Genomic DNA, 143,170 nt, shown 5'->3' on the forward strand with positions numbered 1-143,170 from the left:
ATCCGAAATGAAAACTCGGATCGGATATCCTAAAATTCGGATCGGTTGCGGATCGGATTTTCGGATAGTTTTGTACAGGCCTAATAGCTACCTTATGAAGCTTCATATTTCTCTCTCATGATACTCATATCACAAGAATTCATCAATGGAGGGAGTAACTACATATCCAATTATTTACCACAATCCTCAATTACACTAAATAACTTCTAGATTTTAGTTAATATTCACTCTAGAATTTCATGATTTCATCAATAATTTCTTCAATCGAGGGGGCACCTCAAAGCAAGCTACCTCCCATGGAAGTCAAACACATCTCATAATCAAAATCACAACTTCAACCAAGTGAAATTAACCATCATAAACCCTACTATTTAATTAAATAAACACAAATATAATATAATAAGCAAATTAAATGTTTAAACATCAACTACTGTTGCCTCATCATCGTCACTACCACAACAAATCAGCAAAAATAGTCAATTTTGGATCAAATTATTCGAACAATTATTGTATTTGTTTGTTGAAATGGCTTCGCTGCGGCGGTGGAAAGCGGTGGTTTATCATTGGAGTAATACTCATGTGTACATAGGGGGATTGGGAATACTAATTAAAACGGTGTAGTTTGATAGGGGTGTAGGTAGTACTAAATACACCTGGGCCTAGGGAAAAATTTGTACACGTCTCCTAAGAAACCCTAGTATGGCCCAATAGGGCCTAATACGACCCATAACGGCCAAAACCCTAATCCTAACCCTAATCAAGTTAGTTAATCTTCTTCTATAAATACTAATCTACACAGATTAGCGAGGTAATGAATTTTCTCCACTCTCTCTCTCTCTCTACAAACTTTCTCTCTAAACACAGTTGACTGAATTGACCGTCAGAGGGGCTTTCTCGGTAACACCCCCCGAGGCAGTTGACTTTCGTTGTTTTGCAGAACTCGGTTTGACCAGGCGAACAGGCTCCCCACAACTCAGATCCCGTCATTCTTTTGCAGAAACACTATTTTTTCTGACTTATGACCATTTTTTCTCCCCGAAATTAACAGGCTTTTCAAGCCATTTTTTTACATGCTGGACTAATATTATAGCTAAAAATTAAATTAAGGTTGCCCAAAACCCATAAAATAAAAAACAAAAATAAAAAATTGACTGGGTAAGATCAAGCTTGAAATTCGGGCCAAAAAATCTGACCAAACTTGAACAATTTTTGGGCCAATTTGGGTTGCATAAGATCAGCAATAAAACTAATACAGTGGGTATTATCTCACAAACTAGACAAAATGAACCTAGTAATAACAAATTTATAAGATTTGTATTGAAAAATGAAAATCGTAATCTTTATATACCTTTGTTCATATAAGTTATGATACTTGGTTAGAGTATTTAAGTTATGATAAATTTTAAAATATTCCGATAAGCAAAAATCAAGTGAATTAAATGCACCATCAACTCTATAGGGAGAGGCTCATGTAAGAACACCTCTCTTATATGAGAACACTTTATATGTGAGAATACATGTATGTTCTAATATGTTAAGGTAGATGTTCTGAAAACAAACTATATCCATCATCCTCAACCTCAACATTCTCTCTTCTCTCCTCAACACTGCCACTGCCACCATCCCATGTCTCACAACGACACAACTTCGCCACCACTCTTTCTCGTCTTCCCACGCACATTTGTGATAAAAAATGTTAATGTTGCGGCTTCAATTTTAAACCCAACCTACCATCTTCAACCTCAAACATTCTCTCTCTTCTCCCCACCAACACTATCCAATCTCTAGCTCCTCCATCACCACCACCGCATGTTATACAGCCTTTACGCCGCCACCTCCACCACCAGCACTCTTTCTCTTCTTCCCGCCATCATGGCCACTACTCTCTCTCCCTCTCCCACTACAACCACCATCACCACATGCTCAAGAATTTCGTATGTTTTGTATCAATTTCTGAACAATTACAATTGAGAATTCAAGTTGTGAAGCTTAATCAAAGGTAAACCAAGCTTAATTGACAGTTTAATATGTGAAATCAAATTTTTTTTCATCCAAATCAATCAAATTGGGCAAATTATATAGAGTTTGAAATTTCAAGGAATTTTAATTGAATTTAAGAAACAAAACAACAATTCAACAGTTTTTTGTTATATTAAAAATCAAGAATAAATTGATTTTGAATCAATTCGTTGTAAAAATCGAATTTCAATTCGTCTTCAATATTAACGAATTATGTTCAAGAAAATTTAAGTATGTTTTAAAAACTGTTACATATGTTCTAAAAAATATTGCATATATTCATATTTGTTTTTGAGTTCAAAGTCTTAAAATTTGAGTATCGTGTTCCAATTAAAACTATATTCAGTAAAGCTAAGTTTATACTTCTAAGAAATATTACATATGTTAAGAATCTTTGAGTCTAGCTTTTAAATTTTTAGGCATTTTGTTCTTAAACAAAGTTTTAGGTGGATAATATGCGGTTATAGCTGGATAGTGGATATTACATGAGAGGGTCTAATGTTTGATATGTATCCGCCATATAGACAGGTATGGGTATGTTTAGTAGGATATATCCGCACCCGCTCAACCGGTTTGCCAATAACCTTATTTTTATACAAGTATATCTAACATAATTAAACACCACATAAGTCCCGCCACTTGTAAAGCACTAGATCCATAAAGCTGGAAGTTGGTAAGTAAGGGCAACTGTTTTCTCTACTTTTATTGTTTTTTCATAAAAAAGCAACAAGGAAGTTAATGCATCAAAGCAAAGTGTACACAAAATAAGAGAAATAGAAATAGGTTTTTAATCACCCAATACAATTCAAATAAATAATTGAATTAAATTAATACCAAAACTGACAAACTAACTAGTGAGGTGTTATGTGTATGAGCAATTAGTAAAAAGAGCTTAATCCCATATTCTTTGCTTAATTGTCTCATTTTTAGTTAGCCCCTCTTCTTTCCATGTCCCACCTTTTTTTTCTCCCCCAAAAACCATGTTATATACAACTATATTTATTTATAACCTATGCTTTTCATTCACCATATTTCTCTTTGCTTCTTCCTTCTCCTTTTGAACAACAACATCGAATTAGTAGTAGAGGAGAGCTAGCTAGCTAAAGAGTTTGATAATGAAAGCTACATTAATGACAACAAAAACTCTCCTTCTACTCCTTAATTGTCTTGTAATCATAGAATTAATCAGTCATCTTATGTTAATTGAAGTTTACGGGGCAAATAATAATAATCTTCGTAATAATGATCATCGTGATTTTATTAGAAGAAGAATGCAGGCTATTAAAGATTCTATTTCTTCACCACCTTCCTCATTAATCTCTCCTTCTCCTACCCTCGCTCCCTCCTCGGTAAGTTTTACTTAGTACGTAATAATAATAATTGGCTGCGCTACATAAGATATGATATACAACGGTTGCACTGAATAGGGTAAGATAATGATAATGATGGTGCAGGGTATGGTAGGGAGCACCCGTGTTTATCATGTGTCGACATATGGCGCAGATCCAACGGGGAAGAGTGATAGTACGGAAGCGTTAATGAAGGCGCTTTCGGATGCTAGTAAGAGTATAAGCAATGGTGTGTTAATAGATGGGATTAGTAATCTTGGTGGTGTACAAATTAATCTTGATGGTGGGATTTACTTAATTAGTCGTCCTCTCCAATTTCCTACTACCAACATTGGTAATATTGTGGTACGTTCATTTTTTTTTTAACTTCTTTATTATTCTGTAGTTCTATTTTTATTTCATATTATTTGCAATGATTAAATATTTTTTACTCGCATTTTATGTCAAATTGTTGCAAATAATATGTATTGAAGGTAGTATTATTGTTATATTTGTTACTATTATTATTGTTATTGTTGTTTGTAATGTCTTATGCTAATTTAAATTGGGATTTGATTAAATGTTTGTATTGAGTCGTCAAATCAAGGAGCGTATATAGTACGTGGTACTACTAATTTTTTTTTTACTTTTGTTGTAGTAAGGAGTGGTACAGATTTATTAGGGAAGGTTTTAGATATTTTGGTGAGTGAAACGACTTTTTTCTGAGGTAAATAAAAGTAGTGTGGAATGACGATAGATAGATTCTTGAATTTACTCTCGAAAAATGAGGTTATATGTTCAATGACGGATCGGACACGAGCCAAGAGAGAAAATTTTTGGTAAAGATGTTGAGCTACTAAGCTTTGACGAATATATACACAAAGATAATGTGTCTATAGTTCTATTATAAAGTAGTGATCAAATTAAATTCGACTTAACTTTGGACAAAAGAGTTACTATATGAAGTAGTTAACGTGTTCTATGTTTACGAGATGTATTAGTTTTTGTTTTGATTGTATGTTTTTTTTCAAAAAAGCCTAACATTTTGGAGATATTAGTGACCAAAATGACTCATAATCTTTTGGTGTTATTATCACAATTATGATAGTTTGATATAAGGAGTAATAAAAACACACAAATTAGAACAAACTTGAGTTTGACGGCAATAATCTAGCCATCAATCTATGATGTATTATTTGACGACAACTATTTGGGTTAGTTGAATGTTGGACTTATTACTGACTTTGCAAGATAGAGTAATTGTTAGACTTTAATGAGCTCTTTACTTGTTCATGTTTTTGGTCTGACGCAATTTATTCATGGTTTCATTTATTCTACTTCACCTGCCTCAGTCAAATGTGAATAAATTAAAGAGGTCATTTGGTAAAATAACTTAATTTTCTTGATCTTCTTTGCAATAATTCTTACATCAAAGACTTTGATGTGGAAAACATGTACAATTTGATTATGTGGTGTTTAAAGATAAGAAAACTATAAATTGTTACTATGTATAAGAATTCAACAAGTTTTATTTCTTTTTACTTGTCTCATTTGCAAATGGATGAGTAAAATTTTTTGTTGGATCTCGCAAATCACAATAATACTCTCTTAACTTGTTGTGGTGAAAACTTAATTGTACATGGAGTAATCAAGAAGTAAAGCATCTTATGCTCATAATTTTAGCATCACGGGCGAAGCAAGAAAATATGTCTATATTTTGGAAAGGACAATGATTTATTTTGTTTTATTTTTTTATATGCATAAAAGTGTTCCTTCGCGTCCTTTTCAAATAAAATAAAATAAAAAAAAACCGATTTAGAATTTAACCTAAGATCTAGATGAAAATATGAAAAGACTAATTAACCCTAAGCTAATTTGATTAGAAAAAACAAAATAAATTGATGACTTTTTTTTTAGCTACTTAGATTTTTTAATTTTTAATTTTTTTTATTTTTGCTAGAAAACTTAGTTAAGAGATTAATCAAAAGATCTTTTATAATATTGAAAACATTTTTCAAGAAAAATTGGAGTAAGTGTATTTCTAGAAAACCATGCTTGGAAATAGGAGTTGTTAGATTCTTTAGTCCATGGGTGTTGCAGTGAACGACGGCTGGACTAAAAAAAATACTACGTACAAAGTATCAAAATCTAGGAGTTGTAGTTGAACTATAATTACACTTTTCTCCATAATTGAAGTTTCTTCTAGTGACCTTGTCTTCTTCCACCTTATGTTTCAAAGGGTAACATCAAATTATTTAGATTTAATGCTCAAACAATAGAATTTAGGAGACCCGAATAGTGTTACATCAATAAAAAGATGTCTCATTGTCCCAATTTCGTGCATTAGGGATTTGATAACATCTTGCAAATACCAAGGTATGATCCATATACTACGTCCCTTGGGATTGTGTATAAATGTTTTAATACATTTTTTAATATGACATTTAATCATGAAAAACAAAATCTTGTGTCGATTACTATAATTATATGATTATGCTTTAAAAATTAAAGCTCTTAAATAATTAAAAACCATTATTACATTAGAAAAAGTTTTTTTTTTTTTTTAATTAATTTTTGTTTGACATAAATTATTATGCGGAGTATGTGAGTATAACAATAAATCTCAAACAGATGAAGTATATATTAAAAGAATACTTTTCTAATAACTAGATTGTTTAGATATAAAGGTGCTTGAAAGTAGGAAAAATAAATACATGGAGTATCAAGTTGGTTCACACATGCCATGTTGAATTTGTCATAGAAAGTAAATTCCTTTTTCTAAAGTAAGCAATTCATTTCTCGAGCAGAGTATATGTTGAACAACTATATTGAACAATCTTTCAATAGTTAGCGTAATTCAAACTTGTTATTAATTGGCACAAATTTCACCTAATTATTACCAAATCTTATGAGTAGTTTGTTGTAACGCATGCATACAAAGTTTTTTATTTTATAGATGATCGAATGCATTGATATATGAAGTAATTATAAGTGTTCATTTCATTGAAACATGTAGTCAATAAAGCTTCGTTGTAAGCGTATTAGGTTTCTTTTAATTTTGTTTAATTGCTAAAATAGAGATCATGGATTTCATGATCTTGGCATTTGAGATCTAATTTTCTTGTCTAGATTTAGGAGCTTTATTAGATGATTCATTTGAACTATAGTATTGTTTGTTATCGCCATAAGAGTTACAAGAAGGTATCTTCGGTTAAATTTTAATTTTAAATTAGATCTTATATACTTCGTACTCTAAAATCTGTATCACTCCTAGATTAGAGCAACAATTCGATTCATTTTCATTTTTCAATTAGGATTTGCTCTAGCCTCTTTAGGGGTTATAAGTTCCTTGGTCGCTCTTGTTATCACCTTAAGGGTTACAAGAAGATTTCTTTGGTTAAATTTTGGATTAGACATTTTATACTCCGTATCACTCCAAGATTAGAGTTATTAAAATGCTTGATCACTATGAGTGATTTATCGTTGCTTATCAAATGACAAATGTAATATATTACTATAAATTACAGAGTACTTTGTATGTAATTTTTTCACCTAACATGACATTCAAAATTTACGGATTTGCACCTCTTATGTATAATCCACTTGATTTTCTTTTCACATTGGGGAGAAAAACATTGAATCTTCAATTACATATCTACCTGAATTTGGCTATTATTGACCAACTTCATATGATTTTCTTCAACAGATGCATGGAGGAACTCTATTAGCATCAGACAATTTTGCAACGGATCGATATCTTATTGAACTTTCAGCATCACCCCCTTCTCAAATCAGTAAAGAAAACACAACTTCTTCAACAGATCAAAACCTTAGCAGCTCATCCTACAACTTTGAGTACATAACATTCAGAGACCTTATGTTAGATTGCAACTATAAAGGCGGTGGCATTGCTGTTATCAATACTCTTAGAGTTAGCATAGATAATTGTTACATTGTTCATTTTATGTCTGAGGGCATTCGAGTTGAGAGTGGACACGAAACTCTGATCCGAAGCTCCTACTTAGGCCAACATATCACAGCCGGGAATGATCCGGGTGAAAGAAACTTCACAGGCACAGCAATAACACTTATGGGAAATGACAACGTAGTGAATGATGTCGTAATATTTTCAGCTAATACAGGGATCATAGTATCAGGGCAGGCTAACCTTCTGTCCGGGGTGCATTGCTATAATAAAGCAACCGGGTTTGGAGGAACCGGAATCTATTTAAAGTTGGCTGGTCTAACCCAAACAAGGATTGTTAATTCGTACTTGGATTATACCGGCATTGTTGCAGAAGATCCGGTACAACTTGTTATTTCTAACAACTTCTTCCTAGGAGATGCATACATTAAGTTTAAGTCTGTCAAGGGTGTTGCAAATGGTGTCAATATCGTCGACAACATCTTTGCAGGGTCCGGAAATGGGATCGACATTGTACAATTAGATGGTCCCTTTGGAGATGTTGATCAAATTCTAATTGATCGGAATAGTGTCAAAGGGATGAATGCTAAGGCTACCATAGCAAAGTCAGCAGTTCAGGGGAATGGAAGCACCTACACCGCAGATTTTAATGGGATTCTTTTGTTTCCAAATCTCATAAAACATGTGCAGTATACACTAAGTACGAGTGGGAATGCCTTCCCTAATTACGCTTTGCGTAATGTGTCACAAAATCGAGTGGTTATCGAGTCGAGTGTGGCTGCTCCTACAAGTGTTTATGTCATGGTTGATCAAGGATTTGGAGGTTGATTGTAGTACCTAATTGTTTTGGTACCTGAGCAGTTCAATTAGGCTCCCATAGTCTAGTTCAAAACATAAAGTATCATTAGATTTGGTCACTACATCACGAGTCATCGTTGTGCGCAATCAAGAGTATAAAACTGTATTTTCTGAGTTCTTTACAAAAAATTGTACTTTAAGAGATGCACATAAATGGAAGAACTATGGGAAGAAGCCAAGGCATGGAGGATTTTGTCACTAGTGAATTTCAAGTGAGGATTAAGGCAACCTTACTTGTTTAGTTACTTCTAATTAACATTTAATCACATTTGAAACGCCTTTATCATGTAGAAAACACAACAGAAATTGTATTGAAATGAAAGCATTAATTTTCTTGGGAAGTATAGGCAGTGCAACATAGTAAAAACATTTTCAAGTATCTCAAAGAAATCATTCCATCCTATATTATATCCTATGAGTTCCAATATTACGCTACTAGATCTAAATTTTGATCAAGAATGATTTTGACAAAAATTGGATCACTAAAAATACTACTCCGTATCATAAAACAATCATTATGTAGAAACAAGTCAAAACAACCGCTCTCTCCATTTCAAAATAATTGATCGATTTCTAAGTTTCGTAAGTTAAACTTTGTTCACTTACCAGTACAAAAAATCAAAAACCAGTGAGCTCGGACTCTTTGTGAGTCTCAATAGTGACATCACTAATAGGATAAGCAACACAAGTGAGAACCCACCCTTCAGCCATCTGACCATCATCCAAAAAGCTTTGATCTGATTGATCTACACTACCAGAAGTCACCTTCCCGACACATGAGGAGCACGCACCTGCCCGGCATGAGTAAGGCAAGTCCACCCCATTCCCTCCTGCAGCATCCAAGATGTACTCATCATCGTCACACTGAAATTCCTGGGTACCTGAAGGTGTAATCAAGGTAACCTTATAGGCAGCCATCGCGGTCATCCTTCCCCCACGAGCACCAGCCTTGAGCCCAAACACGGCCTGGCCAATGTTGGTTGGGAGTGCTGCCATCATTGGCGGATTTTGCTGTTTTCGTGTCAGCGTAGCTGCTACCATTGTTGTTGCTGCTGCTGCTGCCATTGCTACTATTTTTGGCACAGGATTAATGAAAAGGTCGGTTTGTGCTGAAGGATGTAGTAGTAGAAGGGTGAGGTCTGTAAGACTTGATAAGAAAGAGTTTGGATGGATGCTAACAGATCCACCACGTGGCGGGTTGACATGGAAGCTGACTCAATTATTATCTGGTGTGTGGTTGGTTAAGGTTACAAGTTGGAGTGTGCCTACCATACTTTCATTATTGGCAATTTGGCATTATGCAGAGAAGCACCCCACTCTTGCGCGTTGTTCTAATACAATACACACACCATCACTTAGGAGTGCAAATGATAATTGGTGATCCACAATCTTTTTTTTTTGTAAGTAGATTTTCCTAATCATAAAAAATTTAATAAAATACAAATAAAGAAAAAAAAAAAGAAAATGATTTTACCCATCCCAATACCCTGTGTTTACTCGAACTCGAATACCCATGTCCAACACGAGTACATGTCCAAGTATCCGACTCGACTATTTTGTGAAAAATTTCAATGGTTTTCAACTAAAATGAAGTGTCTAAGTGTCCTACTCATGTGACTCATATCCAAATGTCGAGGGTCCAACATAGGTATTTAAGGTGAAATGAAAAGTTTGATAAATTGCAAGACCAACGAGTATTACTCCAACTTTTTTTTGTTTTTCCACTTCTATATGGCATACTTTACTTGTTATTATATGGATATTCATTACAGCTTACAAGAGAGTCCATGTGATGTAGTATAGAGAGAAACTAAATTAAATTGGGGTGATTTGGGATTCAAACGGCCAAAAGTTACTATCTAAAAGGAAATAAAACAATAATTTTTAAGCATCATAAGGTTGTGGAAAACCAAGTAAGGAATTAACATGAAGCATTGATTAATATATCATAATAGGCTGACTTAGGGCTTGTTCTGATTGATTAAACTAGCTGAACTGAACTGAACTGAACTTAATTGAGTTAAGCTGAGCTGAGCTCAATTGAATATTTTATGAGAGAAGGAAATTAAGAACTGAACTGAACTTATTGGAGCTGAACTGAACTGAAAATAATCTGAATAGAACAGGCCCTTAAGACCAAAGCCGAAATAAACCCATTGCCAAATTGGAAGACTCGTTGCTCAAACCAAACTCAATTCAAATGGCGCGCTTGTAACCTCTAAGAACCATGAAGTTGGGACATGATAGTGTCCATAAAACAATAGAAGAAGAGCATCATGACCCAAATTACAAATTTTAAAAAGTCATGCTACCTTAAGTTTACAAATTAGTGAAATTACTATTATTATTTATTAAGCATTCAGCACATAACTTCTAATCTCAACAAAACAAGGATCCAATATTTTGCAACATAGTTAACCTAAGCCTCAATTGCAGCAAACAAGCTTTTCACTTTAAAACAATTGATCCAATCTTTGCAACAAAACTTGTTTTTCCTCGGGAATCAAGATGCAACAAACAAGTTACCTAAGAATTTCATCCCTTGGATCCATCATCCGTGTATAGATCTCCCAACCATTACTGATTCTTTCAATATCTTGTAAACGGCAATGACACTCTCATCATGGTGAATTCATAGTTCTTCCAAAAATCACCTCCACTAAGTTTCAATCTTGAACCACAAATCTACAATGTATAAGTCATGACAAACTTTAACTTCACATGTACAGTGAAAATCGTAAGAGACCTAAACTAAGGTACAAACCAATTTACCTCAGCTGAACCATAAGTCTAAAGCACAATCCTTTAAAGTGTGTTCACATATGTGTAACTTGAAAAACATATAAATAGTTTCCTAAACCTGCACATTTTTTCAGAACAATCAAGGAAATAAAAAAAAAAAAAAAAAAACCCAACCCCATGATCACTAAGGCCCTCAACTAAGGCAGGGTAGATTAAGTAATGGCAAAGTAGAAGCAGCTTTGACTAGAATAGTTGGAAGAAAGAGGGGGAGGGGGGTGAATACACAAAGTCAAGGCTTTTGAGTTGTTAATGGGGTCAATGAAAGAACAATATTCAATCATACAGAAGGACGTTTCTTGGATACTCTGAAGCTGAACAGAAGAAGAAAAGAAGTTAGAACACCTACCAAACCCACAGGCTTGAGTGTTGTGCCATTGCTTGAGAGCTCTTAAAAGGATGCTCATTCAGTAGACAAAAAGATTTCCTATGAGGGAGACACCAGGCCATAAAGATGGATAGCCAGATATCTACTGGTCCACTATACTTCCGCAATACACTGCTACTATCCTGGGAACAGCAATGAGGGGGCAAAACTTACAAAAGCTAATAAGATACATTGTCTATAATTTGTGGTGGGGGGAAGGGGAATTACCAGTTCCCATGCTTCAAAATTATTTTGCTGAGAATCAAGTAATACCTTTCTGTTACAATACAAAGAAACCTTTAAATTTAGACTTTGACCAATCATTCATCCACTTAAAGTCTAAAACAAGTATGAGTAAAATTTTGGACTTTCAAGTGAACATATGACGCAACTAAGCAGATAGACAAAAGTTTTGATCCATATATCAAGACAAACGTTGAAAGCTAAGAAACAAAACATGAACTAATACTCAAATGCAGAATAGAAAAGTATACGACAAGATATCAATGAATGCAAAAGATATAGGTGCTGCACATAATAAAGATGGAGAATAAACCAAAATGACCATTAAATTCTTAAAGGTGGTTGATGAAGTCACCTTATTCCAAAATGTACATCTCGGTGATTACAATGACCAGAAACTCCATAACTATCAAATGTAATTATCTGCAAATTTTAACAACAGATAAATGGAGAATAACAACACTGAATACGCAGTAGATTCAGAATTTCATTTGAATCATTTCCTTTATTTAAAAAAAAAAAAAAAAAAAAAAAAAAAAACCGCCTGACAACAGAAAATGTGAACAGAAAGATTCAGAATTTCATTTGAATGATTTCAGAAAAAATATGCTCCAAAATTTAAGTTCTAAAAACATGCAAAGCCACAAAAGATAGAAAGATAGATCTCACTGTATCAATACCATGAGATCTGATGTTATATTCAACAATTTTTGCAATTAAGGTGTGGTTCCACACTTTGCCAAACCCATCCTAGTCACAGCAAGAAGGAGCTATAACATTAGAAAGTACCATTTAGCTGTACTACTATAAAGTCAAAATATTAGGATACTTTTGCTTATCAAACCTGAAGCTCTGGATGGTCAAGGACAACCACTTGCTTCAGAGGAACCTGCACAAAGAGCATGACATCAAGCTCACATATTATGTTTTTGAACAAGGTCTACACCAGTAAAGAAACTACCATGCTCAAGAAGTAAAATTTTATCACCACAATTCCAGTCATCCTTTATAAAGTTATCACCAACTATCAACATTAGATGCAATATGATATCTTTGCCTCTAATGGCTACACCATTATGAAGTCAAATCATAAATACATGCAAACAATCACAAGGAGGCAGAAAGCTTTTTCAGGTTCATGTAGGTAGCAACTTACAGATAGGATAGCAATAAGCCAAACACAAAATATCACCTTTAACATGGAGCAAGCCTTGTAGAGCTCATCTTTCCTAATTTTTTCCATCCCATCAGCATTGCCTATATATATATATATATATATATATATATATATGAAAAAAGGTAAATTTGTAACTCTGTACACGAAAAGGATTAAATTGAATACGAAGTACTAAATTCTACTACAATTTCCTTTGCACCAAAGATCAAAGTAAAATTGGATAAAAAGAAAATAATAAGCAGAAGGGAACAAAAGCAAAAGTCTGAAAGGCGTGAAGAAATATGCATTTGAAGAATATGTTCGGAAACAGCCTCTTTGACTCTTCAATAGCTAGGGGGTAAAGTTGTGTGCATTTGGCCCCCCCATAGACTTTCTATTGGAAGCTTAGCCAGAAACAGACATTCCAAGTGAATTGAAACATAATTAAAAGCTACTAGGTACATCCAAGATCTAGAATAAGAGTAGTCAACCAATTAAAATATAAAACAGGCAAAAATGACGCTAAAGCTCAAGATGAATATCTAGGGGTCGTCTGTAACTGTTCACTAACTAAGAAAGTCACAAGATGTTGCAGAATCATAACCACATGCTTGTGGGTCTGAGCACAAAGTCCTAAAGTTGGAAATATAGCATTACCAGTAGATAAGCATAATATATTATTAAATATAAAAATTCAACAAAATCTTATATGTATATAAAAGTACCATTACACTTTTTTTGGACAATTTCTAATATCATGATGACTCAATTCACCACAACCTCTACATAATCTCTTCTTTTTTTGGTTTTGTTCTACAGCCTTTTCTTTTTCTCCCTTAAGCCTTTTTGCACTTCTACCTCTTGTTTCAACATTTGACACATCAATCTCAGTCCCTTTCTTTTTTGAAGTCTCTTCATTTGATACATGAACTCCAGTACCTTTATTCTTTGAAACTTTTGGAGGTTTGACAATTATTTCAGTTGGCACACTAGCTCCAATCAATAGCTCAATGTCTTGCTCTTTGTTTTTTTCACTTCCAGCTGTTGTTTCATTATTTCTTGCAATCCTCTTTGCTTCCAAATCCTTTCTTATTCCTTGAAGATTTATCACAAGGTCTTGAATATCTTCATCTTTGCCTTCTGCCAAACTTACACAAGTGTGTATCTCTGACCATAAATCATTTAACAATTTTTTCTTGTCTATTATATTAGCACATTGCTCCAACAAGTTTCCTCCCAAGTCAAAAATTGGTTTCTTTAATGCCATAGTAGTCCACCTGTGTAGCATATACTGCTCAGGAATGGTTTCAAACCTTTTTGCTTTCCAAACCCAAATCATATGTCTACATGGAATTCCTTGCCTATAAAATAGCTTGCAAGAACATGTGGTGTCATAGTTAGTTGGATTAAACACAACATCAAATGTTCTAGTCCGATTACCTTCACTTACTGTTGCAACTTCCAATTCATTTTCTTTCTTCAATTCATCAACACCACAAGAAAAACAAGCAATTTCAACCTCGTATTGAAATTCATAAAAGACAGAGTTAGTATATAAATGTGAGGCATGCTTTTCTATCCCTAGTGGTGTTTTGCACTCAGGATATTTGTGCTTTGAATCATTATCATTCTGACCTTGAGTGTGTCTCTGGGCATCAATTGCAGCTTCATATCTCAAGTAAAACTCAACAAGTGACACATGAGGATTGATAAAGGAGCAGAAAAAGTTGTTTTCACTTTCGGATCTTGATGTTGTACGCATTATTCCTCCAAGGAACACATCTCTGAAATAGGCCGGAATCCACTTGTCTCTTATCTTGTACATGTAACCTAACCACTCATGTTGTTCTAAGTGGTATTCAATCATCACCTTGTTCCACCTTTCTTCAAACTCAGCGGGTTCAATTTCAAGGTGCCAAACGCAAGCACATAATTTTTTTAGGAAACCAGTTTCTTCTTGCATGATTGATTTCTCCACCTTATCTGGTAACTTTTTCATTATGTGCCACATACAAAACCGATGTTCAGTCTTCTTAAACACACTTCTAACAGCAATTTTCATTGCTGGATCCTGATCTGTGATCATACAATTAGGTTCATTCCCACCCATTGCCTTGAGGAATGATCTAAACAGCCATTCAAATGACACGATATCTTCCTTTGCTATGAAACCAGCAGCAAAATTAATGCAATTCTTGTGATGGTCAACTCCTGTAAATGGAGTAAACACCATGTTGTACCTGTTTACACATACAAAATAAAGTTTAAATGAGCAAATAATTTAATACTCATTTGAAAAATTATCAAATAATCGATTGCTCATTTGTCAAATGAGCAAACAATTGAATTCTCATTTGTCATATGAGCAAATAACTCAATGCTCATTTGTGAAATGAGCAAACAATTCAATGCTCATTTGTCAAATGAGAAAATAATTCAATGCTCATTTGTCAAATGAACATGCAATTCAATGCCCATATACATACTCTTATCAAAGAATATTAGACTTATGGGGATATTCAATTTTCACATAGAAGTAATGAGCAATTAAACTAATTTTATTTAAAACAAAGTCATTAATTTAAGCCATAGCTAGTAATAACACATAAATGAATTACCTATTGGTTTGGTATGTGGTATCAAAGGATACCATATCACCAAATAGAGCATAACTCTTTTTACAAAGGGGGTCTGCCCACAATGCTCTACAAAGGCAATAATCTTCATCCATCTCAAAATCAAAGAAAAAAGCGCTCCACATTAGCTTTTTGTTGGTAAAGTTATCCACGAACATTTGAGCATCGCTTCCTTGAATGTATGCTTTTAAATCTCTATGAAAATTTTTGAAATCTTCCTTAGATGCACCAATGTTTTCATATCCTCCAACAATTTCCTTCATCATTCGAAAAGTTGTGACGGGACCAATGTTCACCTATTTAAAGAACAAAACAGTTTGTCACGTGAGCAATTAATTCAATGCTCATTTTTAAAATGAGCAAACAATTCAATGCTCATTTGTGAAATGAGAAAAAAATTATTTGCCCATTTGTCAAATGAGCAAACAGCTTTTATTAGAACATACAAAGAATTCATGAGACATAAGAGAATTTGAAACATAAGAGAATTCATGAAACAATTCAATGCTCATTTTGCAAATGAGCAAAAAATTATTTGCTCATTTGTCAAATGAACAAACAACTTTTATTAGAACATACATAGAATTCATGAAACATAAGAGAATTTGAAAGTGTTACCTTAGAATTATTCACAATTATTTTTTTGTGTAAAATGTTCATTTTCCTTCCTTCTTTTTGGAATAGATTGCAGCTAGGTGTATAAAGTGCATGAGTATGTCCCTCATGAAATTGTGTCACTATGAATGTGTTATCATCACAATGCTTTAGGACAATATGTGCCTTGCACCCAACACGAGTAATGAGTCTCTTCCTTTTGATTGAAGCTTTTTCTTCATTGTTTTCCCCTTCCTTGTTATTTAAATCTTTTTCTACAGTAGTCTTTCTTTTCTCTTTGTATCCTTCCTTATTGCACAAGATATACTGATATTTCAATTCTTTGCTTCTTCTTTGTCTTTTAGTTGTAGACTTCCTTGTATTGAAACCAGAAGCAAATGCATATCCTTTATAAAATTCAAGGCCCTCTTCGAGATTATTAAACTTCATCCCTATAGCTGGTTTCAACTCATTGGGGCATATTGGATGCCATTCTTTTGTTCCTCCAGGTGTGATCAAAGGTGCTACTTTAGGAGAAACTACTATTGTAGGAGTAGTTGGCACATTTGTGATGGTACTTGATTGACTCTCAACTTGTTCGTTGTTGCTCATCATTTGTGAATATGCACCTCCTTAAACACACTTAAACACACACACACACACACACTTACACTCTTAATAATTAGAAGTGAAATCAGATTCTTAAACAAACTTACACACACACAGACATAGATACACACTTACACACACACACAAACACACACGCACAAACACAAACACACACACACACAATAGTTTCAGAATCTATAATTAGAACTGAAATCAGAATTGCAAGCAGAAAGAGGAGGGGGCAGGGGGGGATAGGTTTGCTCATTTGTCAAATGAACATGCAATTCAATGCCCACATACATAAACTCTTACACTCACTCACACTCACACTCACACTCACACTCACACTCACACTCACACTCACACACAGACACACTGTTACACTCACTCACACTCACACATACACACACACACACACACACACATACATAATTCTGTATACTGAGTGTTTTTACCCGAAACACTGAGTACTTATAGATCCTTGAATTACTTATGAATGTCATTAATATTTGCTCATATTAATTGTAGTTACCTTATTTTAAATGTTCTATTATACATATTTAGGTTTGCTCATTTTAATTGTAGTTACCTCATTTTAAATGTTCTATTATACATATTTAGGTTTGCTCATTTTAATTTATTTGCTCATTTTAAATTTGATTGAAAATAAGAACATATTAACAGCATTCAATTGAAAATAAAAACCTACTAACAACATAATAAGAGCATTCAATTGGAAATTTCAGAACATTTTTTAACATAAGTTTAACATGATGTCATTACAATCACTATCTTGATTAATCTGATATTATTAAAATCTCTATCAAATTAATCAAACCTAAATAATTGATTCAATTCAATCAAATAATTGATGCAATTAAACATTCAATTCGATTAATGTAATTCGAAAATTAACATGTAATTCAATTCGAAAATTAACATGCAATTTCAAAATTTTCAGAGATGTGAAATCAAAATATTTTTAACATTCAGATTAACATGCAATTCAAAATTAAAAGTATGAACAAACCTATGATGGATGAAATTGCAACCGTTGAAATTTGCAAAAGAAACCGTTGAAATTTGCCGAAAGAAGAGCATACTCAGTGAATCGCCATTGATGAGCTTTGATTTGCAGACAGAATAGAGGAAAGAGATAAAGTAGAGGCTGAAGGTTAGTTTGTTAGGCAGGCTTATAATCTCAGTGGTTAGATTTCATCTAATCTAGCGGCTGAGATTTGTCCTCACATAAGGTGTGGGTTCTCACATAAAGGGTGGTTCTCACCGGATCCTGACCCTATATATATATATATATATATATATATATATATATATATATATATTGTTAGCATTTTATCAAACAGTTGGAGTGCATTATAAGCATGCCAATCTTCAATTTTCCAACAAATATATTTCAAATGGATTTATTTTAGCAAAAATTCGACATAAAAACCATGAATTTTGTCTAGCAGACTACAATTTTCAGAAAAAAAATCCTCAATTAGGTGAAAAATTTTAACTTGGGAATAATAAAAAAAATGGAAAAAAATCAGATCGAACCCAACCAAAAAAAAAAAAAAAAAAAAGAGAGAGAATTGTAAATAAAAAATGGAAAGAGAAGAAGAGAATAAACCTGATTTCGTGACTGATTCAGTGAATAAAATAATGATTGGAACAATTGTTTGTAAAAGATCGAAAAATGAAATCGTATATCAAAAAATATGCTGTGTTTTGGTGGTGGTGTCCTGATTGTGGGCTGTTCAGCTGTTGGTCGTCTCTGTCATACTCCAATTTCTGCAGCAAGGAGACAACACTACCCTTCATTAAATGCACGAAAAGACGATTTTACCCCTATATTTACAAGGTTTGTAACTCAGCGTGATGAACATGAATTTCCTCTGGTTTGGGAGAGGAGACAGGAAGAACAACACAAAAAAAAGAGGGCAATTTGGTCAATTTCTATTGTGGCTGACTTTGTTTTTTCTGTTCAATAAAAATAATTTTAGTTCAACTAAAGTTACTACAGTATTTTTTTTTTGTTTGATAGATATTTCTTCCGTTTTTTTAGTTGACACCATTTGACTTTTACACTATTCACACAACACGCTTTAACTCGATTTTGTAGTTTATAGATACGATAAAATATATTCATATGGGATCTTGTTTGAATCGTTTCAATGTATATTTTATTAATATCTATTTTTTATAATTTTAAAATGTTGATAATTAGAGATATTAATCATTAAAAACATGCGTTGGTAGGCGTGATAATAGAAGACGTCAACTAAAAAAAAAAGAGGAAGTAGTTCATAATAGTAACTTTTAAAAAGAAAATTAAATAAATAAAAAAAATCAGTTAACTTAATTTAAGTTCAGTAAAAAAAAATTATGTCATTAAAAATAATTTCAGTTCAACAAAAAGATAAAAAATGGCAGTTTTTAATATATTATATTAATAAAAAAAATTAATAAAATATAAAATTAGAAAGAAAAAGGACCTCCATCAACTTTTTTTTTATTTTTTTTATTTTTATTATTATTTTTAATATTATTATTATTTTATTATTATATCATTCATTCATTTGACAAGGATAGAAATCCATTGGGGCCTGGTGGGGTTAAGCTTTACTCCATTAATTCATTATGAGGTAATAACTTGTGTTTCAAAATAATAATAATAATAATAATATGTTACTTTATTCCTGGGATTGTGGTCGCGATGTCTATATTGACTTAACAAGTTTTTCTCCTTTGACACAGTGTGGGCTATCTGACTTTGTTCTTAGACGGGTTGTGCCTGATGCGGCTCATCAAAAGCGGGTCAAGTACGAATCTAGCTGTCAGACGATAGGATATGGTTTCATTCTTTTCTCTTTTTCTTCATTTGGGGAATTAGAGAAGGAGGCTGATGCATTGCTTAAGCGGATTCAGAAATTCTCGACGACGTAAGACATTGGGGCGCATGTTGCTGCATATATATTTACTAGGGTAGGATTTGTTGTTCCCCACAAATTCCTTGTTAATCTATTGACTTTGTAGGTTTTTGTTAATTTAATAATAATAACGATAACAACAACAACAACAACAATAATAACTTGTATATTTGTCTTCATGATAATTTATACTCAGTATAATTTATAATACATCAACTATTTTTTAATTTTTTTTTTTTAATTATTGACAATTAAAAATATTAACTGGCCTAAAAATAATGTTTGAACTAAATAAAACTGAAGTGCAAACTACAAAGTAATAATGTTACCCTAAAATAAATACAATAATATAGTATAGTACGAAGTAGTTGTTAACTCTAGTTTTTTAAAATGTAACACATACAATTTTATAATCGACCTTTTGTTTTTTGTAGGGAGTAGTCCCTTCTCAGCTATTCTTATATACTTTGTACTTTATCTCTCCACCATTTTTGGCCTATCTAACTAATGTAAAGGCTCGTTCTCTTTGGCTTAATTTTAGTTTAATTCATTTCAATTTATTTCAACTCAGCTCCAATCAATCAGTTCAGTTCACTTCCTAATCTCCTTCTCTCATAAACAATGCAATTCAATTCAGTTCACTTCCTAATTTCCTTCTCTCATAAACAATGCAGTTCAATTCAGTTCACTTCCAATTTCCTTCTCTCATAAACAATGCAGTTCAGCTCCAATTAGTTTAGTTCAGCTCAATAAATCAGAATAGGCCCTAACACCCTCACCTCATACATCACTCAATTTTGGTAAAATATTTTCTTCCTTTTTATATTTGTGATTTTTACAATGTATATTTGATCCAAAAATTAATACTTCGTATTAAATTAGATATCCTAAAATTAATTGAATTCTCCTAAATTTGAAATTTCAGATTGAATCGTTAAACAATCAATAACATAATACTAAAACAAACACCGGAAATGACACATGTCACTTCCTGGTGTCGTTTTTTCTCTCCAAAAACCACTTTCTTGAAATAAATATATTCTAACTTGATTTTTTTTATACCTTTTTGATTGACAGCTTATTTAAGACAATAAAATTATATATATTTAATTTCTATATTATAATAGAAATTAAATATTGTTTTTAGTAATATCAACATTATTTGCTTAAAATGATTTTTTTATAATACATTATCAAATGGATTTAATTTATAGTACAAAATAAAAAAAAATATTCACATTATACTGCATCAAATTGACTTTAACTCATAAATCTATAACTATAAGTCTATATATTATACTATACTAGATGAAGCACGTACAATGCACGGTTTGTTTGAATTTTTTAAAACAAAATTTTTTAAATAATGTGCTAAAATTGGTTATATAATTAGATAAAATTCCTAATATAAAAAGATAATATTTTATATTTAATTAATTTAAATTTAAAAATGACATTTGCCAATTTTGCTTACGTGGCATTTGAATCATATAATTATAATTTAAATTTTAAAATCTCATTCGCCAATTTTACTTACGTGACATTTAAATTATTTAATTATAAAAGATTTTAATAATCTCTTATTTAATTGGCTACTACTAAAATTTATAATCCTACATGGCACACTAAGAAAATTAGATCCTATGTGGCTCTCTAAAAACTCGGGAAAAAAACTACCCTTTATATATATATATATATATATATATATATATATATATATATATATATATATATATATATATATATATATATATATATATATATATATATATATATTAAAGGTGACACCAGGAATGACATGCATGTATCATCTTCTTTTTAAAAATTTCCTGCCATTTTTTTTTTGGCCAAAGGTTCGTAGAGAATATTTATACTATGCAATAATATTTTCCTAACTAATTGGAATTTATATTTCATTATTTAAATTATACACACTCAACAAAAATATTATTACTTTAATTAATACTATGCAATAATAAACAATGATAGTTACCGTGCATGACATGAAACCTAATCTAGTTGTATTATAAGCTAAGGTAGCTAATTTTGCTTTGCCGCCTTAATAGTTAATTGATGATAGAAAGCAAATTATGATTTTAGCAAATCTTATCAAATTATCATATTCATGCCGTAGTCACTCCCTTGTACATGATTAAACATTATACCTAAAATAGGAAAGAAGAATTTTCTACACATACACTAATAATTTAGCTCAATTATTTTATTTTATTTTTGGTGAATAATTTAGCTCAATTATGGAATTACTAGTTAACTACTATCTACCACATGAAACACGTACAAAATGTGACATTGGTGACCCTACTAGCCATGCTTGTATGATCTCCAACTTAATACATACGTAAACGACAATGCTTTAAATTTTGGCCATTTTCTTAATACATGTATATATTTCATATCTTTCATTCTATATATCTCCCTTCTAAAGTCTCTAGTTAGTTGTTGAAGTCTTGAAGGTGGCAATAATGGCGGGAGCTCGAGTTTCCATGGAAGTCGGAAATGACGGTGTTGCCCTCGTCACTTTCTCAAATCCTCCAGTTAACGCCTTGGAAATTACAAGTTACATACAACATACTCCATCTCATTTTATTTTTATTTTTTTCGTTTTCAAGCATATATGTTGTAATTCATTTTAATTAAAATTTGTATGAACTCTAAATGACTAATTAATGATTTTTATTTGGTTGATTTTGACGTAGCATTAATGAAATTGAAAGAAGTATACGATTAAGTTATAAGGAGAAATGATGTCAAAGCCATTGTAATAACTGGTAAGTAGTTATTTTACTCCATAATTGAGCTAAATTATTAATGTTTAGAAAATTCTTGTACAAGATTTTGATTTAACTTAATCACGGAGTACATTTGCATGATCATATTAGTCATACACGGCAACCAAGTATAAGCCCCTTGATGGAAAATTGGTCAGAAACTATAATTGTTTGGGAGTTGAGGGATTTCTTTTAGCTATGACTTATGAATACGTACTAATTATTATCACTCATTTTCTCATTTTAGGTGCAAATGGAAAGTTTTCAAGTGGATTTGACCTCAAATTTATCAAGCTAGTGCAAGAGACAAGTAAAACTTAACTTTATTTGCTTACGATTTATTTTCATTTATATTAGCAATATAGCATATTAGTTATGAAATTGACTATATGATATACAATTATACATGGTACTTGGTTTAATATATAGGGGATTTATATATATTGCCGAAAAGGTTTGCTACTCAATTGATCAACACAATCGAAGGTCTTTGCTCATGACCAACCTTATTTACATTTTTATTTTTATTATTTATTTGTGGACGTATGGTGAATATAGTTGTATAATATATGTGTACGTAATACTTACAATAATTGCAATGAAAACATTGATTTATTGATCAATCTCAGATTCACCAAAGCCGTTTGTTGCTGTCTTACAAGGTTTTGCTCATGGAAGTGGCTTAGAATTAGCTATGGTATGTATGTGCCATTTTTCGATCTCCATTAATTGCGGTAGCTTTGGATTGTATTTTTGACATAAGTAGGGCAGCCTTGGTTTGTAGTGTTGAAATTTATGTTATCCTAATTACTAAAGGCTTATCGTAGTACAAAATTTTGACATTATCATATAAAATTCAATTGTGTAATAGTTTTATGATATAACTAAGGGCCTATCTTTATTTTTTGACATATAGTTTATTAACTGCTAACGTATATACTTTATCAAGATTCATGACTTTCATTAATATATGAATTTATAATTAGGTAATTAGTTAATTAGTTCATGGACTTTCATTTACTGACTTTATTATAATTAGCTTTCTATGCGAGTTTAATTAGGTTAGTTGATAGAGCAATATATGTGCAATAATAAGTAAGAAATTAAAGAACAAAAATAAGACAAAGAAGATAAGACACAAGTTTTTACGTGGTTCGGTCAATGTGACCTACTCCACGGGCGGAGACGATCATCCAATCTCTTTCACTATAGTAACGATGTTGTGACTATTACAAGATACATCAATTAGGAGTAATAAAGGCAGACGAAATTGTATTATCCATCCATTGTGTTGCACCATAAATTTAACCTCGCCAATGATAAAACTACTTGTTATATATGCTGCCGCACATTCATCTAATCTCTTCACTTGTTTGTATGCTCTAATCTTGAACGATGAACGATCATCTTGACGTACCATAACAACCAAGCATTTGATGAGGCATATTCTTCACTCCTCTAAAATCTTTATTAAGCTTTCCCTTTTGTTTTCTTATTGTTGTAGGTTGTGTAGGAAGATCACTCAAAGCAATCAAACATATTTTCTTTCTTGCATTTTCGTATTTCTTGTACCCTTGTTGCAACTTCCGCTTTGTATTCTCCAACTTGTTGCAACATGACGAGTCATCCAATAAGGAATTAGGTTTAGGTGGTGATGATGACAAAGGTTGTTTGAAATTTTGACGGAGTACACTCGACTCTTTTCGACCACGTTGTGCTAATATTGGCGGCGATGAGGACTGTGGTAACTCTTGACGATGAACACTGTCTACCCCTTTCACACCCAACAAATTTTTGAGGAGAACTTTCATCTCTTTGCCTTTTCCATGATGATGTCGTTTATCAAGAACGCTAGTCTTGTCACCCAAACTAACAACATCGTCTATTCTTTGCTTCATTGAAACACTACTAAGAACCTCCCATGTTTCCTCTAACCCATCCAATTTCCTCGACGTCTCTTCCCACCTAGCGGCTAGGTCCATAGTCGTTTCTTCCATGGCTATTTCACGTTAATTAGCATTAAAAAGTTGATTTCACCTCAAGATATGAAAAGAATCAAGGAATAGTTTTCTCTCCAAGACTTCTCACTAATTTGTATGATTTATAATACGTAAATATTGAGTAAATAGTTTAAGGAGTATTTATAACAAGAGGAAAATATAAATTGTTGATGTAATGACGGTTATGTAATAACAGATTTTATGGATTAGATTTTAGTAAAATAATATCTCATGCTAGATTGTTTAGGATATAATCATTTATATGCGGCATAATGCACTACCGACCTAAATGTAAGCTAACATCTAATAATTCCTTTTTTCTATGAAAATAAAAAAAAAAAAAAAAACAATCTTTTTTTAATAAAATTAGACTAAACTATTTTTGGAAAATAAAATAATTAATAAGGAAGGTTACTCCATAAGAATTATCAAGGATATCATATGGAAAATCAAATACATCAATGGGAGGAAGAATTGAAGAAAGCGTTGAAGGTTTAATGAAACCAAAGTTTTATTCCGTAGTAGATTACTTTGGATAAGTAACCAATTATGTTTTATTCACCAAAAAAAAAAAAAAAAAAAAAAAAAAAAAAAAAAAAAAAAACCCAATTATTTGAGTATTTTTTTAAAGAAAATAAAATTAATTCTTTACTGGTCGACTAATAAGTGTATTATTATCTATTCAAATAAAAATAAAAATAAAAAAGTATTATTATACTCAAAAAAAAAAAATGTATTATTAAGATTTAATGCTACAAAATATCTAAAACTTGGATTAAAAGGTTACCATGATTTTATCATTTTATGTAGCTTGTAAAACAGATTGTATGGATTAGATTTTAGGAAAGTAAATTAATATCTCATGGTAGATTGTTTAGGATAGAATAATCATTTAAAATGTATGGATTATGATCCTATGCGACATTATTATGCACCGACGACTTAGCTTAGTCTAACATATTTTTGGAAAGTAAAAGAATTAAGAATGAATTATAATAATTCCTTTTTTATAATTTTTTTTAAATTTAAAAAAAAAAACATATTTTTTTAAATAAAATTAGACTAAAATATTTTTGGAAAATAAAAGAATTAAGAAAGAATGTTACTCCAAAAGAATTGTCAAGGATATCATATGGAAAATCAAATACATCAATGGGAGGAAGAATTGAAGAAAGCTTTGAGGATTTAATGAAATCAAAGTAACAGTAGATTACTTTAGATAAGTAACCAATTATGTTTTATTCAAAAAAAAAAAAAGTAACCAATTATTTTAAGTATTTTTTTCTAAGAAAATAAAATTAATTCTTTACTGGTCAACTAATAAATGTATGATTAAGAATTTATACAAAATACTACGTCTTAAAAACTTGGATTAAAAGTTGACCATGACTACAAATTCATTATAGCGGGCATCCATTAATTACATTATACTAGCAATGATGGAAGTAACCTAAGTAAAATGTTTTAATATTACTCATCATTTTATTGCAATTTCATTGTAAAGATTTTTAAGCTCACCACAACCATGATATTAGCCTGGATCGCGTCAATTGCAACCTAGCTGCCCACAAAAGTGGTACGCTAGATAAGTCTTAGTACATACCCGATATGTGTTTGTGTATGGTAATCCTTCACATATTACTTATGATATTGAGTTTTGTATGCAGGGATGTCATGCACGAATTTCTGCTACGAAAGTACAACTTGTAATGCCAGAGCTACTATTTGGACTAATTCCGGGTCTTGGAGGTAACTCATACTCATAAATACATTTGTTTTACAAGCTAATTGCATACTCCTGCAATTTTTTTATAAATACATTTTCGACATCTAAATATATAGGGACACAACGTCTTCCCAGGCTTATTGGTCTAATAAAGGCAATTGAATTGATATTAGTAAGTCTTTTTTACTCTACAAACATATAAAATGTTATGCGTGCAAATTAACATATTTGTATACCTTTATCAACTTTTTTAAGTTATCAAAACCAATAGCATCTGAGGAAGGAGTGGAGCTTGGCCTTATTGATGATGTGGTGCCCTCTGAAGAGTTGCTAAAGGTATCGCGAATGTGGGCTTTAGACATTGCAGAGGGCCGCAAACCTTTGGTACGCTGCCTCCACATGACTGACAAGCTTGGTTCCCTCTCTGAAGTTCGCAAAATATTGATGGTTGCGAGACAAAAGGCTACACAACAGACTGCTAGGAATATGCCTCAGTACCAAGCCTGCCTAGATGTTATTGAGGAGGGTATTATACATGGAGGTTACACTGGGATCTTAAAGGTATTTGGACTTGATTATTTCTATGATTTCAATTGATTTTACAATTAAAAAACATGACTTGAGATCGTTTTTCTATTGCAGGAAGAAAAAGTTTTCGAAGAACTACTTTTATCCGAAACTTCCAAAGGTTTACTGCATATGTTTTTGGCTCAAAATCTGACATCAAAGGTACTAATTTCTCACTGCTGGTAGCTCTTTCTTCACTGAAGTTTATTTTTAAGTCATGGTCTTATTGCTATATGCATTATAATAGATACCAGGGGTTCGTGATGCTGGACTGAAACCACGACGTATGAAGAAAGTTGCTGTTATTGGTGGAGGTTTAATGGGTTCGGGCATTGCAACTGCCCTACTGTTGAGCAATATACATATTGTTCTTAATGAATCTAATGCTGAATTCCTTGCCAAGGGAATACAATCCATCCAAGGTAGTGTTTAGTGATCATATAGCTCTCAATTTCTCCCACTAGACGTTTGAGAATTGGATTCAGAATTCGACTCTGCCTATTTCTATTACATGCATATGAAAAGTTCCATCGAATCTAATACCAGTGATTGGCCTGTGGCAGACAACATCAGAGGTTTAGTGACAAAAGGGAAGTTGGAAAATGAAAAGGCGGAGAAAGCACTTTCATTTCTCAAAGGCGAATTGGACTATACAGAATTTAGAGATGTTGATATGGTCATTGAGGTTAGTTGTGTCAAACTCTTTACATTCACAAGGCTGTCACTACTCTATACTAGATAATAGTATACTAAGTAAATGATTACATATCTTGCAACTTCTTAATGAAGATTAGTTCATGTAATATTGTAATCTCATGAACCTAGCATCAATTGCTAAGAGTGTTCAAAACTTCACGATCTTTCAGGCTGCTGTCGAAGATGTTTCTCTGAAACAAACAATATTTAGTCAGCTTGAGAAAACATGCCCTTCAAATTGTATTCTAGCTACAAACACATTGACTACTGACCTCAATATAATTGGAGAAAAGGCCAATTCTCAGGAGCGCATTGTTGGTGTGCATTTTTTCAGGTTTGTTTCATTCTTTTAACATTTCTTTTCAGCAGCAAGATGATTGTGCAGTTCAACTGATCTTCATCTTCTAATCTGAAAGTGCAGTCTGATTGACAGTCCTATGCACATGACGCCTTTACTGGAAATAGCGAGGACTAATAAGACATCAGCACAAGTTATTCATGATCTCATTGCATTTGCAAGAGCAATAAGAAAAGTGCCTATAGTAGTTGGTACCTGTACTGGATATGCGGTGAACAGAACTTTCTTCACATACTTTCAGAGTGCTGATCTTTTGGCAAACTTGGGAGTTGACATTTTCAGGATCGACAGAGTTGTTACCAACTTTGGACTGCCTATGGGCCCTTTCCAGTAGTCTTCTCCACCTTGTCACCGTGTTTGGCACCAAAACTTGTTAACTTTAGTCTTCAGTGAATCCATTTTGGCTTATGCTATGGTGATTGAACACTTGTGTTATTTTTCAGGCTTCAGGATTTAACAGGATATGGAAATGCACTTGCAATAGCAAAGGAATTTCAGGCTGCCTTCCCTGATCACAGTTTCAGGTCACCATTAGTTGAACTTCTAGTAAAAAATGGTCGAAATGGTAAGCAACAAATCACTAATTATCGTAGCTAAAAACTCTAAAAATTACTATAAGGCATTAGAGACTAGGTTATTATGTGACTATAGCATGCCTTAAAGGTTAAAGAACAATATACTTCGTATATAACAGCAATTATTAGACTGGCATGACTCCGAGAATACATTGTGATAAGCTTACCAGAATAGACATTATGCATTTATGCTTGCTTGTTTAAACACCTTTATCCCATAAGTGGGGTCGGCTACATGAACCAACATGAGGACTTCCTAGGAGGTCACCCATCCTAGTACTTCTCTACTCTCAATCATCCTAGAATAGACATTATCAAATTAGAAAACAACGGATGATAGGCAGAGTAAATCTTAGACTACTTAATAAGTGGTTTTTTTTTTTTCTAGCTCCAATGCAGGACAACTTATATAGTTATATGTAGATGATAACAAATGAATCAATAGTCTTACTAAATTTATGACTTAATATGATAATAGGTAAAATAAATGGAAAAGGATACTACACATATGAGAAAGGGAGCAAGCCACAACCTGATCCCTCAGTGCTACCCATCATTGAAGAATCTAGAAGAATGACAAATATTATGCCAGGTGAAAAGGTAAACATTGAGGTGACAAATTACAGGCAAACAGCAAACTGGTACAAAAATGTTAATAAATCTTTGTTCTTCTTTCTATATATATGCAGCCTATATCTGTATCAGACCAAGACATATTGGGAATGATACTCTTTCCAGTGGTAAATGAGGCTTGCCGCGTACTAGAAGACAGAGTTGTGGTTCGAGCATCTGATCTAGATGTAGCTTCTGTTCTTGGGATGAATTTTCCATCATATCGGTTGGTCTATTATCTAATTCACCCCGAAATTTTTTCTAGATCATGATGGTATTGGATACAATATAAAGGTTATTAATTACTAAGAATTAGTATGATCATGATTCTTTCAGGGGCGGTATTGTTTTCTGGGCAGATGCTGTTGGACCAAACCATATATATAATAGTCTGAAGAAGTGGTCAAACCTTCATGGCAGTTTTTTCAAACCATCACAGTTCTTGGAGAAAAGGGTTGCCAAAGGCTTGTTATTGGTTAGTGGTTAGAGCATTATATTAATTCACTGATTACTTTCTGTAATCATGTCAACTATGTGTTGTGATATCATCATCATCATCATCTCAACTTCTTCTATAAATCATGAGAACTGATGCACGAACAATTGAGAAAAGTTTATCACGTTGCTAAACATGGCAAAACTGTAAATAAAGTAAAAACTTTTTATTTATGATAATGCCACTTGATAACCGAAATTTGTTTTGGGCCCCCTCCAAACAATTTTGAAGAAAAACATGCGTACATTCATAGAAAATAAAACAATAAAACGCATTGGATTAAGTTTTCCAAATTAACAAAAACATATCATAGAAGTAATTGTATTTTTTTTTTTTTTTTTTTTTTTTTTTTTTTTTTTTTTTTTTTGAAGTAATTGTATTCTTGATCATTTGTGAATTGAATGAAAAGAAGACAAACCTTTCTTTAATGACTATTTTTTTGTTGCAGAGTGCATCTACTTCATCATCAGCTTCAAGATCACACTTGTAGATGGGCAGTCAATGGATCTGCAACACCAATTAAACATAGAAAATGAAAAAAATTGTACAAGTCAACTTTCAAGTATTATTGTACCATGAAACTATATCAAGTAAATAAATAATTACTTGGCAATTTCAACATTGCATTAGGGTGAATTTCAAAACACTTAAACAAGAACATTGCATTTTAATTACAAAATCAGGCTATGCAAAATTGCAAACGATTCAATCGATAAAATTTTAATTTCTCACTTATTTCAAATGGGATAGAAAAATCAATAAAATTCTAATTTCTCACTAAAAGGTAATCTGAGTAGTTAGTTATACATAATCAGAATCATAATTTCAGAGGGGAAAAAAAAAAAATCCATTGTTAACAATATATCGAACAGGTTCAAGAATTAAAGGTTATAGCTTTTAATTAAAATTGCAGATAGAAACCCTTAATTTGAAAACTAAAACCGCAAATTGAGAAAATACAGAAATTGAATAAGAGATGAAAATTGTAAGAGATGAAAACAATACAAAAAAAATTAAAAATTAAAAATTAAAAAATAAAAAATAAAAAATAAAAAATTCCATTTTAATTTTAATTTTTATTTAGAGAAAACAAAGATCTGACCTCTGGTAGTCTGGTAAGACTGGTAGAGAACTAGTGATGTTGAGTGTTCAAAAAAAAAAAAACAAAAACAATCTTTTTTACAAAAATGGAATCACCCACATCATCAAAAAGCTGGAGCATTTACGGAAGAAAAGAAATCAGCGCAAAATACGAAATCAAAGAGAGGATCGGCTCCGGCGCATACTCCGACGTATACCGCGCACTCCGTCGATCGGACGGCTGTACTGTCGCCTTGAAAGAGATCCATGATTATCAGAGCTCTTTTCGTGAAATCGAGGCCCTTCAAACCCTTCAAAACTGCCCCAACGTCGTCGTTTTGCACGAGTATTTTTGGAGGGAAGATGAAGATGCTGTTCTTGTATTGGAGTATTTGAGGACTGATTTAGCCTCGGTTGTTAAAGAGGGTAAGAAGAATTCGACGGATGGGATTTCATCTGGGGAGATTAAGCGATGGATGGTTCAGATTTTACATGGGGTTGATGCTTGTCATCGGAATTCTATTGTTCATCGTGATCTTAAACCGGCTAATTTGTTGATTTCTGATGATGGGGTTTTGAAATTGGCTGATTTTGGTCAGGTACTTTTATTTAATTTTTTTTATTTTGATTTTAAAATGTTGTATAGATTGCAATTTGTGGGTATATCTAATTTTGATTAGTAATGTGTATGAAATTTTAGTGTAAAGATTGAGAAGTTTGTTGAATTTTGGATTTTTTATAGTATTTTTGTTGCTAGTTATTGGAATTTTGGATGAGATTTATACATGGGCATTTCTTGTTTTTAGATGTTCCTGTTTGAAATGTGTAGCATTAGATTGCATTTTAGGGATGTTTCAAGTTTTGATTGGTGGTATTAGATTACATTGCATTGTGTGGATGTTTCGAGTTTTGGTTAGTGATGTGCAGTGGTTATTATTATTTAGGTTCTTTTCTTATCTATATGGAAAGAAAACTAGGTGGAAAACTTGAATTCGAAACTCAGGCCCTCGTAATCAGTGAGAGTGAAACTCGGGAATAAGATGGAAACTACACTTTGTTTAGTGTTTTTATGGTTGTAGATGAGTGATCATACAAATAATCAGTTCTATGTTGGGAATCTGATACCCTAATGTTTGGATGATTTTGGTATATTATTCCAAAAAAGATTTGAATTTTTGAGTTTGCTTTTGGCGCAATTTGGTTTTTTTGGGTTTGTTCTTGATAGTTATGAGCCTTTGAATAGGACATATAATGACCTGATATATGGAGGGATTTTACAATGAAATTGGGTGGTTTTGGAAAGTGAAATTTGTTTGTCAAGTAACGTCCTGGTTTTGTACTTAGTATTTGCAAGCATTTCTTATGATCATTATTATATTGTGAGATATTAAGAATAATTTATAGTTTTCATCATTGATATGAGATGGATATCTGTTATGTGTATGTTCAAATGCCTTCAGATTTTAGATTAGTGGTAAATAGTGCGAATCTGGTGTATACGGATCGTTCTGTTTTGTTCTGACAGTCTAACTTCTGCTCTGATAGATTGAATTTGATCAGCTGAGATTTGGAGAGTTCCCAGCATCGTTGTTCGGATATCTCTTGCTTTTCTTGGTTTGGCCTTCATGGTTGTGCATGAGATGTCATTTGGGTGCTAAGATCTAGTCTTGACTCTGGACTCTTGAAGATCTTTTTTGGATTTTGATGCTTTAATGAGTTGGTATTAGCTTGGCTAGTGAATTGTTAATTGTAGGTCCCTTTTAGCTTTAGGAATTTGAGTGGTTGTTTGGTGACATAGGAGGAGCTTACACCTCTCATTCTCTCAAGACATTGCAATTATAAAGTGAACTAGTTAACCAACCTCCACAATTTTGTGGAAATTAGGACTTCTCTTGATGTGTTTTTGTTAACCACACATACGCCTGAGGTCTGAGGAAGCTGGATCTCCTGTATAATTTTTGTAAACCGAACGACCACTTTGTTCTCTGATTATTGTATGATGGATTCTCTGTTGCAAGAATTCCAATATGGAGAATTAAGTTACATTCCCTTTTTCTCACCCCAAAAAAAAGAAATTTGCAGATGACAGAAGGCTGTTATTTTTCATTTCATCTTGGATTGTAACATGAAATCTGCCACTCATTGTGTTCCTAACTGTTCTTTTCAGGCAAGAATCCTCCTAGAGCCAGGTTTTGTTGCATCTGCGGAAGACTTGCAATCGCAGCACGATGAGCGAGATGCTACTGCTCAAGGTCACCCATCTACATTCCAACAGCCTGAAGTTATCATGAATGATTTAAGTGAGCAGGCTTGTGCTAATCAAGAGCAAGGTAATCCAAGCAGAGAAGACTTCTTCAGAAACTTAGTTATGCTAAAGGCTAAAGCTGCTGCTACAGATGACACAGACAAGGATTCAAACACCCTGGATGGAGATAATTCCTGTCTTGCCACTTGCACTATGAGTGAAATAGAAGATGATCTGCTCAAGGGCTCGAATACATATGAACCCGAGGCAGGTGAGGAGGACAATTATGGTCCTCTAACTTCATGTGTTGGGACTCGGTGGTTTAGAGCTCCGGAGTTACTCTATGGTTCGATAAACTATGGAGTGGAGATTGACCTCTGGTCATTAGGGTGCATTTTTGCAGAGCTTTTCAGCTTAGAGCCCCTCTTTCCTGGAACCTCAGATATAGATCAGCTCTCTAGAATTTTTAACGTCTTGGGCAACTTAACGGAGGAGACCTTTCCTGGTTGTTCAAACCTTCCTGATTATAAAATGATTTCATTCAATAAAATAGAAAAACCCCTTGGGTTAGAAACGTGCTTGCCAAATCGTTCACCTGATGAAATCCTTATAGTTAAGAAGCTTCTGTGCTTTAATCCTGCCAGTAGAGCTACTGCAATGGAGCTGTTACAAGAGAAGTACCTCACAGAGGATCCTCTTCCTGTTCCAATTTCCGAACTTAGAGTTCCATTGACTAGATGTTCCCCCGATGAGGATTCCCCTGTCAATTGGAATGACTACAGGGAAACAGGTTCAGACTCAGATTTTGATGAATTTGGTGGCGTATATGTGACCAAAACCGATGCTGGTTTCTCTGTTCGCTTTGATTGAGAAGAGTTGCAGATTTCAGGACCATGTATTCTTTTAGAGTACATGTCCTTCAATTTTGAATTATGAGCAGCATCCTACATAATATTCTTGGATGTCATACCGGTCATATTGACGTATTATGTCATCTATTGGCATTAGTCTTTAGAGTATGTTATTTTCTCTAATGACATGTGATGGCCTGTTTTCGTGATTGTATTCCTTGTATTCTTTTTCTGTATACTCTTTTAACTTATTGTTATTAAGCCAATTAAGGTGATGCAAATGGCAAAAATAATTAGTGAGCCAAGGCCTTTCTAAGTGCACACATTCTCAAACCTTATTTCTGTACCTTCTCATTTGGATTTTGGGCCAAAGCAACATCTTGCAAGCTGATGTAATGCGAGCAACTCGAGAAACAGGCATAACCAAAAACCAACTAGCACAGAATACAGTGCAAGAAATTTTTTTAAACAAATATTGTGGTAGTATACTACTTTGTATTATACCAGATATATGAGCAGTACTTGTATATTACCAGTATACCACATAGTACTTGTAATAGAATAATACCAAGAGGAGCAGTACTTGTATAATACCACTTAGTTCTTGTACTAGTATAATACCAAGAAAAATCTACTGCGCATAATATATCTCGTATAATACCAAGAAAAATCTACTGCGCATAATATATCTCGTATAATACCAAGTAGTAAAAATTGTACTAGTTGTTTATGCCCTTACCCCCAACGCCCTTACCCCCACCCCACTCCCAAAGGTCTTGCGTGATAATCTAAGCCAAGTTTGATGTGTGAGAGATTCCGATCTAATAACTCAATAGGACACCTACTCCTTGTCCTAAAAGAAAGGGAAAAAATTGTACAACACTATTAATGCAGTCCACTATCCAGGCTTGATTATAGCTCATGGCAATTAATTAGTAGTTTAGTACTCCATATCAACCACTAGTACAAATACAAACAAAAGGCTAAACCAATGGTTCAGTCGTTCAATTCAACACATCTAGAATAATTCAATAGCAACAACATCAAGCACGACTTTATAAGAATCACAGAATCAAAGGTATCAAACCACCCATCTTTCTCTGTCCACCAAAAGAACACATTATTGACAAAAATAGAGTAATACAACATGTATTAGCTTATATACGTAAAATCAGAGTAATATACGTAAAATCAGAGTATTGATTTTGTACATCCATCACTCATAGCATATACAAGTTCCACATACAAATCCTGGCTTCTAATCCTAAGCTTAAGTAAGATTCCAAGAAACCAATTGGTCACAAGGAGCAGCTTTTGAACGAGTAGTTTCCTCCCTATTACTCATCAAATCATCCTCGTCAACAAGTGTCCTGTTTGAATTACATTAGAAGTTTGAGTATTAATCTTTGTAGGCCTTCTACATCTGTTACTGCACAGAGAACAAGTGCAAAAGACCCATGTAAATTACAACAAGATTACTAATTTACCTAAACCATAATTATACGAGGAAGACAGATAACCACCTTTATTCATCAGGGAGAAGAGCAATCTCAATTTCTTGCAGTGATCTTCCTTTTGTCTCTATCACATTCTTCTTAACAAAAGGAACAGCAATCAAGCATATAGTGCTGAACACAGTATAGAGGAGCTGCGGTCCAAAATTTTCAAGTAGTCGCAAGAACAACAAGCCAACTAAGAAGTTAAAGACCTGTAAATATGGCAACGAAGTAATCACTGTTAATTGTTTTGAGCTCTCATTTGATGCAGAACTTCTACATCTGTACTAACTCCACAAAACAGGCAACGTAAGCCAAAAACCATAGATTTGGTAACAACATCAAAATTAAACCAATGGCTCTACAACACCTGCCCCCTGGGCAGGGTGAGGGACTAATATTTAAAACATAAAAGTCCATAGTCATTCTTACTGAACAAGTTTAGGCTATATTTGATGAACCTTGTCCCATACACAATGACTATATCCTATTCTGTATTTCATGAAAAATGAAAAATACAGATAGTTACTTACACACACAAAACACAGATAGTTTGTGGAGGCATTAAATATAAACACAGATGTCATACATTGTTACTAAGGAAACAAGGAATTATCAGAAACCTACCCAATGGACAGACATACAGAAAGCTATTGCTTTTGCTCTAATTCGGCTGGGAAATATTTCCGGGAGTAGCAAGCCTGGAACAGGACCAGCACCAACTGCAAATGCTAGAACATATCTGCAAAAGTTTAAGCAAAGTCAGACAAGTTATCTTTTATCAATTTCTGAAATTAGTTTCCAAGTCACATACAGACTGCAGTGAACATATTAGCCCAAAAAGTGACTTTTTCAGCTATACATCATTTGAGTATAAACCTCAGCAGCCGTTGCAGGTAAAATGCTAAAGTATGGTGACAATTTAATGCAAACATAACATATAAACATCTATTTCATAACACCAAACAGATAGGGGATACATTTAATTTCTTTTTTGCAGCATCACACTTTTTCTCCTACATTGGTTTATGATAACAGGGAAGGTAAAGATAAAATAACAAAGCTGAACTCACAGAGTTAACAAATAAAACTTACGTTAGATTTCATGAAAGAGCAAAATGAATCACTTTTCAAAATCTCAACATCAGCCAGACAATTATGGTACAATAGTTTAAATTCAGGAAATTAGATAGCTTTTGAAAAGTAAAACACTGCAAAATGTCAAACTCAGTGGTCCACTTTTGAGTATGCCAAAGCCAGGCAAATTAGAGCTAATAGTTAAAAATACTCACAATAGTACACCACCAATGGATAAGTAAAACGTTGCTGCCTTTGGCATCTAAGAACTAGCCCCAGCAACCTGCAGGCCCATCGATACAGCCTGTACACACAGCAAGCATTTTGTGTTACAAAACATGTACTTTTAAGCAGGGTTTGATGAAACAAAGGACAAAGGGATCATAAAGGTTGTGAGGGAAGGGGAGGAGGGAGAAAAATGACGGCAGAAATTCTAAACAAAATAAATTAAAAATTACCATGCCCAAGAAACTCCAAAGCAGCAGCAGTTTTCTCCCCAACTTGTCCATTAATGCCATCGCAATAAAGGAGCCTAACGATATTTATCAGTGAGAGACCAATAAAAAAAGATACAGCATATACAAGAAAACTAGCCAACAATGAATTTCACCTGTTAAGTTGGAGATCCCTATGAACACGTTTGTAAGGTTGGATGGCACACCAAGACTCTTAAATACAGTTGAAGAGAAATAAAAAACAGCATTTATACCAGATAGCTGCTGCAAAGCATACAGGGTTGATCCAATAAAAACAACTGCAAAAGGAATAAGTGAATACAAGCATCTCTGGCAAATTATGAAAATTTTGTAAATGAACTACTGAAAGTGTATCTACACCACAGTAGTACTGCACATACCTCTTGAATGTCGACCAGTGAGCAATTCCAACAACTTCACTTCCTCAGTGTCTCCTCTATCAGATTTTTCCAGTTCCACCATTGCAGATTGGACAAAAGATCCTCCCAAAAGTTTTTCGAATTCAGCCTCAGCCTCTGAGCTTCTTCCTTGCTAAGTCACGTGCAAGAACAGTTGTGAGCATTAACCCAACAATAGTGAAAATGAAAGAGCAACTGACAACAAGTCTGATACATGGAGCATAAGCACCAGAGAGACTGAAACTTGCCTGAGTTGTCTTGCAAGCAAAAGTTCCATAGAGGGAGAACACAACTCATCATCAAGATAGTTGTTACACAAATCACATGTCTCAAACGGAGAATATATTCTCTAACTCATGGTACACTGATGTCCAAGAAAAATTACTTAATAGAAAATGAAAGGCTCGAGAAAGGTCCTCACCAAATGAACAAAGATAACAAGTACATATACTTGCAAGTCTATCACCTTAGTGCAAACAATACATCCATAATTATTTAGAAATACAAGGCTAATCAAGCAAGCAGCCGAACATCTTTTTCTATTACCACAGCGACACTTCGTGGTAACTTCTTGAGGTCAAAATCGTCAACTAGCAGACAGATATGAAATTTAAACCATAAAATAGAAACGGGGACAAAAGTTGTGCACAATTAATACATAAGAAAAAATAAGCTTAAAGAGAACACATGGGGGGTCGAAAATTAGTCACATAAATACAAAAGCAGATAACATGCCACTATGCCAGTACCAAAAATATATATACTCCCTAACTCCCTGTAATAGATTGGAAAAGTTAGAAACATAGTAATGAGGAGAGATTTGGAATTGACAATGTTGTATTAGCAATGCAATTAAATCATTACTAAGGATAAATACAATTTGAGTACTCTGAGTGGCTGGACACCCCAAGCTATTAGCTAAAGTAGAATACTATTCACTGACAAATTTCTACAGTACTTATCATTCCTCTAAATGATCTCCTCTATAGATATGTATTTTTCCCTCTCACCTCTAACTACCCTCTGCCTTCCTCTCTAAGCTAATCCAATATCAATATCCCTTCACCCCTGGTTTATTTCCCTACTTTTGCCCAATATATAGATTTTTTTTAAATTAATCTATTCATCTCTAAGTAATAGGACGCATTGATTGGGGGTCTTTATAAGGGAATGATTTAAAATTTCCCTCACTTATCTCTACCATACATCCATGCCAATGCAATCTTTCTATAGAATTCTTACTTAAGGAAATTGATAAGAATAATATGGAAAACCTTAAAGATACACTTAACTAGAGTTAAATAGTAGCCAATTAATTGTTGAAGTCATACAGTAGAAATTTGGCCTAATGAACTATTATTTAGGGGCTAAGGGAGTACTATTCAGGATCTCCCATGCAATTCCTCTTAGCTTTTAATTAAAAGTCATCATTTAGCTCTCTACTCTTTTCCTTTTCTATTCTATCATTTTCTATTACATTTTTCAAATTACATTCAGACAACTGCACAACTCTTACAACCTGTCAATAAAGATCATTAGTTTGGGACAGAGAGTGATGAGGAAGATTAGCACCACTGAGATTGTAAGACCTTCCAGATTCCTAGTTGGAGGGGCGCAGTATTATCTTATCTCCCCTCTCCCCTGATGCATGGTACATCTTTTACTAGTTAGGCATTACTAAGTATCAGATTGCTTTCTGTTACCCTATCAAGCAACAGCATGCTACGTTCCAGGAGCAGTGGACTGGCAACCAAGAGGCATAAAGATCACAATACTTTTCACTAGGAAATTGGATGCAAAGAAAGAAAAGAACATCAACAAAGTATCAAGCGGGCTGAGACAGTTTGTTTTATGACATGTAAAAAGCAATTTGAGAATCTTGCAGCAACCTAATGATGGGTGCCAGCCAAACAACTGAAAATTGAAATTGGCAGAACTCAAATGACAAAATGTCCAGATGCTTTCATTACTTGAGGATTCAAGTCTTGTGCATCCATTTACAGAGTAAACATAATACAAAAAGGAATAGGAGCAAACCTTGTAAAGCCAAATTGGACTTTCAGCACAGAATATCATACCCAGAGCTAGTGTGGCAGCTGGAATGGTGGAGAGCCAAAAACACATACGCCACCTGAAAATCAAAGGTAAGATATACATATTCCACTAACCACTTTCACAATATCGAGAAAAAGTGAAATTGCGGAGGTGATACTTGTAAAATAAGTTTACCATTCTGTAATGTCTTTTGATGGAATTCCAACAACCAGAGCTGCCATGAGACCAAGACATGTAGCAATTTGAATGAAGCTTCCATAGGTACCTCTTACAAAAGCTGGAGAAATCTAAATTTATACATAACAAAAAGAAAATTCTTTCGTTAAGGGGGATAAAAAAGCATGTGACCAGGATATATACTTTGATCTATACAGATCATAAAGCATACCTCAGCAACATAAAGAGCAGCGATTGAGGAACCCAGACCCATTCCAGTCCCAACTAACAGTCTTCCCAATAGCATACCTTGCAACGTGTTCGACATTGCACTGAAGAAATAATTGACAGGTCAGCTCAACATAATCTAGTTCTACAAGGATTACAAGTCCGGGACTCTTAACAGCAATCAATATGGAGAACAAGCCAAGGAATCAAAAAACTACCTCATAGAAGCACCTATTATCATTGGAAGAGCAGATAGCTGAAAAGCTCTACGACGTCCAAAACCATCAGCAATTGAACCACTAAAAACACATCCAACAAAGGCACCCCCAAGGCATGTACTCACCACAAGACCTTCATTTAAAACAAATAAAGTTCAATAACAGAGTATAATGACTCAAAATAATATACAACTTTCAATTTCACATGTATCACCTTCTGCCAACGTGTTGCCTTTGAAACCAAGATCCATAGAAATACTTTCAAGTGGTTCATTCACAACTCTGTCCCAAAAAGGAATTTCAAGAGTTATCACAAGAGTTCAACTTTTCTTTCATGTAACAAGTAAATAAACAAAGCAAAGAAGATCTCAAACAAACCCAATATGGTAGCCAAACAAGAACGAAGTTAATGTCGCCACAAGTACATGAGGCAATGATCGCTTCCACGAAGGATTCCCACTTTCTTGCCAAGTATCATTCTGCAAGAAACCTTAAAACAAAAAAAAAAAAAAAAAAAAAAAAAAAAAAAAAAAAAAAAAGCAGCTACTACATCATTTGCTACTCAAATTGGTCACTCATAACTATAGTAGTTTTGATAATTTGTTGCCAAATGCAAACACGACGAGCTATATAGTTAAACACACTAAAGATCAAACCAAAATCTAAACAACCACCACTGATATATCGAGGGAAGCTGAGATATGCATCTTCAACTTACAATCATTAAGGATAATGTTATTTTAATAATTCAAGCATAAATTAATGATGATATTTTTGGTTCCACTACACTTGAATAATTATCTACGTAAACTTCTTATTAAATAATATACCTGAATTATCTTCTTCGTCCATTGTTTCCGTATATTCTCTGGAATTCATTCGTTTATAAGTCGGAAAATTCATTCCAACCTCAAAATCAACACTTGTGCATCAAATTTCAGAAAATTTTTGCAGAAATCTGCATAATCAAACAAAAAAAACACATCACAATCATTTTAATTTCTCACACTTTAGATCATTATGCTCCAGAATTACCACACTTAAGATCAAGTTACTCTGATTTCAGATTTTCTTTTCGCCGACAACAGAAAACATCAGAAATTAAAAAAATAACAGAATTCTAAATCACAATAATTGCACAATAATCAAAAGAAAAAACGGAATAAATTACAGCAATAATAGAAATTCAGAAACGAGCAGCAATAATAGAAAGATGAATTTACAGATTAAATACCTCAAAATCACTAATAATTGATGAAGATTGATAACAATGATGAAGAATTTGTTGAATTTTGATTGATTTATGATGAATTTGGTACGAGAAGTTGGAGAGTAAAGGAGTGGAGAAGGTACGCGAAGTTCCTTAGATGAGCGGGTAATTTCGTAGGGGAGGAGAGAGAAAGTGGAAGAGAAAAGCAGGAAGAAAGAATGAATGCTTTTATTGTATTGATGGATGTTTTGGGAAGTGGGTTAGCTTATGATTTACTCCTCCTACAACGAGGGGCTAGATAAAAACAACAAAGGCAAACTGTATCTTTCTTTCTTTTGTGTCGTGCGAAAGAGGTGTCATGGTGAAAACGTTATTCAAATTTCTTTGCTCCATCCGCTCCTTTATGTATTGCTTGGTTTATGTTTTTAGGAGCGGGGAATAATTTAGGTGGTTATATCTTTTGTTTTGATTCTTATTATCATGTCATGGACGTAGTATTTCTTTAAATACTAGATGTTTCTTTAGAGAGTTGAAAAGGATATTCAACTTTCCTACTATTCCATTAGTATATAAGTCTCAATAATCAGGGCCGGCCCTGAGGGTAGGCCAAGAGTGCCACCGCCTAGGGCCCACGGGGTAAAGGGGCCCAAAATTTTTATATTAAAAAAAATAATAAAGTATAAATGGCCTTCTAATTTGCCCCATTAGTGTAGTGTAAGTAAATTTTAAAAGTCAAATACTACTACGGGAAATGTGATTGTTTAATTAGCTTTAATTACTTATTTTCATTAATTGAATAGCTATTAGTTGATTTGGTTAGAATCACAATGTACCTCTTCATTTCCTTTTTTAATTTCATTAATTGAATAGCTATCAGTAGCTTTCCAATTTACCACTTTTTTTTCTTTAATGGATTCTAATTTACCCCTTTATCAATTGGTATAATATTCATTCGCATAATATCATTTAGATTTTATCTTCAATTTCCCATATTCAAGAGTTCAGTTCAAGTTCTCTAGATTATGGCAATGGTTAAGACAATTAACAAGACAATAATAATAAATAAAAAAAAAAAAAATCTATCAACAATTATTCAACTCCCATCTTATTTATGTTATTGGTTGTTTTAATTTCGATCAATTTCACATTGGCGGCTTGCTCTTTGTTCATCCTTGACGTCCGATCCTCCTTGGATGATTGCATAAAGGTAACACAATATAGCTCTTACTCTATTTATATTGTTTATTACTTGTAGATATATTCAATTGTAAATACTAGCCTAAGTATTGTGCCATGATTTAAGGGATTTGATTTACTCTAATTATATAGTACATTAGTACGGAGTCTCAGCGGAGTACTATAACTATTATATACGGAGTAATTATCAATATGATTTTATCATACTAAACTCGAGTCAATTAGTCATAGCTAGTATAATCATTATTAGTATACTTTTATACGTTTGAATAAATGAATAATGTATATTTGGCAAGAGATGTTGAATTGTTTGGCAAAATTATCAATTGAGAAGGATATAATAGAAAATCAACCTTTTTTTGACAATCAACCTTGAGTTAATTGTATAAACACTTGTGCCACAAAATGCTTGAACAAATCACCTTTTTTGATTTATTTATGAAGTGGGGATTATGCAGTGTATTATTAAGTATATAATTTTTTTTGAACGGTATTATTAAGTATAATTTAAATAATATAATTTTTTTCATTTTTTGTCGATTTTTTGTTCAACTATATTTAAAGAAAAATATTAGTTAGGTGAGGGGCCCTTTTCTAATATTATGCCTAGGGCCCAAAATATATCAGGAACGGGGCTGTCAATAATATGCAATTATAATCTACTCATAAAGTCATGAGTCATCTCAAATTATGAGAATTTTAGGCTAGTTCAAAACACAACAAATCTCCTTTAATCTCAATAGGTGTGACTAGGGATAGCAATCCAGTCTGGAGCCGACCCTATTCCGCCACGATCTGAGGTAAAAAAAATCCGCTCCGAGTCCAAGAAAAAAGTAATCCGAGTTCGACTCCGTTAAAATAATCCGACTCCGAGTCGGAGGAGGGTCGGAGTCGGATCCTACAAAAAATCCAAGAAAAAAATCCGACTCCAACAAATGTCCGACTCTGACGAATTATCCGACTCCGACTCCAATAGATAGTGGATTTTTGTATGGGTCATGGTGGCATTGGATGTGGGTTGTAAAGGCCCAAATAGCCCAATTTCTCAAAGTATATTGAATAACGAAAAAAAACTCGGAGTCGGGTCGGATCAGAGTCGAAGTCGGAGGTCAAATAATGAAGTCGGAGTCGGATGTCGGATGTCGGGGTCGGAGTTGAATTTAGCATAATCCGCTCCGAGTCCGACCCGTTGCCATCCCTAGGTGTGACTGTTAAATCATTGGACTCTTCAATGTTCACAAACATGCTAAACTCTATAATGTCACCATATTCTTTCATCATTAATTCTTACAGATTGATAAAGCAACAAACTCTACGGTTCCATTAATTAGAGACGAGAGACAAAATCGCCTTACTTGTTTGTGCCAATTTAAACCACGTGCTGCTATTTTAATTTAGTGACATGTGTCGTGTTGAGTGGATCTCATTTTCATGCTGGTCATAACTAATATGTGGCAAGAAAAAGTCATGATAGGTCAAAGTAGTACCATCTTTTATAAGCAAATCTCATGTAGTTTGATTTGCCTCATGTGTTTTGTTGTATCGAGACATACATAATACTAATGAACTCCCTAAATAATTTTTTATAAATAAGGCAAAATCAAGTAAAAATAGCACAAAATTATAAACATGACCCCTCCCACTTGCCTCTCACGGAATAGAAAAATACGGGTCCAAAGGACTTATTAGTAGTAGTGTAGCACAAATAGAGAATATTGCAATGAGCCATACCATATACTACCTGTGTTACATATTATAATTAGATTTTTTTTTAAATTTTTTCTCTTTAATTTATATCAAATCATTACAAACGGAGGTAGTAAAATAACACACCAAAACAAAGAGTCATTGAAGTGCAATTATACGATAACATAGAACCCTCATCGGGCCCATCCTCTTGACTACGCCCTTATACAAACTAGTCAAGTCTAAAGTCTACTAGGGTTTAGCATCTCTCCATCTTCAACAATAATCCATTCGATTTTCAATTTCTCCTTTTAGAGAGAGAAACAGAGAATAATTAGAGAGAGAAACAATGGGGTCGCGAGATGAGTCGGCGCCACACCAACCTCTGCTTAGCAGCCTTGTCGTTCGCCCGTCCGATAGCGGCGGCGCTGGCGGCGCTGGTAGCGATTACGAGCCCGGTGAAGTTCGCCGTGACGCTCCTCCTTATTCTCGCTCTGATCGTTATTCCGATGATCCTGGTTCGTCTTTTATCTCTTTTCTCAGATCTGATTCTGTTTTTTGATTTTTCTGTTTTTATTTTATTTGAATTTTATTTTTTGGGTTTCATTGAAATCTGATTAGGGTTTGTTGTATCGAATTGTGTCGATTTCTGGTTTGATTTGGTGCATTAAGATTTTTTAATTTTGCGTAATATGATGATTTTCATGCTCTTCGATTTTTGATGTGATTGTTTTATTCGGGGTGTTTATCCTAAATTATGCTGCTCATTAAGCTTCAATTGCCCCTTTTTATAATATTGAAATTTGAAATGCCCCCTTTCTTTATTGAGTCTGAATTTATGATTCCCTACATGTCTAGATTTTTATTTGGTGGGTGTAAATTTATGAGGGGGTGTGCCAATACTGTCAAATAAGCTCAATTTCTTGAATTTGAAATCAATTTGTGTTGATATATTTACATGCTATTGGGAAAGTATGGGAGATATTGTATATCAATGTGATTTGCAAGCTTAAATCTTGTTACTTCCGGTGCCTAACCGGCTGTGATATTGTTAATGTTGTCATATATGAAGTGCCATCATCAAAACTGAATTCCAACTTCTCAATTCTTACAAACATTATTTGGGAGATCTTTTATCCACCTTTTAATTTTGCATGCCGAATATTTAAGGTCTTAAGGTGCATCTAGGGGCAAAGGGCTGTCAGAGTCAAGGCATGCATCTCTGGAACTGTCACCAAACAATTACATGAATTATATGTGTAGGAGCATTTTTGTGTTCATCTCCTATAATTATACTCCACCAATTAAATGGTACATTATCTATTTTTTTTCCTTCATCAATCAGTTGAAAGCTGCTGAGTTATCTGTCCAGCATGACATGTCATATGCTTTATCTCAAAAACGTGGTTTTTCTGCATGCAATATAATGAATGGTGAATGAAATTGTTTATTGCGTGTCACAGCTATAGTTATCGCCTGGTGCAAGAATGGGGATCTTGAGGAAGGCATATTTTGTGTGAATGCGGGGTTTGAATTGGGTTTTGGGGGTTCTTTTCCTTTTTCTGGTTTTCAGGGGTAATTGTGAATGCGGCATTTCCCTAAAATAAGTATTTACATGACTTGGAAACCTGATTTATTTTCGGTGTCATTTGGTTACAAGTATAATACCAAGGTTCCATTTTTTGGGAGTTGAGGAACTTTCACACCGGTTTATAGAGGTCTCCTTTGGAGGATTCACCTTGGATGTTTTTATTAATGTGATACTGGAAAAGCCTCAAGATGGCCTTACTGATTGGTGTAGGTAAAGGTGGAAATTCATATTTGATTAATGGTTGAAGGGTCAGGATTTTATAAGAATTGTCAGGGCCATCAGCTTGATTATGGGTTCTTTGCTGTGGAATTGGCTGGAAATAAGTTAAAATCTAGCCCACAATGACGCATACTTTTCCTGGATTGGAATTTTGCCAAAATTGTGATTAGGATCTTGTTTGTTGCCCAAAATTGGTTTGGAAGTATTTTTTAGATGGTAAGCTTTGATGTAAAATTGATGGTCAGTTTGAGGTAAAGACGGGGTATGTATTGCAATGGAGGTGGTGGTCAATCAGTTTGTCTTACCAATTATGCAGAAAACCTTTCAGTTTATGTCATTTGAATTCTTAAGTGTGGCATATTTTGGCAGTAGGTTTCTGGTATACAATTGTAAATTTGCAAGAGGGAGAATTTGTTGCTTGGCTGGAGAACCTTGGCTCTCTCTCTTAGTCCATTGCAGAAGATTAGGTTTTATGCAAATTGTTAGAGTGGAAGTCAGCCTTTCAGGCTTCATATATATCTCAATATTGTACATCTGGATAAATGCCAATCTAGGATAGATATCTTGGTCAGGGTTATAAAATGTTTTGTGTCTAGTTACTGATGGCATATATATTCTCTTACATGAGGGACATCTATTGTTTGGGATTGAAGATGTTCAGAGGATAATTTTGCACGTGCTATGGCGAGGTTATCTGTTATTTTCTGTCACATGGCATGTTATGAGAGGGACATCTGTTGCTAGGGGGGGATCATATATGTTTTTTCCCACGTTGGGGGACGGTTGTGCCAACACTCCTCAAAGGTCTGTCAAACAAATTGGTGGACAACGTTAGAGCAAAATATTTGGGAGATAATACAAAGGCGGTTGGGATCATTTGTATGGCTCACTCACCGAGATCTCATTTTGTGGTCTCAGCCTCAGCCCTCAAGTCACTGAAATATCTTGCTTCCACAATTTCACGGGTTCAAGATGCTTTTCTTGGGCCTTCACTCTTGAATTAGCCTTACTCCTAATTTTCTGTGGAAGTTGTTTAAAACCAAACCTTGAGGATGTTTAGCTTGTGTGCTTTTAGTATTAGTCTCTTTAGTGTTAGCTCTCACTGGCTGGAGACAGCTTATTGGGATTGCGTTCGCTGGTTTGCCACTTTGCTGAAAACCCTATTGCCACTTTGCCGTCGGAAAGATGGTTCAAATTTTAGATATTAGTAGTTTCATATGGATTTTAACATGTATTCTTGCTTCAGAACATTTTGGTGAACTGGATCATGTTAGAATTGGGATTAATACATATCTCTGCTGGTATTTGGTTAAAATTGATGATCTGTTTATGGTTAATAAACTCATGCATATATTTCGGGCTGCTTGTTTGAGAAAACAGGGACTGCTATCATGTTCTATAATCTTGTGATATACTAATACTGGTCGGGAGGCTGTTGGTAATAGTCTCCAACCAAGTTATGTGGGCTGTGAATTGAACCTTCTGATAGTTTATATGGACTATTTAATCTTCTTACCATGATATTAGTAGCAGTTGTTCATTTCAACATCATCAGTGTTGTTTTCTTGTTCTTCTACAAAATACATTCACCAGGGTATAGAGCACGGGCGGTTTCTGGTTCTCCTGTGCGTCGCAGAGAAGTGGAACGTAGATATAGTCCTGCTCCCATTGATCGTTTAGATGGCCCACCTCGGCATCGTGGATTTGGGGGTGGGAGAGAGAACGGGAGGTCTCCTGGTCGTTACCGAGACTTTTCACCCCCTCATTCTCGAGGAAGGGGTGGTCGTGCGTTTGGAAGAGGATTTGATGGTCCTGGTCATGGTCCTGGGGCAGCCAGAGGGGAAGGAATGCACAAGAACAACCCTAATGTTCGGCCAAGAGAAGGGGACTGGTACTGCACGGATCCAGCGTAAGTGTACTGTTGTTTCAACTATCACCCCATATATCTCCCTCTTTGCCCCTCTTTTTCAATTTCCTGTGTGATCCCTTTCTATGCTTTGCATTCATTGGTTGTACCGTACTTCTGTTGCATGTTTTATTAAGTGCTAAAAACTAAAATTATACCCATTTCACCATTTGGATGGTTCTGATCTCACATGATCTACCTCATTTTACACAAGAATGTTCTGTTTTTGTTTCAGCAACTTGCTTGTTTAAGTTTCATTTATTTATGCTTAAGCTGCTTTGTTTGCTGTCTCAGGTGTGGGAACTTAAACTTTGCCAGGCGAGAGTACTGCAACAACTGTAAAAGGTCTCGTTATGCTCCTGCTGGAAGTCCCCGGAGAGGATATGGCGGCCCACCTCCACCAATGGGGCCGCCACGTCGTTTCCCAGGCCCACCAATAGATCGCTCGCCTGGCAGGTTTGGTAATGGCTACAGATCTCCTCCTCCACGTGGCTGGCCAAGAGATGGGCCAAGAGATTTCGGACCTGGTGGGCCACCTCCTAGACATGAAGGCAGGTTTCCTGACCACCACCTCCGAAGGGATCGGCTTGACTACCCTGATGAAGATTTTAGAGATCGTGGCAAGTTTGACAGGCCACCACCACCAGAATGGGGTCCACGAGACCATGGACGAGATGGATTTTTGGACAGGAAAGGGTATGAGAGGCGGCCATTATCTCCTCTTGCACCTCCGCTGCCACCACCTCGTGGACGATGGGCTGATCGTGATATGAGAGAGAGGAGCCGCTCTCCCATTAGAGGTGGACCGCCACCAAAAGACTTCCGTAGGGACCCTTACATTGAAAGGGGAAGGGATGACAGACGTGGGGCTGGTCGAGACCGGATTGGCAATGTGTATTAGATGTAGATTAGACTTGGCAAGCGTTAGCTGTATTAGCTGTTGGGGTTGTCTCTTCCCAAAGATCATAGATTCAGTTTTTACTTTCTTGTTTTTGAGTAGACCTGAGACAATTATCTTACTAAAATGTGACTATGTTACTGTTATCTCTGTTATACAGGATCAGTGCTGTGTGGTACAGTTGCAACCTCATTTTGATACTCCGCAGTTAAGTTGAGTTTTGTGCTGTGTGGTATGTTATTCTGTTATTAAATTATTCCAATTTATTAATCTTATATACGTAGTATTGTAGAGTCATTTTTCAACTTTTAACCGCAACATTCCAAACTCTAAATCTTCAATGTTTGTTAACTTTACTTTTATTTTTTCTTTTTTATTTAAAAAACCTATTAATTTCATCATAACTTCCTATTCCATAACTTCTACTAAATAAATTCAATAACTTCCACTATCATATTTACACAAATTAATTAATAATATTGTGTGGAGTAGTAATAAAAAAAATTGATATATACTATTAATATATTCCGTGCTTTAGCACGGGTACGCTCTAGTTAGTCAAATTTGTGGGTTAATAAGTGTTAAGGGATATGTGGTGGGTTTTTTTTAAGTAGTAAGCGAGGATTTAAATTCAATGAGTAAGTTTCATAAGCTCACATGGATAGTTCAACATTCATATGCTACCATCAAACAAAACAATGCAACTTGTGTTCTTTAATTTAACCTGATCATAGACAAAATAATGTTAATTGGTATTTATTGGCTTGTAGAATTTCATACGTGACCTTCATCTTTGTCGATATTAGTTGCTCAGGAATTTTTTATGCGACAACCACCATTGTTAAACACGGGTGTGGGCCGTACCCGCAAACCAAGAGAGAGAGTTCACTTCACAAGATCAAAGCAGGTTCCATCCCAAAACCATATGGCAATAGGAGGAGTAGCCCCTTAGCCTTATAAAGTGTTCAAGGCTCTCTTCTTCAACCAATGTGAGACACTTACATGTAGTGACACTTGAGAGATTTATTCTTCAACAACCATGAAGGGGAACAAGAGTTTCGAGGCATGAGGGGAGAAGTTTGAAAGAAGGAGGAGCCCCATTGAACGTAAGCCTTTTAGTTTCTTCATCTCCAAAGTAATACCAAAAACAGCCTTCACCTTCAAGTTGAGGGTGGTCTAAGTTGAGCAAAAGTTCTCTTGTTTTTCTCCTCCAATAAACAAACGGAAGGGAAGTTAAAGACAGTCGAGGAGTAATACTAAACAATCTCATCCACGACTTTTCTACTCCGTACTCCTTCATGATCCATACATGAGTGCATTTTTTGGCTAGAATGTTAACCGAGAAACACAAACAACCATCAATAGTACCTGCAAAAATAGGTGCATCGACTGCAATACAGTTATACGGCAGTGTTTACTGTGAGGAGGAGAATAATAAGCGGTCCATAGCTCTGTCTCAAAATTGAAGCAACCAATTCGAAACATATCCTGAGTTGGGTACCATAACAACTAGTGAAGTAAATTGCTATGTATAAGGACACCACTAATCGGGCGTGGTTGGTATGAATCCTGATAAGAAGCTGCCTCAACGTGGTTCCAAGAACCGATGTTGACGCTATAGACTACCACTTCTCTTCCCCTTGACCACCAATGTCAGGATAGTTCCAAAAGTAATTTGTAACTTAAACAATTTTATAATCATCCTTTACTCTGTCATGCCCGAACCGAAAACTCGTGGTCGAAATACCCCTTCGTGAACATAACTTGTAAAAAGACACTTCTGCTCAATACGTCCCAGTCAATGGATTCAAAAACATAAAACATTCCCCCAAGTAATTATATTGAATGTAGACTAAGGAAATCCTAGATAAATCAAACCATTGTACGTTCCGACCACATAAATAGACTCGGGTTTTTCACCCTTACACAAGGTTGGGGGAACATGGATATTGATTGCGAGGGAGCACGAGTTCAAGTCTAAAGAGTATTGATTATTGTTGTCTTTGAAGAGAAGCCGGTTAGCGTTGGTTAAGAAAGCTCGCCGGAGGTGAATATCAACGAATTTTGGGGAGGAGATGTAATTATAAAATTCTTTGTTTAATCACTTAAACCTTATAATAAATCTCGTGGGTAATCTATGGAATATTTCATGGAGAAGTATTTCCATTGGCAATGATGAATTGTTCTCACTTTCAGCCATTCTTCTCATGACTATCAGCTAAATGATAAACAAGAATTTTGATTGGGGTAAAACCTTGTAAAATATTGATGAGATGAATTATTGATAATATTAACCAATATTTATAACATACAAGTTGTATGATAGTGGCGAATCTAGCCTCTTTTTAAGTGTGTTCAAAATATTAAAATTAACTTTGAATCAAATATAATAAATTTATTAATATAAATCATAAAAAACATTTAAATGCATTTTCCTAACTTACAAAACAAAATATAATTTTGTGATAAACAACCATGTGTTTTTTCAAGGCCGTCTCATACAATTCGGGGGCCCTGTTATATTTTTTTAACAAGGCCCTAATAAAAATATTACAATTTTAATCATAAAATTTTTTTTAAAAAATCCTCTATTTTTTTTAACCTTTTTTTTATGAGTTCTTCATACTCGAAGTTATATTTCTAATTCTAAGAGGCACCAAAATTAGATATAATATAAAGATCAAAACAATCTAGTAATAATGAGATTTTTTTTTTGTTTTTTATAAAATGAAATTCTATTACTATATTAAAAAAAAAAAAACAAAATCTTACTTGCACAATTAGTCAAATACGCATATATGTCTCATTGTTGATCTCTAGCTCGTATTCTATATTCCCATTAGTGAGCAATCTACAAACAAGAAGTTATTGTATTTTAACTTATTTCCTCTCGAGATAAAATTTGCATACTAATATTGTTGGTTATTGCAAATTATATGAAAATTTAGTAGAAATATATTGAGTACTAATAATTCAACCATTTAAAGTGATAAAATTAAGGAGATACAAAATCAATTATGAGTACAATTTTGTTTGTAAATCATTACTAAAATGTATATATATATATATATATATATATATATATATATATATATATATATATATATATATGTTTTTTTTTATGTTTATATAATTAGTATAGTAACTGTAATTTTTTTTATATAAATAAATACTTAACTTTAGTTTGTGTAATCTATCAGTATTATGGTTGAAATAAAATTAGTTATTAATAAAATATGAAAAATTTATTAAAATATATAGTATTAAATTATTTATGCATTAACAAATTACGTGAAATTATTTATAAAATAACAAATTATGTGTAACTACATTAATATTATATTACACATAGTTATTTCCTATAATAATGTGTATGGATACATTACTTAAAATTTGCATATTATTTTTTCATATTAAATAATTTAATGTTAAATAAATTATTATTTTATTATTTAAAAAAAATTTAAAAATAATTTTTAGATAAAGACAAGTAGAGTTAATTGACCCGTTTTTTTTTTCTTTAAAAAAAAATTAGATCCGCTCCTACTATATGACAATGGGATATGAAGAAAGATTCTACAAAGTGTTGGATGATGGTGATATATTGCGAGAATATAAATTTCTGCAACATAAGTGGAATGTTGTCTGAAATGGACTAAATGAGATACATGCTAAAGTTGGGAGTAGGTCGTCGTGAGTTCTCGATGAGCAACTAAACATAATTGTATTGGTGGAGGTCCAACAACATGAATCTTGAGAAGAATACTTAATTGAAATCCGAAAAGCTTACCATAGGCTTTATGGAGGTGTACATGTAAAGCCAATTAATGTGGAAAATTGTTGGCCCGAGTATTTTGTTCAGTTTTTTGGAGATCAGAAATGAGGAGTTTATTACAATGATAATGGAGTTGGATGGCCTTACGCAAGAATGACTATCTTTGATGTAAGGCTAATAAGCTAGTAGCTAGGCTAGCTTGAAGTGCAATATATAACTTTATAATATAGGTATTAGGAGTACTTGGTAACTAATATAAGTATTAGAGTTAATAAAAATGATTTTGTTAAGTTCATATATATCTTGTATGTATAAATTAGTTACTAATGTTACTTAATAGTGTATATTTGTTTTTGTTAATTCATCAATGATATAGTTTGTTTTTCTTAAGTTCTCAATGATATAGTTTGTTTTTGTTATAGGAAAATATCAATTTTTACTTTCCTCGCTCAATTCATTATATTGCAATGTATGTGCTAGAAGATAAACTAAATGTATCAAATACCTAAGAGATTTAGGAGAGAAACTCATAAATGCGGTCTGTTTTAATAAATTATCGTATTTTGCTATTTATTTTATTTTGTGTTTGAGGATACGGTGAGTTCATAAATTGTCCCATTACACACATCTGTTATAACAATGTGCATGGGTGACAAATGCAAAATTGATTCTTCCTAATCAAGAATGATTTTCAATTCGACTTAGTAAAAGAGGTGATCACACCATCTATCGTCACCATGTGTACGTATCAACTCTTAATTAGGGTTTTACGAACAATATTCAACATTCTTAGCTTTTTACTAGTAAAAAATCGAAGGTTCCATCAATTCCAAAACTCTCAAGATCAACATGGACTACATGGTCTTGATTAGCAGTATGGTTTTTTTGGGAGTGGGGAGGTAAGAGAGTTTATACTCTAAAAAGCCTCTAACCTCATAATTAAGTTTGATATATATCATAATTTCATGGTTTTGAGACGTAAAAAACTATGAAGTAACTCAAACTATACCTAATAAAAATAGATTTTTTAGTCTAGTGTTTATGGGTCAGGCATTTTAGAGCATAGGATAAAGTTAAAGAGATTCTCACCTTCAGTTACACTAATTAATTTGAACAAACTAAATTAACAACCATGGGCGGAGCTACATGGGGGGCTGGCAGGTGCCCGGCCCCTGTAGCCCATTCCCGCGGCCTTTAAAAATTCTATTTGGCCCTTGTAAACTTTTAAAACATATACAAATTAACTAACTCATTTGCTAATGATATTTCCTTGGCTTAGTAGTTAACATCTATCCTTGTGTCAAGTATCTTTGGTCAGAGCCTCTTAGGTTCGACTCCCCTCAACAGTATTTTCTCTATCAATTTAGTGTTGAAAAAAATAAAATGTATTGTAGTATTCTACTAAAATTATCAAAATATTATCACCGCTAATTAATATAAATAGCTTTGAGTCCGAGCCTAACCGAATGCAAAATGTCCTCATTGAGAGACTACAAGTCAAGTGTTTAACTAAGGTCGAATCTGGAACTAAACTATATAGAATTCGGCCCCGTAAGTTCCAAATCCTGGCTTCGCCCCTGTCTCTAAATATAGTTCTCATTTGACTAATTTGGGTCAATTTTTGAAAACTTTGACCATTTGACTTATTTGTACAAAATTAATACTTCTAGTTGTTACTAGGTAAACCTATATATAACAACTTAGCCAGGTAGTGTGCGTGTGTACCTTAGACGTAGGGTATGTTCTATTCACCTGATATTCACTTAACCAAACTTATCCTATCTTATCTGAATTAATTTGAACTTATTAGACCTTATCAAAACTTATTTTAATGTGTTTTTTTACAAGATTTCCAAAAAAAAAGGAAAATTTGAAAAGAACCACCCCCAAATACACTACATTTGTAAAAAATCACCTTTTTTTTTTTTACGAAATTAAAAAAAAAAACCACCTGCAAAACCCAAAACCAGTAGGAATCACCAGTTCACCACCCCTATATTCCGGTCGGTTTTCTGTCTATTCTAGCCTGTTTTCCGATTAAAGGTCTACGTGTCACCACCCTATTAGTCAAAATTAACAAATTTTTTTATTAAAAAAAAAAATCCCCAACCATACCACAGAAGCCACCCCTCCCCTTTCTGCTACCACCACAACGGAAAAACCAACCCCACCCGAACAAACCACTTGCCGTACAATAACCCCAACCCCAACACACCCACCTCCGCCGGCGAACCCACCAAGCCCAACAAGTATGCACAATATCTTCTTTTTCTTATTCTTCCGTCCCCTTTTCACTCCATTGAAGTGCACTGTGAGTTCTTCGTTGAAGCTGTTGCACTACGCTTTTCTCTCACTCTTTTGAAACAATTTCCGAGGTAGGATGAATGATGAAAGTGGTTAATTGCGATCGATATTGCGAATTGTAGGACACACAAAAATCTAGGGATATGAGGAGAGAGTAATAGGAAACATTAGGGACGAAATTGGACGGGGCTTAGTGGCCGGGCGAGCAAGTGTGGGGCTTGGTAGGGTTCACCGGAAGAGGTAGTGGTTGGAGGTGGTCCGACAGGTGATTGTTATGGGTGGAGTGGCAGGAGAAGGGGGATTGGGTGGCGACTGGAGTTAGGGTTTTTTTGTTTTTTAAAACTGATTATATTTTGTTAATTTAAGTCAATAGGGGGATAACACGTGGATTCTTAGTCGGAAAACAAGCCGGAATATAAAATGGGTAGTGATCCCTAATGATTTTGGGTTTTACAGGTGGTTTTTTTATTTAAAATTTCACAAAGAGTGGTTTTTTTTACAAAAAGTGGTGTATTTGGGAGTAGTTTTTTAAAAAATTTCCTCCAAAAAAGTAAGGTTTAAAAGCAAAACCCAAACCCTTTGGCTCTTATTTCATCTGCTTTCTCTTTCAACCAAAACCGCCGCAGCAACCACCATCACTCTCTACTTCCCAACACCACCATCTTCTTCCTCTCTCTACTTTCTCTCTCCTCCTTCTACTTTCTCTCTCCTCAACAATGAGCAGCTGGAAAACCTTAATCCTTCGAATCGGCGAAAAATGCCCAGAATACGGCGGAACCCTAGATTTCAAAGAACACATCGATTCTTGTTACGGCATTCTCTGGCGTGAATTAGACCAACAAGAAGACCAACAAATTCTGTATTACCTTCTTCAATGCGCTGAACAATTACCCCACAAATCCCCGTTTTACGCCACTTTAATCGGGTTGTTAAACCTAGAGAAGGAAGAACTCGGCAAATTGGTTGTTGATACTACACATTCCAACTTACAAGAGGCAATTCAATCTGAGAATTGTGATAGGATTCGTGTTTTGCTGCGATTTATCACTGTTTTGATGTGTAGTAAGGTTCTTCAGCCGGGTGCTTTGGTGGTTGTGTTTGAGACGCTGCTTTCGTCGGCCGCTACGATTATTGATGAGGAGAAAGGAAACCCGGCTTGGCAAGCGCGTGCCGATTTCTATATTAGTTGTATATTGTCTTGTCTTCCGTGGGGAGGAGCTGAGTTGATGGAGCAAGTTCCGGAGGAGATTGATCGGGTTTTAGTTGGGATTCAAGCTTATTTGAGTATTAGGAGACATGTTATGGATGCCGGGTTTTCGATTTTTGTGGATAATAGCAAAGATCAGAGAGCAAATGATAAGGTATAATATTATTGTGTTTTGTTTTATTGGTGTAATTTGTCATGTTTTATAACATTCATTCAATTTAACTGCACAATATTGTTATATTATCAAGAATTGTGGTGTTTTAGAGGATATGTTACTGATTAGCTTTAGGCATTTCCATAATTTTATTTGTTGGGAAGGTATGGATGAAGGGTATTGCAGAAGGGGAGGGTAGGAAGTCAAGGAGAGTAATGGACAATGAAATTCGAGCATGAGGGTACTTATTATAAGCTGTGAGGCGATGTGAAATTTCAATCTTCGGAGTAAGTCTGAAAAAGTGCATAATCAGTTTATCACCATCACTTGTGGTTCAGTGGTATAGCATGAGTAGCTTGGGGGCAACGTCCCTATGCCGGTCTTCTGACATGAGTTTAGGATGATTTGTTTCGGTTATTAAACATTCTGCTTTTTCAAAATGTTTGGATATATCTCCTGATGAATGTGGATGCCAATTATCATATACGAAGTACTTTGTTAATAACTGACTTTGATTGCCATGGACCCCTTATTATCCAAGTCTCTGCATTGAGAGGGCTTTATATGCCACATAGCCAGATTTGCCACCAATAACTATCTACTCCGTACAATTAGCCTTCTTCAAAAAGACAATAAATCTTTTGCTGGTCACTGAAGATCAAAGGTTCCATCTTTTTAATCTATTTTCCAAAGTATTTGTTTATTTATTTATAATTTTAAATCTGTATAAACCATGACTTTCAAGCCGCCTATTTCCCTGAAGGTTTTCAAGACTTAGATGACTATTGTAGTTACTCTTTTATATCAGCCTTTCATCTTTGGAGTCAAAGCCCTTAGTGTCTTTCAAATTCTCAATGGCCCTTCTTTGTCAGTGGTTCTGCCTCACTGCTTCTAATAAGTTTTAAACGATAAACCACAACTGTTACAAAAGTTCAGGACTTGGGAGGTACTAGTACTACATATTCACTGTTCAATATCAACCTCTCTATTTCTCATTCATTGCATTTGCCTCGAAAGTCTGATAATATCAGTTCTAACTCGGGCCTAAGAGATCCATCCTTTCCCTACCTCTCTATTTCTCATTCATTGCTTTTGCCTTGAAAGTCTGATAATATCAGTTCTAACTCAGGCCCTAAGAGATTTATCCTTTCCCTACTCATCCTCCTCTACTTGAAAAACCTCCCCTAGACCCCATTCCTTCTTTCTGAAGTCTAAACATAGTTGCATGATTCCTTTATCTCCCTATGAACCGTGAATTAAAAAAAGTCAATTGATATGTGAATGCGTTTATTTTTTGCCTAATTTAGCAATAAACTTCTGTTGATCATCTTTTAGAACAAGGAAGTGTTAGCTTAAGCACCTTTGACAAAAAATTAAGAAAATTCTTCTCTTCTTTCCAATGGAGGAATTGGATGTTGATATAGCTCTTTGTACAGTCCAAACCAGGTTTGTGGTGCTACATACAATTAAGGACAAAGTTACTAAACATCTACCCCCCTCCGTTTTTTCAAGTTACACACTAGCTTTCGTGCGGAGTTTTAGGAGAAATGTATAGAGTGTATAGGTAGGGTGATTTGTTGAAGAATTAAATGTTAGGTTGTTAGATGAGAGAATTAATGAAGAAGGTAGAAATGAGGTCCATGAGGAGGGAAATAATTTAAAATGTAGTAGTGGGGACCAAAGGGGAGAGAAATATTATTAAAAATGGCAGAATGTTTCCAAAAAAGGGATGTATGTCACTTTAAGAAGGAGGTTTTAGGGAAGTGTGTCACTCAACTTCTCTTCCAATTGTCTTAGTTCTACAATCTCAACTTCACCTACCATTTCTTGTGATCACCTCTGCCATGAAGGCTAGCACAAACCCTCAAGGGAATTCAGGCTTGAAACTTTTAAGAGTTATTATATCAATCTCTTGTTCGGGCACATTTAAATCTATTTATAGGAATTGAAGAAAAATGTAATTATGTTTGAAATAAAAAGGATTCCTTTGTTTTAATTAGTTTTATGGAAGAAAATGAAGGGAAATGTTTAAAATTTCATTCTATCCCAATTCCTCCTTCCACCAAATTTGGTGGGTAAAAAGTGAGGTTTTTATGTGGTGTTTTCTTTTGTTTCTACAATCGTTGAAAATCAAACACTATAAAACTATTTTTTTCCTTTTATTACTTTAATTTCTTTTCCATTTATACCAAATAAAATTCAAAGAATAAGTTGCTTGTCTGCTTATTTACAGCTCTATTATAGAATATGCGTATGAGATGGACTTTGATTTGGACACTGGGCATAATGAACATGGTGCTGTACACAACCTAATTTATGGGGAATAAGAGATCATGTACTTAAATGTTTTAATCTCTTCTTATCTTTTATCCCCTAGAATCAGCTATGAGTGAAAATTGATCTTTACAATTCTTTAAAGTAACTTTTAAGTATATTAAGCTGAAAGTCATACCTAGGAAGTTTGAGAGAGAATTTAATGCAGTTAGAAATCCATTCCCCTTGTGTATATCAGGCTTTGCCCCTCCCTCTTTGAAATAAGTATATGAAGCAATAACACTTTATGATACTTTTCATAGACTATGTATAGCTTTTTAGCTAATCTATTATTGTCAGGATGCTATTGAGATGAACTTGGCGTGGATTATGGCATTCCAAACTAGATCAAATGTCATGAATGAATTTTGAGTTTGAGGGCTTAATTTCTTTAATTTTTCTCTTTATGCTATTTGCTCAATGCCTTTTCTTTGAGGTGAAGTATCATTATCTGTGTTCCCTCCTTGTGTAAAATATGAAGACTTTTTATGGCTTTTCTGGATATATTTCCTTAGTAATTCAAAAGTAAGAATAGTAATAAAATGTCTTGCTGTATTATCATCTTTCTTTGTCTCTCTTGTATATATCCTTGTCAATTTAATTTTCCAATAACATAATGTCATGCTAGTTAGTTTCCTTTTATCACCAAAAAAAGTTAGTTCCCTTTTGAAGTGAGGGCATATCAGAAGTAGGCTTTTTGCAGCTGTTTACAGTTGATTTCATTCCCTTTATATTGCCTTGGGATGGGGGCATGGGGCCTTATTAGAGCCTTAGTGGTATTTGGATGATTGGTAAACTTTTGGTGGCATAGACCGCGTACCCGAATGACTGGGACCTGTGGGTAAAACGTAAAAGGACCAGATTGCAAATAAATGGGAAGGTAGAGTATTGAAAATTTTGCATAAAATAGTGTACAAGCTATCCACTGACATAAACGTATTTGCTAATTCAAACAAAAAGATGGCATGATGCTTCTCTTGATATTGAAAAGACCTACTCATCCAGCTTTATCATTTACTTTGCTATTAAAATGAGAATTCTGCGAATCATTCTTACGGAAAACTATAAAATGTTAATTTTGATGTTCCTCAAATTTATTTGCTTGAATATTTTTTTCCAGGATTTTTTGGAAGATTTATGGAGTCGAATCCAGGATGCATCCAACAATGGGTGGAAACTTAAAAGTATTCCACGGCCCTACCTCTCATTTGAAGCTCAGCTTGTAGCTGGAAAGTCTCATGATTTTGGTCCCATTAATTGCCCTGAGCAGCCAAGATTGCCGGCTACTGTTTCCAGTGTCAGCTATGGTAGGCAGAAGCATGATGCTGATCTAAAATACCCGCAAAGAATTCGCAAGCTGAATATATTCCCTCAAAATAAACTGGAGGATTTGGCACCTATTGATCAGTTCATTATGGAAGAGTATCTGTTAGACATTTTGCTGTTCCTGAATGGTTGTCGGAAGGAATGTGCTGCTTATATGGCTGGCCTTCCTGTACCCTTTCGTTACGAGTACCTCATGGCAGAGACAGTCTTCTCACAGCTCCTTTTACTTCCTCAACCACGATTTAAACCAATATATTATGCTCTGGTTATCATGGATCTTTGTAAGGCTCTGCCTGGAGCATTCCCTGCAGTTGTAGCTGGTGCAGTACGTGCTCTTTTTGACAAGATTGCTGAACTGGATATGGAATGCCGAACACGACTCATTCTTTGGTTTTCACATCATCTATCTAATTTTCAATTCATTTGGCCCTGGGAAGAATGGGCCTATGTCTTGGAGCTTCCGAAGTGGGCTCCCCAACGTGTATTCGTTCAGGAGGTTCTGGAAAGAGAAGTTCGATTATCCTACTTGGAGAAAATAAAGCAAAGTATTGAAAATGCCCCTGGCCTAGAAGAGTTGCTTCCTCCAAAGGGTGGTCCAAACTTCAGATTCAATGCCGAAAATGGCAGAAACAAACCTGAGTGGCTTGCACTATCTGAAGACCTCAATGGCATGGTTAGAGGTAGGCAAACTGCAAGGGAAATCATATCATGGATAGATGAAAATGTGGTTCCTGTGCATGGATTGGAAGTCACGCTTCAAGTAGTAATTCAAACTTTACTGAATATTGGATCAAAGAGTTTTACTCACTTAATGACTGTCTTGGAGCGATATGGCCAAGTCATTGCTAAGGTATGCCCAGATGAGGACAGGCAAGTAATGCTAATTAGTGAAGTGAGTACCTTCTGGAAGAATAGCACTCAGATGAATGCCATAGCCATCGATCGTATGATGGGTTATCGCCTGATTTCCAATTTAGCTATTGTGAGATGGGTCTTTTCTCCTGAGAATGTGGATCAGTTCCATACATCAGATCGGCATTGGGAGATTCTCAGAAATGCTGTAAGTAAAACCTACAATCGTATTTGTGACCTAAGAAAAGAGATCTTCTCACTGAAGAAGCGTCTTCAGTCAGCAGAAGAAGCTACTGCAAATGCTAAAGCAGAAGTAGAGGCAGCTGAGTCAAAACTTACTCTTATGAATGGGGAACCTGTTGTTGGTGACAATCCTATCAAGTTGAAACGCCTAATATCTTCTTCTGAGAAGGCAAAAGAAGAAGAGGTGTCTTTACGTGAATCCTTGGAAGCAAAAGAAGCTCTGCTCTTTCGTGCCCTTGGTGAAAATGAGGCCTTGTTCCTCTCCTTGTATAAGAACTTCTCTGTCGTCTTGCTTGATCGCCTTCCTGAGGACTCTCCAATCGGAACATCTCACCTGCTCTCTAGTCAGACTGACTTGATGACTCTGGATTATGATGAGCCAGCAGGAATGGATGTAGACCAAGAGAAAGGATTAAACAGTGTGTCTAACGGGGATAAAGGAAGTGCTGCTTACAATCTAAGTGAAACAGACCAATGGGGTTTATCAACACTGGGATATGTCAAGGCAATCACCAGACAATATGCTTCTGAGATCTGGCCACACGTTGAGAAGATAGACGAAGAGATTCTGAGAGGAAATGTGCACCCTCTTTTCAGGAAAGCAGTTTATTGTGGTCTAGGCCGAATAACTGATGAACAATGATTACGGTATCAGGAAAACAGTTTATAAGGGTCTAGATAGGTTAACTGATGAGCATTGTTCACAATTCGCAAGTTATGTATGGAAAGCATTTTAGTTGTAAATTAGGAATATTTAAAGTTTTTACCTCATAATTGTTGTCTTGATTTTGTTCCAGAATTATGTGATTGTATCTTGTTTGATCTTACTGTAGTTTTTAAAATTTATTCTTGCTATTCTTACATGCTTTTTTTTTTTTTTTTTTTTTTTTTTTTTTTTTTTTTTTGTAATTATACTTGGTATTAATTTTAGTATATTAAATTAGGTCATAACCTTTTTGTGGGGCACTAAAAGACAACAAAGTGAATTTCTGCCTTCGTGAACTTGAAACGTGAAATTCACCGAAGTTTTAGCGTCAATCTGTATCTGTCCTATCACTAGGACAAACGTTGTTGCTCAATAAAAAGAACAAACTACGAAGTATGTCACTATGTTGGTTGTTGCTTCTTTAGTTGACCCATATAATGATGCTAAGATGATTTGATTTCTTCTGCTAAAGATTCTTCTAAGTCAAAATACTACCTCCGTTCTATAAAATTTGCAACAATTGTCAAAAAGGGAAACTACACATTATGTGCAACAAACCTTTTCTTTCTTTTTTTGATAAGTTTTTTTAAAATGAAATTACTATAATGCCCCTGTTTAAGAACTAATAGCATTATTTTAGTAACTAATTTAAATTAATTAGATTACTTAACATTAATCATTACAAAACTCCTTCACTCCCCTGCCTACAACTGCCACCACCACCATCATGATTGACCACCACCATCATCATCGACCACCATGAGAACCACCGCACCAGACCACCAACACCACGAATACCTTCGACACTAGACCACCGACACCAAGGCCACCATAAACACTTCCGACACTGGACCATTACAACCACCAACACCATCTTGTTCATCTTCATTTAGGATTCATCTTCTTTACCGTCGCCGCCACGATCACCACCAGTCGCATTCTTCTTCATCTCAACTAAAGATCTCAGATCGAAATGAAAGAGAGAGATAAATGGGTGTGCGATGTTAAGAAAACAATAGAAATCAGATCTAATTCTAGGGTTGGTGTTTTCATGGTGGATTTCGATTTACTGCGGCCTGGGAGGGTGAGTGAGGTGGGTGGGGTTTCGATTTGCTGCGAGGTGGGTGAACCCAGGGTGGGGTTTCGGGATTTTATTGGTGCGGTGGTGGGGTTTTGGGATTTTGCTGGTGCGGCGGTGGAATTTCGGGATTTTGTTCATGGTGGGGTTTCAGGTGGTGGCGGTGTTAGTGGTGGTGCGAGTTAATTGGGTGAGGTTGGTTTTGGGTGGTTATGGAGGGGTTTCAGATCTGGGTTGTGGTAAGAGTGATTAGAGGATGCGGTGTTAGTGGTGGTGCGAGTTGGCTGGTGTGTGTTAGTGGTGCTGCTGGTGGGTGGTGCGAGTTGGTTGGTGCGGTGTTAGTGGTGCTGCTGGTGGGTGGTGTCAAGGAGAAGATGGCAGTTGGTGGTGGACTAGTGGTGGCCCTTGATTAATTAATTATCCCCTCTTTCTCTTCCTACCCTTAATCACATACCCTTCACTTTGTTAATCAAGCATTATCAAATTTTGTCTTGGGAAACGTGCATCCAAGTTTGTTGCAGATTTTATGAAACAGAGGTAGTATATTGTATACAAGTCAATCAAGCTTAGTAAGAAAATACTACCATTCATGGCAGCATAAAAAATTAATCCAAAAAATTTCCATATTTTATACTTGCACTTGAATGTATCTAAACACATAACTAGATGCACCACGATTTTCTGTATACATTTTTTGGGTATTATTTTTTTTTAAAAAAAAAAACCCTAGGTGCAACTATAAGAATTTTAACACCAATTTAACTTTTTTTTTTTAATCTATACTTGTATAGAGTATATATATATATATATATTTGGAACGAAGTAGCAAAGGGATAATTAGCAAAAAAAAGTTAAGCATTAGAAGTTTTTGAATAATGGGAATCATTTGGATCCATTAAATGTTACACATGTAACGTGTGGTGATTAGAAAACATGGATTATAGCTTTCACTTTTGGAGAATGTTCAATCTTTTGGACTCAAAAAAAGAAAGAGGACAAGATACTTCTTATAAATAACACAAGAAGACCTTAGGATGCCATTTGGATGATTAAAGTCATCCACTTTGACTCTTAACTATTAAAATAACTAGTATAGTGATTGTATATGGTTCAAAACAACATAATATGACCTAAAAAAAAAGACACTAGGGGCATCTCCTACTATCACTTGAATTTCTAACCTTAGGTCCCGAAATCTTCAAAAATGGTTATTTTTAAGTGTTTCAGGGAGGTATATTTGGTGTTTGGAACCATCTATTTCATGTCTTAGCTCACCCCTCATAATCTTGTCTTAAGATGCCTTGGCCATGTCATGCCTAGCTTTGGCTTGGCCTGCCTTCTTGATCATTATTCTTCTCATTAACAATGTCACTAAGGCAAGCCAAGACGTTACCCTCTAAAGTATTTTTTTATTTTATTGAGGGAAGTGTCAAGTTGTATACTCTATATAATGGATAATCTTGTACAACATGTCATTAAATGCATATAAAAAATTATTTTGAGACATAGATAATCCTTTGATGAAAAGACACTTTAAACTCTTGTATTTTAGATCTAATAGTATTTTTCAATTTAAAGACCAAATATCCTCACACAAATGGAAACCCTTATTATAACTTTACCCTAGGAAACTCTATTACGTGTTATTCAAGTTATTTTTGGATCAGATCGCTAAATGGTTCTCTATACCATATCTAAAGTATAAATTATTTCCTGTTAAAAACCAAATTAAGCTACACTAACTACACTGACTAAATTCACTAAATAATGCTATATCGTTGAAAGACTTTCTAAAGTTATTTACAAATAACCCAAGACAAAAAACTATGTTCAACATTTCAAGTCACAAACTGTAGGTCTTTTAAATAATGTAGATAGTGTATTAATAAAAATATTTTCCTAGTTCAAATGATGGTTAAATCTTAACAAACAAATTTGAATATTTTATGACCTAATAATGAGTAATGAGATAGAATACTAGAATAGCATATGATTTCTTACCATACTCACATACCAATAATATTTCCCTTTTAAAAAAATTAAAAACAAATAAGAAAAAAAAAAAAAGAGAGTATCTAATTATACAAGCCGTAGGATGAATCAAACAAAATCCAACCATCTGATTAACTTGGAAAATCAAATCTGAACCGTCAAAAAATTACAAAAAAATTCAATTTCAAAACCTCTGAAACTGAGAGGGAGAAAGCAAAGCCCCTCTCTCATTCTCCTCCTCCTTCAAATCCCCTTTTCTTCTCACTTCTTTCACTTTCTCTCTCCTCAAATTCCCTCCTTTTTTCTTCTCTTCCCAGCTTAAAGATCGCAACTTTATCCAATTTCATCACTCGAACATTCTTGGGTAAATTCTCGATTTTTTCCAGCTTTGAAAGGATTGTAAATTTGTGTGATTTTGTTCGAGTTTGTTTGGTGATTTTCTGGGGTTTTTCTCGCAATTTCGATCAAAAAGGTTCTGAATTTGGTGTTTTTTCAAGGGTAGGTTACTGAAATCAAGCTCGGATTTTGATTTCGTTGTGTAATTTAAGGTTTAGTGTTTTTTTGAATATTTTTGTTTTCCCTAAAATTGGAGAACGAAATTGATTGGTTGGGGTCAATGGAGGAGGGAGATAAAGGCGGGAATTCGCCTCCAAAATCGAGTATGGCGACTGATATACCGGCGAAGAAGCTCGCTAGGCAGCTTGATTTCACCTCCATTAGTGGCGCGTCTCAGCCACCTACCACCTCAGTAGTTCAACCTCCTTCTACGCCATCAGCGCAGCCTCCATTGCCTCAGCCGCCTTCGCAGCAGCCGATGATTACGCCTTCGCAGCAGCCACCTGCTCAAACGCCTCCTCTCCCTTCAATGCGAGTGGTGTAAGAGTTCCAAATTTTTTCCCTCCTTTTTTAAAGTTTTAATTCAAGTGTTTTTTTTTGGGATTCATTTGACTTTCTGTTTTGGATTAGGGATCACAATCTTTCATATTTTGGTATATAATCATATTATCTTGTGTGTTTTGTAGTTGCATTGTTTGATTAGGCTTTAATGGTTGATGTTCTGAATTTGGGTTTTTGAATTTGATCAAATGAATTTTGAAATTGGGAACTTTTATCAGTATATATTACTTCTGAATGTCACATTGCAATGAATTTATTGTTCCTTTGCGATTTTTTAAGTTAAACTGGACCGCTATGTTTTGAAATTCATATATGTAGAGGGTTAATTGAAGAAAAAAATATTATAAATTCACGGTTTATTTTTTATTCGTCTAATCAATGGACTCTATATTTGCTTTAAGTAGTATATTAAATACAAGATTGCTCATTTATATAGGATCAATTCAATTCCCTCTTTTTTATGAATCCTTGTTGCAATTTAATTTTTTCTTTTCCGTCTTGTTTTTGGATTCATTTATTACTAGGTTTTCCTTTTGCGGTGTTGCCCCGATCAATGGGATTGGATACCTAAACTGATCCGTAGTCGCGTGATTTCAGAAATGGACATTGTTCTTGGTTAGTGTAAGGGGTCATTGCTTTACATAGACATGGCCTACCCTACCTGTTGCCGGAATTAGGTTACCTTGGATGACATGTGCAGAGCCTCCACCTTTACATTGCTTAAGTCATTTTGATGTTAAAGTTACTAATTTACTATAACATGATTTTGAGTTAAGAGTTAATTTGAAATGAATTTATGTTGTGTATATATATTGCATACATGTTTGAATGCTTATGTTCTTAACAGTTTATAACACACCACTTAAATAGTTATACTACATTGCTGATTGATGTAATATATTTTTCTCCAGAAAGCCAGAATCCCCTAAGGCGCGATCACGGCCTACTGTTGAAACCAAAGATGGTACTCCAAAGAGGCAGAAGCAGTGTAATTGTAAACATTCACGATGCTTGAAGTTGTAAGTTCATCATTTCCTCTTTTGGGTTGCATGGCAAGTTCCTGTAACTTTTGGCACTTTTTCACCATGACATTTCAATGTTTGCACTTGCTTTATTACTAAGGTGTCTTGTACCCTAAATGCATCGTCTAGGTGAAAAATGTGTAATAAAATTGTATCTTCAACTTCAATGTAGCTTAACAATCACTTATCTAAGATTGGTTCACACATTATGAACCTTTGGGGTTTATATAATATTAATTGGAATATGGAGAGTTGTGTTATTTTGAATGTTCTTAGCTGAAAATACAACATTTCTCTGTGTAATCTGTACAAGTCTTTCATTTATACAGCATTTCTCTGTGAAGTCTGTACAAGTCTTTCATACGATCATCTATTCCTTGCACATTGCACGTGCTGTCTTGTATAGCAGTAAAGAAGCTAGTGCCTCCACAACTCCCTCTTTCTTTTATTTATTTATTTATTTATTTTTTTTTTGTGAGAGAAGGTCCTCACCAGGATGCTACTCTCCATTTCTAAATACATTATATAACTTTTTGCTCACTCGTTGACTTTTTTTTTTTGCTTGATCATAGCTTATCTCCACTTAAGGCTTGATTAATTTGCATAATCTATGATGATAAACTTCTCGCATGAGGTACTTGATTTTCAAAAACGTTGAATATTAAAAAAATAAATCAAGGCCGTTCCTTAATCATAGCAAACCCTACTTTGTTTTTTTCAAGCTTACACTTTGCAGAATAGTTTCATTGTGGTAGTAATCTTATATTTCTAAAAGGCTTCTAGGTTAAGCAAGGTAAGAGAGGTTTATCACGTGCTACCATCCACATTTCCAATTGGTCTAGGTCATTACCAACTACTTCATTGCGTAAGGGCTTATATTCTCTACAGCCTCAACCTGGAAATGGACAGTGAAAAGAATCTTATTTGCAAATAGTGGTAAATACCCCCTCCGTCCCTATTTTTATGCCTTGTTTTCCTTGTTGGAATGTTCTTAAATATATGTCCACTCCATTTATTGTCATATGGTCCCACCACTTCACTCTCTCATTAACTACATATTATCCCACCACCCCAAATATAGCGAGATAAATGAATCATATAATTGTGAAAGAAGAGAATGAGCAATGAAACAGAAGTTGCAATACAGTTCGCAGTGACCAAACTATTCCAAATTTCTCATCCTTTGAAAGACGTTATAGCTGTTTTGAGTTTAGATTTTGAGCCTGTGCTTGTTAAACTTCGCAGACAATTGATGTATATTAGATCAAAGGTGACTAAGAATAACCTGTTTGATGATTGATCCCAAAAGTTATATTACACCTCCACTGGCTCCACGACTCTACCAGACCTTATCTTCCCTAGGGTAAGTCGTGGGAGCTTCTTGTAAAGGCATTACGGTAACATTATAATTCTTATAACCCTATCCAAAAAATGACTTAAGACTTGTATGAATTTATGCACTCCATCTAGAATTAGTTAACTCACTATCCCGACCCCTTTAAGGATAGATAAGACACAAACTAAAGAATTCAATTATTAAAACTATTATTTCAGAAAGGTGAGTCCTTTTTCTCGACTCCTAAAATTTTCCAATATTATATGTGACTTTTAATTCCAGATGGAAGGAGTATTTAATTAGTTACTTGACTGCTTTTCTTGAGGAAGTTTAATCAAGTCTTTCACAGTTTACTTAGCACAACTTATACCCTTCTCTTTTCTTTTTATTTTTCCCTTTATTTGGGGATGGGAGTGGGATGGGAAGGTTACAGGGATGATTTGGGTGATATAAATGTTGGAATATCTATGGAGGTTCTATGATGTGCCTGTCATTGGTTACAGAAGTAAGGTTGATCACCTGCCTCAGCTGCATCATCAAAGTTTAATATCTGTTAAGACTGTATTTCTGACAGAGCCTATTGGGACTTACAAATAACATAGAACAAGGTCAAGAGGCCTCAGCTTGTTATACTGACTTTTATTCATCAAACAGTATGCCGTTATGGCATATATAATAGACAGGTCAACAGTTGAATGGGCATGAATGCTTGTGCTAGATTGTGATCTACATTGAAGATATTATTTATGTATTTATTATACCAATCTTTATCATAAAATGTGTCAATCTTCAGGAAAGATAAAAATAAGAGAAGATACCATTTATTGTTTTAATCTTTTGCTACTTTCCTAACATAAGTGTTTCCTTTTTTCTTAATGAAGAAACTTTAACACCTTTGCAAAAATCTCTTAAAAGGGTTGGGCAACTTTACGTTGTGGAGGAAGTAGATCTAGAGTAATAAATAAGCGACCAATTATTGTTTTAATCTTTTGCTAATCTCCTTACATAAATGTTTCCTTTTTGTCCTTTATGACTTGAAAACATCTCTTAAAAGAAGTTGGGCAGCTTTATGCCGTGGGGAAGTAAATCTAATCATCTAAAGCAATAAATGAGTGCATTTCGACATACGAGCAGTTGCTAGATACTCCCTCTGTTTTTTTGTTTTCCTATCTTTTAAATTTATCCACTTTTAGACAATATGACCACCACTTTTTATCTCACATTAGTTACATACACTTGAAAATTTCAAATTTAACCATTTCTGTACAAACCTTTATTTTGGTGAAAATGCTAATGAGTAAATTAGAAGAAGAAAAAAAAAACCGGAGGGAGTATATGCTAGGTTGTGTATATACTATAGACTGAATTTACTGCTCCATTTGTACTGCACAAACTGTTTTCTGTATATCTCGACTTTTCCCTTTATATTACCAATTTTACTGAATTTAAAGCTCATAGTCAAATTTTTGTAAGCCTTTTGTTCTTGTGAGATTATTGTGCTAGATTTGTGGTTTTTAAGCTCATGTCTGTGAAAATGCAATTCTGGGACTTACATGTGTTGTGCAGGTATTGTGAGTGCTTTGCTTCTGGAGTTTACTGTGATGGGTGTAACTGTAATAATTGCTGTAACAATGTCGAGAATGAGGCTGCTCGAAGAGATGCTGTTGAAGCTACTTTAGAACGTAACCCAAATGCATTTCGACCAAAAATTGCAAGCAGTCCACATGGCATTAGAGACCGCAGGGTATGTTTCTTTTTTGTATTGATATTCAGTTATTCACCTCTCTCCTAGATAATTGAATATTGGAAGTTATGGAATCTTCCGTCATTCCATCTCAGTATCAGTGTATACTTTGTCTGAAAATCTGAATTCTAAGAAATAAGAATACTGATGTCTTCACAGGCTTTGTAAAATTTTTAGCAACATGTCTTGGTATTGGGTGCATCAACTCTTAACTGGTAAATGACACTATGATGCATATTAAGAAGACTTCAGCTCTTGTAGCATCCATAAAATCCCATTTACTATTGTGACATAATCTATAACCTTAGAAAATCTGTTCCAACTTAACCGGAAAAATGTTCAATAATGTGCTTTGCAATATAAGCTAGAAACACAAGTTAATATGTTCAGACATTTAATTACTTTACTTTGTTACATATCTGAAACACTCAATAATGACTGTTTTACCACAATGGAATTGGATGTACTTTTGTTATTTTCTTGCAAGGTTAAGTCGCCTTTGCAGTTATCTTTATACTTGCCTATGAAATTTAAATATGTCGACTAATCAACTATCAACCAAATAATGCTACGAATATGAATGAATCTTTCGGTCTGGAGGTACTTCTGTTACTAGTCGTTATATCTGTATATCAAATGATGAAGGTGGTTGTAATCATGATCCATTGCTTGATGGTTTCAATTCATTTTCTGCAAAGCTAACTACTTTATATCTATGGAAGTTTGAAATTACAGCTATTGTAAGTGATTATTCATAGACAAAGTAATATTTTGGCATTACTTTCGCTACTAGGTTTTTTTTAGTAAGCATATGCTTACTTCATATGGCTGTTGTTCATACAGGAAGATGCTGGAGATGTTGTGGTGGCAAAGCACAACAAGGGATGCCATTGCAAAAAGTCAGGGTGTCTGAAGAAATACTGCGAATGCTTTCAAGCTAACATTCTATGCTCTGAAAACTGCAAATGTATTGATTGCAAAAATTTTGAAGGAAGTGAAGAGCTGCAGGCTCTTTTCCATGGAGAACATGCAAATAACTTAAGTTACATGCAGCAGGCAGCCAATGCTGCTATTACCGGAGCTATTGGATCATCTGGTTTTACTTCTACCCCCAATTCCAGGAAACGAAAGGGCCAGGACCTCTTATTTGGGCCAGCATCTAAGGATCCGTCTCTTTCAAAAGTCGGGCAATTTCAGCAGGTAATTCGGTCATCACTCATCAGTCACAATGTCGCAATATACAAATTTCAAATTGCTAATTCATGTAAATGCATCTGTTTTGTTACCAGAAAGCTCATTTACTTGCATAATTGCGTGATCTTCGAATTATGGATATTTTCATTCAACATGATCTAAACTTTCCGGTGCACTTCCCGGGTTGTATTTATATTCACAATTGACATAACTTCTTAATCAGGCAAACCATGTCAAAACATCAGGACCGTCTGCGGTATCTTTAAGCCCTGCTTCTCGAGCTGCTAATTCTGTTTCGCTAGGTGCTTCAAAGTTTACATACAGGTAACTCCTTGTTACTGTTGAAACTCAGAAATAATGCATCAAGAATATCTTCTTTGAGGCACGAGTATGTATATTTTAACTGAAATAGGTTTCAAACTAATTTTTGAATCTCGATAATAGGTCTCTCTTAGCCGACATCATCCAACCACAAGATGTGAAGGAGCTTTGCTCAGTTTTGGTAGTTATATCTGAAGAGGTTGCCAAGACAATTGCAGGTAAACATTTGATTCAACTATGAGGAACTGTTATCTAATATGGACATATTTCTTGGCATCCGTGCCTGGATAGATAGTTGCACATCTCCAGGGACCTTTCAAGAAAATTCTCTATGTGTTTATCAATCAAAGCCTTAATCCCATAAGTGGGTATTGATAAACTTTAATTCCGCAAAAGATTCTTAATCACCTTATGGTGGCAAAACTTATGGGTAGCACATCTCTGGGGATCTTTCAAGAAAATGGGATTTTGGTTTGATAGATATCAGTGTGTCCAACTCATCTTGTTGAGTTTTCTCCGTAAATATTGATGTGCTTGATTGTTTAGCTGTTTGTTTGCACATTTATGTGTTGTATCATCAACCTTGGTATGCATTTGCATTTTTAGTGGCGTGTCTCTAGAATTAGAGGTAGCTAGTTCACACATGCCACATTTTCCAGTAGATGCTACCAACATCAACATATTCCAGTAGATGCCACCAATGTAGAAAAGATAAGTTGCTGGTGGTTGGAACTTGGAAAAGTCCTCAACCCTTTTAATAATTAGTCATACTTCCTCCGTTCTCTTTTAGTTGCAACATTTTGACTTTCACGGTTGCCAATGCATAATTTCAACTCATTATATCTCTAATATAGATAGGTAAAAAATAAAAACATTTGATACTGTGAAAATATGAATCGAGATGAATCTAACAAGATCTTACATGACTGAATTTTGCACACCATTTAAATCAATAAAGGTGGTCAAATGAAACAACATGAATAGTGCAAATTTCTAAATGTTGTAGAACCAGACGGATGAAGTATTTAGGTACTATGTCACACAACTTATACAAGTAAAGAGTCTACCGTCATACATTCCCATTCTCTTAGCAATACAAGCTTCATCTATGTAATGGCTAAGATATGCAAGGTGGGGTGGGGTGATATAATAAAGGTGAATTTTGGTATTGCTCTCATTGTTATCTATGAAAGTGCAACTCGTAAGTCTATAACACCTCTGTCATTTTTACATACAGGCTTTTAGAATTGGTGCAATTTGACATCTGAGTACAGGAATCAATAGTTTAATTTTTTTTTTTTTTTTTTTTTTAATCTTTAAATCTGGAAGTGATGTTTTTTCTTAAACAATTTGTACCATTGATCTTTCAAGAATGCCTCTTATGAGGTTAACTTTATCATAAACAAATGTTTATTATATGTATCTTTGTTATAAATAATCCTTCAGTGTTTAATGACTCTAATAATGTTCGATGGCATTAAATTGTGCTTAGATGGTATCATCATATTAATTCCAACAACAAATTCTATTTTGGTACCTTGGGCCATGGTAATACCATCTAAGCACAATATAATACCAACGAACATTCTTAGTGTCATTGATAGAGAATTTCTCGGTGACTGAGGTGATATAGCTAGAACATCTCACTAAAGGAGGTGTGCTTCTTGCTACCTTTCTAGTTGTCTTCCTGCCATTAGCTTTTATAGAGGAGATTAGTCTTACTTATGCTGGAAACCTGGACATGTGCTTTTTAATTTATTCTACTTTAAGTACTACTAGTATATTTCATAGTTATGTTGTGTAAAGAAGTTATATTCAAGCAAAATTGATGTTGATTTTCTTACAACTATTGCTGCCACTGTGACTTACTCATTACCACCTTAATTTGCCTTTATAACGATTTTTTTTTTCTTTTGTGGCTGAAGTATGAATAAATTGTTTTAATGATTTTGGTGCAAAAATACTTTTGAACATATTGCCGAAGACTTAGATTACAACAGTTAAAATTTGAATTTTTGCTCTGTTGAGATATAATGTCTTTGTGCCTTCAATCTGAGAGATGATTATATGTTTCTCTCTTACAGAATCTAATAAAGCTGACGAAAAGCGGGCAGATGATGGAGGAGAAAATCAACAGGCATCAATTCAGGACAGATTTCAGAGTCAAGATGAATCAGATGTGAAAACCGTACCTGATGGTTCTGTCAGTGGTAATCAAACTGATCGAATAGTCCCAGATGATTCTAATTTAGATGGGAATGATCAACCGAAATCCAGGCCAATGTCTCCTTTGACACTAGCTTTGAGGTGTGATGAGCAAGATACAATGTTCATGGCTGCGGGTTCTCCGAGTAGGTTAGGCAACCATGTCCATGCGTCATCTTCACAATGTCCAGAGCAGAGCACTTCAGAGGTTTATGCCGAGCAAGAGAGAATCGTCATGACGAAGTTTAGAGATTGCCTCAACAGGCTAATTACATTTGGAGAACTAAGAGGTGAGTGTGTTATTTCTATCAAAATTAGCAGTTTAAAACTTGCAATAGCAGTATCATTATTTCTTTGAGGGTTTCATAAATTTGATCTCAGGGTTCAATATCCAATTGCATTTGATAAATTTAAACCTATGAATATTACTTGTAAACAATTTCGCATGAAGTTTCATATCATTTTGATCAGGTTTAGTGGTCTAAAATTTGTAGTAACCCTGTGAGAATATCATTATACCTTTAAGCATTTTTTGTGTATTGAGCAAATGTGAGCTTAGGGTTCATTTTTAAAATTAACCTTGCTAGACTTTAAATCCTAAGCTTTGTGAACAATGCTAGTATTCCGATTTGCATATAATATATGTGTATGATACTGGTTTTATTAGTGAAATGATCATCTTATTGGGTCAGCCTTCTTCCCCACCCCCCCCCCCCCCCCCCCCCCCCCCCCCCCCCCCCCCCTCTCTCCCTTTTTTCCTCACCATTCGCTCTACTTTTCTGCCGATCCATATAGGCAGTCAATCAAAATAAAATATTCTTTACCATCCTGGTATGGGGAATGATAGTCTGAGCCTCTGAGGGGTCCTTTATATGTGAGAAACATTATTTGCTTGGCAATTTCATGAAACAAATGCTTGATATCATGTAGTAAGTCTTCCTCTCATAGATTGAAGTAGAATCCAAGTTTCAAAATTCTCTGTTAAGTATACAACTAGACTAATTAGCTAGATTGCTATACAAGAATGAAACCATATATTATAATTGTGTAAAAAGAAATAATGGAGAAATACCATGATTATAATAATACAAACAGGGTCATCTTACACCTATATTTTTGCCCACACCCTATATATTCATATGGTGTTGCTTTAACCTGAGTTTTTCAATTTGTGACAAAGATCGTCTTTTCTTTAGGCCTTGTTATACTTAGTTATAAGAATTAGGAAGGTGAAGGTGTAAGTTTAATACTTTAATGAGAGAAAAGGAGGTGGTGGTGGTGGTGGTGGGGGGGGGGGGGGGGGGGGGGGAGAGGTCATTGGAGGTTGTGGTGGAGGACAATACTAAGAAGGAAAGAAAAGCTACTCCTGGTAAATAACGCACGCCTGTTTCTTGAGGCTCCTACGTAAAAATAGGTCTAGGTGATGCTGCTTACATCTTTTGTATTGATGTGTTTCCCTCTTTTTTAATTGGCAAAGCTTAATTTTAACATCAATCTAGCTATTTGGCCAAAACAATTAGATTTATAGAGTATGCTCCTTTCCTTTGCACAGTCTTTACGAAAAAGTGCTAGTTTAAGAAGGTATTTTTTAGTACAATTATCATTTATTTGTTTTTGACAATTTTGTGTTTCTCTGTACAGAGACAAAACTTTCTTCCTTAGCTAGATCTAATTATACAAGCTTTCAAGAAACTGGCAATGGCACTGCCAAATTGAGAACTGATGGTCAGAATCAGCAAGAGCATAGCAACAATGGTACAGCTAAACCTGTCATTACAGCACCAACCAAGACTCCCGCAATGATTGCAGCTACCATTACTGCTGTTCCGTCCAACAATCTTACCAACCAAAATCCTCCTCCGCCTGAAAATGGTGATGTAAAGCCAAGCATCCAAAAGGACTAGAATTATATACATAAACGATTCGGAGATTGCACTGACAAGCCCAAGCTGCTGTGCTGATACAAGATGGTGATGATGTTAGTAGTCATTTCACTATCAGAATCTCCCTAATTTAAACAACTGACAAATGTCATTGTAGTTCAAGATTAATATGTCCAAAGGATGTAAAATTGATAATTTGTATACATGCACTAGTATCTTGTATTGGTAGATGCTAGTGTTTTTTTCCGGTCATTTAGTTTAGCCTAAGATGGAGCAGTTTTTTTTTTTTTTTTTTATACTTTGTGCTCTTTATAAGAATTTGCTGTTATTCATAACAAGCAGCCAATCATTATACAATAGCATTGTACATGGGATATCTGCTTACCTTCCTTTCACTATAAAGGTGAAATAGTAGTTGATTTTTCCATTACAGTTTCAATAAGCTTATGCAGTGAAAGTTTTATCACTAGCGCGGTCTTTAACGACTGTGTATGTATTACTACTTATTTTTTCCCCTAATGGTTTTAGAAAACACACATTTAGGAGCAAAGAAACCCAAAACCAAAGGCAAGCTTTGTTATACCACTCGTGATTACCTTAGTTACGAGTGTGCAGTCAGTTTTGACTTAAATCTGTGCTGTTTGGTAATGTTGCCAACATTAACTGTCGTTGATACTCAACACAGAACCTGTTGAGTCATAGCATATTGCATTAATGAACTTAAAAATGAGATTGGGTTATGAATCATGAAGCTAAAATGGTCGACTCATAACTTAAGTCTTTTTGTAGAGACTCGGGGATTACCCAAAGCACCCTCAAAATGGCTTAATTCAAAAATTTTGTTGTGATTGTGTCCCTTTTTTTATTGCATCATAGTCTCATAGAGCAAAATTTACTTTATTTAGAAGTGAGGTAAAATTGTACACATGAAGTTGCAATTGGGGTTGGTGAGGAGAAAAGAGGGAGATATCAAGTAGGGTTGCAACTTGCAAGATGAAATTTGCTAAAAATAAAGGCAATGATCAATTATAAAGGGACATCCTAAAAAGGAATATGAGACAAACAAAAAGGAACGAAGAAAGTAGTAACTTAATCAAGAAATTTATATCCAAGAACAAAGTTGTCAACTCATACTTTATTATAAAGGCAAAAAAAGCTCAAAGTTCCTAATCGTGAATGTTTGTAATGTACAAAATCTGAAGTTCCGGACAAATAAAAGAATTCTCTCAAATCATTACCTAATGTTTTCAAATATACTTCCTCAAAAAAAAAAAAAAAAAAAAAAAAAAAAAAAAAATGTTTTCAAATATACTTGCCCTTAGGCTACCAAAAACACTTCGCCAATAAACAATCAATGAAAATCAAAGGTAGCAATACCTATTATGAGTGGATGTTGTTTAAGAATTGAAAAAAAGTTAATTTTATAAGATAAAACGTATGATCAGGTCATATAGAGAAATGATATTTTCCGGTTATTTTCAATTGGAATTTTTTATTTATTTTGATTTGCAAGTGATAACTGATAAGGAAAAGTAAAATTAAGAAATAACACTTGTTTCTCTGTTTATCCTCTGTTTCTGCTCTTGATTACATTCTATCTCCTCTTTCACCACTTTCTTCTCCACAATCAATTCCAGATGTTAACACAAGATCTCACCTTCTCCAAATCCTTAAACCCATTTTCTCTCTTGTTTCTGTCTGATCCCGACTCCACAGAGAACTTGGACTTGAGATCCTGATACTCCTATCGGCAAGCTGAGAACCTACACAATGAGAAGAAGTTAGCTAACCCCGGGGTGATCCGGGGATAACCACTCCGATGATAAAGTCAGAAAGGTGTTTAAGAAAAAGAAAGTAAGAGAGAGAGAAAGTAGAGAGAGATTAGAGAGATAAAGAGTGTAATTAATGTCCTCATTAATGAGGTCTTACCTACTATTTATAATGGTTTATCTTGACAGGTGGCTCTCATCCATGCAGAGCCTTTTGTGCCAAGTGTCGAGCTTCTGTTGCCACGTGTTACATTTCGGTGGGCCGACATGTCTTCAATCTGTGACATATCAGCATCTTCTCCATGATTACTAAAACCTGATCATGTTTTCATAAGATATCGGTCATGCCAGATATCATCCCATACATCTCTCCTCCCAAAAATGGAAACATCCTCATTTCACAAAACCCTTTTACCCAATTTCCATCCCCAAATCCCCTGTTTCATGCTTCCTTAAACCCCACCAAAACCCTAAACCACACCCTTCAATTACCCACCAAAATTCCACCACCAATCGCCGCCTTCTTCCCCTCCCACCTTCCGCCGGACGCAGCAAGAAAACCCCCAAAACCGGCCGCATTGAAGGCAGCGCCGAGCTTCGCCGCGAGGCGAAGCGCAATGCTCGGCGGAAATCCCGAAAGTTGGCCGAAAGCCTGTTTTATAGGCTGAAAAACCCACATAAAAGTTACGCAGATAATTTTTCTGAAGATGAATTACAGATGATTGGGTTAGGATATGATAGAATGGTTAGGTTTATGAGTAAAGATGATCCAAGACTTAAGCACCCTTATGATTGGTACAAGTATGGTGAATTTGGACCTTATTCTTGGCGTGGGATTGTTGTTGGTGACCCAATTCGAGGAAGAATGTCTGATGAATGTGCCACAATCATTGGTGAGGTTAGAGACCAGGAAGAGTGGGAGAAGATTGAGCAGCATGAGATGGCTGAGAGTTTTGGGAATCGATTGCGAACATTTGATATGACTTTGGGTTTACAGAACTACTGGGTGTTTGTTAGGCACCCGAGATGGCGGCTTGGTGATCTGCCGTGTGAGCAGTGGACATTGGTGTGTGAGGTTGTGTTCGAAGCCGGTGATCAGAGGTTGGATAAGTGGAATTTGATGGGGAGATTAGGGAATAAGACTAGAGCAATGATCACTCAATGTGCAGCTTGGATGAGGCCTGATATAATCTATGTTAAGAGGCCGGTTTATCAATGTCGATTCGAGCCTCAAGTGAACTTTTTCAGGGCAATGCTGCCAATTCTAGACCCGGAAACGGAGAATGATTACTTGTTTGAGTTGGAGGATGATGAGGGGAGGATTGAATTGGTTACTTACTTTGGTGGGTTGTGTAAGATTGTGAAGGCGAGTCAGAAGGCGTATGTGGATGACGTGGTGAAGGCTTATGAGAAGTTGAGTGATGATAAGAAGTCTAAGTGTTTGGAGTTTTTGTTGACGAATCATCCTGTTCAGCTCTTGCATCCTTGGACTAAGGAATGGAAGGCGAAGTTGGAGGAGATGGAGATGGGGTGTGATGCCCCTGATGATGATGACGAGGGTAGTAGTTTGCATCGTCGTGACTCTAATTTAGAGTTTAGTGAATGGATTGAGGATGACAATGATGATAACAATGACGATGAGGATGAGGAGGAGGAGGATGATTACGACACAGATGACAATGTTGTGGTGAACACAAACGAGGAGGAGGATGAGGAATTGGGATTGCAAGAAGATGATATAGGTGATGAAGAGGATGAAGATTATTGGAAAAAGGAGTTTGAGAAGGCAATTAAAGATAATAATGAGATGGAGAATTTTGTGAAAAAAAGTGTCGAAAGAACAAGCAAAGTGTATGAAAGGCAGTTAAAGGCAATGGAGAAGAGTGAAAGTAGTGCTAGTTACAAGGATGGTGGCGATAGTGATGGCAAGAGCTACAGCGATGGTGATGAGGCTGCTATGCGAGGTAAAAGAGCCAAGGTCAGTCCACAAGAATGGAAAACTATTGGGATGGGACCTTGGAGGAAGAAGACTAAGAAGAGTAAAATTCCTCCTGAACTTTTTCTGAGAGCTGCTGTTAGACCTTTTACCTGCAGAAATCTTGTCAAGGAGATTGTATTAACAAGGCATGCAATTTTAGACGGCGAAATCGAACTGGAGAACTGAACCATTGTTTTTCATTTTGAAGTTTTGCCTGCACCATCCTATTTAAGAGTTCTCCAAGTTCCTTGAATTTAGTAGTAGTACACTATTAGTGTTGTAACTTGTAAGCATCAGAAAAACTATAATTTTGTACTCCGTAAGAATTAAGATTATTAACCCTTATATTAAATTTTAAACAACTACTAGTTACGAAAATAGAATCCCTTCAAAAAAAAAAAAAAAAAAAGTTGACGAAAATAGAAGGATTAAAAATGAAACTGCAGGCTGTGCCTCTGTTGAATCTGTACCCTGTGCTAGGCCAGTCATTACAGATCAACATGCCATGTTATGCTAACTACAAAAACTGTGAATAATATACCATGGTTGAGAGAAATTGGGCGGGTTCCAATAAATTACAACATTGTTCTGCAATAAAATGCAACTCAATTTCTTTTATACAATTTCACATCTTCGAATCAACAATCTATTTGATTGTTACAATACTTTTATTTAGATCTCTATCCTTTCCCTTACCCCAATCTTTGCGAGGAAAGGGGAGGACGGCTAAAGGAGAGTGAAGGGGAGGGGATTATTGAACAACTGATGTGAGCCGCTAAAACTAGATCTCAGTCATCTCACTGTATGTAGTGCGCCACGGAATGTCAAATGATTCCTTTGTCAGCATGGTCACATCCTACAAGCGCGACTTTGAAGCTGATGATGAAGCAGGTGCACTCTGCAAGAAAGAGGATATGCTACACTGAGGCAGAGATTTTGGTGTTCCATTATAAAAATCATTACAAAAGGTGGCGTGTTCATTTTAAATCCACAATTAAATTGGATGACATAATAAAAACTTAACTATTTCCTGTATAATTATTGAAAGACTTTCTGATCCACTAATAAATACTCCATTATTTAAGCAAAATCAAGAACACAAGATTTTTCATAGCGTCCCTTTTCTTTCTTTCGATTTTTTTTTCTTTGTTCTTTTACTAGGAGGATTGGCAAGATAGTTATTTCTGACGAATGCCAGAGATGCTTTTCTTCAGAAGTGATAATTATTTTCCATGAATCCTAGAAGAAATATCATAATCACAATAGTTGATGCAATAAAAGAAAGAAATGGCAGCTGGGAAAAAGATAATGCACTAACCAGTAACAAGCCTTTGGTAACTCTTTCCTCCAAGAATCGAGACGGTTTAAAGAAATTGCCATACAGGTTCGACCACTTCTTCAGACAATTGTATATATGGCTTGGCCCAACAGTATCAGCCCAGAAAACAAGACCGCCACTGCAAGAATGTAGAAAATTTAGTAACTAGCCATTAAATATTTACACTACTCTCTGAAAGTAAGAATTTTCAGAAAAATTTCCAAACTCAAAAGTCAACCCAGTTGAAAGACAGACCGATATGAAGGGAAACTCATCCCAAGAACAGAAGCTACATCAAGATCAGATGCTCGAACCACCACTCCTTCATCGAGAACACGACATGCCTCATTTACCACTGGAAAGAGTATCATTCCCAAAATATCTTGGTCTGATACAGATATAGGCTGCATAGAAAGGGAGAGAGATCACCAAAGATTCACTACTTATGAAAATTTAATTTAAGACTGCTAGTACCACTTCTTTACCTTTCCACCAGGCATAATATTGGTCACCCTCCTAGATTCTTCAATGATGGGCAGCACGGAGAAATCAGGTTTTGGCTTGCTACCCTTTTCATAAACATAGTATCCTTTCCCATTGTTTTTACCTGTGATGCCAGAAACGTCAACAAAGTTATGACAAGAGATAAGATTAAAGAAGCTAGAATAAGTTCAGCAATCAACAGGTTTTATAGCTATGATAATCATTATTTACCATTACGCCCATTTTTGACAAGAAGTTCAACTAATGGAGACTTAAAAGTACGATCAGAGAAGGAAGTGCCAAATTCTTTTGCTACTGCAAGCGCAACTCCATATCCAGCTAAATCTTGAAGCCTGGAAAATTAATTAAGTGCTCATTCACCACCCATATAGCCCTCAAGTTGATGACAACGAACAAACATCAACCAGAAAGATGGAATTAAATGTAAAATAATGACACATCATGAGAAGGTGGAGAAAATTACTGGAAAGGGCCAATAGGCAAGCCAAAATCACAAATCACCCTGTCAATCCTGAAGATATCAACTCCCAAGTTTGCCAAAAGATGAGCACTCTGGGAGTATGGGAAGAAAGCCCTATTGACAGCAAATCCAGTACAATTACCGACCACAACAGGCACCTTATTAATTGTTTTACCAACTGAGATGAGGTCAAGAATAACTTGAGCCGAAGTCTTATTTGTCCGCACAATCTCCAGGAGTGGCATGATATGCGCAGGACTGTCAATCAGAAACCCCTAGTAAAATAAGAAGAATACAAAGCCACAATTGCAAAATACTATAACAAATACCATATTACAACAGAACAGAACAGATCAGTTGAGCTTCACTACAAAAATCAGCATCGCAGAGAGAGCCTTAGTAAGGAATCCGTACGCGATTGATTTTGCTATGCATATCACTCTCAGCCTCAGTCTAAGATGACTTTCTATTGCTATAATTTAGTACTACCTCTTTCTAAATGTTCTTGACAATTTGCACAAAAAGTTTGGGCAGGGAGAGGATGAAATATTGGCCAATCACTGAAAAGTGATCAAGGATCTATTAAGAACGCATCTGAATTTCATCTGGAACAGGTTCTAATTTTTCTGGTATTTATCAGAAGAAATGAAGAGGCCACATGCAATTCCCACATGAATGGGTACTTCCTCTGACCTCTTGCCACAGACTTATATTGTCAGATATCAGTCTACACAGTATAAGACTTCGAAAGCAGGATGCTTCATGAACAGCAGAACAGGTGGTATTACAAAGAAAGAGGATGTAACATCATTTCAATACAAGGCAAAAGTATGGTCCTCGAAGAAAAAATTACAGTAGCCTCAAATTTATTGGAGGCAGATCAGCAACAAATTGGCTATTAAAAAAATAATAAAAAATAAAAATAAAAATAAAAAAATTCAAGCAAAATTTATCTCACAGCTGCTAAAAAAAATAAATAAGAAAAGCACCAAACCTGAAAAAATGTGCACCAATAATACGTTCCTGAGAACTGGTCTTTTCTCCAACCACATTGAGGTCAATAGTTGATGTGTTAGTTGCTAGAATGCAATGTGGAGGGCAGGTTTTCTCAAGTTCACTAAAAATTCTTTGTTTCAAAGGAACATTTTCAACAACAGCCTGGATGACAGGATCAGACAAACTTAGCAAGTCATTCTAAAATTATGAGCCTCCCTGAATCAGGCCACTATATGCAATTACAATTACTACCAATCTAAGCAAATAATTTGAAACAAAGGTAGTACAAGAAAAATTCATATCTTTTGTCATCACCAGCACCTAACCTAATGCATGTAAAGAGTTTAAGACACTAACCTCTATGACCATATCAGCATCTTTAAATTCTGAGTAGTCCAATACACCTTGGAGCAATGAAAGCGCTTTCTCTGCCTTGTCCTTCACCAGCTTCCCTCTCGACACTAAGCCTGTTATATTGCCTGCCACATGTAACATAAGATTCCCTGGCATTAAATACTGACTAAAGGAGTATTGTCAATTCAATATCAATTAGGATTTAGATCTGTATTGTGGACAGGAAAGGTAACCCGGTCACTACATGCAAAACAGAAGTTAAGGTCAATCATTCAATTTCTATTTTTGACATCACTTCATCTACCTCAATCTTTTAGAGGAAAGAGAGCCAAAGAACACTATTTGATGGAAGGATAAAACTACCTTGAATAGATTTTAATCCCCTGTCAAGAAATTCAGCATTTACTTCCTTCAACACAACTTTTATGTTTCCTAAGAGTAGGGCAGTTGCAATGCCAGAACCCATTAAGCCTCCACCAATAACAGCAACTTTCTTCATACGTCTTGGTTTCAGTCCAACATCAGAAACACCTGGAACCTGTCACAAACGCACATAGAAACATTTAAAAAAATAAAATACAAAAAATTAGACAAGTACATTTATAAGAAGGAATAGCAACCAACAGTGACAAATTATTGAAGTATTTCCAGTAAATGTAAGGGTATAGAGTCAACATCTTGAATGCCCCCTTTTTTGGATGAGACAGAAGAAGAAAAATGAGATTAATTAATCACCTTTGATGTCATACGCTGAGCAAAAAACACATGCACCAGACCTTTGGCAGTATCTGTTAAAACTAGTTCTTTGAAAACTTTGGCCTCCTATAACAGAATAGTAATTATCAGATTCAAATTTGTTGTAAAACCATTCATAAAATATGAAAGCCTTCACACTCAAATACCTTTAAGACCCCAGCATAACCTCCATGCACTATACCCTCCTCGATAACATCAAGACAGGCTTGGTGCTGAGGCATGTTTCGAGCAGTCTGTTTTGCCTTTTGTCTCGCTGCCATCAGGAATTCATGTGATTCAGAGATGGAACCTAGCTTTTCTGACATGTGGAGGGAGCGTAGGAAAGGTTTCCGGCCCTCTGCAATATCCAAAGCCCACAAGCGTGATACTTTCAGCAGCTCTTGAGGAGACACAACAGCATCGATAAGGCCAAGCTTCATTCCTTCCTCAGATGTTATTGGTTTTGATGACTTTGGGAAGATATCAGAAATCACAGAAAATTACAAAGTATAACGTTGAAGGGAAAAAAAAAAAACATCTTCACACAATCTTCAATTAGAAACTAGAGATAAAGCATAAAATGTCATGTCAAACAAGAAATTTAAAGTTAGTGTTAAAAAGAACAATCACAAAGTATGCTGAGGCTCTTGTTGATGACAAAGGACTTCCAAAAGAATAGTTTCAAATTTTAATCTACTGAGCTGAAAGACAATTAAGAGGCCTCATTTTGTTGCAAACAATGCAAAACTATTGAGCTTCATTAGCACTCATTTATGGCTCGTTTTTGAGGAGAAAATACACAAATAGATAAGTATCCTATTACTTTTCCACCCATTAATTTATTTTAGATTAAAATATAAATCCTAGTTATGTGCATAGATGGACAATTGGGCATGTATTTCTCATGAATCACTTTCATCTGAACATTAATCAGAGTGACAATTAATCTATAACTCAACCATGATTGGGCATAGCTAGGATATTTGCAACTTTAAGCAATACACTGCTAAAAATTTCTTCCAAAAAAGATATCATAAATTTGGATGCAGAAGATCTAATATCAAGCACAATAAAGAAAGTATAAACACTTAAACGTACAACAGTAATAATATCAAGTTTAATTCTATGTCCATCTCAGTGATACAATTTGCATACTCACAATATTTGGAAATCAAAAATCATGATTAATTGATGACAAACTGAAAATGTTAATCATGCATTCATGCATAGCATATTCTTTAAGAGCCTTTCTCATAACATGATATGAGGGAGGTCAAGGCTTACCAGCATGATCTCAACAGCCTTTTTTAGCCCAACAAGTCTGGGAAGACGTTGTGTCCCTGTATAAATGTCCATAATCTCGTTTCAAATTCAACTCTAGTGAAAAGTGTGCAATTAGGATAAATGGAAAATTTCCTTACCTCCAAAACCTGGAATAACTCCAAGTGATAGCTCAGGCAAACCAAGTTGTGCTTTTGGTGCAGATATACGCGCATGACATCCCTGCAAACGGTGCAAGAAATCTCTTACTTAAATATTGGAACGGAACTAAGGAGGAAAGCAAGCACAATGTCCATATAACGATACTCATTCTTTCCGTATTTTTCTATGCTTAAAAGTGTTAATCTCTTCTCTTATTTTCTGGCTATGAGTGTTTCTTAAAGTAAACCCTATTTGCAAATGACAAATGAGACGTTTAAATTACGACATAAAAACTAATGAAAACATAAGCCAGTCTCAGGTGAAAGAATAATAACACAAACCATAGCCAATTCTAAACCACCCCCAAGTGCAAGTCCTTGTACGGCAGCAACAGACGGCTTTCGAGCACCTTAAGTCAATAAACCAGCGTATCATCAAGAACATTTCAACTCATGCAACATCAGTATATTAAACATGCTAATCATATGATTTACAACAAATCAAAGAAAACTCTAAAGCTAAGTTAAAGCAAGGACCTTCAATTGTATGGACCAAAAGATCAACCGACACATCCGGCAAAACCGACACATCCCCTGCCAAATCAAAAACCCTCACAATCAATTTCACAACCAATCTTATTCTTTCATTCCACAAAAGCAACAACATTCAAGTAAGCAAAATTTACCAGTCTGATGAACTTTCTGAAAAACATTGATGTCAAATCCACCTGAAAACCTCCCATTCTCACCTAAAATTGAAACAGTAATCATACACAAATCAACCAACAAAATTCAAATTCTGGAAATTCTTGCTTATTTAGACATATAAATGCACTAAAAAAAAAAAAAAATTCGGAGAAATCGTTCCAACTTACCGGTGATGACGATAGCTTTGACGTCATTTCGACGCATCGCTTCATCGTATTTCTCCTTCAATCCATTAATTACTACACCAAAATCAACCAAAAAAATCGAAAAAAATAATCAAAATTCGCAATTTGAATTGAAATCAAAAACAAAAACGAAGCAAAAAAAAAAGAAGAACAAACATGGAATCGCAAGCGAATTAACAGGAGGATTAGAAAGAGTGATGAGAGCAACGCCATCGTTGCCGACCTCCATTGAAATTCGAGCTCCCGCCATTGGGAATATTATCGATTTGGAGAGAGAAAAAGAAAAAATAAGGCGGAGAAAATGAAAGAATGAATGATTTTGATCAGAAAATTACGTGTAAGATTATTATGTTTAATTAGTTAATACAAAGCTGGATTTTGTGTCTATTTATAGGTAAATACGGAGTACTACGGTAACATATTGCTAATTTCAGTGGTTTTGTTGCTGGAATAAATAAAGAAAATTACTAAAACTTTTATTCAATTTTTAATGTGCGGGGTTGAACAGAGGGGGGAGCGTTGACTGTTGGTGAATTGGTGTGATCTGTGGGAGTGATTATGAATCCGATTAGAATATACGCCCAATTACATGTAATTTTTATATGCGATAAGGATAGTTTTTGAAGCATATTTGCATATACTTGTATGTAATATAGTACTCCTTCCGTCCTATAATATAGTTCTTATTTGTATTATTTCACAGTATTTAAGAAATAGGAGGAGAATATAGATAAAGTACATTAATAAAAGTGAAAAGTACAATCTAGACAAAAGTTAGAGAGAGAAAGTGAAAAAAAGTATTCAAAACATGTGCAAAATTCAAGGGTAAATTAGGAAGTACAATTAATAAAGTTAAAAAAAGTGAGTGTATAATGGTATTTACATACTATCTAAAATGAAAACAGAAACAATATTTTGAATCTCTAAAATAGGAAAACAGGAACTATATTATGAAACGGAAGGAGTATATAATAGAAATATAGAGTAGGATAGTTTTGAAATAAAACTTTAACAAGTTATTTTTTTGTTGAGTATGCATGTGCGTTTAAAATATATTTGCATAGTACTAAGGGTCTGTTCACATTTTCTGAACCGAGCTGAATTGAACTTATTGGAGCTGAACTGAACTGAGCTGAAATGAATATTTTATGAGAGAGGGAAATTAGAAGTTGAACTGAACTGATTGGAGCTGAAAAGGACTGAAATGAACTAAACTGAAATGAAATTAAGTAAATGTGAACATGCCCTAAATATGGAGTGTATAGGGTAGTTTAGCTCTTGCCTGGTCTAAATATAAAATGAATTGTTGATTTTAGCAAACCTTATCAACTTATCATATCCTTATCAAGGTTTGAACAATTTAAAAAGTTGATTTTAGTGTTAAAAAAACTCTTTAAGAAATTTTCTGAAAAAGCTTAAAATATAAGTTTAAATATTTAGTTTTTTTTTTAATTTTTTAATTTTTTATTTACATACACTAAAAACAACTAATAATTAAGGCCCCGTTCACTTCACCTTATTTTTACTGAACTGAAATTATTTTTACTAAAACAAAATTATATTTGCTGAACTTAAATTAATTTTACCGAACTGAAATTATTTTTGCCGAACTAAAATTATTTTTACTGATTTTCTATTATAATTCTTATTTAAGAAAACTGAATTTTACTGAACAGAACTTATTTTTACTGAACTGAAATTATTTTTACTGAATGGAATTATTTTTACTTAATATTATTTTGTTAAGGTGAAGTGAACAGAGCCTTAGTAGTTATTAACCAACCAGTTATTCACTACCAGCAAATCAAATCAGGTAATGCAACCAGTTATACTGGTATCAATAAGATACCAACTAATCATCAAAAAAGGTCTAAACCTTATACCTACCATAAAAAGGGAGAAAAAAGGAAGATTATTTTAGGCATTACTGATTAGTCTTTATGGAATATCTACCACGAGAAACATGCACATACACTATATCGACCTTACTAGTCATTCTTGCAAATACGATCTTCAAGTTAATGGCATTGCATGTTCAACATAAGCTACTATCTCCGTTTCATATTATTTACAACTATCAGTAATAATCTACCGTAGAAAATACTTAAAATATCTTGTGTAAGAAAATACTTGCATGTACTCACTTCACTCAAGCCATGCAATAAATTCATAACATCATCATTGACTCCATTTCTCACAATACAAAGTCTATCTTACAGTAAAACCCACTACGTGCCTACTCCTCTAATTTCCTAAATTGCACTATTGCAGGATTTGCAGCCATTATTGCAGGCTGTAGCATTGGTGTGGGAATGCCCACGACAATATACTCTTTTAATTTGTTTGTCTTACATGGCACACTTTAATCGGTACTCCGTATAAAGTTTTAGAAGATTAAGTTAATTACAGAGTATAATACGACGAAATGAGGTTAAGAGAATAGTAAACAAAGTTTAATATGTGATACGGAGTAGTAAAATAATCAATCGTTAAGTAGAATATACACCCAATTACATTTTATGAAATTGGGCATCTTAGTATTATAATGTAATCGGGTGTATTTTGTATTTAGTTAATAAAATATGAGAAGGAACGGTGAAGTCGTGGTATGTTTTGAGGAGCAGTAAAGTCAATTCAAGTCAAGCAAGGAAGAAAATGCAATGAGATTTTCAAGGGAAGAAGATTGGACCAAAGTGCTTAACTTTCATGTGAAACCTCAAGTGATGAAAAATCATTGGAAATATCACTCATTTTAATTTGAAGAGGAAGTTTCATTGGTACTTTAAGTTTGGTAAAATGCTTAAAATAATACTAGTAATTAATAATGAAAGTTGGTGTGGTTTTGCTAGGTAGTTTCACATTACTCGTACACAATGACTATAGCTAACTCGATGTAAAGATGTACAACATTAATAAAAAATGTGACACTAAAGACTAAACCTAATTATTATTATTTTTACAACATGTAAATGACTTGAATTTTTATTGACTAGCAAGATTAAGCATTAAAGTGCTTTCAAGGTTTTCTAAAGAAGCCAAAGAAACCTATTTAGTGCCTAAAACCATCTCATTCATGTCTTGGTCCACCCTTCGTTATCATGTCTAAATATATGTCTTGTGAATCATTGCCTTGTATTGCCTTGCTTTGGCCCTAAGGCTAGCAAAAAATGATACGTACCCTCAATTTATTAAGTGTATGGTGTTTTTATGCCTAGTAATTGTGCACATGCCTCTCTTAGAATGTCTATCTTATATGTGTGTAATGCTTGTATATTTTTATATTATTTTAGCCAATTACTTAGTTACCCTTAATGGACCCCTAAATACTCTTGTATATACTCTATTTTGAGGGATGAGAAAAGCCACGACTACCATTCTATCAGCCTTGTATCCATTTATGCCTCTTGTCTTGTGGCTTATAACCCCTGCCTGACTATACATTAGTGAATAGTGATCATATATATATATTACCTCCGTTAATTGTTATCTGCAACTTTGAATATTTTATATCTCTCAAAAATACCCCAAAGTTGTAGATAACAATTAACGGAGGTAGTATTATCATTTAGCAATGAAAGAAATATTTTAAGGAAAATCTGTTAAAAAAAATCTTTTAAATGCCTCATTTTGCAAGAATAAACCTTTTAGAAGGAATTTTGTTAAAAAAATTATAAAAAAAAAAAAAAAAATTTAAAAAAATTTAAAAAAATAAAAAAAAAAACATCACTTTTTTTTTTTTAATGAAACCTCCTCCCTCTTTTTCCAGCCTTAGCTTGATTCAATATTTCAGGCATTGACTCAATATTTTCTCTACTTGCAGCCAACTATTGGGTAATTTTTCCTCCTTTTTTTCGCTCCCTAATTCTCCCCTATAAATAACGTAGGGCAAACCTCCCCAAATCAATTGAAAGAAATATTAGGGCAAAACTACTCAATCAAATCAATTGAAAGGTAAACTAGGGTTTTTAATCTCTTTCTTCCTCTATTCTAGTAGTCAAAGCACCCATCTTCCTCCGACAACAACAAATACGTGAGTTTCTCACTTGTCTTAAAAAAAGCCCCAATTTTTATACTATTTCTAGTAGTAGTTTGATGAATTTACACTTACCTTAGGTTATTATTGAAGTATTAATGGCGAGTAGCAAAGGCGAGAGAGAGAGAGAGAGAGAGAGAGAGAGAGAATACCTTTGGAGGGAAAATAAGAGTGGACAAAAAGGGGGGAGTGCGAATATAAAGCACTTGGGTTAAGTAGGGAAAATAAGGAGTCAACGCTTGAATTCTTGAGTCAATGCCTAAAAAAGAAGGGGGTGGTTTCATTAAACAAAAAAAGTGATCATGGTCAAAGATCCTTTTAATTAAAAAGTTTTTTCTTGCAAAATGAGACATTTACAAGGTTTTTTTTAACAAATTTTCCTTATTTTAATATAAATAACTATATTGGGTTTAGATTATACTATAGTGTGTAACAAACTATTTATGCCATTTCACTAAAAATCAATGAAGACATTCATTAGCCTTTATTTATTCACTTATATATGTACTCCAATACGTACTTCCCTAAATTTGGAAGATAAAATCAAATCAGATCTGTCAAAATAAGGTGAACTAAAAAGGCCTAAATGAGACTTAAAATTAAATATCATCTTGTAGGCGTCGTTTGAAGTGCGCCTACGTTAAGCATGTATGAATATGCTTGACACTCTCATAGGAAGTGGGAATTGACATATACGATTAAGAACAACTATTAGGACAAGGAAAGTAGGGAGCCGCCAACAAGTTTTTAAGGAACTTATAAACCGTTCACGGATCATTTAAGACAACCACGATTAAGGGACAACGATAGGCAACAACGATTGACCCGTGAAGGTTACACCCCATTCATAATCCATGAGATTACTAACTCCATATGGTTCAGAACCACGAAAGGAGGATCGGAGATGATGGTACGAAGTGAGTCATTGAGTCACATTCGCCGTATTGGCCTCTACTCGATTCTTATAGTGAAAAGTGATTCTTGTGATCTCAAAGGCATGCGAACAAAGATTCAATTTGCTCCAAACTAATATTAGGCTAAATTGGTTGAATATTAATGCAACACATAATTCTAAAATATCGTGATCACTTGATTAAACAACAAGATTAAAAAGGAATCTAAACCGATAGTCCAAATTATCTTATTAGGCGTGATTTTCGATTATATATTTCCTTTAAACATGCATTATGGTGATTAGTAAATATAGAATAAAATCAACATTAATATTGGAATCAATTCAACAATAAATTGTTAGTCAAATCAAATCATAATAAACCTAATCATGATACTAGCAACAAGAATAAAAATAAGAGTAATTAAGTGATTAATTACTCACTTTCCGCATTTTCTTGAATTGCTACATCATGAATAAACTGTTAATAACTTCAATATATATATATATATATATATAAATAAAATTGAAATTAAATTAAATAAAAGTGTTGATTTGATCCAAACTCTCAGTTAATTATACCTTTCACGCCTTGGTTTAAGTATAGAACTTTGGGTATTGTATAGAATCCTTGGAGTGCTTAGGGGAAGTATTATGGAAGAATAAGAAGGCTAGTGTTTAGGCTAAAGAGGGTGAAGAGAATGATTTTGTGATCAAGCTTGTTGATGATTGAAAAAGGGGTGATATGACTTCTATTTATAAAGAAAAAAGATGGGTCGAAGAATTAAGTTAAAATCCGAATTCGAATCGAAATAGAACCCTTGCGATAGGCAGCAGTTTTTACGGTTTTTATTTTTTATCATATCTTTTGATCCAAAAATCGGAATTAGATAAATAATATGTCATTGAAAAGCTTATCAAGTCTACTTTCCAACCCAATTAGAATCAGGTCAAAATCATTTTTAGATTTTAAGATATGACCATTTTACTGAAAGGGTGTCGGTTTTGGGCCGAGTTTAGTATTTTGCTCATATCTTCTTCGTTTTAAATCGGAATTGGGCTTATGATATATTGTTGGAAAGCTTATTTCAAGACCTATCCAACCAAATAATAATTGGATCATAGTTATAGGGACACAAAATCATTTTCTCTCGGTTTTGTGATGTGAACACGAAAAGTGGAAAGTAAGTTATGGTTTAGGGAAATGAGCTAGGAATTGGATTGGTTTATGAAATGTATTGGCAATGAATATGGATTTAAGCACTCCAAAGGTTAAATACTCAACTTGAACAATAATGGCGGTGAAAGGTTGTTCATCATCGGGTTTGATTTTGGGGAGACATTTTTAGGTGTCTACACACCTCAACTGCCTTTATTAGACCAACAAGCTAAGGAAGACATTATATATATATATATATATAAGCCGAAAATGTATTTTATAAAATCTTGCAGGAGTATGCAATTAGCTTGTAAAGCAAATGTAGTTATAAGAATGACTTACCTCCAAAGACCAATAATTAGTCCAATTAATAGCTCTAGCCAATTATCAACTATGTTATTAATTCGTAAAAAAAAAATAAAAAATAAAAAAAAAAAAAAAAAAAAATTATATAAGTGAAAACCGCATGGTTCAATTAAAAAAAAAAAAATTAAGATACTCAAAGCTAAGATTAACTCAATTTTGTTTGACATACAATTACAGTTTTAAAAAGCCTTTACAAAAATTTATCGATTGCACGTCTACAACAGTAGCAAACCCCTGCAATGTTCGGACTACTCACAATTTATCACTACTAAAATTTGGCGAAATTGTGACCATTTATTTATGACCGCAATAAAAACAGTCGTAAAAGTTGCAATTTGCGACCGTTTTTCAAATGGTCGCAATATTGCGACCGTTTTTTAAGCGGTCACAAAATTGCGACCGTTTTTGGCCAAAAAACGGTCGCAAGAATATTTAAACAATTTTTTTTTAAAAAATAGATCTGTAAAATAATTGTAAAAGAAAAATAATCTATTCGTTTAAAGCGGTCGCAAATTTCACAAATTGCGACCGTTTTATAAGCGGTCGTAAATTTCACAAATTGCGACCGTTTTATAAACGGTCGCAAATATCAAAAATTGCACCGTTTAAAAACGGTCATAAAAGCGGTCGCAAAAGGGGTTAATATTTTTTTAAAAAAAGTAGGATATAAAAGGATACCCCATTCACCCAAACCCTAACCCTATCTTCACTCACGCCGTTCTTCTATTCTTTCTTTCATTCTATTCTCTTTCCTTTCTCTCTCCTCTTTCCTTATCTTTCTCTTTCCTTTTTCCTTTTCTCACGCTCCTCCATCTCTCTTGTCATTTCTTAGCTTTCTATTTCCTTTCTTCTTCTTACGTCTCTATGCCTCCATTAACCGACACTCATACCACTATTTCCTCCATTTTCGGTCTCTTTTTCTACTTCAGTTTTTCTTTTTCTTTGAATTTTCGTCAACAAAGTATTTCGGGTGTTTGGATTTTCGTCAACAAATGAACAATTATGGTGTTTATGGTCAAATTGGACCATAAAAATTCCAGATCTGGAGTTTTTATGGTCCAATTTGACCATATAAACCCAAAAAGGAAGAAATATGAGGGAAGTTTTGTGGTTTACTTCGATTTTTATTGGATTTTCCAGGTTTATTTTTATACAAATTTTGTTTGATTTTATTTTCGATTTTTGTTTTGAATTTTTGTTCGAATTTTGTTGATTTTGGGTTTAATTTTTAGTTTCGTTGATATTGTTTGATTTTGCGAACTTTGTTCATATTTGGTTCGAATTTTGTTAACTTTGTGGTTGATTTTGAATTTTCCTTGATTTTGTTAATTATTTCGGTTATTTTGTTCATATTTTCGTTGATTTTATTCGTGTTTTGTTGATTTAATTTGTTCATATCTTCGTTAATTTTGTTCGTGTTTTGTTGATTTGTTCATATTTTCATTGATTTTTTTTCGTGTTTTGTTGATTTTGTTCATATTTTCGTTAATTCTGTTCGTGTTTGTTGATTTTGTTCATATTTTTGTTAAGTATAGTTTGATTTTCGTTAAATTTTGATAATTTTGTGGGGGTTTTTTAGGGTATTTTTTTTTATAAAATCAAATGTTTTGGGTTGGCGGCGATGCTTGGTAAAGGTTGTTTAGGCAGGGTGGTGGTGGTGGGTTGGGTGGAAAGTGGCGGTGGGGCTGGCTTTGAAATACAGTCAGTGAGTGTTTTTTAGTTATTTTCTCTAAAGAATTTGCGACCGCCAGAAGCAGTCGCTATTTTCCAGAATTGCGACCGCCTAAACAAACGGTCGTAATTACATTAATTTGCGACCGCCACAACCAGTCGCTATTTCCCAGAATTGCGACCGCCTGAACGGTCGTAATTATATTAATTTGCGACCGTTCCTCACACAGTCGTTGAAAATACTGAAAACGGTCGCAATTAAAATTGCGATCGTCAACCGGTCGTAATTTTTTCGTTTTGCGACCAAAGGAATAACGACCACCACATTACGACCGTTGACGGTCGCAATCACTTTTAGCGACCGCTTTTGCTATTTTCTGTGACCGTCAGAGGCGGTCGCAATTTGGCTTAATATTAGTAGTGTATTAACATCAAAAGTTACTTGAATACATGGTTCGTGAACGATTTAGAATATTATGGATACAAGAGAAATGAAGAAAGTTCTGTAATCTTCTAGCCATTCTTCCAAACTCTAATTTTTAACTATAAATATGAGTCATGGGCATTCAATATATACCTACACACAAGAAGCCATACCATGCATACACATAGGATTTTTAATTAGATTACTACATAGTGCCTATGATAATGTAATTAAAGGACACGATAGTAACGTGAATAGAGGTATAAGGATAAGGGTTTTTGTCGAGTAATATAATAAGGATATCACAAATTCTAGAATAAAGCAGATTTACAATAATTTATTGTAAAACAAGTGAAAGTTGCCCTAATGATAGAATTATAAAAGTAATTTTTTTCGTTAAAGTACACTCATAACGTTGAAAATTAATCAAATTATATATTATTTGTAAAAAAAAATATAATAAATAAATTAGCCTTTATAGCATGTGTCCATTAGTTTATATAAATTAAAATAAATCAAACTCAATTAGAAATTAAAATTTACATAAAATGAGTTAAAATTACTTTAAAATTATTTTCAAAACATATAATTTTAACAATAATTCTACAAAGATATTATAGGTAAAAAAATATGATATTATAGGTATAAACTCAATGTGGAACAACTAGTAAAAAAACGTTTAAGTTAGGGTAGATTTGATTAGGTTGGTGGCATGATCCTAATCCATTTTGAAAAAGTATCCTATATAATATATCTATCATTTGTTACTTTCCATAAAATTTATTTTGCATAACAACCGTTAATTCTAATTTTCTTTTGCTGGTTAAATAATCCATTAATCATTTATTATTAATCATCCACCTATCAATCATTCACCATTCACCGAGTGAGAGGTTTTTTAGAGAGAATTCAATCAACCAAATTCCTTAAATTTTTATTAATCAACCAATAAATTTTCCGATTCTTTATTTCTTTAAGTGAAATCATCACTTTTAAATTTACGTGATGGAAGAAGACCTAACCGCAATATGGGAGGAGATCTCACAGAAATATGATGATTTAGAGGGAACTTTGGAGGTTTTTACTTTGGATGAGCTACCAATTGCAAGCCAATTGTCCTTACCGGTTTTGAATTCATCATCATCGCCAACACATTAACATTATGGTAAAGGGAAAGAGATTAAAGTTGTACGTCAAAACCTCAAACAAAATGCATCGTCATCATCACCAAAACCTACCTTGGATGACACGTCATATTGCAATAAGTTCGAAAATATGAAGAGAAAGTTGCAAGAAGGGTACAAGAAATGTCATGATGTAAGAAAGAAACACATGTTTGATTAGTTTGAGTGGTCTTCCTACACAACCTACACGAAGAAAGAAAAAAGGAAAGATTAAAGATCTTAGAGGAGTCAAGAAAATGTCCCATCATGGCCATAAAATAGTTGGTTGCTAATGGTACATTAAGATGATCGATCGAGAACAAACGGAACAAAATCAATCAAGATTCGAACATACGAAAAAGTGAAGAATTATATAAAGTTGAAGAGAAAAGATAATGAAGGTGCAACATGCATCAGGGTTTAATCATTGATGAGGTTAGATTAAAGGTGCAAAATAGTGGATGCAATTAGGGTTGTACATCGGTAAAAAATTGGACCGGACCTGACCTGAACCTGAATGGATGGGGACCTGAATTATTGATTTTTAAGGGACGAAGACCGAACCTGAATCAACATGCCTGGTTATCAACAGGTCCGGTTTTGGTCCAGACCTGAAAAATCAGGTTCAGTTCGAGGTTGGACCTGAATAGACCTTATTATTGATTTTTTTTCGTTTTTTTTAAATAATAATAATAAAAAAAAAAAAAAAAAAAAAAACTGTTGGACCTATCTATAAACCTATTATTTAGACCTATTTATGGATCTGTTTAGACCTGTTTAGACCTATTTATGGACCTGTTTAGACTTATTAAATTAAAAAAAGTTTCTTTACCGGTTTCAGGTCCGGACCTGAAAATTTCGGGTTTTACCCGCACCGAACCTGAAACCCGAAATCATGGATTTCTAAGGACCGGGATCGGACCTAAATTCACCAGTCCGGTTCCGACCCGATCTAAATAGATCGGGTTCTGGTCAGTTTTCAGGTCCGGGTTAGTTTTTGTACACCCCTAGATGCAATACGATTTCGTAGTCTGCCTATATGTACTCTAAATTGATGTATCTTATCGTTACTATAGTGAAAGAGATTGGATGATCTATCGTCCCCCATGTGTGGAGTACGTAGGTCACATTGACCGAACCACGTAAAAACTTGTGTCTCGTGTTCTTTTTTCTTATTTTTATTTGTTCTTTAATTTCTTAATTACTTATCATTTTACTTATTTCACTCTATCAGCTAACTTAATTAAAGTCATGTAGAAATAAGTTAGTAAATGCAAGTCTATCAACTAATTAACCTAATTTTAAATTCATTTAGAAAGATTAATCATCAATAAATGAAAGTCTAGTTCAACTGTTCAACGATGTAAAACAATGAGCAAAAAAATGCTCATGAGCAAAACTTTGGGTGAAATTAAAACAAAAATGACTTACATCAATGAGCAAAAGCAAAAATGCTCATGAGCAAAATGAAAATTGCTCATAGGATGAGCATTTTTAAAGATGAATAGTAATTATGTAAGGTCCACAAGGCAAGTAAAAAAAAAAAGAATAAATATAATATAGTAGAGAGAAATATAAGAGGGTTAGTAAAAGTAAGAGAGTCAACAGTGGCGGATCCAGAATTAATATTTAACGGGGTCAAAATGCATTTGATAAATATTTATGGGGTCCTTCGGTTAAAAATATAGGTAATTTTTATATATAAAAAAAAATTAAAAGGATTTTTTTTTTTTAATATTCAAGTGGGGTCAAGGGACCCCACTAAATGCCCCTCAATCCGCCACTGAAGAAAGAAGATGTAATTGAGAGAGAATAGTGAAGAAATTTTTTTTGATCATTGGTAGGATAAAAATATGTCACAAAAATGCTCATGAGTTAGAAGAGAAAGAAAATGGGTAGAGAGAATGAGGAAACCAATTTTTCTTCATTGTTGATAGTGCTTTTATAAAGGATGTTGTTAGCACTTAATAAACTATCAATAAAATAATAAAAGGCCTTTAGCATTTAGCAATATCATAATACTACACTACACAGTTGAAAAATTTACTCGTTTTCTTCTTTAAAAAATGAAAATAAGGTTGGTTATGAGCAAAGACTTCGATTGTGTTGATCAATTGAGTAGCAAACCTTTTCGGCAATATAGAAAAAAATGAAAATAAGGTTGGTGAGAAATTACCTTTGAGGCTTCGATGTCAGATGTTGAACCTTTGAAAGTTTCGGATAAAAGTATCTCTTTGAAAACTTTTTCCTCCTACAACAGAAAAACGATCTCAAGTCATGTGTTTTATTGTAAAAGCATTCGAAATCAGTATAAAGTCCAAATATGTACCTTTAAGATCCCAGTTAACCTCCATGTATGATCATCAATATTTCACCAACTTCATTCGTAGCAAAGGTTTGCGGCCCTCTGCAATGTCTAAAGCCCACATTCGCAAATCTTGGGGAGGCATAACACAACAGCATCAATAAGCCCAAGCGATGCTATTGGTTTTGAAAACTTAAAGTTGATAAATGCACACAAAAATCAGTAATAAATAAATCACACTTTATTGGAGATATTATTGTGATATAATTTAGGAAACTTATCTTGTGAAAAGATATGGTAGAATTTTGACTAGGCTTAAGGGTTTGTTACCCTAATGCTATATATATATTTGTATTGGCCGTAAATATGAATGAGAAGTTACAGAGAATATTTACATAATTTTCCTCTGATTTAACATGGTATCAAGAGCCTAGTAAAGGTCTAATTTTTTTTTAGTGTTTAATTTTCATAATTGGTACACGATTTTCCAGAATTTGTGAGTCTGCTTCTTTGCCAAATTTTTTTTTCTTCTTTCATTGAGTTGTGAGTGATGGCCGGAGGTGCAAGTGGCTCAGGCGGTGACGGCTCAGGTGGTGATGGAGGAAAAGTCAAGGTGGACATGACTTATCACCTAGGTTCAAGTGATGGACCCGGGAACATAATTACTCCGATTCAACTACGGGGTGAGAATTATGATGAGTGGGCGAGGGCAATTCGAACCTCGTTGAAGGCAAAGCGCAAGTATGGCTTCATTGAAGGATCCGTCAAGAAACCGACGGATGATGATAAATTGGATGATTGGGTGGCTGTTCATGCGATGTTGGTTGCTTGGATTACAAATACCTTGGACTCATCGGTGAGAGCTACAATTGGTGAGTATGATGATGCTCAATTATTGTGGACGAATCTTAAAAATTGTTTCTGTGTTGTTAGTGGGACTCGCATATGCCAACTCAAATTATCATTGGGTGAGTGCAAACAATCTGCCTCCGAAAGTATTGCAGCATACTTTGGTAGAATTTCAAAATTTTTTGATGAATTGCATACCTATATTACCGTGCCTCGCTGTTCTTGTGGTTTGTGTAATTGTAACATTGTTGCTCAAGTGGAACGATTGCGTCAAGAAGATTTAATTCACCATTTTTTGATCGGTCTTGATGATGCATATGCCTCTCTTAGGGGCCAACTTCTAGCCCAAGATCCCCTGCCTTCAGTGGATAAGGCGTACCAGCAGCTTGTTCAAGCAGAACGGCTCCGTGGCGGCAGTGGTGACTCGGCAGTGGCTCGTGACACTCCTATGGCCTTCAATCTACAACATGAAACTACCTCCAAACCGCAGCGATCAGGTGAAAATTCAGAGAAATTTTGCAATCACTGTAATCGGGTTGGGCATGATGAGACAGGTTGCTTTCAAATTCATGGCTATCCTTCATGGTGGGGCAACCGTGGGCGTGGAGGTCGAGGCCGGGGTCGTGGTGATTCCAATGGGCATAATGGAGGAGGACGAGGGGGAGGGCGTGGCAACGCTCCTGCTGCCCCTGTGCGTGCTAACAAAGCAGCCACGCAAACTGCTTCTCACACCACGCAGCAAGGTGGTGTTTCGGCTGCTGATGGTGCAGCGCTTTCGGGGGTCACTCCGACCCAACTACAGCAGCTCTTAGATCATCTTTCCTCTATGAAACCTAAGCTTCATGGTAAGGATCAAATAGGTTGGATTGTTGACACCGGCGCATCCAATCACGTGACTTGTGACTTATCCCTTTTGACGAATATTTGTGATGTACAACATTGTCCGGTAGGATTACCGGATGGGAAAAGTGCTAATGCCTCTAAAATTGGTTCTGTGACTTTGCAAGGGGGTTTGAAGATTCATAATGTTCTTTATGTGCCTCAATTAAATTGCAATTTAATTTCTGCAACACAGTTATGTGATGAATCTAATTGCACTCTGCAATTTACTAACAAAATTTGTGTTATACAGGACCTAACGACGAGGAAGGTGATTGGAGCGGGTAAACGAGTGGATGGACTATATTATTTCCAAGGTCTTCCAACGGTGAAGGCTTTGAAGCTAGACAAGGGTCAATCAACAGAGTTGTGGCATCAACGTTTGGGGCATCCTTCGGGAAAGGTTCTACAGCATCTTCCTTTTATGAGTAGTTCTAGTACGAGCCTTAAGAATAAATCATGTGATGTATGCCCTAGGGCAAAACAACATAGAAGTAGTTTTCCTGTTAGCACAAATAAAGCGAGTCGTTCTTTTGAACTTGTTCATGTTGATTTATGGGGGCCATACAAGACTCCATCATCTTGTGGCTCACATTATTTTTTAACAATTGTGGATGATTTTTCAAGAGGTGTGTGGACGTATTTATTACGCAATAAAACTGAGGTTGAATTGATGTTTCTTAATTTTATTGCGTTAGTTAGACGTCAATTTGAACATGAGATTAAAGTTGTGCGTAGTGATAATGGAACGGAATTTACTTCCTTGCGACCTTATTTTAATGCTAATGGGATTATATTTGAAACTTCTTGTGTGGGGACGCCTCAACAAAATGGCCGTGTTGAGCGTAAACATCAACATATTCTTAATGTGGCTCGGGCTTTGAGATTTCAAGCAAATTTGCCTATTCGATTTTGGGGGGAGTGTGTGCAAGCGGCTTGTCATTTGATAAATCGTACTCCATCTAGATTGCTTGAGTTTAAGACTCCGTATGAAATTTTATTTGATAAGACACCGTCATATGAGTATATTAAAGTCTTTGGGTGCTTGTGTTATGCTCACAATCAACGAAGCAAAGGAGACAAGTTTGCTAGTAGGAGCCGCAAATGTGTGTTCTTGGGGTATCCTTTTGGAAAAAAAGGGTGGACATTGTTTGACTTGGAGACAAAAGAAATTTTTAATTCCCGGGATGTACAATTTTTGGAGCATGAATTTCCTTTTCTCATGTCTTCTGCCAATGAAATTAAAACAGCCCCAAGTGTGAACTTTGATGATATGTGTGCAAGTGAGGATGAATTTTGTAGTATTGGTGATGAGGGAGTTGGGGGCCGTGAGAATATGGAGGAGAGAGCTGAAATTTGTGAAGAAAATGCTGAAAATTGTACCCAGGCAGCAAACACCACGGGCAGCCCGTGGCACACTCCTCCCAGCCACGACCAGCCCGTGGCAGGGGCTGCCAGCAGCACTGATGTGCTAGCTGGGTCATCAGCGCCTGCTGGTGGGGAGGAGCAGCCCGACAGTAGCAGAGCAGCTTCCCACTCCGAGCAGCAGCATCAAATACAGCCCCACATGACTGACATTGAGCAAGGTGAAGATGCTTCGGCTATGGGTAAAGGCAAACGAGTGAAGATTCCTTCGGTTAAGTTCAAGGATTTTGTGACTCACACCATTCGGAATAATAGTCCACTCACATCAAATCGTTCATCTGCAACATCTTCCTCAGGTACTGTTTATCCAATAACACATTTTGTTGATTCTCACCGTTTTTCTGTGAAGCATAGAACATATATTGCTGCAATTACAGGTAGCAATGAACCGAAAAATTTTAAGGAAGCTATGAAGCATGAAGGATGGAGACAAACAATGGCCGATGAAATACGGGCACTAGAAGAACAGGGCACGTGAGTTCTACAATCTCTTCCACTGGCAAAAAGGCACTCGGGAGTAAATGGGTGTATAAAGAGAAGTATGACGAACATGGCAACTTGCAACGATTGAAGGCTCGCCTAGTGATCTTTGGCAATCATCAAGTTGAAGGTCTAGATTACAACGAGACATTTGCTCCGGTTGCAAAAATGGTGACTGTTCGTACTTTTCTTGCAGTTGCAGCAGTGAAGAATTGGGAAGTCCATCAGATGGATGTTCATAATGCATTCTTACACGGTGACTTGGAGGAAGAGGTATACATGAAGATTCCCCCTGGTTTTGACAAAAATAATTCAGGGAAAGTGTGCAGGATGTTGAAGTCGTTGTATGGCTTGAAACAAGCTCCTCGGTGTTGGTTTACAAAATTGACGACGGCTTTGAAGAATTATGGCTTTAAACAATCATACTATGATTATTCTCTTTTTACTCTGACAAGAGGGAAAATGCAACTTAATGTTCTAGTTTATGTTGACGATTTAATTGTTGTAGGGAATGATAAAACTGCCTTGTTATCATTCAAATCATATCTAGGTGACTGTTTCAAGATGAAGGACTTGGGTGTGTTGAAATATTTTTTGGGGCTAGAGATAGCCAGAAACAAGCAGGGAATTTTCATGTGCCAGAAAAAGTATGCCTTAGACATAATTACTGAAACAGGGTTGCTTGACGCAAAACCAGCAGATTTTCCCATGGAGCAAAACCACAGGTTAGCTCTGGCAGATGAGGAGCTCTTTATTGATGTTGAGAGGTATAGACGTCTTATAGGGCGTTTGATTTATTTAGCAGTCACTAGGCCGGACTTGGCCTATTCTGTGCATATTTTATCTCAATTTATGCAGAGTCCGAGGGTAGAGCACTGGGATGCTGCCCTGCGAGTTGTGAGATATTTGAAGAAGAGTCCAGGTCAGGGTATCTTGCTACGGTCTGATAGCGCTCTACAGTTGGAAGGGTGGTGTGATTCGGATTGGGCAAGTTGTCCATTGTCACGGCGTTCGTTGACAGGTTGGTTCGTGTTTCTGGGCTTATCTCCTGTGTCATGGAAGACCAAGAAACAACCCACAGTAGCTATGAGCTCTGCAGAGGCAGAGTACAGGTCTATGTCTACTTGCTCTCGAGAGTTAAAGTGGCTAAAGCGGATCTTGAGAGATCTAGGTGTGCGCCATGAGAATGGCATGCACTTCTATTGTGACAGCCAGTCGGCATTATATATTGCGAAGAATCCGGTGTTTCATGAGAGAACGAAACATATTGAAGCGGATTGTCATTTTGTCAGGGATGCTATTACAGAAGGTCTCATAAAACCGTCATATGTGCCTACGACGCTTCAGTTGGCTGACATTTTCACAAAGGCTTTGGGAAAGGTCAAGTTTGAATTTTTACTCCGCAAGTTGGGCATTTATGATCAGTATGCTCCAACTTGAGGGGGGTATTGGAGATATTATTGTGATATAATTTAGGAAACTTATCTTGTGAAAAGATATGGTAGAATTTTGACTAGGCTTAGGGGTTTGTTACCCTAATGCTATATATATATTTGTATTGGCCGTAAATATGAATGAGAAGTTACAGAGAATATTTACATAATTTTCCTCTGATTTAACACACTTACTAATATCATCTCAGTATCTCATTATCTCAATGGCCTTCATTAGTCTACCAAGCTTGGGAACGAAGACGTTGTGTCCCTATATATAGATGTCGAAAATTAGTCCAAATAATAGCTTTGGCGTTACAAGCTAAATGAAGTTGTACTTTTGTAGCAGAAATTCGTGCATGACATCCTTACATACAAAACTCGATTTCAAAAGTAATATGTGATGGATTACCGTACACAAACACATCGGTATGTAACTATGTACCAAGAGTACGTTATCTAGTATATGAACCACTTTTGTGGGCAGCTAGTTTGCATTTGTCACGATCTAGGCCACTTTTGTGGGCTTAAAATTCTTTACAATGAGACCGCAATACGAATATACAATGATATACATGTAACATTAAAACATTTTACTTAGGTTAGTGCCATCTTTGCTACAGTAATATGTAGTACAATTTTAAGGATACCCGTGAATAGGTATGTGTTGCAACGGCTACAATAAATTTGTAGTCATCATGGTAATCTTTTAATGCAAGTATTTAATATTTTGTATTAAATCTAAAGCATTTGTTTATTAATTGACCAATAAAAAAATAATTTTATTTACAAAAAAAAAAACTCAAAATAATGGGCTACTTTCTTTTTTTTTTTTTTTTTTAATAAAAACTAATTAGTTACTTATATCCAAAGTAATTAATCTATATTTCATCAAGTCCTCAATGCTTACTTGAATAATCCTCCCATTGAGATAATTCTTACGGAGTAACATTCTTTCTTAATTCTTTTACTTTCCAAAATTATTTAAGTTTAATTTTGTTTAGGTGTTAAAAAAGATGATTTTTTTTTTTGGGGTAAAAAAGAATTATTAGATGTTAGACTTAGCTAGGTCAGTGCACATTGGATCGTAATCCATAAAACCTATTTTACGAACTACATAACCCCCATTACACAACAATTTTTAATTTTCCTCTTGTTATAAATACTCTTTAACCTTTACTAACCATCTACATATTATTAGTCAGTCATTATTAGTGAGAAGTATCGGAGAGAAAACTATATTCAATTCCTTGATTCTTGTTATATCTTTGAGGTGAAATTACTTTGTAACACCCTAATAATTCTCTCTTTAAACCTGTGAGGACCCTGAACAATATTCAAGAGAATTACAGGCGTGCTACCGCCACGTGTTCAAACGTTAAGGCTTTATCAGAAAATAGCAGCGGAAAAACTAACTCAATTATAAATAAGTTTCAAAACCAATAACCAAAACCAAATTAAATCTTACAACTTGGAACCATTAAGGCCCTTATTCAAAACCCCACAAAAGTAGTAAATAAATAAAACCATAGTTTAAATAAATTCAAACTTATGAAAAGAAATAAACTGCGAACAATAACCAACTCTCCACTCAAAATCCCACCACCTTGATACAAGTCCAAACTATGTAAACACCTGTGATGAGTCTGCTCCCCAATATTACAAGTGTAAAGATTGGATCATTACAGGGTCATTGAAAGGCGAACGCCATGACCAAAGAAAAGACACACAAAAGCACGCAATCAGCAAAGCTGAGTACATACAAGCTTCGAAATAAAATAAGAAATCCCTAATCTGCTACTAATAATCAATCATCATGCATCATTAAATTATAGACCCAACACACGACTCAACTATCAATTTTATTAAGACTTCACTAGTTGATAGTAGCTAACTCATTCTATTTATTTCATTGGATTAAGCAATAGAAAAGGTTGTCCAACCCATGCTCCATTTGGAACATCAATAAAAGAAAAACCCCATGTCTCCTTTCGGAAACATCAATAAAATATCCAACGACCACGGGCGCGACTCCGTGACCGTAGCTAATATGAGATCTCATCTAACTCCTAGTTTTGAAAAGTATTTGAAATTAGAGACTCGTAGATAAGACGGCCTCGAGAAAAGTGCACGGCTAATACCCTGTGTACCCCAACCCCTGATTGTCATTACTCCAGATGTGCACAAATCTAGAGTTTTATTGCTCATCCATCTTGCACTTTACGTGATTTACAAGTTTAGACTTGGTGATGACTCATTTACAAACAACACAATCAATCCATTATCAGTTCAATCAAGTAAAGCAAACTTTCAAATTTCAATTCTTGATTTATTAGTGACAAGCAACATTTATTATTAAATCCTTTAACTACCTCGGTGTATAAACACCTTGAGTGCATAAGGCACCCCACAAACTTAACCTCGTCATATAAGACTTAAATTCTTCCTTTACTCATTCTGTTTCCATAATCATGAATGAGTAATAAATTAATCATTTCACCAATCACATACCTTTGCCTCTAAGCGCACCTTGCATAATTAGAGCATAAACAATACTTGCAATATAGAATAGTGTACGTCATACGAAAATTCACAATGTATAACCAAACAATTTAACCCAGTCATCCCTATACGTGATACTAACTTCTCGATCCGTCCTTAAACATGCACCTAAAAGCAAGGTTTCATAACTCGTACGTACCTTGAATAAACGAATTGGTATGCCATTTTACTAACTAGAAATCACCTTCTATAAAGTCCTCCCCTAAACAAAACAACAATAATTTAATAAATACCCAAGCAATTAAATTTACAGCAATACTAACTTACTTAAAAACCTTCAAAATCCAATTAAACAACACTTTAAAACTTTCCCTTTAGTTAAAATTAAAGGCTTATATATAGTTCTTTAAATTTTCTTCATAAAAACCTTAAAATATACTCTTATACATGAAATTACAGCAAGTTTAAAGTTTAATAAAAATCTGAAAATTATTTTAAAACCCCTAATAATCTCCTTTTTTAATGGGTGATTAAACCCTCTTTATAAAACATCAAAAGTAGTACTTAGAAACTATTTCCAACACTTTAGATTAATTAAAAACCCTTCAAAACTTTATCAACACATCACTTTTATACTCAATTAAAAGTCTCTTAGGAAATAATCACTTCCTAAAAAATAACCAACAATTAATATTACTAACCCAAGTAATTTCCAACAATATAACATGATGAAAAACCTCTTAAAGCTTCAATAAAAACATATATTTATGCTTAATTAACTTTAAACATAATTAATTTTATTAATCAAACTCAAGGATAAAATTTTAAGCTTAAAAAACTTCGTTAAAAATCAAAAACTACCCGAAGACATATTTAGAGGCTGAATTTGGCCACGAGAGGGTGGTGTTCACTACCATAGGTAGTGAGTCTTTTTTAAAACGTTGTTTCCACATGGAAAACACTACTTTTTTTTTATCAAAATCGGATGAGTTCAGAACCTGATCGGGATTAAAACGGGATTAATATTAACAAACGAAAATCTAAAAATTAAAACACGAATTTACGTGTTCAAAATAATCTGGAATTAAGTTAAACTAATCATTAGTTATAATCACCAAAATTTCAAAACATCATTACTATAAAAGCCCTAAATCAATTGTTCATAAAAACCCTAAAATCATGATTTTCAATAATTAAAAACCCTAGGTTATAAAATTTACAAAATCTGAAAATTATGACATTTATAAAATCTGAAATTATAAAGTTTAATCATCAAAATACAATTTGATACTAATTAAATTAATTTCAAACAATAAAATCAAAACCCATAAATCAATAATTATAATTACACAAATTAATAAAACAAAGGAGAAAATAAGACTAACCTTTTTGTGTGGGAAATTTTTGGGGATTCATGGGGTATTTATAGGAGAGAATTGTAGGGTAGAATTAGGCCTGATGAAAATAATGGGCCAATTAAATAAACAAATGGGTTAGTCTTTATTTTTATGATCATGGATTGTAGGATATAGGTTCATAAAATAATTTGTGCTATAATAATAATAATAATTATTATTATTATTTTGACCCAAATTAATAATTTGAAACTTTTAAAATTAAATTACGAAAAAATACAAATAAATATTATAAATAAAATAAAATTTCATTTATAAAATATTTTAAAATATGGGGAATTACAACTTTGTTAAGTTGTACATGACATAGCCATGGAAGACATGACTATGGACCTAGCCGCTATATGGGAAGATACGTCAAGGAAATTCGATGGTCTAGAGGAAACATGGGAAGTTGTTAGTAGTGTTTCAATGAAGCAAAGAATAAACGAAGTTGTTAGTTTGGGTGAGAAGACAACACTAAATAGTGTTCTTGATCGAGAAGTATCAAGACATAGACATCATCAACGTCGTCAAGGAAAAGGCAAAGAGATGAAAGTTCTCCTCGACAATTTGGGTGTGAAAGGGGTTGATAGGGTTCATCTTCAAGAGTTACCTAAACCTATTTCTTTGGATGACACGTCATATTCCAACAAGTTGGAAAATACAAAGCGGAAGTTGCAACAAGGATACAAGAAATATGAAAATGGAAGAAAGAAAATATGTTTGATTGGTTTGAATGATCTTCCTTCACAACCTACAACATTAAGAAATCAAAAGGGAAAGCTTAATAAAGATTTTAGAGGAGTGAAGAATCAAGTAGTTGGTTGCGGCTACAAGAACTACTCACATATGGTCAAGATGAATTGTTGAAACGGCCATCGGCGAGGACGATCGCTTGATAACAAGTTCAAGTCAAAGGGTGATCGATGGAGGTGCAAATTAATGGATGCAATCGATTTCGTAGTCTTAATTGATGTATCTTGTACTATCATTAGAATAGTGAAAGAGATTGGATGATCGTCCCACCCGTGGAGTAGGTCACATTGACCGAACCACGTAAAAACTTGTGTATCGTGTTCTTTTTTCTTATTTTTGTTTTTTAATTTCTTAATTAATTATTATTTCACGTAAATCACTCTATAATAGGCCCTTAGTAATTAGGATGCTATAATAAAAAATAAATAAAAAAAAAAGTTGATTTTGAGCAAAGACCTTCAATTGTGTTGATCAATTGAGTAGTAAAGCTTTACGGCAATATAGATAAATCCCATCTATATTAATACCCTTGTATATCATAATCAATTCATAACTAGTTGTAGAGTATTAAAAGCATTGAATTGCTTGTAATATTTTCTTTTTAATTGAGAAGGTACACATATTTAAAGGTCATCTATCTAATAAATAAGTATTTTTTCCGTATAATCATAAAAGTTACTCTCTCCCATCTTCAATAATTAGAAACAAAAATTACTTAGGTCGATGTTAATCACCTCTTATGTTTTAATTTTAGAGGAATGATACCTACCAAGTACGAAATATTACCCAAGACTAGGGAAAATCTAAAAAACTGGAAATACTCGTGACTGTTTACCCGATTATAATTTTCCTTTCTAGGTGAACCAATCTTTTTTCGGATTTCACATTTTAGAGCACATTCGGGCTTATAATATATGCTGGTTCTTGTAAATGTAAGTACTAGTGTAAGCATGTGAGAAAGTATGTATATTATCAGTCAGCAGGTGAGCATATGGGCATTGAATGCCTTTGCCATGAGATGAAACTTCATTTTCATGTAGAAATATATGCCCTACATGCACTGTAGTTTGGGAGACCACATTGTCCCTATTGTGTATGGCATTGAATAGCATTATGAGTAATAAATTAAACTAAGGTAAGGACATATTTCTTTAACAATGGTCAAAACTTACAAGTCAGATCAGATTTATGGGATTGGTTTAAGGCACACATTCATATGATCAGTGACCATGATTAATTGGTAAGTACAATGACCGCGGACAATTATTCTCACTATCCAAGTTATTATATATACCTGGGTGTATCTAATACCCACACTCGATATTAATGTTAATCCTAGAAGGGTACATCATTGAGTGTATTTACTACGAGTAAAATATGCACGAGGTATATAAAAGCTAGGGGATATTTTGTAATGCAAAATAGTTACACACTTACACTCGAATGTATGATACATGCATGTTAGCACTTAGCACAACCCTGAAAGTAAAATTAAGTAAAGAAAAGATTTGTGAGGTTCCTTTCCTTTTACATAAGTGGCTTTGCAGATTCAGGTACTCTCAGGAACACTCTTTCTCCTTTTGTGTTTTAATCAGACTTTTGTAGATTATGATCAGTTGAAAGTGATGCACACTTGGAAAATTTATGTCAAAACAGAGGAAAGCACTCCAAAATTAGTCATCAAAATCTGCAAGACTAGATTTACATTAGGTTTTCTTTTACTATTAGATACATCAGTGGTCAGACCGATAATTTGCGTGCAAAGAGACATACCCGAGGTGATCTTAGAATAAAGAAGAAAATTAATCAAACTACATAATATGCTTATGAACTCATGACCAAATATTTTTTTGGTAGAAATAATACACTAAAATACTAAATCCCTGAAACTTGCAATCAGAATATGCTCTTACATAACATAACAACTAAGAAGATGCTAAAAATGAGTGAAGTAGGGCAAAATATCCAAGAGAGAATGAACAATTCCCTCAGTACTTAGCAGTTCATAATTCCGCAAAAGATAACACATAAATACATACATCAGATCGCGCAACATCAAACCCCACATCCACATAATATAGTGCACACACCAGCTGCTGCCTTAGCTTGGGGTTGAATTCAGCAACATGGCATTGCTCTTCCAAAAAGAGTAGGAGGTAACCTCCTCTTCCTAATCCAAATGCGCCAACTAGGCAGCACAACCTCCACACATAATTCCCCTGCATTTAAAAAAAAAAAGAAAAAAAAAAAAAAAAAAAAAGAAAAAACATAAATATCAAATTCCTTTAATGGCACTTTTGACTTGCAGATGAAAGTAATGTTGTTTCACAATACTTGATTGCTATCATAAACTCAATTCTGCTAACTCCTCTACTGGTAATTTGCCATCCCAACTAAATCTGTGTAACATCTTTAACTTCATCTGAGATTTCACTAGTGTTTTCAAATGCATTTCTCAATCAAGCACTTCAGAAGTTGTAAAAGGCCTTACTCGAACTTAAATTTCTTTCTTTAAACAATGTCGATGCTAATCTTATAATCTTACAGTAAGAGAACTGTGACAAATATCTATCTTTCTGAATATTCCGAGCAAGGCAGATTGAAGTATTGAACAACAAACTTCCACATTAGAATCATATATACTCAACACAATGAATTTTCTTTCAGTAAACTTTTGCGAATTTATATATCCTATTTGCTAGAATAATTGGCATAATATAAGAACCAAAGGCATCCCTTAGAATACTTACACTAATGAACAACCAGACTTTTTGTACTTCTTCTTCCTAGGAGCTTCTTTCCTCCTTGGAGGTTGAAGAACAACTTTGATAGCAGTGTCAAAAACAGCTTTGACATTCTAAATAAGATATTAGAAATTTGGTTAAAATTCATTATATTCATAATACTTTGCAAGGTACTGTGCTGTAAGTCCTCAAACCGGTGTAATTTACCTGCTGAGTTTTAGAGCTGCACTCTATATAAGCTGCAGCACCAATTTGCTTACGTAACTCTTCTCCCTGCATAATTACATGTTCATTAGCCTTCTACTCGTAATCTCAGTGCACATATTATATATAGTACCATAAAAAGGAGACAGTATTATGCAAGGGAACATAACATACTTGAGCAGGAGTTATGATATTTGATCCAGTAGGATCAGCATACCCTCTTTCATCCCTAAGATCTGAGAGATAGTACAAAACAAATTACAATTTCAATCTTCTATTACAGAACACATATAGTTAAGCAAATCGTCTGCGTTGGTTTGGACATGTAAGACGGAGACCCGAGGGTGCACCGGTGCGAAGAGTGGAAGAGTGGGACCATGGAGGGATTAAACGAGGAAGAGGGAGACCAAAGATGACTTGGTTGGAAGGAGTGAGGAAGGATATGAAGTGCATGGATTTACGTGAGGATGAAGTTTTGGATCGTAAGGGATGGAGGAGAAAGATTTATGTGGATGACTACACGGAATAATCAAATTTGGTTCATGTTAGCCGACCCCACTTTTGGGATTAAGGCTTTGATTGATTGATTGATTGATTGATTGATATAGTTAAGCAAATCATTATAGTTCTTGCAAATGCATCAGTTCGAATAAGGCCATATAATTACCTAGTTTTGTTCCAACAAGTACAATTGGAACATTGGGTGCGAATCTACGAAGTTCTGGCATCCACTGAAAGATTTTGAAACAATGCACATTCATAAGCATCAATGTAAATAAAATTAAGCTATGAATTAGTATCAAGTACAACAATAATCATGCAATCTCATCAATTTTCAGAGGGTGTCAAATTTCAATAATCTTATCAACAAGTATTATACTAGTACAATCAAGATTACTAGGTTCATGAATGTACACAAAATTAAGTTATGAATTTGTATCAGGGACAATCAAAATCATGCAGTCTCATCAATTTTTGGAGGTTGTCATTAATTAAGGGATATTTTAAGACATAGAATTAATATACAATCATGATTATTAGGTTCTTGAACATTAATGAATTTCTAATTTGTAACAGACAGTAAAGTGCTGAGTGCATGTAGGCTCAGCTTTGAGTCAGAAAGAAAAGGTCCCAACTTTTTGGTAAACATGATGTTAATTTATTGATATAATCATACAATAAACATTGTTAAAAGACAAATGTTACCCACATTTCATCAGAAATTCAGTAAGTACCTTCTTAAGGACATTTTCATAACTTGCCCTGCTGATCAAAGAAAATGCCAGCACAAATATGTCTGCACCCCTGTAACTCAATGGCCTTAACCTGCTATAGTCTTCCTGACCTGAAATTTTAAAGCATATAACAGCAATTCTCAAACACGGGCAACGGTAAAAAAGACGTGTTTTAGAGACCGTAAAAAGTCAAATAGAACAAACAAAAAGGGACATAGGTAGTTGTTAATTTGTTATACCAGCAGTATCCCAAAGTCCCAAGTTGACAATGCTTCCATCAACAACCACATTAGCACTAAAATTATCAAATACAGTAGGAATGTAATCCTGTCAGAAAAGGAAAAGTATCATTAATTAGCATAAAGAGTGACCTTTAAGGTAACATATCCCAAGTGAATGAAGTGATATCAAACTCAAAATCCCAATCAATAATATTCATTTTATAATCAAAAAATTATCAACTAAGCATTTTGTCTATTTTAATTTTGAAATGGGTTTTTGAGGAATTGAAAATTAAACCATAGACTCAGCTTATTTGAACAAAAATGCAATTAAAAGATATTAAATTTAAATACCCATTAACATAAATGACAAGAAAATAGCTCAAATTCAAGCAAATACACCAAAAATGCAAGAAAGCAGGAATCTTAAGGTAAGAAAATGAGAAAAACTTACAGTAGGAAATTTGTTACTGGTATAACAAATGAGCATACATGTTTTTCCAACAGCTCCATCTCCAACAGTAACACATTTAATAAACTTTGAAGCACTCATTTTTTTTAATTTTTATTTGGGAGAGAAATCAATAATAATTAGTAAGAGGGTAGAGGTTAAAATTTTCAACAGTAGTTCAATTTATATGAAAAATACCCAGAAGTTTGAGTACTAAAGAAGCATCAAATATGGTTTTTATTTAGAAAAGGTTTGATTTTTATAGAACTTTCTTGCTTAAAAAGAGTGAAAATAAAGAAAAGAACTGTTTTTGGGTAATAAATGAGGTACAAAATAAATAAAGAAAAGAACTGTTTTTTGTTTTTATTTTTATTTTTTGGGATTTCAATTAATATTAATAAGAAAATTAGGAGAGAGAGAAACTGAGAAAGTGTGCAATGCAAGGAGTCAAAGGAGGGTGTGTGTTCAATTCTTGGTAAACTGGAAAATTACAAACTTTTTCATCCCTCTCAATAAATTTCAAAATCCAACAGAAATATTTTTTTTTGAAAGGGAGATAAGATGAAAATTTTAATTTAAAAAAATAAAAGAGTAGGTGGCTTTGTAGTAAAGGACCCACTTAGTACAACGGCACAATGTCTCTCACGGTTGAGTTAGGGAGGTTGGGATCCAACTGTCTGTCTACTTTCCAATTCAATTTTCCTTCGGTTTTGGAATATCGAGAATGTTAGTAGTTGGCTAGCTTCTAATGCAAGTACTTACCTTGTCTTGCCGATACTCTCTTTTTGTTTGCCCTAATTTTAATTTCATCTCCGTATTATAAGTGACTGTGTAGAAATAGAGATATTGATAGAATTGTTTGGACTGGGAATGGGTCAAATGCAATCGAATTGGGTTAGATTTGAGTAAGAAAACTTTTCGATGGATTTGGGTTGATTTTGGGTTGAATCTTGGTATATTGAAAATTAATTTATCACATGAAACTAGTATATTTCAACTACATTTGATTTTTGGTAAGGTTGTTTCGAGTTGGGCCAGGTCTATCTCTAGTCGAGTCCTTTTTTAACACGATAAAGTCCATTCAAAGTAATCTAGTTTTATTTTGATTTGATTTAGGTCGAGTTGATTTTGTCAAATTTATGAGAAACATGACTTTACTCTCACATTACTACGATTAGCTATTTATAATTAACTTTTGGTGAAAAAACTAACTTTTTTTTTTTTTGAACGGGAAATAACTAACTTCTATAGTATTCTTGTCCTCAAATAAAAGTCTTATTTCACAAAAAAAAATAAAAAATAAAAAAAATCCCTTTATAAAAGTCTCATTTTACTCATATTTACTTTTTTTTAAGAATATTTCTATTTACTCTTTTACTCACATTTACTTTTAATCCATCATAATCCACTATTTGTTTTGGTTAATGGGGGTATTGTACCTTTAAAACCAAACATTGTACTTGTAAAACCTATGTACATCAAAAATCAAAAATCAAAAAGTAACAAGAAAAACTTTACAATTATTTTCAAGCTTGTCATTAATATATACAATTATGTATAGATCAATTATATTTTAAGAATTCCCTAGCTATTTATATCACATTTAATCATCCAATCTATTCCCTTATTTATTTAAGAAAATGTTATATATAGTCCTACATGACCTTTATGGCTACATATAAGAACTTAAAATTGAAAAAAAAAATAAAAAAAAAAAAAATAACTACATATGTAACATCAATTACACTGATTTCCGCGTAATTTTTGTCATACGTTCTTAAATTAATACCAAATTATAAAAATAAAATAAAATAAAATAAAATAAAATAAAATAAAATAAAAAGAGTAATAATTTATTTTTTGGGTGTTCCATCCGGTTCACCTTTAGGGCTAATCCGGATTCAATGCTTAGCTTGAGTAGTTAAATTTCAGTTCCCTCCTAATCGTTGTTGTGAGTTATCAAACATGTGGTACCTCTACCAAATACAGTCCCATTCGACATTGCACCGACAACATTTTTTTTAAAACTACCGGCAAATACAAGTTTATCTGCCAGATAAACGAATTTTTGTTAATTTTGTGGCATTTCTGTAAATATATTGAAAAGCAAGGTCATTTATTCAGTATTTTTGGTGAGATGTTCAATTATTGTTTGCAACTTGCATTTACTGTTTGGTGAGGAAATTACATATGTACCCCTCAACTAGTACATGAAAAGACGCATGTACCCCTCCACTGGTACTTGAAAAGACGATTATAGCTTTGGAGAATTAACTGGCCACAGCTCACCGGAGATACAACCACCAACTTGTAAAAATAATTCTTATTCTTAGCCCTAACATCATTCTGCTTATACTGTAGGGGGTGTTTACTGTTTAGTCAATTCTTTCAAACTTCATTCTGCTTTCAGAATTACTCATCGGAGATACAACCAATTTTCAGGTGCACTTTTTTTTTTTTTTTCCTGTTTCTCTTGTTTATTGGAGTATGAATTTCTATTTTCCTCTCCATTTTTAACATTTATTGTTTTCTGCTGAGGATTCTTTAATTTCTTCATGTTTGGGTCTTTTCTTTGGAATTTTATGTAAATTTGATCTTAAATTAGGTAATCTTTTGGAGTATATTACTGAATTAACCAAATGATTAAAAAAAATTGTGAAATGGGAAGTGATTCTTTTGCGGGGATTTGTTGCATTGTAAATGCATTTTAAATAGCAGCTAATAATTCGTGGTTGCATAATTGCTATCTTTTTTTTTACGTTCCATATTTGATGTTTGACAATCTACTCCCTCAGTCCCTTATTTATATGTCTATTTCTATTATTTATTACTCACATAATAAAAAAAAAAAAAAAAAAAAAGAAATAGACATGTAAACAAGGAACGGATAGAGTATTAAAGATATCGTACGAGCACTTTGACATTTCTTTTTATACCTAATATTAATTTTTCTTTGATAATGGTTCAGCTCAAGACTTTAAAGGGATGTTTAGTTCATAGATTGGTATGGGTTTGGAGTAGAGGTAATCAACTTTGGCTGGCCCGATCCGGCCAGAATATAGGGTGGGTTTGGACAAGTCTAAGAGAGTGTTTGACAAGGTAGCGGTTGTAGTAGCGGTTAGCGATAAAGGTAGCGTTTAGGTAGCTGTTTTCAAATATTAAAAATAATAGCATTTAGAAGTAGCGAGTAGGTTTGACAAATTTTTATTACTTTTTAAACAATGTTTATATGAATTTTGATATATTTTAATATTGCAACCGCTACTTTTGCCAAACACTCAACCTATCAACCGTTACTTTGACAGCTAACCTCTACCCACTACTAATTAACTGCTACTCGCTATTTTAATAGCTACCCGCTATCACTACTTTTGCCAAGCATGACCTAAAAATCCATTTTTAGTTTAAAAAAAAAAAAAAAACCGAACCTGGCCCGAAAAAAACCCGAAAAGCCTGCTACATTTCCGGATTTGGACACGAGACATTATGTTAAGGCGCGGTTCGGCCCGATTTTTTATCACCCCTAGTTTGGAATCAAGAATGAAAACAAGGTCATATGGGTAATCGTGTGAGTACCCTTGTGTTTGGTTGTTGTTCGGGAAGACAATTTTGGACTTTTGGCACGAGTCATATCCAGCTCTTCCCTTTAAACCGAGAAAACACACTTTAAGTTTATCTCTATTTGTTTATCACATTGCATTTTCGTAAATAAATCAATAACTTTTTCCTTAGTAGACCCCACGATGACGATGACAAGATAAAGTTGTTGATTTACTCATATTTACCAAAATGTTATGTGATAAACAACTTTTTGTTAGTTGTTTCCTCCTTTAAACCCCGTACCTTGAGGGTTTGAAGTATGAGTTTAGAAACTGGAATTTTCTAAATGAACACTAGGTATGGGTTTTATCCAATTTAAACCCTTGCTTACCAACCAAACACCCTCTAAAGTATAATTGAGTAGGGAGTTTGTTAATCATCGGTGCATCTTTGTTGGATGATTTCGCTAGAGGTTTTTGAACTTAGAATATAAGTAGGGAGTTTGTTTATTAGTGCAATGACTGATATCATTTTGCTTCTAGGTAACTAAGTTGTAGCTCAATCGACTTTAACTTTAAGCCTTAGTTGTTGAATATATAATTTTTTTTTATCAGGGGGATAATTGGGCTAATTCGAGGAAGACGAAGAAAACCATGGAAGAGGATAATAAAAAGTGTGCTTCTGTTTCTTACATGGATACTCTCCCACTCGACATAATCTCTAACATGCTGTCCCGATTACCAGTCAAGTGTTGTTGTGTCTCAAATGTGTTTGCAAATCATCGCTGACAGTGATCAGCAGCCCTGAATTTGCTCACTCCCATTTCCACCAATCTCTCGTCTCCAAGTCCAGTCGCCTTCTTGTTTTCTCAGGCCTTTTTGATAAACTCTACTCCTTTGACCTTGACTCACCGGAATCTCCTCTAGTCAAGCTCCCAGTACCGGGAAATTCCCTGTTTCTCATGGTGAGAAACAAAATTTGTTTCTCATGATGGCGTTTTCGTGAATAAATCAACAACTTTTTCAATATTGTGGGCTCCACAGTTGAATAAAGTTGAAAAAGTTGTTGATTTATTTACAAAAATGCCCCCATGAGAAACGAATTCGTTTCTCACGGTGAGAAACTGGGGCTTCCTCCCCAGTACCCCACAAGTTTGACTCCGCTGACACTTCTATTATTGGTTCATGCAATGCGTTACTATGTCTTCTTCTCCGAAATTCCGAGGTAATCTTGGTCAATCCAGCAACACAAAGCTCCTAGATGCCGTGATTATGCTTCCTATGGGTTTGGGTATGATCATCTTTCAGAAGACTATAAAGTTGTTAGGATTTTGAATGGGCGTGGACCCCTCCGTGAAATGAGGGTTTATAGCTTGAATTCCAATTCTTGGAGGTTGAGTAAAGAATGGAACTCTTTGAGACATGAATTTATGTCTTGTGGTGTACTGATTAACAACCATTTGCTCCATTGGACAGTTTGGCATTCATCTGGGAAATGCCGTCGACCTGCCATCGTTTGTTATGATCTTTGTAATGAGCAGTGGGGAGAGGTGCCCACCCCTGGTGACATTGTGAAGACGAAAACTTACACACATAAAGCAGAATTAAGGAATCTAGATGGATGTTTATGCTTGTTGACAGAGACTTATGTTAGAAATGAGAAACTGGTTGCTGTGTGGCTAATGAAAGAGTATCGGGTTAGAGAGTCTTGGGTGAAGTTGGACATTTCGCATGCAGTTGCCACCCTAAGGTGGTCGCTTCTACCCATAGCCTATTCCAAAGGAGGGCAAGAGATTTTGGTGATGAAGCATTGATAGATATTATAGGATTATTATAATATTTGTCGCAGAGTAGGATATATTTGTATATATTTGTGATATAGTTTGTATTCTTATCGTACTAGGTTTCTTAACATGATTAGGACTAGTATTGTAACACTATATATATTATTCAATGGTACACACTCCAACCCAAGGAGTTTTCCCGAAATCTAACAAGCATGATACTCCTGCTTTTGTGCCGTTTTGTTGGTACAATACAGTAGACAAAACTCTCAGAAACACTGAGATCCGAGGTTGGCAAAAGAGTTTAAAGTTCGTGATTTGTTGGAGAAGCCTCTTCTCATTCCCTCGTGGTAAGCATTTTGGTGCTGAGATGCTGCAGAAGTAAGGTAAAGTAACTTCTAAGTTTCGTCTAGGACTTCATTTTACTGTTCAAATTAAGGCTAGCTATGCAGGAAATACAAGACTCACAGCAATTCAACTCCAGACTGACTGCTATGATTTATGATTGCAGCGAGCTGCTCGCGGGAGTTGCAGCAAGTCCAACTCAAGCATGAAGGGAGGAATGCTAATCAAGTTGCAGACAAATGGCTAGATATTGTAGAAGCAACAACTTGATCTAAATGTATTTTGTAATTTAACATCCCTAGATTCCCTACCCCTGATTTGCACTAAGTTGCTTTTGACGGACAAAAAAATTTCTAGGACTTCAAACAATAGTGAATGCAGCTCCTCTAGCTCATTCATGCCTATTGTACTAAACCCTAAATAAACAGGGCTTTATTACTGTAATATATTATCTACCTTCAGTATTAAATGTTTAATTTTTTTATGTGTTCATTTGTTTTTTATGTGTTCGTATTTTTTACTAAATATTCATTTTATAAGGCGCGGTGCAGCTAGAGTGCAGCTAAGACTTATTGGAGTTATTGGTGTTGCAGAATGCGGAAGAATGATAATATGGATTTGTTAGTGTGGTTGGGCTTTATATATGGTCTATGGTGATTTAGTGGGCTGAGTCTTATTGTTGAACTGCTACTTTGTTGGGCCGATGAGTGCTGTAGTTTTTTTTTTTTTTTTTTTTTTTTTTTTTTTTTTTTTTTTTTTTTGTGTGGCATTTAGAGAGCCACAAGAACGAGAGTGAAAATCGATCCCATTACCTCCTGAAATCGGGAGGGAAGCTCTAACCACTTAAGCTATCCCTTACTCTCATCATGTTGATAGTTGCATGCACATGATGAAATATCCTTCAAAATATATATTAAGAACATACTAAAATAAATTGAACAATCTTGATTAAAGTAGTAGCTTATTGTTAAAACTAGATTAAAAATAACACTAGCTTGAAATCTTAAAATCTAAATTAAATTTACAGCACACTTAAATGCAATACAAGAGAAATAGAACATAGCATCAGGAGCAATCAACCTTGTTTTCTTCATATAGGAAGATATTGTTGGGGGCAGATTGACTGCTAATGATGTTATATCGTTTCAGTTGAAGCTTCGGTGTGCCGTTGATGCACGTACTAGATCCCTAACCCCGGTCCCATCTACCGGAAACCGCCACCGAGTGCCGGAGCCCAATAATCAGCTCCATTGTCACTTCCCACATGTAATGTGCATGACACTGGAACTAAACATAGCCCTCTACTCCTCAAGTCCTTTGCCTCTTCATATGAATCCTATTTATATCAAAATAAATTTAAATTAGTATACACATACTCATTTTCTTATAAGGTATTATAAATACGATAATATTTGTCATAGATTCAAGATATATTTTGTATACACCTTTTAAAAAATCAGGCAACACAAAAATAATTATAGGAAAACCTACTCTTGCACACAATTAAGTACACTTTTAGTTTGTGTATGTTGATTGGAATCAATCACATGCATAGATTGGTAAGTACTCGTACTTTGTACAGGTTATTTGTCCAATCAATTAACTTTTCTTATTTCATATTATCTATATGTAATATTTTTTTTATACAAGTACCAATTGATGTTTTATTATTGGTACGTAATATTATCGATGTTTTACACCTAACTCTAAGTGTACCCGATAGACTCGATAAAATGTAAAAGCAAGTTTGATTCCTCATGGGTGCTTGTTAAAATGTAAAGGCAATGGTTACCTGATCAGGACCTCCTTTTCTCTTCAAGCAATTGTCATTCAAGAGCTGTAGCAAAAGATTGAAACATACATGAATAAAGGCATCAGCATCTTCTACACTAATTAATCAGCTTTTTAAGAGGAGTCAAATACAATTATAATAAAAAAGGAACTTTGATCATTATTCTTCAATAATCACTGCTTTATTTTATTGCTAAACTTTTTTTATAATCTAAGGAAAGCTGCTAAATTTTTAATCTTTTGGAAGCCCAATTCCTTTTTTATTTTCGATCTCATTGGTAATTTTTAAAATTTTGTTTCTTAAAAGAATAACAAAACAAAATAAAGTTAATGAAAAAAGTGACAGCTTTATTTTGAAAATCAATTATTTTTCAAAACCCAAAGTTTGGTACACGCCCTTAAAAAGAGGGGTCATGGATCCAATAAAGCTTTACCTGACCAGGGTCTTCAGGAAATATACACTTCCTCTCCCCTTGAATCTACAAATTCAAGCATTATCACACCATTATTTTTTAATCTTCTTAGAAAATTATCAATTTTTTTTTATAAAAAAAATTATTGTATGGATGTATTCTCATTACTATTATTATTTCTTAAATAATTTGAATTTTCGGTCGTTTTTCCTAATTACATAAGTGATTAATCAAACTCAACTTTGAGCAGAGGTCGAATTTCATCATAAATTCTAGTGACATGAGACTTAATTATACGTGTAGGTGTGTGACTTGGACTATTACTAGAATATAACCTAAAATTTGATATGTTTCGAGTCAATTGAAGGTGATTAAAATAATAGAATACTAAAGAGAGTTTCGATTACTAGTTCCTTTTGAATTATACAATTAAACTAGTTAACATTCGCGAATCTATAAAATCTTTTTAAATATTGAATAGTAATTAAATGAGTTGATTCTTACAGGGTGAGGCTGCATCTTGTTTCCTGCTCCAGTGTTTAGGTATGGAAGACTGAGGGCCTGCACAATTCGAGGGGGGAATTTTATATGACCATATGTCCAAAAGAATGTTTTGAGAAATACAACTTTTTTGTATGTTTTTACATTAATAAATAAAATAAACAATAGTATAATCTATTAATTTAGTTAAAAAAAGTAAAGTATAATGTACATAGTTTATGTATAAATTTCTTGAATCTTTTTTTTTTTTTTTTTTTTCTTCATTCTTACCTCAATTTGACTCTGAAGGAATCTAATGTAGCCAATGGCTTCTAACAAGACAGATGCTGTGTCAGTCTGTAGAAAAAATATAAAGGATGAAAAAAAAAGAGTTATACTTTTATCACAAGATTCATATTTTCATTCATGCAATTTTACAAAAAGAGAATTATATTTCTATACAATACTTCTTCCGTTCTATTTTAATTGCAAATTAATACTACGTACATTAATCAAATGAGTTTTAGGTGTAAAACATATTAATAAACCGAAAATTGGAAAGAAAATACTCCATCATTGATTAAGGTTTCATGTGTGGAAAAAAAAGGTACACTTTATTATGACGCCTAGATAAAAAGAAGTTTGCATGTTATAATTGTTAGTTTGCTTATTTTGCTTGCTAACTCAAAGCTATATAGTAATAATGGTGCTTAATTACTAATTATACTTGACTAATAATAGTAGATGATGTGTAATCATGGATTACCTTTCCAAAAGGTGAGACAAGCTGATGAAGGGCAGTTATTCTATCTCCTAATTTCTCCTTCCTCACCTGATTTTCCAATATTGAAAAAATAAAATCATATAATAAAGTTAGAATAAACATTGAATTGATACATGAATTTTATTAATTAATTAATTAATTCAAGATATATAAATCGATAAAAAGGGTCATTCAAATTTCTTAATTTCGTATGAATGAGACAATCTCATTCTGTTTACAAGTTAATCATGAAAGTAACCCCTGTATTATGCAGGGTACGTTATAACACAACCGTCTCACACAAGAATAGAATTAATATTTAAAAAAATACGGTAAAATTGGATATTATCTACCCTTAATGCTATATTATCTTCATCTATGGACGAGAATAGAGACGATAGGTACGTAGATAGGGTTAAGAAAGAAAGAATAATCATCCTTGGAAAAAAAAGACATATGAGAAAGACAAGAGATGTTACACAAAGTAGGTATGTATTTACATGTGTTTTTGTGCCTTTATACTTGTGTTTTTGTGAGGAAGAAAAGATTTGGAGGGAGAAAAATTCAGTGAAAGTGAGATAACCAAAATTATATTCTTGCTTGTTTTTGCCATACAATTAGATTTTATTTACCTTGAAAGCAGTCGATGGAGTTGTAGAAGGTTGAACCTTGGCTTTCTTTGCTGCCGCCCCACCACTAGCATTGTTGTTACACTATGCACACCCGAATATATAAAAAAAATTATAATTCATGTACTAGTATACATAATAATAAATTAATTAATAACGCATGTTAAAAATTAATCAATTGTCAAGTGAGTCTGATTGGCACCCATCATTAAGAAAAATAAAATAAATATAACTAGGTAAACCAATAATTTCTAGAAAAAAATTCAAGAAATTAGATGATAATGAAAATATAAATTTTTTTTTTCTTACCTCGGTCGAGCGATCGGGGGCAGGAGGAGGAGGAGGATGTCTAGAGTGAAGATTGTCACTAGAAATCGACGAGGCGAAATCCAACAAGTTGTTGTTGTTGTTGGTGGTGGTGTTGGTGTTATTGTTGCTACTAGTACTAAAAGAGGTAACACAAGATTGAGGAGAAGAAACAGGAATATTATTGAGTTGAGCATGATGATGAGACCAATTTGCTGCTTTAGCTGCTGCTGCTACTAGCTGAAATTCTTGATCATTATAAACATTATTATTATTGTTGTTATTACTATTATAACTATTTACTGAGCTTTCTTGCTTCACATCTACAAGATGAGGATGATGATGATTTTGTTGTTGAAGCACAACTTGTTCTTCCCAATTATTTGTCTCCATTTTTTTTGCTTCTTCTTCTAAGAATACTCCACCCCTACACAAATATATATATATATTTATTTAGTAATTAAATATATAAAATGAAACATCTAATAATTAGGTTATGTGTATTGCTTGTGAAATAATTACATATACTTAAATTTCATCAAGGCCAGGCTAGATCTGATCTATATAGCTAGAGACAATAATATTAAAAAAAAAAAAAATTGTAAATCACCTTACCCTAATAAAGTATAGGAATGAATGAAAACCTAGTTAGGAAACTATATATACAATAAATCTTGAGACATGCATAGATAATAAATCACTCATTGAAAGATTTAAGGCAGTATTATAGTTTGGTTTTGTATGTGTGTATGTGTGCGCGCGTGTATGTACATATCATAGTAGTTAGGAGGAGGAACGGATTAAAAGGTAGACACGAAAACAGACATACAGATAGATAGATAGATAGATAAATAGATCGATTTAAAAAAAAAAAAAAAAAAAAAAAGGAAAAAAGAGGTGAGTATGTATAATTACAAGAGGAGTTGGCTCCAAGACTCAAGAAGTTGATGATGATGATGATGGTGCTCATGATGGTTGTTGTTGTTGCTAGGATGATCACCAAGCCAAGAAGAAGAGGAATTCATATTATTATATTGAGCTTGGAAAACATTATTAGTGTTGTCCTCATCGTTGTTGTTGTTGTTGTTGTTACTATTATTCAGGGGCGGAGCTAAGAACGAAGAAGGCGATGAAAGTAGTGGTTGATGAGATAAAATGGGAGGCCTCATCAAATTGTTTATGTTAGGCCACCAGCTTGGATTTCCGGCTGCCATCATTTGTTGCACCGGAGAGTTTTGCAAAACACCCCTATTCATTATCCCTCTATAAAATTGAAGCTTCTTTAAAATGGTGTGTTTTTTTTTTTCAGAGTTTTTGGGTGGTTGAAGGTCCAAGAGAGGGCTTTTGTAGAAACTTTTCAAGAGGATTTGATTTGGGTTGCTTTTAATTTAGCTTATTAATAAGTGAGTAGATATGGTAGTAATAAGCTAAATTGGGAGCAAAACCCAAGGCATAATGTGTGTTTTTTGAATCATGGAGTTTCAATTATATATCTCTCTTTCTTACTTAATAGCTTTGTGTTTCTTTTTATATATCTTTGTTATTAATAAGGGTTTTTCTTTTTTATTCTTAAGTTTTTTTTTAAAAAAAAAAAATAAGGAAAATTGTTTGAGGGAGAGGGGGGGGTGTAAGAGAGGAGAAGGGGACTAGTCCCTAATTGCCTTTTTTTTTTTTTTTCAATTTCTCTCTTTTTAGGCTTTTGCTTTTATCTAAAAAAAGTGGGGTTGAAACATCTAAAAAAAATTGAAAAAGTTTGGTGGAAAAAGGAGTATAGTAAGGAGGTAGGAATTTCTCGTCAAATACTATCAAAAAGGACATAAATTAAAAGAAGGGGTGAAAGAAAATTTAAAAAGGACTTTGATGTAGTCAATGAGAGTAAACTCTAGCTATGTATCATGTATCCTTGGTGGAATTGTGGAATACATAGGGATTAAAATTAATTTATGTTTGACAAAAGTTGTTTGTAATACGAGTAAAGGTTATTTTTTTTTGTATTTGTTATACGAAGTATTAATTATTACTCCGTATTGATTTATTTGTTATACGTTATATTATTTAATAAGAACTATGAATTGAAATGTTGTTACGATGACATATTGGCAAAAAGCGGAATTGGATTATAGCCCTTAGCTTTTTTTTCTAAATGACTCGCGAAAATAATAATAATAATAATAATAATAATAATAATAATAATAATAATAATGCATATATATAACTAAATTATATCATACACAAATTTGTACTGAGTATAATCAAAGGAATCTAATTAAAAAAAAAAAAAAAAATTAGGTGCAAAGGGAAATATTGGGACTCATCTCATTGTAAACATTACTTTCAATTTATTTTTTTTCTTATTACAATCATAATGAACATTACTTTTTCATATTCAGCGATAGGTTTTTTTAAGTGTAATTTGTCACAAGATCAGAACAAAATGCTATAAATAAAATTCGATTCTAAATCTTAGGTACTATATATCTCCTGACACACATCAACTAACTAATAATATATGTGACATTTACAGTAACAATGTAAGGATGTTGATGTGAATAGGTGATAAACTCCAATTTGTCCCCCTAAACAAGATTATACTAGGAATTAGGAAAGAACAAAGCTTGAACATGTGAGACGAACCAAGACCCCGTGAATCAGTGAAAACAATGAAGCAATTAGCTTATTCCAAGGGAATCAAAATTGTTTGGTCATGTATAATCTATCTTAGGTCTTGATGAGATGCATGACAAAAGGGAATGATACAATTTCCAAGAGACATTACATACATACTCTTTGTTTTACTCCTTAACTGATAACTTCCGCTCATGCTTTGGGCTACAATACAAACTTTCCATTCTATAACTAATCTACATGGTTTAATTTACAGTTATACTATCCTCAAGATTATGACTAAAATCTCCTTCAAAATTATGTCTTTTATCAATGGTTTCCAAGGTCAATACCGTCTTTTCAAGCTTCAAGTGAAAAGACGGCATTGACCTTGGAAACCATTGATTTCTTGCATAGCTAACTTTCAATCTAACTTGCATCGACCTCAAGTCCTCAACCGCTAACTATCAATTACACTACAAGATTACAACTACTAGCTAGTGTGATTGAAAGGAGTAAGCATGGGACGCATACTCATACCGTTAGTACTAACGATTCGGGTATCCGATAACCAAAATGTGATATCCATAACCCGAACCGATAAGTTCGAGTATCCAAACTTCGGGTACCCGGATTTTTGGATCGGTTATCGGATACCCAATAAGATATCCAATAATGATAATTAAACTTAATTATGTAGTTATTATGTAGTTATTACCACTAATTAACAACAATATCATATGATTTTGACCAAATTATTAATAATATTACTAATCATTGATATTATAAAGTAATTATGAAGTAAAGTAAGAGTTTAGATTGTAAAAAAAATAGATTTAAGTAGGAAAAAAAACAAAAAAATGCTTATCGGATCGGATCGGGTAACCGTTAATTTTAAAATGATACCCAATAACCATACCTGATAACAAATTATCGGAACGAGTACCCGAATCTTTATGATTATCAGATCGGCTACCCTAATTTTTGGAACGGTTACAGATCGATTTTTCGGGTAGTTTTGCTCAGCCCTAAATTGAATTGAACATGCATGCATGGCCTTAAACTAGTAGATTGTAAATATTGTCATATATGTTAGTAAACTTTAACTTAATTTTATTAGAGTTTGAATACACTGCTACCTTAAATTAAAATAGTCATTGCCCAAAACGTCTTTGAATTTGTTACTAATTGATTTAATAGGCAAAATTAACAATTTTTCGATTGAATCTCATCGTAGAAGCTTAAACTATGCTAGATTTAGCATACTTTTCTATTTAAATCACATTATAGATTAATTATGTAATATAGTATATATTTCATTCCTACATCGGATTATTTGACATTCAAACTAACTACTCTTAGTTACAGGAAAAATATGTAAAATGTTAGTAATTCTTGTAAAGCTGCAATTTTTATAACTTATTTGTGACTTAATCACCGTTCAAATAAGAATAACATTTGATGATAAAGAGAGCAATACCCCATCTAATAGAGTATTTTGCAATCTATATAAATTGCAAGTGAGGAATACATAAATTAAAATAGAATCATTCTCCTCATATTATAGTTATCGGTTGGTTATACCAACACGACATATATTCCTTTAGAAGGAATTTTGAGTCATATTAATTAATGTGAAAACAAACAAGCAAACAAATTTCTTAAATGTTGAGCCTCCCTTACATTGTGTACAATATTATGGAATAATAATTAGTATTATATTGCATTTGATGACTTAATCAAAAGAGTATTTAATTTATTTTATATTTATAAAATTATTTTAAGAGTAATATTTTAGGGGAAGAATACATGGATGGTTATCAGGTTATGGTCCGTACTGCCAAAATCTTTGTCGGGGGCGCTGTGTCGTTTTATATAGTAAAGTTTTTTATATTTTTATTTTCTTTTTTACTATGCTACACATAAACTACTAGTATATCTTCTCTCTCTCACTTTTGTAATTTATGAGCCCCTTTTTTGGTAATTTCTCAATAGTACCCTACCTTAGGACAAACATTACTCTCTTGTCCTTATTCACTTCTTTATATTCCTTCCTTTACATGGCTCTCTTAATTCATTGAATATCTTGGAAGGATTAATTTTATATATCGCATCTCTAAGGGTTATAAGTACTCCTTTCGTCTCAATTTATTTGTTCATGACATAAAATGTGCATGAGGTATGAAAATCAAGTGGCTCAAAGTGTATGGGACGTACAACATGATTTTGACCTCCTAAACATGTGAGTTGAATTGGGATTGGCATGATTCAAGGCTTAGCAAGGATTTGACATGATAATATGACAATATTATTTACATCGGACTTGCTTGTAAACTCGGGGATTGGTCCAATATGACCTACAACAAGTTTGTAGGTAGTAAGGCACATGATGTAACATTGTAACCTCATGTATTTATATAGATAACTTTTAATTTATTTGTATGAGTAATCTCATTTATTTTACAAGATCAGAAAATCTCATTTTATCCATAAGAGTAACCCTAGTTTATCATATCATCATTAACATCAATTAATTACAAAAAAAAATCCCCATTTGTTCATTCGTGAATCTCTCTTCTTTTGTTTTGAATTAAAAGAATAGTTCCATTTGTTTTTAAGAGTGATCTCATTTTTCATATGAGTAACTTCCATCCATCAAAATAACCTCAATTAATCATTGTCATAACCTCTATAACTCAATTAATTGCGACATAGTTATATATAACGTGGTCACACCAACAATTAATGGTGTGATTGACCACATATAAAAACTTATGTATAATTTACTATTATACTTAGTGCTGGGCACGTGCCGTGCCGGGCCTGCCGTGGGCCGTGCCTAGGCGGGCCTGGTACAGTGTCGTGCCGGGCCTGGCACGGCCCACGGTGGAGGCGGGCCGTGCCGTGCCGGGCCTGCCTTCAAGCATCCCTGTCCACGGCACGGCACGGCCCACCGTGCCGGTCGTGCCGTGCCGGGCCGCCCGTCGTGCCGGCCACCGTGCCGGCCCACGGTGGAGGCGGGCCGTGCCGGCCCACGGGCCACGGCTTACCCTTTTTTCTTTTTTTTTTTTAAAAAAAAAAATTAAAAAAAACTTTAAAAAAACTTGAATTTTTTTTATGAAAGAAAAAATTGAATTGAATAATTATACAATTTAATATTTGAATATAATAATTATTAAATTTTTTATGGAGTTAAGTTATATTAAATATTGTTTAAATTATATTAATATTTATTGTTCATTCATAATTTACTATATATCATATTATTCATATAACTATATAAGTATTAGACAAAAATTAAATAACAATATAACATATTCCATAAAATTAAAAGTTGAAAAAATTCATTCATAAAAATTTATTAAGTAAAAGATAATATGAAGTACAAGTGTACAACTAACAATAATTGATGAATAACTTATTTTGTTATTTTATTATACGGCTAATGTTAATAGAGTACATAGCCAACATAGGATATACTAACATTTTCACTAATTAATAGAGTACATAGGAAATACTAGAATTTTCGCTAATTAATATTAATTCTCGAGTTGTTGGTAATCTTCAATCAAGGTCTTCATTATCTTCTTCGTCTTCATCTTCGGCTTCATGTTCACTAGCTAATGCGGAGGAGCTAGTTGAACCAGAACGATCGGAACCATCGATGTTGTCGTTGGCCGTAAAAGTACGATCTTGGATGCGTTCTTGGGCATCCATCCAATCCTTCAAGCAAACACACATTTCTAGTGTTTCGGGCTTCAAACTTGTTCTTCTATCGTCTAGAACCCTTCCCGAAGCACTAAAAGCTCGTTCCGAGGCAACGGAGGAGGCTTGGATGCTGAAAATATCACGTGCCATTGCCGCCAAAATTGGATGCTTTGTGCTTTGGGATTTCCACCAATCTAGGATGTCCATCCCCAACCTCGAATCTTCGTCCAAGCCTTTCATGAAGTCGTAGTTTAAGTACATTTGCAACTCCGAAACATCGCTTTGTGTTCGCCTTGATGATGATCCACTACCTGAAAACTTAGATAACATGTTAGCAGCTTGGGCCGCCAAACTTTTGCCCGTTTTACTTACGCTTTTGGATGTTTGAGAAGGGGCAAAATGAGTGACGGTTCCATATTTAGATTCATAAACTCTATATAACTCAAAAAATTTATCTTTCACATGATTTTTATATTGTTCGACACCATCACCGAGTTGCATGCATTCATAGTAAATATCAATTAGCATAAATGTGCCATCATACTTTGATCTAGGATCTAAAATAGAAGCAAACATATAAACCATAGGAAGCTTAGTGTAATATTTACGCCATTTAGCCTCCATTTGTGGAACATAATCATTGTAATCTTGTTGTGATCGATGTTCATAAAGAAGTTGAGCAAATAAACATGCATTTTGAAGGAAAGAATGAATGCAAGGAACATAAACAGAAGAAAAACAGTGAGTCATACTATATAATAATTGTAAAAATTGCATATATTTTTCACAATTATCCCAATCGGAGTCTGCTATCATGAATTGTGGATACTTATTATTGTAAAACAATGAAAATGGAACTCTATACGAAAGTGCCTGACTCAACATGTCATAGGTGGAGTTCCACCTAGTTGGACAATCCGTTTTAATTCTAATAGGCTTTATCTTATTTTGCTTAAGATATCGCCTCCATTCCTGATACCTACTGCTAGAAGACATAATAGACAAAACAGCATTTCGAATTTTGGAATAGTATGGACCAATTGCTTCTTGTCCATCCTTAACACACAAGTTTAAAACATGACAAATGCATCTAATATGTAATGCATCTCCATCCATTATGACATTATGCAAGTTTGGTTTAATTAGATTAGCACTAGCTGTCATGGATGTTGCATTATCAAACGTCATGGACATGATTTTGTCCCTAAGACAATATTCATCAAGAGCACTCATAATACAATTAGAAATATTAAAGGCCGTATGGGGGTATTCAAGCAATTTGAAATAAATAATACGTTTTTGCAATAACCATTCACTATCAACCCAATGACAAGTAACACACAAATAATGTAAACCATAACCACCATCCCATGCATCAGAAGTTATAGAAACTCTTGAAGTAAGAGTTTTAAGTTCTTCAATTAATTTCATTTTGTATTCTAAGTAAGTTTTCATGGCAGCTGTTTTAACGGTTTTTCGGGAGATTTTTTTGTGTTGGGGTTGTAGTGCTCGTTTAATGTAATTGTTAAACGGATCACTTTCAGCAAAAAGAAAAGGTTGTTCGGCTTGGACTATCATTCTCCCAAGTTCATCCCTATCTCTCTCATAATTGTAAGTGAAGCCATAAGGATGGAATTGAGAAATTTTTGGTTGAGTTGGGTCAGTACTTGGGGCACCACATTTTTCACTGTGTCGGTTTAGGTGCCCCGTACCGCCTTTGGCTGGAGCCGAATAAATATTACCACAAGTTTTACACTTGGCTTTTTCACCATCTCTACTTAACAAGAAATATTGCCAACATTTACTCTTTCGGTTTTTCAAAAGGGTCATTTCTTCTTCGGTGTACCATTCAATGAATGGGTTATCAGATGGGGGAATAGTATTTTGGACGGATGGGTCACTAGAGCCGGCAGGTTGTGTGTTGCTTGCTTGAGTTGTTTGATAGTTAAATTCAAAAGGCATATCATGTGCGGAGGCATAATAAGGTGGAGATTGGGTGCTTTGCCATGGTTGGAATGTCCCTTGTTGATCTAATCCGGTGGGAAAACCGGTAGAAAACCCGGGGTGGGTGGTGGCCATTGTAGGGATTTGCATAGTAGGGATTTGCATTGTAGGGGGGGGCATAGAAGAGCCTTCCAATGGTCGTTTAGATTTGGCTTTTTTAGAGGAGGATTGGTTCGGGTTTGATGCCATGATTAATTAAGATTATTAACTAATAAATAATAATTAACAACAATATTAACAATTATAACAAATTAACAATTATAAGTTTATAACACTAACAAAGTAACAAATTATAACAATTAACAAGTATAAGTAAGTTTTTTTTCTTAATTATTACTTAATTAGTAAGTTAATAAATTTTCAAAAATAATTATAATAATAGTAGATTATCTAAATCAATGAGATCCCAGGTAGGTTATGGTTAGGATCGACGTTGTCCAGAGCCCAAATCCCGCCTTAGACAGATTTCAACAATCCAAATAACCCACAATTAAAATAGAAATTAGTTTTTATGTAATTAAGTAGTTCCAAGTATACAATAATAATAATAATAATAATAATAATAATAATAATAATAATAATAATAATAATAATAACAACAATAATAATAACAATAACAATAACAAATTAAAATAAAGTTGAGTTAGATCTTACAACGACGCTTCAACGCTTTCCCAAATTTATAATTTCTCGAATTTATAATTTCCCGAAATTATAATTTCCCGAATGTAAATATAACAAAGTATTTTTTTTTTTTTTTGGTAGTAGACTAATAATATTAAAAATGTAAAATTTATAAGAGAATAAGAGATTAAGAAATATTAAGAGATTATAATTTATAAATTATAATATATGAGAATAATGAGATTATGAGAATAAGAGAGTAAGAGAATGAGATGAGAAGTTGAGTTGTGGAAAGAATTGGAAGTTTAGGGTGGTATTTATAGGTGAAAATATAGCCGTTTATAGCCGTTTATGGCCGTTTATGGCCGTTGGAGGGAAAACACAACCAGCCTTATAGCCGTTAGCCCGCGGGCCGTGCCTGCGGGCCGTGCCTGCGGGCCGTGCCTGCGGGCCGTGCCTGCGGGCCGTGCCTGCGGGCCGTGCCTGCGGGCTATTGGCCGGGCTCGTGCCGTGCCGGGCTGTTTTTTGGTTTTTTTTAACCGCAGCCCGCACGAGGCACGAGGGGCGTGCCATCGTGCCGGGCCGGGCCTGCCGGCGGGCCGTGCCGTGCCGGGCCATCCTCGTGCCGTGCCCGGGCCGCCCGCGTGCTGACCCGGCCCACGCCCAGCTTTAATTATACTTATACATATATCCTTATAATAGTACTACTGCATGAATATTACGGGTTAACAATTTAATATAGAAGTGATAGAACAATAAATCACAAACAAAAACACTCCTTATTTACTTGTCTCCTAATTTCGTTTATTCATGTCCAATCAATGAAAACCATTCCAAATATGATGTGACAGTTTTGACACATAGTTTGTAGTATAATTGTATCGGAGTGAGTAAGCACGACCATCGTTATCATGCAATTGCCGTCCTACGCAATTTAATTAAGAATTATTAATTACTAGTTTACTACTATTGAGTGTGTATTTATGTAATTAATTAAGGGAGTGCAAATTGACATATTTTGATGCATCTTCTGTCGTTTCCCTAAATCAGAATATTAATCCATTTAACGAGGTGATAATTTGTTCGAATTTGGGTTCATGCTTAGCATTGGATTCCTAGATTCTAATAATATATGCCTTCAAACATTCTCTAATTCTTATCTATTATTCTCTATCATCAAGATCCCAAAGATGGGTGATTGGAGTTATTAACTAAGAGTCTAAGATTATTGTTCTATTTAAGTTATAGTGTAGCAAAAAAATTGCAACTGTTAACACTTGTCAAATTCGAGCGCGAAACACAAACGAAGTACAAAATTTTGCTTTTAATGTTTAATCACTTTAAATCCACTACAAATACAAACATAATCTTGTCTTCAAAGTATATTTCACAAATTGTTTGACTTCTGTGTAACGTGGAATGATTAATTTAGCTCGTTGTTATAATACATTATTATTTCAAATAACCCCCCTTAGCTTTATAATCTCTCAAGTGAAAAACTAGATAGCTAGCAAAATGAACAAGTAAACAAATGTATTGTTATATTGGATCTTTTACCAAAACGGCTAATTTGACAAAAGTATTTACCAAAACGGCTAATTATAAAATTTAATTCTCAAATTAGCTAATTTATTAACTTGGAAGGAATTTATCTATTTCTTAATTTTCTTTGAACCAGTTTGGTTCACTCTATTGATTTTTTTTTTTTTGTTTTGTTTAAATTTTGTTTTTCTGGTTTTATTTTAATTTTCTTAAAGATTTTTTATGTTTGAAAATTTAAGCAATATAAAAAAATACGGAGTATGTAAATTAAACAGTGGCAGAACCCTAATTTCGATCCAAAAAAAAGCCTTAATTTTTCATTTAGATCATATTAATCACAAAAATTTGAAATTCAAGTACTACGGTATTTATTTTTCTATCAAAACTATCGCAAATTATACGACCATATGGGAAATAGAGTATTGTTCATCTTTTTCGGAGTAAATAAAATGATTCTATGGTCAACACTTGTATAACTCTACTTATTTATAATTAAGACTTGAATGTTCCTACTTGCTTTCTAAATTTTAGGCTTTTTCCTTATTCTAATATACCCTTTCACTACTAAAATTCGGTCAAATTGTGACCGTTGATCTATGACCGTCATGAAAACGGTCGCAAAATATGATTTTTGCGACCGTCTTGAATGCAGTCGCAAATTTACGACCGTTCTTTAAAACGGTCGCATATTTGCGATCGTTTTTGCCCTTTTAAACCACCGCAAGGTTATTTCAACAGTTTTAAAATAATTCGAAATTTAAAAAACATTTTGTGACCGTAAAAAACGATCGTAAATTGCGACTGATTAGGCGGTCGCAAAAGCTTAAAAAAAAAAGATCCTGTATAAAAGTCACCCAATCCCTAACCCCAATTCACTCACGGCCTCACACCGCTCTCTCTTTCTTCTCTCTCCTCATTTCTCTTTCTTCTCTCTCCTCTCTTCTTTTTCCTTTCTCTTTCCTCCTCCATTTTTACCACCATCCGAAGCTCTTTCCTCCGTCACCATCTTCACCGCCTCTCTCCCCCCTTTGTTCTCTTTTACTTCATCATTCTTTCTTTGCTCTTGTTCGAAAATCACACGAGAAGAATCGGAAATTTGGTCACTGACACCAACCTTCAACCGTCACCACCACGATCTCCACCGTCACAAGCTCATGCTTAAATAATTTAATGGTTTTAAGGTCAACACGATCTAGACTTTTCATAGTCGAATTTGGCCTTATTAAACCAAATTCGAGGTGAAATTCGAAGTCAATTCGGGGTTTGAGGTATGTTATCGTGTATATAAATTTTTTGTTTGATTTTTTCTTTGAATTTTGTTTGATTTTTTGTTCAAATTTGGTTTGATTTTTTGTTTAAATTTCCATGTACGGATGTTGATTTTTTTTTGTTTGATTTTTGTTCATTTTGGGTTTGATAATCGTTTTGATTTTTTTGTTAATTTTTGGGTTTGATTTTGGGTTTAATTTTTGTGGTTTGTTTTTGGTGGGTAATTTTGTGGATTTTTTGGTTTTTGTTAATTTTGTGGTTTAATTTCTAAGTTATATTTTTTGTGGTTTAATGTCTGGGTTATATTTTATGTGGTTTAATATTTGTGGTAATTTCTGGGTAATATTTTTTTGTGGTTTTTTGTTAATTTTGTGGGTTTTTTTTGTTAATTTTCTGGTTTTTTTGGGTTAAGGATGGCGGTGATGGTGGGTAGAGGTGGTTTAGGGTGGGAGGTTGGCAGTGGTGGTGGGTAGACATGGTTTAGGAGGGAGGTTGGCAGTGGTGGTGGGTAGGGTGTGCTGCTGGCTTTCATTTGTTTCTGTTTTTTTTTTTTTAATTTTTAGCGACCGCTTATAGTTGTCGCAAATGGAAATATTTGCAACCGTCAAAAGGTCGATCGCAATTAATTATATTTGCGACCGTTTCAGTACTGGTCGTTGAAAATAAAGAAAACGGTCGCAAATTTATTGTGACCGTCAAACAGTCGTAATATTGTTTTTTTTGCGACCATGGGAATAACGACCACCCCTTTACGACCGTTGACGATCACAATTATTTTTAGCGGCCGTTTTGCTATTTTCAACGACCGTTTGTGACGGTCGCAAAAACCTTAATTTCTAGTTGTGTTTCTCCTTGTAAACTTTGGGCCTTTAGAATTATTGACCATAATTTATTTTGTGTAACTTTTTTAAAAATTGAGAATTGGTGCAAATATATTATGTTGAATGTTATTGTTCAAATTAATGGGATATTTTAAACTATGGCATTAGAATTTTCCAAAGAAAAACAAAAATCCAAAATTAAAAATAAAAAAATAAATAAAAAAATAAAAACTTATTCGAGTTTTAAATAAAAATAAAAATAAAAATAAAAATTTGTTTCAAAAAAAACAAAAAACCCAAAAAAAAAATGTATAAAGAAAACCCTTGATGTGAAACCGCTTCAAAAAAGTATAAGAAATAGATAAATTCCTTCTAAGTTAATAAATTAACTAGTTTGGGAATTAAAATTTGTAATTAGCCGTTTAGGTAATTACTTTTGTAAAATTAGCCATTTTAGTTGTAAAAGATCATGTTAAATTGTTATATTAATTGATTGACTGATAGACTTTTAAAAATACTATATATTTTAGAATTTTAAATTCTCTATAGAAGAGGATCATATATATTAAACTGACACCTAAACTAGATCAATGCTAATTAAACTTTACAAGTGAACTGGTAAATAATCAATACTAATTCAACTTTATAAGTCAGACTAATTTATAGAGCCCCTAATGAAATCGAATCCCATAACTTTCAAGTCACAAGATCAAACATTACCAATAGGTCAAACCTTATGCATGTATTGATTGTTTGGGAGCGTTTTAGTCATAAAGTATATCAAGATATAAAGAGTGGACAACTATAAATAAACAATGAAGTATGCCATGCTAATTGTTTGAGACACACATCTACTTCTACTACAAAATTATGATGTAAGAAAAAGTTGTTGTACATTTAAGTTTAATCTATTGGGCAGGATGTCGTTTTTGTAGTTGACAAGCAAGCTACTTCATGTAGGTTGTACAATTTTGCACGGTTTTGGAGATGTTACAAGTGACTAGATCATGCCCACAAGTAAATTAAAACATTTACAAATTTACGGGAAAACAGTTGCCCCTTATGATGTGTGGGCGTGTGGCATTGAACAACCACCACCGGCCAGTCCACCACCTCCGACACAACCCCACATTTTGTCCTTTCCTTTAAAGGACGTTAACTGTTAATTTGTTTTTTAAAATAATATGGTAAGTAAGTGTATTTCGACGGAAAATATTGAACTTTTTGGCTTTTATGAGATTAAACGATCGTAAAATAATTCTATTACATATGTAACTTACATACGATTGTTTTAGACGAGCTTAAAAAAAAAGTGCACTAGAAAATCAACTAAGGGTCTGTTCTCTTCAGCTTAATTTTAGTTCATTTCAGCTCCAATCAGTTCAGTTTAGTTTCTAATTTCCTTCTCTCATAAGTAATTCATTTTAGCTCTATTCATCAGTTTAGTTCAATTTAGCTCCATTCGGTTCAGCTCAGTTCAGTAAATCAGAAAAGGCCCTGAAATGAAGAAAAGAAAAAGGGATGCATAATTATATTATCTTTATCCAATTATCAGCATGATTTAATATTAGTAATTTACAAATGACAAGGCTAATCATTTCTACTTATTGTCTTTATTTATTTATTTATTTATTTTTTGACAGGACTTATTGTCTTTATTAAGGACTCTATCCTAACTAACGCAATTAAAATTCTAATATTTACGATGGGCGGGCCATAATTGCGAGTTTATGTTAATTTTGATGAACTAAAAACTACTTTAATTAGAGTTGTTCCCCTTTTCTCTCTTTTTTATTACTCCGTAAAACTTTACAGTTGGTTTTTTTTTTCATAGTCAACGAAACTTTACAGTTGTTTATCTTAGCAAGGCTTAATTGTAAATTAAGCTCGATATATATTGTGCATTTTCTTATTAAAGTAAAAAAGGAAGTGTTAGAGGACCAACTCAACCAAAAGCTTAAGCTTATGGTTGAGGCCCAGGAATATGTTTTATACTCTATCACTCCCCCTCACATGAAAGGCCCTTTGGGCTTGAAATGTGGATGCAACACAGGTCCACCCATACCTGGTGCGAATTAATTCCACTTTGAAGGAGGGGCGGATGAGATTCGAACCCGTGACCTTTGTGTCACGCTGGCTCCGATACCATGTTAGATTTCGGGAAAACTCCTTGGGTTGGAGTGTGTACCATTGAATCATATATATAGTGTTACAATACTAGTCCTAATCATGTTAGGAAACCTAGTACGATAAGAATACAAACTATATCACAAATATATACAAATATATCCTACTCTGCGACAAATATTATAATAATCTTATAATATCTATCACACCCCCGCAGTCGTAGCTGGAGGAGGGCGTACGCTAAGACTGGATCTAAAATCCAAAAATAAATCTCGTGGTAGGCCTTTAGTGAAAATGTCTGCAAACTGATATCTTGAAGGGACATGCAGAACCCGAACTTCACCCAAAGCAACCTTTTCTCGAACAAAATGAATATCCATCTCCACATGTTTGGTGCGTTGGTGTTGTACTGGGTTGCCAGAAAGGTAGATTGCACTGACATTATCACAATAAACAATAGTAGCCTGCCGTAGAGGACAATGTAACTCAAGTAAAAGATTACGAAGCCAACATGCCTCTGAGACAACATTTGCGACGCCTCGATATTCTGCTTCTGAACTCGACTTTGACAAAGTATGTTGACGCTTAGATGACCAAGATATGAGGTTGTCCCCAAGAAAACAACATAACAGGAAGTGATTATAATGTTGATTACTTATTTAATTACAACTTTACAATTGCTAAGAGTTTGAGTTTTCATACAAATTCAATTGAAAATGAAAACTCTCTTTAGCCTGAATATATACTTGATTGATATATCTCCATTTCTTTAATATAATGTGAGGCAACTCACATGTAAAAATGTTACAAAATAAAAGAGAGAGAATAAGTTGATGATTTGGTTTGATTTTCAAACTAAATTGATGGATTTCGCTAATTTGATCAATGGTTTATCAATAATCATTGTTGAGCATGGAGAATAGTGAGATCACATAAGAGTAATTTTAATCCTTTTTCAAAGGTTAATTTGCAATATCTACGAAAAATTGCTCATCTTTAATTATTAAATCTCTCCTACAAGCCACGGAGTCTCACCAATACGTTACCCTATTCATATGTCGATTCAAAGCAATGAGATGCTTCAAAACTCTCAAACCGGTGAAGACACATCACTATACATCAAAGTGTGAAGATGAGACGACCTCCCATATATATATATAATAGGGGAGGAATTCGGTGAGAATAGGTTAATATGTGAGAATTCATACTTATATGAGAACTGATCTATAATTTAGAACACGTGAGTAAAAATTTAGAACATACGAGTTAAAATTTAGAACATGCGACTCAAATTTAAATTTAGAACATATGAGTAATAATTTAGAACATCCGATTTAAGAATTAAAACATGTGAGAAAAAATTTTAAAAAAATTTGCTTTATGAAATTTAGAACATCTAATAAAATTTAAAACATCTGATTTAAAATTTAGAACATGTGAATAAAAAATTTAGGACACTTGGTGTAAAATATAGAAAATGGGAGTAAAAATATTGAACATATGAGTAAAAATTTAGAATATGCGAGTAAAAATTGGAACATATGCTTTCAAATTTAGAACATATAACTAAAAATCTTAGAACACATGCACGTTTTAAAATTTAGATCATATAAGTTAAAATTTTGGAATAAGTCATTTAAAATTCTAAACATCTAACTTAACTAATTTACGGTTTAGAACATGTGATTACTAATTTAGAACATATGATTTAAATTAGAATACCCGGGGAAAAGTTTAGAACATCAGATTTAAAATTTAGAACTTACGAGTAAAAATTTAGAACATATGAGTAAAATTAAAATTTAGAACGTAAAAAATGTTCTCACATAAGAAGAATTCTCACATAAAGAAGGGGTTCTCACGAGAGCCTTCCTATATATATATGTATATATATATATATATTCCAATCCATATTGATAAATGGTTTGCCAAACCTAGAAGGCTAGAAGAACATGATGAATTAATTTAACCTTCTTATCTTATTCAAGTCTAATACACAAAGTACAATAAGATAGTAGTTGTAGTGTTTCTTATTTATCCCAATAAATTTTTGGTTTTATTGAAAATCAATGAAGAAAAGAACAAGCTAATGTAAAAATGTAAATACTATATAAAAGGAAGAATATGTTTCAAGCTTTTTTTTTATAAACAAATCTGAATTTTAATTTTACCCCGTACATGAAATCAAACCAATTAATGCTCTTCAAATTACCAAAACATTTTTTTAAAAAAAAACAAAATTAAACAAAAATTTTAAGAATAGTATTACTATGTAATTTGTCAACCAAAATTCTCTCCTCCATACAATTTTTTCTTAGAAGTTTATTCTAGTCAATAAACAATTAAGAGCATATCTCACTAAATCATTATACTTTAATTCATCTATCATTTTCTATAATACGCAAAAGAATAATCAAGCTTCTTTTCCCATCACATACAAGTCTAAGTAGTCTAAGTAAAATACTAATCTCTATGACCCACAACAACATCATGCCTCCTCCTTCTAATCTACTACTCTATTTATTTTGTCCTGTTACTTACATTATTAAAGTTTTTAGTATATAGTTTGATTAAAATCCCACTTTAATTTATATTTAATGTTTTTCTCCCACTCAAACAATTGTTATTTGCTATACCAAAATCTTTAAATTTGATTGCCATCTTTTCTAATTTTAAAATCTTGGAAGTTTGGCACCATGTGAAAAAGTGGATATGGTTAAAATACAAGAATTAAAAGTCAACGGATAGAGATTACAATATAAACTCCACTTCCTTATCAATTTATCCTAGCATATAGGTGGCATGTTATTAAATTAACCATGTAATCTTTCCGTACTTTTTGTTCTACTCACTTATATTTTGTGCGATTGGATTAATTATAACTAATATTATATGTTATAATGAAATGATTTTAACAAGACCACAAACGATGACACGATATTTTTTATTTTTGTACATAATTCGTAATATAATAATTAGTGCGAGTGGAAAATATATAATACTCTGTACATCTTTAAAATTGTGTGTTTGAAAACCATGTTAACTTGTGCTTTTTGCATTAAAACACAATTAATTATGTCTTAATTGGAATTGAATTTAAGGTGATTAACTAAAATTGATTGAACTAACTTTGATTAGAAAGAAAAATAACTAATAACTTAATAATAAGACACATGAATATACTTGAAAGAAAAAAAAATAGAAGTTGAAAAGAAATGAATAATTTAATTTGTGTTATAATCATCATAAGATAGAATAAGCTCAAATAATGAAATCCAATCTTAAAAAACCTACTCTTACTACGTATATATGATTTGGCCAATTTAATAATTTGATTAATGAAGAATAAAAAGGAAAGTTAGTTGGTAGGACCATGAAACATATAACTGTCAAATGAAACAGTTGGCGGGAAATAAAAGTCACATGCTTTGATACATTCGCGTGACAGACATTTAGCAGAAGTGAGAATGAGAGGTGTTTTTATGCTCTTTCTCTTGCATTCATTCATTCGTCTAACTTGCAATTTGCTCAACCGTTACGTTGGACTCTCTAACGTAGGACACTTCACTGCCATGTATTTCCCATTTTTCTTTCTTCTTTTCGTTTGAAATCTTATTATGAAATAAAAAATAAACTTAAATGAAAAGAATTAGCCACGCATGCCACCTAATCTCTACTCAGGTTAAGATTTAGCTCAATTTAATTACTCGTACGAGTTAAGTTGAGCAACTTGCAAAACTCATGAGTCGAAACTAATTATTATTTAATGGACCACTTTCAAGCCTAGTTGAAGTGAAGTGAAGTGAAGCTCAAATCAAGTTGCATTATTGAGTTTGAAATAGCGGTCAAGTTTGAGTTTTTCAAGTTCAAGTTGAGATATAAACATTAACATTGTACCCTTAAAATTGAGATGTGATGGGTGAGTGGGTGAGACTAAGGATAGATCAATTGGTAAGAGCTCACTCTTGGTTTCAATTTACTGATCGAATGTGAAATCAGGATCTAATTATTAGACATGTGAAGTATACATATTTATTTATCTTTAATTCTTTACAAAGAAAATAGGTTACATGATAAAGGATCGACATGCATATAATAATTTTAAAAAGTAAAAACTACTTATGAGTAGCAATTTGATGATACATAGCATTAATTATGCGCTATATATGCTTTGCGTTCAATGTTGTGAGATGAGTAATGATAATTGGTTATTATTGCTATGATTACGCTTTGTGTGCATGTGTGTTCCATTCATGCACATGATATTTCATATTTGCGTCTTTTCTTTACTTTGCAACCTCGTAATCATCTCAGCTAACACCTATACCTTTAACTATATTCATTATGAGGAGCTTAGCTTTTCAGTTTTTTAAGAAAAATAAAAATTATCGTATCCAAAATGTATAAATGAATAAAAGATAACAATGGATAAACAAAATGCAACATAAAATTAAATGAGTTAACGTAATAAAATTTCGGGTTTATGATAGATAACATCAATAAACAAAATTTAAGTAATGTGGAGTACGAAGTACAATCTTACAAAATTGAGACAATGAGAGTAGTAATAATTATCAATTACACTTATCAACTACACTAGTTAATACATGCAATGAATAAAAGAATTCAAGCCAAATGATCGAGGTTGATAATTCAATAGATCAAAAGGAAGAACGTACTTTCAAGAATAATTCCTATTTTTTTTTAAACATTTAATGAAATCATAATCATATTAGCCCTTTTGTTTTCAATCCTACCCTAAACGTAATAAAATAAAATACTCTATAACCCTTTTTTTTCTCCTCTTTTTCTATACGGAACAAATTACATATTCATGTACTAATCAATTCACTTTAATTTAATCATACTTTTCTTACCATTTTTTTTTTTTTTTAAAGAAGCCCTCCCAAAAATTCCCCGTAGGGTTGGAGAAAAGTGTAGGGTACCTTTATCCTTGGAGGTATTAAAATGGGCGGTTTGTGGGACCCTTTTAAAATGAGAGAATTAGGGAAATTTGTATTATAATACAAATACTTTTTATTTCTAAAAAAAAAAGACTATTATTATACAAATACTAGTATTACTATTACTATTTCTCACCTTTCTACTTTTATTATTAGTATTAATAAGAGGTGTGTGGAAAGGACATCGAGCTTTGGACCTTATTGGAACAGTGGGCCCAACTTTGGGCCTACTTCTGTCTCCCCTTCCCTTCTCCTATGCCATTTTTGGGCCCTTTTCCTTTTTTTAATCATTTTTCTTTTTTCCTAAGATCAATGGGTGGCCCACCATGCAATCATTCCTTCTCAATCATTTTCTTTCTTTTATTTTTTTTTTGTTAATTTTTTATTTTCTAATTTCTTTTGTTTTGTCTTATTAGATCCTATCTTATCGAATTTATTTTGGTAGATTAAAATGTGCGTCATCTTTACGTCTTCTATGACATCAGATCATGATCGTGATCATGATCATGGTCAGTATTTTCGGATCCGGGTCAAGTTGGCATGTGGTTGGCTCACATTATAAAACCTAAGTCCAATTAGTCTAGGGACCTAGCTAGGGTTGTATATTTATGTTGCAAGTTGAATACTACTATAGTCATGGTATTAATATAATAAAATTCGATCCTTCACAACAACGATTAGGAAAGGAGTGAAACCTAACCACCCCCAATTGAGCCTCGAATTTGAATTAGCCTAAAGGGTGAATCGAGTAGAATACCAAAAAAATTAAAAAAAAAATATATATTTACAATAAATCTATGCTAAGATGGATATATGTAAGGAATATGCCTTGAATCGATAGCCTTGAGTCAGAAGCTAGGAGTTGGGAACTAGGAAGAAGTAGGGCAAGTCACGTCCATGCCTTTAGGAGACATACAAACAAAAAAATTGTTAATTTTGCATTCATTATGTGTTCTTTCTTATATCCATTATAACAATATATTTTTTATAAAAATTTTAAAGATAAATCACAAAAAATTGTTTATACAAATGAATTGACATATTTGTTATTTTGATTTAATTAAAATAGTTTGTCTTAAACTCTATGTAGAATCTCTTTTAATACGAGTAGTGTTTAATTTCTAAGCATGTAGTGATTACTCTCCATGACCCGTTTTCAATTTATTTAGGATAGTAAGGAAAAAAAAAAATTACTCCTCTCGTCTCTAAAAATTATGGAAGAGAATCACTAGAGGATAAAAAATAAAAAAAAAAAAAAGAATAATTGAAGATAGAGAGAATAGGGTAGCTAATTTAAAAGCTTTAGAAATATCGAGATAATCAAAATGTGTGCACTCCATAATATGAGGAAGCTAGATATATATGATGATGTTGCATGTCACTTGCACCTCTCATTAACCTCATTCATTAGCAAATTTCCAATGACATGATCTACTAGTGGAATTTTACTACTCGTAATTCAAAGCATTTTAAAGTTACATAGTATATTCTTAATCTTATAATGACCGTCATTATTTTCTCTTGAAAGAATTGCTTCATTATTATGACTTAATGAAAGTAGGGTTGTGCTAGTAATTATAAGGTTGTGAAGTGTCAATTCAAAATTGGGTACTAA

General features: G+C 34.0%; 13 protein-coding genes, 1 long non-coding RNA gene and 2 pseudogenes across 16 annotated transcripts; 8 read left to right on the forward strand and 8 right to left on the reverse strand.

Moving 5' to 3' along the window:
• The first annotated feature begins 3,055 nt into the window (after nt 1-3,055).
• Nucleotides 3,056-8,469, forward strand: LOC145579879 (polygalacturonase QRT3-like). Its single transcript, XM_081637171.1, has 3 exons — nt 3,056-3,368; nt 3,474-3,713; nt 7,054-8,469. The coding sequence occupies exons 1-3, from the start codon at nt 3,135-3,137 to the stop codon at nt 8,098-8,100; spliced, it is 1,521 nt and encodes a 506-aa protein (XP_081493297.1). The 5' UTR covers nt 3,056-3,134; the 3' UTR covers nt 8,101-8,469.
• A 140-nt stretch (nt 8,470-8,609) lies between these two features.
• LOC145579880 (ferredoxin-2-like) lies at nt 8,610-9,262 on the reverse strand. The gene has a single exon (XM_081637172.1). The coding sequence runs from the start codon at nt 9,193-9,195 to the stop codon at nt 8,749-8,751; it is 447 nt and encodes a 148-aa protein (XP_081493298.1). The 5' UTR covers nt 9,196-9,262; the 3' UTR covers nt 8,610-8,748.
• A 1,092-nt stretch (nt 9,263-10,354) lies between these two features.
• LOC145578600 (uncharacterized) lies at nt 10,355-13,243 on the reverse strand. Its single transcript, XM_081635899.1, has 7 exons — nt 12,732-13,243; nt 12,384-12,428; nt 12,209-12,289; nt 11,895-11,962; nt 11,525-11,573; nt 11,279-11,439; nt 10,355-10,990 (listed from the first exon to the last, which is right to left on the reverse strand). The coding sequence occupies exons 1-7, from the start codon at nt 12,780-12,782 to the stop codon at nt 10,936-10,938; spliced, it is 510 nt and encodes a 169-aa protein (XP_081492025.1). The 5' UTR covers nt 12,783-13,243; the 3' UTR covers nt 10,355-10,935.
• A 120-nt stretch (nt 13,244-13,363) lies between these two features.
• On the reverse strand, nt 13,364-16,540 carry LOC145579724 (protein FAR1-RELATED SEQUENCE 5-like). The gene is made up of 3 exons (XM_081636957.1): nt 16,328-16,540; nt 15,488-15,627; nt 13,364-14,935 (listed from the first exon to the last, which is right to left on the reverse strand). The coding sequence occupies exons 1-3, from the start codon at nt 16,538-16,540 to the stop codon at nt 13,423-13,425; spliced, it is 1,866 nt and encodes a 621-aa protein (XP_081493083.1). The 3' UTR covers nt 13,364-13,422.
• A 5,384-nt stretch (nt 16,541-21,924) lies between these two features.
• LOC145578602 (peroxisomal fatty acid beta-oxidation multifunctional protein AIM1-like) lies at nt 21,925-29,892 on the forward strand (annotated as a pseudogene).
• On the reverse strand, nt 27,223-29,797 carry LOC145578603 (uncharacterized). Its single transcript, XR_014098891.1, has 4 exons — nt 29,705-29,797; nt 27,799-28,111; nt 27,518-27,700; nt 27,223-27,436 (listed from the first exon to the last, which is right to left on the reverse strand). It is a non-coding gene; the product is annotated as an uncharacterized LOC145578603 (long non-coding RNA).
• Nucleotides 29,893-30,445: 553 nt separating the features above from the next.
• On the forward strand, nt 30,446-33,767 carry LOC145578604 (cyclin-dependent kinase F-1-like). The gene is made up of 2 exons (XM_081635900.1): nt 30,446-30,965; nt 32,534-33,767. Exons 1-2 carry the CDS (start codon nt 30,474-30,476, stop codon nt 33,479-33,481), a joined length of 1,440 nt encoding a protein of 479 aa, XP_081492026.1. The 5' UTR covers nt 30,446-30,473; the 3' UTR covers nt 33,482-33,767.
• Nucleotides 33,768-34,516: 749 nt separating this feature from the next.
• LOC145579881 (putative plastidic glucose transporter 2) lies at nt 34,517-41,030 on the reverse strand (annotated as a pseudogene). Its single transcript, XR_014099239.1, has 15 exons — nt 40,801-41,030; nt 40,397-40,524; nt 39,945-40,056; nt 39,781-39,848; nt 39,567-39,699; nt 39,353-39,452; nt 39,139-39,251; nt 38,947-39,040; nt 36,892-37,042; nt 36,646-36,789; nt 36,494-36,567; nt 36,251-36,339; nt 35,586-35,700; nt 34,986-35,170; nt 34,517-34,885 (listed from the first exon to the last, which is right to left on the reverse strand). The product of XR_014099239.1 is annotated as a putative plastidic glucose transporter 2 (transcript).
• A 2,878-nt stretch (nt 41,031-43,908) lies between these two features.
• On the forward strand, nt 43,909-48,473 carry LOC145579882 (uncharacterized). The gene is made up of 3 exons (XM_081637173.1): nt 43,909-44,177; nt 47,063-47,378; nt 47,670-48,473. The coding sequence occupies exons 1-3, from the start codon at nt 44,009-44,011 to the stop codon at nt 48,274-48,276; spliced, it is 1,092 nt and encodes a 363-aa protein (XP_081493299.1). The 5' UTR covers nt 43,909-44,008; the 3' UTR covers nt 48,277-48,473.
• Nucleotides 48,474-54,887: 6,414 nt separating this feature from the next.
• Nucleotides 54,888-61,293, forward strand: LOC145579883 (nuclear cap-binding protein subunit 1-like). The gene is made up of 2 exons (XM_081637174.1): nt 54,888-55,713; nt 59,147-61,293. The coding sequence occupies exons 1-2, from the start codon at nt 55,069-55,071 to the stop codon at nt 61,088-61,090; spliced, it is 2,589 nt and encodes an 862-aa protein (XP_081493300.1). The 5' UTR covers nt 54,888-55,068; the 3' UTR covers nt 61,091-61,293.
• A 2,961-nt stretch (nt 61,294-64,254) lies between these two features.
• Nucleotides 64,255-75,289, forward strand: LOC145579885 (protein tesmin/TSO1-like CXC 5). Its single transcript, XM_081637176.1, has 8 exons — nt 64,255-65,099; nt 66,032-66,139; nt 69,045-69,222; nt 70,066-70,422; nt 70,640-70,740; nt 70,861-70,955; nt 72,822-73,232; nt 74,584-75,289. Exons 1-8 carry the CDS (start codon nt 64,840-64,842, stop codon nt 74,844-74,846), a joined length of 1,773 nt encoding a protein of 590 aa, XP_081493302.1. The 5' UTR covers nt 64,255-64,839; the 3' UTR covers nt 74,847-75,289.
• A 1,672-nt stretch (nt 75,290-76,961) lies between these two features.
• Nucleotides 76,962-78,932, forward strand: LOC145579725 (uncharacterized; the record flags this gene model as incomplete). The annotated part of the gene is made up of 1 exon (XM_081636958.1): nt 76,962-78,932. A coding segment is annotated over one exon (1,797 nt), but the record flags the coding sequence as incomplete, so codon positions are not given.
• A 186-nt stretch (nt 78,933-79,118) lies between these two features.
• Nucleotides 79,119-85,616, reverse strand: LOC145579884 (peroxisomal fatty acid beta-oxidation multifunctional protein AIM1-like). Its single transcript, XM_081637175.1, has 18 exons — nt 85,410-85,616; nt 85,236-85,307; nt 85,047-85,109; nt 84,898-84,954; nt 84,703-84,770; nt 84,361-84,442; nt 84,224-84,279; nt 83,107-83,409; nt 82,940-83,026; nt 82,568-82,742; nt 82,208-82,329; nt 81,849-82,012; nt 80,858-81,112; nt 80,605-80,726; nt 80,376-80,497; nt 80,146-80,294; nt 79,891-80,029; nt 79,119-79,470 (listed from the first exon to the last, which is right to left on the reverse strand). Exons 1-18 carry the CDS (start codon nt 85,501-85,503, stop codon nt 79,429-79,431), a joined length of 2,172 nt encoding a protein of 723 aa, XP_081493301.1. The 5' UTR covers nt 85,504-85,616; the 3' UTR covers nt 79,119-79,428.
• Nucleotides 85,617-108,782: 23,166 nt separating this feature from the next.
• Nucleotides 108,783-112,141, reverse strand: LOC145578605 (rac-like GTP-binding protein ARAC7). The gene is made up of 8 exons (XM_081635901.1): nt 111,846-112,141; nt 111,410-111,497; nt 111,171-111,280; nt 110,603-110,666; nt 110,110-110,171; nt 109,939-110,004; nt 109,738-109,844; nt 108,783-109,206 (listed from the first exon to the last, which is right to left on the reverse strand). Exons 1-8 carry the CDS (start codon nt 111,942-111,944, stop codon nt 109,176-109,178), a joined length of 627 nt encoding a protein of 208 aa, XP_081492027.1. The 5' UTR covers nt 111,945-112,141; the 3' UTR covers nt 108,783-109,175.
• Nucleotides 112,142-115,899: 3,758 nt separating this feature from the next.
• Nucleotides 115,900-117,195, forward strand: LOC145577611 (F-box protein CPR1-like). Its single transcript, XM_081635103.1, has 3 exons — nt 115,900-115,924; nt 116,174-116,346; nt 116,626-117,195. Exons 1-3 carry the CDS (start codon nt 115,900-115,902, stop codon nt 117,193-117,195), a joined length of 768 nt encoding a protein of 255 aa, XP_081491229.1.
• Nucleotides 117,196-118,435: 1,240 nt separating this feature from the next.
• LOC145579886 (uncharacterized) lies at nt 118,436-123,510 on the reverse strand. 2 transcript variants are annotated; one of them, XM_081637177.1, is made up of 9 exons: nt 122,808-123,510; nt 121,896-122,319; nt 121,590-121,670; nt 120,961-121,026; nt 120,486-120,551; nt 120,219-120,275; nt 119,736-119,780; nt 119,303-119,347; nt 118,436-118,846 (listed from the first exon to the last, which is right to left on the reverse strand). In XM_081637177.1, exons 1-9 carry the CDS (start codon nt 123,146-123,148, stop codon nt 118,715-118,717), a joined length of 1,257 nt encoding a protein of 418 aa, XP_081493303.1. In that variant the 5' UTR covers nt 123,149-123,510; the 3' UTR covers nt 118,436-118,714. The 2 variants fall into 2 exon arrangements, with proteins under 2 accessions (XP_081493303.1, XP_081493304.1); XM_081637178.1 differs by lacking the exon at nt 119,736-119,780 and having other exon boundaries at nt 122,808-123,509.
• Nucleotides 123,511-143,170: the final 19,660 nt, after the last annotated feature.

The sequence above is a fragment of the Chenopodium album genome, chromosome 14 (genome assembly GCF_948465745.1).
Source record: "Chenopodium album chromosome 14, dcCheAlbu1.1, whole genome shotgun sequence".
Classification (NCBI taxonomy): Eukaryota; Viridiplantae; Streptophyta; class Magnoliopsida; order Caryophyllales; family Amaranthaceae; genus Chenopodium; species Chenopodium album.

What these genes read in the sequence shown, in the direction of transcription:
- LOC145579886 (XM_081637177.1), bottom strand. Translation starts at nt 123,148, where the DNA reads ATGAATAGGGGTGTTTTGCAAAACTCTCCGGTGCAACAAATGATGGCA. An exon ending in TTGTCTCACCTTTTGGAAAG is followed by an intron (nt 120,552 to 120,960) that starts GTAATCCATGAT and finishes TTTTTTCTACAG; the next exon opens with ACTGACACAGCATCTGTCTT. An exon ending in TTCCTGAAGACCCTGGTCAG is followed by an intron (nt 119,348 to 119,735) that starts GTAAAGCTTTAT and finishes CTTTTGCTACAG; the next exon opens with CTCTTGAATGACAATTGCTT.
- LOC145579879 (XM_081637171.1), top strand. Translation starts at nt 3,135, where the DNA reads ATGAAAGCTACATTAATGACAACAAAAACTCTCCTTCTACTCCTTAAT. An exon ending in CTACCCTCGCTCCCTCCTCG is followed by an intron (nt 3,369 to 3,473) that starts GTAAGTTTTACT and finishes ATGATGGTGCAG; the next exon opens with GGTATGGTAGGGAGCACCCG. An exon ending in CCAACATTGGTAATATTGTG is followed by an intron (nt 3,714 to 7,053) that starts GTACGTTCATTT and finishes TTTCTTCAACAG; the next exon opens with ATGCATGGAGGAACTCTATT.
- LOC145579884 (XM_081637175.1), bottom strand. Translation starts at nt 85,503, where the DNA reads ATGGCGGGAGCTCGAATTTCAATGGAGGTCGGCAACGATGGCGTTGCT. An exon ending in GGGATTAAAATCTATTCAAG is followed by an intron (nt 82,330 to 82,567) that starts GTAGTTTTATCC and finishes TACATGTGGCAG; the next exon opens with GCAATATAACAGGCTTAGTG. An exon ending in TGTCAAAAATGGGCGTAATG is followed by an intron (nt 80,498 to 80,604) that starts GTAAATAATGAT and finishes CTGGCATCACAG; the next exon opens with GTAAAAACAATGGGAAAGGA.
- LOC145578605 (XM_081635901.1), bottom strand. Translation starts at nt 111,944, where the DNA reads ATGAGTGCTTCAAAGTTTATTAAATGTGTTACTGTTGGAGATGGAGCT. An exon ending in ATATCATAACTCCTGCTCAA is followed by an intron (nt 110,005 to 110,109) that starts GTATGTTATGTT and finishes GTAATTATGCAG; the next exon opens with GGAGAAGAGTTACGTAAGCA. An exon ending in GCAGCTCTAAAACTCAGCAG is followed by an intron (nt 109,845 to 109,938) that starts GTAAATTACACC and finishes TATCTTATTTAG; the next exon opens with AATGTCAAAGCTGTTTTTGA.
- LOC145579880 (XM_081637172.1), bottom strand. Translation starts at nt 9,195, where the DNA reads ATGGCAGCAGCAGCAGCAACAACAATGGTAGCAGCTACGCTGACACGA.
- LOC145579883 (XM_081637174.1), top strand. Translation starts at nt 55,069, where the DNA reads ATGAGCAGCTGGAAAACCTTAATCCTTCGAATCGGCGAAAAATGCCCA. An exon ending in ATCAGAGAGCAAATGATAAG is followed by an intron (nt 55,714 to 59,146) that starts GTATAATATTAT and finishes ATTTTTTTCCAG; the next exon opens with GATTTTTTGGAAGATTTATG.
- LOC145577611 (XM_081635103.1), top strand. Translation starts at nt 115,900, where the DNA reads ATGACTGATATCATTTTGCTTCTAG. An exon ending in TGATATCATTTTGCTTCTAG is followed by an intron (nt 115,925 to 116,173) that starts GTAACTAAGTTG and finishes CATCGCTGACAG; the next exon opens with TGATCAGCAGCCCTGAATTT. An exon ending in GAAATTCCCTGTTTCTCATG is followed by an intron (nt 116,347 to 116,625) that starts GTGAGAAACAAA and finishes TGGTCAATCCAG; the next exon opens with CAACACAAAGCTCCTAGATG.
- LOC145579724 (XM_081636957.1), bottom strand. Translation starts at nt 16,540, where the DNA reads ATGATGAGCAACAACGAACAAGTTGAGAGTCAATCAAGTACCATCACA. An exon ending in TTGAATTTTATAAAGGATAT is followed by an intron (nt 15,628 to 16,327) that starts GCATTTGCTTCT and finishes TTCTTTAAATAG; the next exon opens with GTGAACATTGGTCCCGTCAC. An exon ending in CAAGGAAGCGATGCTCAAAT is followed by an intron (nt 14,936 to 15,487) that starts GTTCGTGGATAA and finishes ATGTGTAAACAG; the next exon opens with GTACAACATGGTGTTTACTC.
- LOC145579885 (XM_081637176.1), top strand. Translation starts at nt 64,840, where the DNA reads ATGGAGGAGGGAGATAAAGGCGGGAATTCGCCTCCAAAATCGAGTATG. An exon ending in ATGGCATTAGAGACCGCAGG is followed by an intron (nt 69,223 to 70,065) that starts GTATGTTTCTTT and finishes TTGTTCATACAG; the next exon opens with GAAGATGCTGGAGATGTTGT. An exon ending in TACATTTGGAGAACTAAGAG is followed by an intron (nt 73,233 to 74,583) that starts GTGAGTGTGTTA and finishes TTCTCTGTACAG; the next exon opens with AGACAAAACTTTCTTCCTTA.
- LOC145578604 (XM_081635900.1), top strand. Translation starts at nt 30,474, where the DNA reads ATGGAATCACCCACATCATCAAAAAGCTGGAGCATTTACGGAAGAAAA. An exon ending in AATTGGCTGATTTTGGTCAG is followed by an intron (nt 30,966 to 32,533) that starts GTACTTTTATTT and finishes TGTTCTTTTCAG; the next exon opens with GCAAGAATCCTCCTAGAGCC.
- LOC145579882 (XM_081637173.1), top strand. Translation starts at nt 44,009, where the DNA reads ATGGGGTCGCGAGATGAGTCGGCGCCACACCAACCTCTGCTTAGCAGC. An exon ending in TCGTTATTCCGATGATCCTG is followed by an intron (nt 44,178 to 47,062) that starts GTTCGTCTTTTA and finishes TACATTCACCAG; the next exon opens with GGTATAGAGCACGGGCGGTT. An exon ending in TGGTACTGCACGGATCCAGC is followed by an intron (nt 47,379 to 47,669) that starts GTAAGTGTACTG and finishes TTGCTGTCTCAG; the next exon opens with GTGTGGGAACTTAAACTTTG.
- LOC145578600 (XM_081635899.1), bottom strand. Translation starts at nt 12,782, where the DNA reads ATGGAAAAAATTAGGAAAGATGAGCTCTACAAGGCTTGCTCCATGTTA. An exon ending in TTGACCATCCAGAGCTTCAG is followed by an intron (nt 12,290 to 12,383) that starts GTTTGATAAGCA and finishes TGCTGTGACTAG; the next exon opens with GATGGGTTTGGCAAAGTGTG. An exon ending in GATGTACATTTTGGAATAAG is followed by an intron (nt 11,574 to 11,894) that starts GTGACTTCATCA and finishes GTATTGTAACAG; the next exon opens with AAAGGTATTACTTGATTCTC.